The following is a 144,179-nucleotide window of genomic DNA, read 5'->3' on the forward strand; positions in this document are numbered from 1 at the left end:
CAAAAATTCACAAGCTGTTGAACACAGCTAACATATCCAAAATGGAAGAACACAACTTCAACCAGGACCAAGGCCCAGGGGTAGGCAGAAGAGGTGGCTGCTTTGGGCACTTCAGCAGGAGGGTGGGCATAGGAGGGTCAGAACCTGCAACCTTTGGTACTGCAGGATGCTGCTCAGCCACTGCCACTGAAAAAGGAAGACGGTGAACAAAAAAAATATTGGGAATGGTCTTTGGCCACACCTCCTTTGAATATCATAGGAGGCAAAAGGGGGCGGGCACAGACAACAAAGCACATTTTTTTGCATGTCTGGTTTTGGAGACCAGTAATCTGCATATTAGCAGCCCCTCCAAGCGTCAAGGATAAAAACAGAATTGTCAATTTAGGTCTAAACAGTTCCGCTGTTAGATACTATAGAAAAGGTTTTGGAGCGCTGGGCTGTGGAGGCAGCAGGAGTGTCCGGCTCAGCCTCTCAGCGGCTTGCTCAGAGGCTGAGCCGGGTGCCGGTCCAGGCATGTGGGTGGATCCTGATTCCATGGCCGCGATCTTGCCCGAGCCTGGACCAGCTCTGTGATGTCAAAGAGAGGACTTCAGACTGCTGTCTGCTGAAAACGGGTCACAGGAGTGCAAAACGAACTGCATTCCTGTGATCCATAGAAGAAGTACAGCCAAACAAGCTTTGGCTGTACTTCTCCTTTAATGGGGGCACAGACAGCAATAAAAACTGACAGGGGCTCTAGTCCATCTCTACTCCATCCAAAACGTAAAAAAAAATACGTTTTGACTTTAGTTATACTTTAAACCACCTCTAGAGCCTTTCATTAAAGAGAATAAATTACACAGGCCCCCCGACCACTGTGATTGGTTGTCTCAGTGGTCGCATGATTGGGAGGCGTCCTACCAGCTCACAATCATTTCTAGGTGACCAGGAATTGTTTATGACAGCATGGTGACGGTACTGGGGGCACCAATTGAGCGCATCCCCAGCAGAACAACGTTGGCCGAATGCACATATGGGGCTGCATGGCATACCGTCCAGCACCATGCTGTTACATATATGCATACAATTGCATAACCTCACTTTCAAGGAAACTAAAGGCTAGGTTCACCTTTAAGAAAAAAATTGTAAATGCACATGTTTTTGCAGGTAAAGAAAAATGTGCATTATTTTTGTTTACACAGGAGTCTGCAATTACTGCACCCACGATCAGTGGGTCATGGGTGCAATGTCAGGCTCCTGCAGGCATTTCCTACAGCTCTTTGCCAGTACCTCTGTTTGGGCTTTCAGGTACTGAGCTACAGAAGTGTCAATAGACTTTCAGTGCACCAAATCAGTGCACCCGTACCCGCACTACAAGTATGCAACTTGTATTTTAATCATTCACAGATCTCTGCGAATGAAAGAACGCAGCTGTGCGGGCGGAGACCCACACAGCCGCAACAATTTTAAATGTGACAGCAGCTGCGGGGAAGTGGACAACCCCCCACTGTCATGGGGGGTGGGGTGGGGTGGGGGGGGGGGGCGCTCAGGAAATGAGGTGTTTAGCAACATGTTACACCCTAAATATGTGTGTAACATGTTGCTAAAGGCAGAGATAGTCTTTAAAGTGTCTGTAAGCAAAAGCAAGCATCCAATCTTGTTCAGTTGCTCTTCTGCTGCTCAATTTTCTTGCAGGACATCACCGGGAGGAGAGTTTGGTGCTAAGCTATCCTCAGGTGCCGGTGCCATCACCTCCGGGGCTCGCTTTGCCTCCTCCTCATGCTCCCACTTATGTTTTGTGAAAAGTGATTTCTGATTGAACTGTTTCCCGCACACAGGGCAATTATAGGGCTTTTTGGGCACGTGAATTCTCTCATGTCTGCTCAGCTGGGACTTGGTGTCGAACAACCGGCCGCACGTGCCACACTTCACCGTTTTCCCCTTGATGTGCCTCCTGTGGTGGACAAGCAGAGTGCACTTGTGGCCGAACCTCTTCCCGCACTTGTCACACTCAAACGGCTTTTCCCCGGTGTGCGCCCTCTGGTGTATGATATACTGGGATATGTAGTCATATTCCAGGCCGCAGATGGTGCAGGCATATCGCTTGTTCGCGTGGTTCTCTGCTTTGTGCTTAGTCAGTGCCGATCGAGTGCTGAACACCTGACTGCACTCCTCGCAGGTCACCACCTCCTCATCAGCGCGGAAATTGAGGTGCCTCTGTGTCTTTAAGTGGCTTCGGAAACCCCGCCTGTCTTTCAAGGCTATATTGCACCTCAGACACCAAAATGTTCGTGACCTCCCGTCTTCAGAGTACTCGATCCTTATCTCGGGGTTCCCTAGAAACGCATCTTCTGTTTTGCGTTTTTTGGAGCCATCAGAATCATCGGCATCATCTGAGGATAACTCAGACTCGCTGAACTCGCTGTTGTCACTCTGCGGCTTCCATTCCGGGGAGTTCTGGCGATCTGGGGAAGGTTTTGCTTCATCTTCGCTCGCTGACTCTTCCCCTGAGAAGAAAACAAGACAATGTATGTAATATTTCTAAAACCCTCTGAAGCATCAGCAAAACAACAGCCTTCTTACAAAGGTTACTCCAAAATTTTCCCCAATAGTTTTACTGATTTATTAAGTTACTCTGGGCATTTTTCTGTTTTAGCCGTTTTTATTAAAAAAAGAGTAATAAAAACAATATTCACTTGTACAATGCTGAACTGTCAGGAGACAATGGATACAAGCAACAACATCTAGATCAAATGGGAAACAATATAGTCTCACATCATAGTCCAGCAAGGGAACTAGCAGGAAAAAAAAAAAAAAAAAAATTCCACGGGTGCATTAAGGGACAATCCTGACTTAAATATATACCCTGGGCATTTTTTAGCTGAACTCCAGCAAGAGGGAATAGGATATTAGTAGTAATCGCCTTCCTTGTGCAAAGCACGCCCTCCATTTCTTTTTAAAGTCTGGTTTTCCAGTAGATCTCCTCCCCTAAACAAGTACTTTAACTACCTCCCACCCACCGCATAGTAAAATGACGGTGGACAGGATCACCTCTCATTCTGGGGCGATGTCATATGAAGTCGCCCCAGGGTCACCGCTCTTGCGCGCAGCGCAGCGAACGGGCCGTGTTCCTAGGACACGGCACAACCCCAATCTGGGTAAAGAGCCGATGACACGGCTCTGTAATCATGTGTCCAATCACAGCTGATGACATGTAAACAAGGAAGTGCCGTTTTTCAGCTTTTCTTGCCTCACACTGACAGTGTGAAGCGAGGAGAGACGATCAGCGGCATTCGCAGCAGAGAGTGTACAGGTATTCGGTGCCCTGATTATCAATGTAGCCCCAGCAGTGCCCATCCGTGCCACCAGCAGTGATGCCAGTCAGGGCTGCCTATCGGTGTACATCAGTGCTGCCCATCAGTGCCGCCTATCATTGGCCATCAGTGGGGCATATTAGTGCTCACCAGTGCCACCTAATCAGTGCGGCATATTAGTGTCTCCTCATCAGTGCCGTCTCATCAGTACCCATAAGTCCCGCCTCATCAGTGCAGCCTATTAGTGCCCATCAGTGCAGCCTCATCAGCGCACATCAGTGAAGGAGAAAAATGACTTGTTTACAAAATTTACTGACAGGAAAAACTTTTTATTTTTTTCAAAATTTTCAGTCTTTTTTTATATATTTAGCAAAAAATTAAAAAAAAACGCAGAGATGATTAAATACCACCAAAAGAAAGCTCTATTTGTGGGAAGAAAATGATAAAAATGTAATTTGGGTACAGTGTTGCATTACGTGCAATTGTCATTGAAAGTGTGACAGTGCTGAGAGCTGAAAATTGGCCTGGGCAGAAAGGGGGTGAACGTGCTCGGTATTGAAGTGGTTAAATTGGTTCTAATAGGAAAATATTTTTTACTTTAATGCATTCCCCACATAAAAAGTGGTTGTAGACCCTTATATATACTCAGTTAAGTGACTAGCTTCAGGTGTTTCACAGAGATTAAATAAATCCTCCTATATAACTTGTACCTGATTATCTGCAGCAATTTCTTCTCTACAGCCATTCAAAGTGCAGAATTTACACAGCTTGTCTAAGCTTTCAGAAAAGGGGGGGGGGGCAGGGAGCTGAATTTGCACCCTGCAGATCTTAGTGAGAACAGCTCTGACAGCTGATTGGAGGGATAAGAAGGGATGGGAAGGAAAGGGAAGGGACACCGTCCCCCCCCCACACACACTTTACACAGGAACAGAGTACAGGCTGTCAATCACAGGCTGTGTGCTGGAGATCCCTCCCTGTCACCTTTTTCTCTTGGTGTCAGGTAAAACATGTTACAATATTTGTTTCACCCCCTCACCCTCTAAATACTTATCTGAGTCTTCACTTGATCTAGCTATATCCAGATATATCCAGGTTTTAGAGCAACGTATGCTCAGGCAAGAATGGGACATCATCCCTCTCCCAAAACTCCAGGTCTCCTCAGTTCCCAGACATTTACAGAGTGTTGTTAAAAGCAGAGGGGATGCTACACCGTGCTAAACATGGCCCCACCCCCAACTTTTTTGAGACATGTTGCTGCTATCCATTTCAAAATTACCTTTTTTATTTCTTAAAATAAGAAGCCCAATCAGGACCGAGACACAGGAAAGCACTGAGGTGTCTTGATCTTGGGTACACAGGGGAAGAACAGGCGGAAGTGACTCTGGTAGGTGTTATTTCTGACTTTACAATACCTGAAGCCAAGTCTTGCTGGGATTCTGTCAGTAGAGGGTCGTCTGGGATTATGTCAATGTACATCTCCTTGTGAGCTTCAATATAGTCCCACTCATCCGGAGTGAAATAGACACCAATGTCACCGCATTTCACCGGCACCTGCAACATACAACACTGCTCAGCAACATGCATGGAACACTTGGGATCACCCCAGGATCTGAGGGGTTAACTCAATGGGCACCACTACAATGCAAGCTACATTCATTATACAATGGAATCATTTCTTACTTACGTATTCCGGTGCATGAGACCTAGGCACTAGAAACACAAACCCCAGAATACAGACAACTGTCAGTTCTGTTCTCACTGTCTGGACATAAACCTGGAAGCTGCCACCGCTGACTTGCATTTTAAACGTGCAAGCTTCAGGTGTTGTCATACTTGTTTCATTATTTACTAAAGCCGGTGTTCTGCCGAGAAAGTTCCGCTCGGCGGATAAGGACCCCCTGCTACTGCGCAGTAGGATCCAGCGGAAATAGCCGAAGGTGAATAGCTGAAAATCAGCTGTACACGGCGCCTGTAAGAGGGCCCCTCGCCACGCTTCGGGGACGGCCTCGCTTCGCTCGCCACGCTTCGGGGACAGCCTCGCTTCGCTCGGCTCTTTTAGATTCCCCCTCTAGGTCCACTTGGATGGTGGGGAAGGAACCTGGACCCAGAGCGCAGGCGCCGTGTACAGCTGATTGAAAAGTTTGAGCTTCGGCTATCTCCGGCGGCTGACAGTAGTTCGTACTGCGCAGGCGCTGCGCCTGCGCAGTACAGGGGGGGAACTTATCCGCCGAGGGAACTTTCTCGGCAAGACACCGGGCAAAATTGGATCAAATCAGCAGGGACCGACCGAGATTTGATCCATCTATGGGCAGGCTGATTGTACCCAATCGATCCATCGAAGAATACAGGTTCCGGCTTCACTGGCTGCATTCTTGTTCAAGGCGAACGACCCAGCAGGTAAAGTAGTAATCAAACAAGCCGGAACTACTCCAAGGACGTCAGGGGCGTGACGATGTCATTGATTACAAAACGCACAGGAAGGAGTCGTGACGTCATTGCATACTGGGACGTGGCGGCCATTTTGATGGTTCGGTTTCTCTTTGTATTGATGCCTGTTTGAAACTTTTATCAAGTGAGTGCAACACTTAATAATACATTTTTATTGAACATGCTATACCCTTTCATTCCTCCATACCTTTATGAGAGCAACATGGATATCGTGGGCATTCGGCTCGTGTGTATGGTAGCCTGTCTGACAAAAGCTGGCCGAAGATCCAGCTTTTGCAGAACGGGCATGCCAGAAAAACATCTGCGGATCAGCATCCGATCAGCGCTTGCTGCCAATGGCTGCGAACGCTGATGGCTGTGTTTTGGCAGTGGGGCAGTCCCCCAGTCACAACACTACTTCCACCTAGCAGCATTGGGGTTGTTGGTTCAAATCCCAACCACGGCACTACCTGCCTGGAGTTTGCATGTTCTGCCTGTGCCTGCGTGGGTTTCCTCCAGGTACTCCGGTTTCCTCCCATATTCCAAAGACATGTTGATAGGTTAATTGGCTCCTGTCTAAATTGGCCCTAGTATATGTATGTATGGATGTGAGTTAGGGACCTTAGATTGTAAGCTCCTTGAAGGCAGGGACTGATGTGAATGTACAATATATAAAGCGCTACGTAAATTGACGGCGCTATATAAGTACCTGTAATCAGAGATGTATTTTGGTTTTGTGCTGTCCAAGGCAAGGCTAAAAACCCCCTCATCTAAATTTGTCCCACCCCAGCTGCTTTAAAAGTACGCCCGCGCAACGGCGATAAACAATGTAAATTTTAACTATCCATGGGCGACATTTGAAAAGCCTTTACAGGTTACCACTTTGGATATACAGAGGAGGTCTGGTGTTAGAATTACTGCCTATGATCTGACATTCCCGTTGAAACCTCACATGTGTGGGATGATCGCTGTTTGCGTGCGTGCAGGGCCAACAAGCGCGTTCGCCTTTGAGTGCAAGAATTACAGGATAGGGGCACTTTTAATTTTTTTTTTTTATTATTCTTTTATGTTTACACTGTTGTTTTAATTTAAATTTTTTTTTTTAAATCACTTTTATTGCGGTCACAAGGAATGTAAACATCCCTTGTGACAACAATAGGCATGTGACAGGTCCTCTTTATGGAGAAATCTGGGGTCTATAAGACCTCAAATCCCTCCTTTGCACTTAAAAGCATTTAAAACACCAAGATCTGCATTTTTTGAATGCTTTAGATTTTAAAAACTGCCGCCGACGGTTTCCGTGTAAACCGGAAGTGACGCTATGTTAGGGCTAGGGAGAAAATCGATTTGAATCTTGAATCGAGTTGAGAGGTCAAATCGATTCAAATTTTCAGCAAATCCATTTTTTTTCTACCAGGACCGGCGCTGACAGCGCGCCAGTCCTGAGGAGCTGTGAGGAGGAGTTTTTAGGCTTCAGCCTAGTCCGTGAGGCCGGACGCCGCGGACTAGGCCAAAGCCCGGCCTTGCCTAAAAACGCCTGACTGCAGCTCCCCAGGACCGGCGTGGTGTCAATCAAAAAACAAAACTTGATTTGAATAATGAATCGAGTTTTTTTTTTTGGAGAAAATCGCCCAGCTCTACGCTATGTCATCGCTTCTGGGATCACTCAGGTCTCCCGGTGGAACGGGAGAGCCGCAGAAGGTGTCGGGAGGAGGACGTCCCCCCTGCTACTTTTGATAGCAATCGAGCGGGTAGTAAGCCACTCCGATTGCTATTACAAGAGAGCTTACCACCGGCTCAAAAAAACAGTACCGGGGTGATGCCTGCATCAACCTGGTTCAGACATGTCGCCCCATGCTTGTTTGCCTTGCGGTAGTTACGCCCCTGCCTGTAATAATATTAATAATAGCCGATTGCTATTGCTGTACTAATATGGCAGAGTTAGCACAGAGATCTCCTCACTCGTAGTGTGTACCAGGCAATATGGTAACCGACAGGCTCCCAATCACCTGATTGCTGTGACAGCCAATCACACTGATTAGATGATTGGGAAAGCCAGGAAACTCCTCCAGTGTAATGTTAAATGGGCAGCCACTCACCTCATCTAGACTTTCAAGGTCTTCCTCTTTCTCCGCAATCACCCATTTCTGCAGAGGACACAACACAATGACATGATAAGATGAGGGTACAATGTGGAGGAAAAAAACATGCCTTTCTTGTAACCCAAATAGTGAAACAATTGCAGAATTTAGAAGTCCATCTGTAAAGCCTGGAACACACTAGAAAAAAAAAAACAAGAGCTTGCCGAGCTAACCAATCGCTACCATCACTAACCAAGCGATGTCAGTGCAGCGATCTCCCCCACTGTGCCTTTGTGCTCTGACAGGGGGACCCCCCACCCTCTGCCAGAACACACTGATCAGTGTTGGCAGCGATCAGATGCTGGTTTTCCAGCATGCCCATTTGACAAAAGCCTTTTGTAGAACAAACAGGTATACACACGGGTCAAAAGTTGGCCAGTATTTCCGCCCATGTGCACAAGGCATAAAGTGGTTGCAAAGGTTCGTATGTTTTTAGATAAAAATAACAAACATGTTATACTTACCTGCTCTGTGCAAAACCCTTGCCCCGATCCTTCTCTTCTCGAGTGCCCCTATGGAGAGCCGCATTCCGTGGGGGCACCCGTGTGGGCGCGTTCCTCAGTCCTGCTGCTGCATCCATTGACACAGACAGTGGGACTCAGCCCCGCCCCCCGTGTCACTGGATTTGATTGACAGCAGCGGGGGCCAATGGCACATTTAAAGTGGATGTAAACCCATACATATACTGTATCCAGTGAAGTGACTGGCCTCAGGTAATACACAGATGAGACAAATCTTCCAATATAAGTTATACCTGTTTATCTGCAGTCTTCTCTTCTCTACATCCAAAGTCCAGAATGATTAAAGCTTGTCTGAGTTGTCAGAAAAAAGGGGGCATAGAGCTGAAGTTACACTCTGCAGAGCTCAGTGAGGAGAGCTCTGAGAGCTGACAGGAGGGAAAGCGAGGAGAGCTCTGAGAGCTGACAGGAGGGACGGGAAAAGACAACCCCCCCCCCTTTCACACAGCACACAGGAACAGAGCTGAGGCTGTCAATCACAGACTGTGTGCTGGAGTTCCATTTTGTCTAGGGTTTGTACTTGCCTCCCCCCTTGCTCCCGCAGGCTCCTCCTTCCATACAACCAGTCCCCTGCAGTCTCTTCTCTTAGGCACTAGCATCTGGCAGCTGTGACCTCATCATATACAATGCAGGACTAGCAATGCTGCATTGTAGGTAAGAACGCCAAGGGCCCATCCATGAGCCTCAGCATTGGGGGAGAAGAGGTGAACGGCAGCTGCTGGAGGAGTAAAGGATAAGAGAAGATCAAATTGCTTTATACTGGTATCCTAGACAAAAACAGAGCATTTAAAGTGGTTCTAAAGGCTCAAGGTTTGCATTCTATGCATGAAGATTAAAAACCTTTTGTGTGCAGCATACTTACCTGAGCCCCATCACAATCCAGCGACGTGCATGAGAGCCTCGGCTCTCCGAGGTCTCTCCTTCCTCATTGGCTGAGACAGCAGAAGAGAGCCATCCCCCTGCTGTCAATGACAGCCAGTGAGCAGGCATGTACTGGCCATCGGGACTAGTTTCTCGGTGGGCCAATGGCTCAGTGGGCCAGTTTAAATGACAGCGAAGGTAGAGCGGGCGGGGACTCCCAAACCCTGTCCACCAATAAGCTAATCTCCTGCTGTGCAGCTGTTTAGAAAAAAAACTTCTCCATGCCCCCTGTGTTCAGTGGGAGCCGGGGGACAGAAAGTGGACTATTTCAGCACTTTCGGCAGGAGGAAGGGAGAGGACCAGATGTACCAGCATTGCACAGCTGGTACCAGGCTCCCAGCTTCAGAGGAACCATCTGTCGGATAAGCACTGCACCCGGGACCTAGGTAGAAGAAGCTGTGCAGACCAGATACAGGGGCGGGGTGGGTTGGGGGATGGGGGGCGGGGGCTGGGGACTAACATTGATGGGCACTTATGAGGCTCCGCTGATGGGCACTGATCAGGCTGCATTAATAGGCACTGGTGTGGTTGCATTAATGGGCACTGATATCAGGCTGCATTAATGGGCACTGGTGTGGCTGCACTGATGGGCACTGGTGTGGCTACATTAATGGGCACTGATCAGGCTGCATTATTGGGCACTGATGAGGCTGCATTAAGGAACACTGTCCTATGCCCAATAGTGGAATTTTTTACTTATGTTTTTTTGCGCCATTGCGTATAGTTTATATACTGTTTTTTGTGTGCGTTTTCTAAATTAAAGTGAGCCGGTTTGGACAAAGTCAAGGGCCAAATTTTTTGTCCCAGTCCAGCCAGTGAGCCAATAAGGAGAGAGAGGGCTCAGGAGCGAGCCTGCTTGGGTGACCCCATAGCAAGCTGTTTGTTCTGGGGGCACCAATAGTAAAGGTCCCCAAAAACGCAGCGTTAGCAGGATCAGCCCCCGATCACTGCCAGAACTTGCGACATGTAGCAGAATACATTCTAGGCATAAATTTAAGAAAAAAATTGATTTTATTACATTTTAACAGAAAGTAGAAAATATTGTTTTTTTCAGATATATCTGTCTTTTTTCGTTTATGTAATACCAAAATAAAAAACATAGTGGTGATCAAATACCACCAAAAGAAAGTTATATTTGTGTGAAAAAATGATATAAAAGTTTTGTTTGGGTACAGTGTTGCATGACTGCACAATGGCCAGTTAAAGTAAGGGCCTGGTCATGAAGGGGGTAAAGCCTTCCAGTGGTCAAGTGGTTAAATAAGCTAAATACATAACCAGGTGCCACAAATCACAAGTGTGCAAAGTATTAAAAATTAGTTTTCTTTAGAAAGCGGCCATAACCCGAGTAGAAAAACCTGTCCCCTGCCAGCATGCTGAAGAGATGGACCCTTGCTTTCTGTGTAAAAAACAGTGTTCTCTTTGCAAAGGTCTGACACAACTCCTTAGACAGAGCTAGAGCTCTCCAATCAGTAGGGAGTGGCACTTTGAAAATTGGACTAAGGAGGGGGGGGGGGGTTCGGACCTTTGCAGAGAGATCACTGTTTCCACACAGAGCAAGAGTCCTTCTATGCTGCAAGGACCTTGCTTTGTGTACTGGTCCAAATCATTTGGTGGAGGGGGGATTATGGTGTGGGGTTGGTTTACAGGGGTTGGGCTTAGCCCCTTAAGCCCCATACACACTATCAGATTTTCTGCTGATTTTTTCCTTCAGATTTACCAAAACCATATAATAGGAGGTCAAACCTTAGGAGTTTAAATTTGTATGCAATCAGGCAGGCCCTTGCACTACATGGTTTTGGTAAATCTGAAGACAAAAATCAGCAGAAAATCTGATAGTGTGTATGGGGCTTAAGTTCCAGTGAAGAGAATTCTTAAGGTGTCAGTATAGCAAGACATTTTGGACAATTTCATGCTCCCAACTTGGTGGGAAGTTTGGGGATGGCCCCTTCCTGTTCCAACATGACTGCGCACCAGTGCACAAAGCAAGGGCCATAAAGACATGGATGAGCGAGTTTGGGGTGGAGGAACTTGACTGGCCTGCACAGAGTTGAAGTTGTTATAGTTGCAAAGGGTGGGCCAACTCAATATTGAACCCTATGGACTAAGACTGGGATGCCAGTAAAGTTCATGGGAAGGCAGGTATCCCAATACTTTTGGTAAGTGTAGGATTAAAAAATTTTTTCAGGTTTTCTGAACACACAGTTTGCAACTTTTGGCCTGCTGTGTCTAATAAGGGACTTGTGTGTTTGAGCTAATGAACTATGAAAACAAGATTTTTAATCAACTGACCTCACATGTTTTACAACCTTAGTGAAGTTCTTCAAGAACATACTCACATCTCCAGTCATAAGACCAACGATGTCCAGAGTTTGTCTCAGGATACGATGTGTCGTCAGTTTGGCGTTCTCTTCGACGAATGAGGAGCTGGCCATATGTTGCATGAGAGAGATCTGCAGGAGACAAAGAAATGACATGATCAGGAGAGAACAGAGTCTGAGTATCCTCAGTCTCACAACCCCAGTAAAATAATTTGTTTCTTGGAGTAAAAACAGGACAAAAAAAAAAAAAAAAAGGAAAGCTGCAGGAACATTCCCCTATATAACCCATCCCGATCCCAGCTAGCCTCTGTTTTGTAGCAAGCAAAGGAAGATCGTAAAAACAGACATGAGAGACCTGCGTTCTGTACTGTACTCCAAGAAACAAATTTTCCGGGTAGGGGAAAAACTCCTATTTTCTTAGTTGTGCAGTAAAGGACAAAGTATCTTCAATCATTACCACTGGGACATACAAAACCCATCCAGCCGAGCGGTGGACAACACAGAAAACAATGCCAAGAGGTCCACATAGCAAAAGAGGCCAAGATAGGCTTGACAGACTCAGGGTAGCTTGAAGCACCTTATGCCCAATTCTGGCTTAAGAGGAGGCCTGAACATCCAAGCCTATTTAACCCCAAAAACGAAATCTATTATATTGCATCTTACCAGTACTCACATTTGGTGACTATTAGTTTTCTCTTTTATTGTCACAATGGCCCCTTGCAATTAGAGGTGCACTGCACAGCAGAGCAGTGTGAGTTGCAGTGTGGTGCGCTGTCAAAGAAGGTGCAGGTCTGATTATTGGGCTGCTAATGCCTTGTTTCCACTGAGCGAATCGGTTCGGTACGCTATTTTGAGCGTTTCCATTATGAAAGCAGCCCATACAACTGAACCGAACCGCACCATTCAGAGTCCTGCTTCAGATGTGGGGCCATAGAAAATGGTACGGTTCGGTTAGGGCGGAGCTACGATACATTCTGCTGATTGGCGGACGTGTGACGCCATGCTAGGCATTTTTTCTAAACCCACGTATGGCCCCTGGCAGTCCGACTTGCAGTGGAAATGCTCCCCTGAATAGGCCGGACCATTCTAGGCCTTCTAAACTGTACCGACCCAAACCGATCCGCTCAGTGGAAACGAGGCATTAGATGCATGCCAGCCCATTCATTTTGACATAAAATGTGTGGAAAAAAAAAGTGTTTGCTTTAGCGCACTGCATCTCAGCAGTTCGGTGTGAACCTAGCCTTAGTTACTTTTGTAAAGTCCATCTATCTCTTCTCTCTCTCCACAGGTTGACAGTTCTGATGTCCAAGGGTGGCAATATTGCTCCTCCATAGATACAGTGGAGGTGTGAGACAGTCAAAACAGGAAAGATGAAAAAAAAAAAAAAAAAAATAGTGCAGCCACCACAACCCAAATTTTTGGTTTAGAATTTAGATACACCTTAAAAAAATGTGTCAACAGAAGCCCAGGTGGTAGCCTTGCAAAATTGAGACACAAATGTCAGATGTGGAAAAGCGCATGAAGCACCATCAGATCTGGTAGAATGTGCCTTAACAGGAAAGGGAGGAACCCTATCCTTCAGACTATAGGCTCTAATAATAACTTGTCCAATCCACCTAGCAATGGTAAAAGTGAGAAACAGATCCTTACAGGATAAGGTTATGGACTCAGACAAGAGCCTTAAGTAAGGAATTCGATCTGAAACAGACCTGCCAAGGCTGAGATTTGTCTTTTGATGGTACTTAAGGCCAGATGCTGACCCAGACCAAGCTGGAAAAAAAAAAAAGATCTCTTTTCTACATGTGAGTATAGTGATGTGTCTGATATATCTTTTCTACATGTGAGTGTATTTTAAACCTTTTCAATGGTTTCTCAGTAAAATCTACACTTAGACGGTGCCCCCCCTAGCAATGAATAAACTGCATCTGTCGCTTACTGTACAACAAAGAAGCCTAATTTTCCACCACAGTCACAAACCATTATTAATGTACATTCCTATAGCTGACATATTCTACAGTGCTGTACAGAGAATACTGAGCCATTTACGGTGCCTTGAAAAAGTATTCACACCCCTTGAAATTTTCTACAGTTTGTCATGTTACAACCAAAAACATAATTGTATTTTATTGGGATTTTATGTGATGGACCAACACAAAGTGGAACAAAATTGTGAAGTGGGAGGAAAATGATAAATGGTTTTAAACATTTTTTACAAATAAATATGTGAAAAGTGTGGCGTGCATTTGTATTCAGCCCCCTTTACTCTGATACCCCTAACTAAAATCTAGTGGAACCAATTGCCTTCAGAAGTCACTGAATTAGTAAATAGAGTCCACCTGTGTGTAATTTAATCTCAGTATAAATACAGCTGTTCTGTGAAGCCCTCAGAGGTTTGTTAGAGAACCTTAGTGCTCAAACAGCATCATAAAAGGCCAAGGAACACACCAGACAGGTCAGGGATAAAGTTGTGGAAAAGTTTAACCTCCCTGGCGGTATGATTATTTCTGATTTTAGGTGCTGAAAGCGGTACAATTATTTTGCATGGAAATTTGGCGTTTTATATTGTAGGCCTGTAATTCTTAACAATAACACACTTAAATCTGTCCAAACAAGAGTCTAGTAGATATCCCGGGTATGATAAAGTTTGAAACACAAAAACATAAATTATAATATAATAAAAAAAAAAATAATAATTAAAAAAAATAAAAATAAATAGTAATAAAATAAATTTCCACACAATTCACTATCGCTCAATTCTGCAAGTGTTCTAATTTACTATCGCTGTTTTCTAGCTGGTCTAAAGCCATTTTTGACGTAAAGGGACACTTTTTGGTTGCTATGGACAATCTCCAGTTTCCAGGCAGAAAGAACAGTATATGCAATATAAAACTGCATGCAGGGCATGGGCCAGAGCACTGGGGACAAATGGCATGTGAAATGATGTCATACAGTACTGTAATCTGTAAGATTACAGTACTGTATGTGTTATGCTTTTTACATTTTTTTGAATTTGCCACCAGGCTCCGCCCCCGTGCGTCGCGCCACTCGCAGGGAACGGAGCCTGGCACGGAGAGGCTTCGGAGGAGGACAGAGCCCTCGGACACTGCGGGTGACATCGCAGGATCCCGGGGACAAGGTAAGTAAAGCCGCCCCAGGATCCTGCAATGCGATCCCGAGTGTGGCTCGGGGTTACCGCTAATGGTACTGAATTTTAACCCCGAGCCACACTCGGGAATACCGCCAGGGAGGCTACAGCAGGGTTAGGTTATAAAAAAAATATCCCAAGCTTTGAACATCTCACAGAGCTCTGTTCAATCCATCATCCGAATATGGAAAGAGTATGGCACAACTGCAAACCTACCAAGACATGGCCGTCCACCTAAACTGAATGGCCGGGCAAGGAGAGCATTCATCAGAGAAGTAGCCAAGAGGTCCATGGTAACTCTGGAGGAGCTGCAGAGATCCACAGCACAGGTGGGAGAATCTGTCCACAGGACAACTATTAGTCGTGTTCTCCACAAATCTGATCTTTATGAAAGAGTGACAAGAAAGACATTGTTGGAAGAAAGCCGCAAGAAGTCCCGTTTGCAGTTTTCGAGAAGCCATGTGGGGGACACAGAAAACATGTGGAAGAAGGTGCTCTGGTCAGATGAGACCAAAATTGAACTTTTTGGGCTAAAAGCAAAATGCTATGTGTGGGGGAAAACTAACACTGCACATCACCCTGAACATCCCATTCCAACCGTGAAACATGGTGGTGGCTGCATCATGTTGTGGGGATGCTTTTCTTCAGCAGGGACAGGGAAGCTGGTCAGAGTTGATGGGAAGATGGATGGAGCCAAATACAGGACAATCTTAGAAGAAAACCTGTTAAAGTCTGCAAAAGACTTGAGACTGGGGCGGAGGTTCACCTTCCAGCAGGACAACAACTCGAAACATACAGCCAGAGCTACAATGGAATGGTTTAGATCAAAGCATATTCATGTGTTAAAATGGCCCAGTAAAAGTCCAGACCTAAATCCAATTGAGAATCTGTGGCAAGACTTGAAAATTGCTGTTCACAGACGTTCTCCATCCAATCTGAAAGAGCTTGAGATATTTTGCAAACAAGAATGGGCAAAAATGTCCCTCTCTAGATGTGCAAAGCTGGTAGAGACATCCCCAAAAAGACCTGCAGCTGTAATTGCAGTGAAAGGTGGTTCTACAAAGTATTGACTCGGGGGGGCGTCATACAAATGTACCCCCCACACTTTTCACATATTTGTAAAAAAAATTGAAAAAACATTTATCATTTTCCTTCCACTTCACAATTATATGCTACTTTGTGTTGGTCTTTTACAGTGGTTCTCAACTCTGGCCCTCAGGGCCCACTAACAGGCCAGGTTTTATGTATTACCTTGGGGAGATGCAGACTAGTATACTGCAATCATGGAGCAGCAAATTATATCACCTGTGATGTATTTCAGTTATCTTGCAAACCTGGTCTGTTAGTGGGTCCCGAGGAAAGGAGTTGAGAACCACTGGTCTATCACATAAAATCCCAATAAAATATATTTACATTTTTGGTTTTAACATGACAAAATGTGGAAAATTTCATGGGAGTATGAATACTTTTTCAAGGCACTGTACATCAGTCTCTGCATCAGACCAGCTTACACTCCAATGTCTCACCACTAACACAATTATTATTATACATTTATATAGCTCCGACATAGCAGAACATACAGTATAAGCATCACAGAAGATATTTTAGTAATTGTATATAGTGTGGATTGGTACTGCCACCTATAATTTGTACTGACCAACACATCTTCCAGGGCCAGAAATAACCTGCTGTCCTTCACATGGACACCTTCAGCTGAGTCGATATGCTCTTGATTTGCCTCATTTAGCCCATGTTCCTCGCTCCATCGTGGGGTAGCACCAAACAGTGGTTTATTGAAGCCCATTTCTCCTGAAGGCAGGAACGGACTGCCCTGTTGAAAATAATCAGGTCTGGAGCTTCGTGTATCATCATCAAAACCCAACTCAAATGTTGAGCACTGGACGCCCTTATCAGCCATGTGCCGTTGTAACTTCATGCACTTCACATTTTTTCCAAACCGTGACACGGACGTGCAGGTGGAGGCCTCCTTCATGAGGATGGGTCTGGTGAGGATTCCAACGCTGCATACCCCCAATTGGGGGTCAGTGGTGGTGCCAATATGTCTAACTCTACGCTTCTCATCTATACACTCATCAATCTCTTCTTTGGAAATAAATGATGTATCACAGCTGGTGCTCGTGGTGCTCCCTGGCTGAAACTCCTCCATTTCTTCCTCTTTGATAGTGGGATCTTCAAAGTTTGGGAAGATAGTTGGCACAGCATTGGGCTTAAGATCCACTACAGAACCATGGATGAAATAACTGTCTGGGCCGAAGTGAGAAGAACACATACGAAAATTTGTCCATTTGCTCAGAATGTGACGAGCAGCCAAGTCAGGGTTGCCAAGATGTTGCCCGCATTGCCGCAGCCAGACCTTCACTCTGGAAATGTCAGTTGGAAAATGATGTAGGGTCACTCCAGGGTACAGGGGTTGGTCCACTGCACCATTCGGACAACCTGCGATAAAGCATTTAGGTGTAGAATCTGTCTGGAGAGACAAGACATTGCAATGAATTAGAATGTATTCATACGTGTATATACAGTGCTGTGAAAAAGTATGTGCCCCCTTCCTGATTTTTGTTTGCATATTTGTCACACTTAAATGATTCAGGTCATCAAACAAATTTTAATATTACACAAAGATAACCCAAATAAATACAAAATGCAATTTTTAAATTATCATTTCATTTATTAAGGGAAAAAATCTGTCTGACTTGTGACATCTTCGGGTGACTCTGCCCCTTAGCCATTTAAGAAATGCCAGATGCAGGAGCAGGCGAGGAGCCTTCGATGAGGCCGGAGGTTTTATTTAATTTTTGGGGTCCAGCGGTGCGACGCACGTCATGATGGGTCCACATCGGGGGACATTGTTTTGTTAAAGGGGGCCTCCATATTCTGATAAGTTCCCCGCCCGCAGACACCCACAACCATCGCCCAGGGTTGTGGGGATGATGCCCTTGCCCTCATCAACATGGTGACAAGGTGCTTTGAGGTGGTGGGGGGGCTGGGGTCTGAGGACAGACCCACCCCCGTCCCAGGTCTACCAGGCTGTATGGATTGGGGGAGAGCCCCAGCTGTTTTTTTTTCAGAATTTTCTATTGCGGCATTCTTTTATTTACATTTTAGCTCTCAGTGGTGAAGCCTGCTATCAGCTGATGAGTCATTGGTTGTTAAGGACGTGGCGCACGCCTTAACAACCAGCTATTCTTCACACCGGTGGCAGCTGGTGCTGTATATTTTGGGGGGGGGGCGGCAAACAAGACATCCTGAACTCCCCAACCTCCCCCCCCCCGTTGGCTCCACACTTACCCCATCTAGGTCGCGGGCAGCTTTGGCTCCTTCCTGCGTCTCCTCCTCCTCCGCGTCTTGGGCTTCACAGCGGTTTCCTCTTTGGTGGCTTCCCTCCTCCTTCCCTCGGCACGACGGCCAATACAACCGCTTCTCCTCTCGGCCAATTGGGTCTCAGAACCCGCTTCCCAATTGGCCAGGAGGAGAATCAGGAAGATAATAGCGAATATTAATTCTCTATTGACACACAACTAGGTAGGCTCAGTGTGCAGTGCTCTGCGCCCCGAGCCCAACTTTTTTTGAAGCCAAATTAGAGCATCTGGATCTAATCACGTGCTTCTAAAAAAAAAAAAAAAAAAAAAAACACACTGAAAGCCATGTGTCCGGCACCCTGCATGTAGATTAGGGGCCGGGAGCATGGATGGGGAGGGGCGGTGCCCTAGCGCCCCTAATGGATGGGCCGCCGCTGCTTCACACAGAATTCAAATCAGTCGATCATTTTTCGACCAATCCGAATCGTCCCCAAAAATTTGGAATTCATTAGAAAACGTATAAATGAAACAAAATTTCGAGAAATGCGCTACTATTTTATTTGGAGATGCGGATACATCCAGATCTCCGAATAGCCAAAAAAATCATCCGAATTTACATTCAGACCAAAAACAAATTGCACATGTCTAGGTGGCTCCATTGTGCCTCCATAAATAGAAGAGCCCTAAGAAAGGAATGTTATTGGCAGGATCACCAGGTGAAAAAAAAAAAGAAAAGAAAAAAACAGAAAGCGAATGCAGCCACCACATCCAAATATTGGTAAGCTGCAATATAACTGTTTTAACCACTTGCCATAACCACTTGCTAGCTGCCATAACCCCGGTATCCCTGTTTTCGGCCGGCGGTCAGCTAGAAGATAAAAGTGGTCTCTGCGGCGGATGCGCCGTGAGATCACTTTTATCGGTGGCAGGAGAGGGCCCCCGCCCCCCGCGTGATCCGGTACCCTCTGCCGCTTACCGGAGCCGTTGGCAGCGGCGGAGGCGATCGCGTCTGTTGCCTAACTGTGCATGAAGACGAGTGAGGGGAAGATGGCGCCCACTCGTCTCCATGACACTGCAGGGCAGAAGCAACGTCAAAACGTCACTTCCGCCCATACGTCTTGAAGGCACATTTTTTTCAATGTCATTTTTTTAAATTACTTTTTTTTTTTTTTTTTTTTTGCATCTTAGTGTAAATATGAGATCTGAGGTCTTTTTGAACCCAGACCTCATATTTAAGAGGTCCTGTCATGCTTTTTTACAAGGGATGTTAAAAGGGGATAAAAGTGACACAATTTTTTTTTTTTAAACAGTGTGAAAAAAAGTATTGCAATGACCGCCATTTTATTCTCTATAATAAATATATCTAATATATAATGTTTGGGGGTTCGAAGTAATTTTGTAGCAAAAAAACTGTTTTAAAACATGTAAACACCTAAATTCCAAAACGAGGCTAGTCCTTAAGTGGTTAAGCACTATAAATTTTAGCATCATACCATTTCCTGATCCTGAGAACCTACGGAATCTGTGTCATCGTCATCCTGCTGCTCATCATGAAAAGGAGCAGGTATAAGAGGAGAAGAACATCTTCCGGAGAAGCTTGTGCCGCTATCTGTTGGTGAAGGTGAGGAAAGACTCAAGGGGCACTCTTCTTTTTTAATCTGCACCCTCAGAAAATCAGATGGGGACAGAGCAGGAGAAGACGGCCTGGAAAAGATGGTGGGCACAGCATTCTCTTTAAGGATTCTTCTTGAACCATCCACATAAAGGTAGCAGTCTGGTGCAAAGTGCAGTGAGCACATTCTGTAGGCTTGCGTGTGAAGCACATTTCTGGAAAAGGCGTCCAGGTCCCCAAAGTCCTGACGGGTCTGCCGTAACCAAGACTTGATGGTGGTGATGTTTTTAGGAAATCCGTGGAGAATCCTGTCAGGGTTTTTCCAGTTCCCGGTACACCCCTTCACAATACAAGATTCCATTCTGTACAGAGACAAAAAAGGACTTGTCATCTTCACACTGCACACACACATCACTTTCTCTCAGCACCACATGGTGCAATTTATTATACAGTGGAACCTCGGTTTGCGAGTAACGCGGTTAACGAGCGTTTCGCAAACCGAGCACTGTATTTCTAAAATTCCTAACTCGGTTTGCGAGTTGTTGTCTCGCAAAACTAGCAGGATTCAGGCCAAAAGTGGTGTGCAGTACCGCTTTTGGCCTGAGGTGGGGGGGCGCCGGAGCCGAGCAGAGCCTAAAGTCATCGTTCAGAAATACACGGAAAGACCCGAGGACAGTTCGGCTGACCTCGGCAAACCTCAGAAAGCCTAGTGAACGGAGTCTTTCCGAGGTTTGCCGAGGTCCGCCAAAGTGTTCCTCGGGTCTTTTTGGCCGTTTCCGAGGCTCTCAGATGCCCCCCGCCTCTGGCCGCATGCGATATTGCATCCCAGTGAAGTCAATGCGGAAAGAATTATTTTCATTTCCATTGACTTCAATGGGAAAACTCGCTTTGATATGCGAGTACATTGGATTACGAGCATTCTCCTGGAATGGATTATGCTCGTAATCCGAGGTTCCACTGTAATAGAAAATAGTAATCCCCTTTCCACACCCTTTAACTGATCACGTCCTTAAAAAAAAAAAAAAAAAAAAAAAACACACCTAAATACCCCTTTGACCCATCTAAAGCCTCGGTCTTGAAATGCTCCAGTCCTGGTTCTGATTTTCCCCTATTGTGTACATGAGGCATGGTCCTTATTCAGAGGTGGACACTTCCTATTGGCAGTCCAGCGGCGGGGTCCTCTCAGGATCAAGAAGAAGAGCGACATCTGCGTGAAGTAATTATCAGTGATCAGGCGGCACAGGCACATCTGGAGCGCTGGATTGGCAGTCCCCTGCACCCAGACTATGGGGTTAATTCACAAAGTTAATTACTGCATGAATTTTTGCATTAACCACTTGACCCCCCCCTCATGACCAGGCTACTTTTTTGCAATACGGCACTGCGTTAACTGACAATTTCGCGGTCATGCAATGCTGTACATAAATAAAATGTATGCTTTTTTCCCCCCCACACAACTAGAGCTTTCTTTTGGTGGTATTTGATCACCTCTGCGATTTTTTGTTTTTGCACTATAAACAAAAAAAAAGACTAATAATTTTGAAAAAAAAAAAAAATAAATAAAAACACGAAAAACCAATGTTTTACTTCCTGCTATAAAACATATCCAATAAAAAAAGTAATTGAAAGAAATCAATTTAAGCCAATTCTGCTACATATTTTTGGTAACAAAAAATCCCAATAAGCTTATATTGATTGGTTTGCGAAAACGTTATATAACTATGGAATATTTTTTTTTTTTCTCACTAGTAGTGGCGGCGATCAGCGACTTATAGAGGGACTGCGATATTGCGGCAGACATTCTGACACTTTTTGGGGACCAGTGACACTAATACAGTGATCTGTGCTAAAAAAATATGCACTGTACTAATGACACTTGCTAGAAGGGGGTTAACATCAGGGGCAATCAAAAGGTTAACTGTGTGCCTAGCCAGTGTTTCTGTGTACTATGGGAGGTGCTTTCATTGGGGAAGACACAGATCCATGTCTCTGCTTTGCAGGAATACAGTGGGCCATCCCTTCCCCACTGACAGAACGATGATCTGTCTGATCTTCATAGGCAGACCCACCGTTCTGCCTCTGTACCGAAGGATCGGTGGGTGCCAGCATGGATAATCACATTGGGAGCAAGCCACAGGTGGTGCACATTTGCTGCTCAGATCATTATATATATCACGTGATCCGGCACAGAGATACCGCCCTGTAGCAGTAAAACTGCTACAGGGCGGACCTCAAGTGATTAATGATTCACCCTTATAAATTGCAGGGAGTTTAATAAACTTTGCTGTAGATTCCTACCAGTTTCTGCTCTGTAGAAATAGCTGTTTGCTTCACCATGTCCTGTTCCCACTGTTTCTAAATTGGAGGGTCTGGTTCATTATAATCATCTGGTGCACTCACAGTAAAAGCTGCAGTGGCTGCATCCCTTTACAAGTAATTAACCCTTAAAAAATAACTCCTTTTGTTGAGAAAAAACAATCCCCCCTGATCTATGTACATTGAGGGATTTTAACAAACTTTGTTGCAGATTCCTACCTGTTTCTGCTCTAAAGGAATAGCGCTTTATTTATGTCGATGCGCAGGGTGAATCTGAATGAGATTGACTTTTCCATTATTAACCCTTTCCCCTCCCTGGTGCATACTAGCTCATACGGGTTTAAAAAAAAAAAAAAGTATTATTTTTTTTGCAGGTATACAACCGCTTTAAGGTGAAAAACCTCGAGGGTTTACAACCCCTTTAAAGTAGCCCAGTGCCGAATAGCAAAAATGGAAAATATATAAAACAGCGGTAGCAGCCTATATCAAGCAATATACATCCTAATACACAGTGCCTAATGTATCAATGTTAAGAGAAAACAAAAACATAAAATCTAAAAGTGCTCAGGTGCTTCAGTGAAAAGTACAACGGTGCTCCAAAACTTTTCAATCGGTGAAGCGGCTCCCCCTTTGGTGTCCCCACTCACCAAAATTATTGGATCCTCAGCTTCACAGTCTGGGATCAAAAAAGGCATTGGATCAAATGATCTGGGGATATGCTGGATGGTTCCTCAGTAAAATCTTGCAGGGAGACGTTTTAAGACAGGAAGGATATACCACACTGCATAGATGGGGAAACAGAGAGAACTCATAATGAAATAACGTTTGGCATTAATTATCAAGCGCATACAATGTGCAACTTACAGGATTTTTGGCAAAAACAGGCATCAGTAAAAAAATCATCCGAGTTCGCCACTGAATGGTGTGCGTTCCATGGAGATGTAAATTTGCGTCAATGGTTAACACGAACTGGAAGTATGTTGACGTGTTTCGCCCCTCCTCCAGGGCATCAAGGACCATGTCGACATGTTTCGCCCCTCCTCCAGGGCGTCATCAATCACAATGTCCTTGATGATGCCCTGGAGGGGCGAAACACGTCGATGTACTCCGGTTCGTGTTAACCATTGATGCAAATTTCCATCTCCGTGGAACGCACGCCATTCTGCGGCGAACTCGGATGATTTTTTTACTGGATGCCTGTTTTTGCCAAAAATCCCGTAAGTTGCGCACTGTATGCGCTTAATAATTGATGCAAAACATTATTTCACCATGAGTTCTTGCTCCGTTTCCCCATCTATGGAGTGTGGCGTATCCTTCCTGTCTTAAAACGTCTCCCTGCAAGATTTTACTGAGGAACCTTTCAGAAACCATGAATCAGACTGAGACAGAAGTACAGGTAATCACACTTGTTTAATAATAATAAAAAGGTAAACAGAGTAAGCGTAGTCAATACATAGCCAGAGTTCAGTAACCAGATCGGGTAGTCAGCGAATGCCAATGACAGAGAGCCAGAGATCAACGTAGTAGTACAGCAAGCAGGATCTGGAGCCAGAAGGGATGTCAGCCGAGCAAGTCTTTAACAGGAACGCAGGAGAAAGTCTCTGAGATGTGACCAAAGGCGAAGGCAGAGATCAATTGAGCTGGACGGCTTTAAGTAGCCAGGACTGACGAGCAGAATCAACAACAGCTGAGTCACTGTGGAGAGAAAGGAGCTGGAAATTAGCCGACAGCTGAGCGGCCAGCTCAGAGAAGGAAGGGCTGAGCCAGCCCTGACAGAACCATCCAGCATATCTCCAGATCATTTGATTCAATGCCTTTTTGATCCCAGACTGCGAAGCTGAGGATCCAATAATTTTGGTGAGTGGGGACACCAAAGGGGAAGCTGATTCACTGATTCAAAAGTTTTGGAGCACCGCTCCACTTTTCACTGAAGCTCCTGAGCACTTTTAGATTTTATGTTTTTGTTTTCTCTTAACATTGATACACTAGGCACTGTGTATTAGGATGTATATTGCTTAAGATAGGCTGCTAGCACTGTTTTATATATTTTCCATTGTCTTAAAGCAGAGTTTCACCCAAAAATGGAACTTCTGCTTTTCAGAATCCTCCCCCCCTCCGGTTTTACATTTGGCACCTTTCAGGGGGGAGAGCAGATACCTGTATAACCCAGGTATTTGCTCCATCTTCCGGGCATAGATAGCCGCAGTATCCGCGGAAATCTATCCCATATCCGGCGCCTCCCCCGCGGTCTTCTGGGAGACACAGAAGTCCCAGAAGACAGCAGGGACCAGTGGGATCGCGCAGTGCGACTCACGCATGCGCAGCAGTGTTGCCAACCTACCAGATTGAAATTTACTGACACAACACCCAAAATTTACTGGCACAGCCACGTTTTTACTGGCATTTCCAAAATTACAGTTTTAAGTGCAAATTTCTGTATTTAGGCTACAAACAAGTACAATACGAAATTAGCAATGTGATTTAAAGGGGTTGTAAAGGTTCAGTTTAAAAAAAAAACAAACATGTCATACTTACCTCTGCTGTGCAGTTGGTTATGCACAGAGTGGCCCCGATCCTCCTCTTCTGGGGTCCCTCCATGATGCTCCTGGCTCCTCCTCTTCTCGAGTGTCCCGTCAGAGAAGCGCTCTCCTACGGGACACCCGTGCGGGTGTGCTCCCGTGTCCTGTTGCTGCGTCTGTTGACACAGACAGCAGGACTCGGCCCCGCCCCCGGCGCCCACGATATTGGATTTGATTGACAGCAGCGGGAGTCAATGGCTGCACTGCTATCAATCTATCCAATCAGAACACGAGACACAGGCCAGAGCTGGTGTGCTCGTTCCCGTCGTGGGAATTATGGGGCTCAGGTAAGCATAAGGGGGGCTCGGGGGAGCTGCTGCAGTAAAGAAGGTTTTTCACCTTAATGCACCTTAAGAATGCATTACAGTGAAAAACGTTCACGGTTTACAACCCCTTTAAGATAGAAATTACGGCAAAAAACATATTTCTTATAGTAAGTCACAACCATATTTTTTACTGGCAACCTTTTGCTGTCACTGGCATTTACTGGCAGGAGAAAAGTGCCCATTTTTTACTGGCTGCCAGTAAAAATACTGGCGGTTGGCAACACTGATGCGCAGTAGGGAACCAGGCTGTGAAACCGCAAGGCTTCACTTCCTGATTCCCTTACCGAAGATGGCAGCACCTCCACCCGAGAGCCGAGGGACGGATCGGCTTCGGGTGCCGACATCGCGGGTGCCCTGGACAAATAAGTGTCCATATTTTAAAAGTCAGCAGCTGCAGTATTTGTAGCTGCTGACGTTAAAAAAAAAAAAATTCAGCGGAGCTGCGCTTTAAAGGTTGTAGCACCTTTGTGCAGCAGCTGCGGTCTTCCTATTAATTTTTATTAATTTTTGCTTATTCATATTTCACTATTTGAGTTAACTCTCCAGAGCGAGCTTTTGAATTAGATGGTCAAAAATGGCCTGGTCATGAAGGGGGTAAAACCTTCCGGAGCTTAAAGTGGAGCTCCACTCAAAAGGGGAAGCTTTGTTTATTTGCCTCCTCCCCCTTCTGCTGCCACCTTGCAGGGAGGATCGGGTACCTGGAATTGACAGGTACCCGCTCCCACCTCCACGGCGAAGTCATCTGGAAGTTTGGCCCCCCTCCTCCTTCCCCTGTGCCATTCGCAAAGTGCGGCGCGCTTTGCGCATGCGCAGTAGGGAGCCAGCTGTAAAGCCGGTGTCCCTTAAACGAGATGGCGGCAGCAACCAAGAGCCGATCGAAAAATCAGCTCGGGTGAAGATTTGTGGACAGGTAAATGTCCTAATATTAAAAGTCAGCAGCTACAGTATTTGTAGCTGCTGACTTAATTTTTTTCTGAAGGAGCCTGGAGCTCCACTTTAAGTGGGTACAGAGGCCAAATAAAAGCTCCATAAACACAGGATATTGACACATGTGAATGAGCCCTTATGCTAGTCATACACCAGTTGGAAAAATTGTTTAAACGTGTTCTGGAAAAGCGAACACGCAGTCGTAAGAGCAAATGATAGTGCCGTCATGTAAAGACTGCCTTTCCAGAGATAAATTGTTCAGTGGACATAAAGGAATCAGTTTCTCGTTTGTTTTTTTTCAGTCTGGGTCACATATGCGCAGTACCAACCATTCCATTTTTTGCTGTACAATTTTTTTCCCAAAGAACATTTTTTTTAATTGTTGTTTGTATTGCAATACAAGGATACACAAGTTTAAAGGTACAGATTGTATTATGTATCATTTCTGTTAGGGTTGTCCCGATACCACTTTAAGACCGAGTACAAGTACCGATACTTTTTTTCAAGTACTCGTCAATACCGATTACCTTTTTTTTAATGTCATGTGACAGTTTGACTGATGGGGACTGATAGGTGGCACTGACTGATGGCTAGCCTAGCACTGACTGATGGGGACTGATAGGTGGCACTGATAGGCGGCACTTATGGGCACTGATAGGCGGCACTGACAGGTGGCTGGCACTGATGGCACTTATGGGCACTGACAGGTGGCTGGCACTGAAATGCAGCAATAAATGACACGAGGTAAGGATTTAATTTTGAAATGCTGTGCTGTGACGCCCATCTTGGTACCCCCTGCCGCAGTAAGCAGCAGCAGACATCTTGTTACACCCAGCCCATATAGTTCGAGCTGGGTGTAACAAAATGTCCGCTGATGGCTTAATACAGCCGAGTGCAGGGTGTACCAATATGGGCGTCTGGATTTTCAGCCGCCGATGGCTCTCTCTGTTGTCTCTCTCTCTGATGTCTCTTTCTCTCTGATCGCTCTCTCTCGTATGGCTCTCTCTCCCTGATATCTCTGTAGTTTTGTACCTGGATCTCCAAATAAGATAGGAAAGTGAAAGTAAACTCAGCTTCAATTTCTGTCACAGCGAGGTACAGGGCAGCAGAAGACACGCCTCCTTGTACTGTGTCTCATTACAAAGGTTGACTCCACCCACTGACTCCGCCCACCCTCTCCGTCCAACAGCTGACTCCGCCCGCCGACCAGGTATCGGATAAGGCATCGGAAGCATTTGTGCGAGTACAAGTACTCGCGCAAATGCTCGGTATCGGTCCCAATACCAATACTAGTATCGGGACAACCCTAATCTCTGTTATACAGTCAGGTGTTCAATTTTTAATGGGCGAGAAACACATTAAAGTGATACTAAAGTCTTGTGTTTTTTTTTCTTTAAAAATAACAAACATGTTATACTTACCTGCTCTGTGTAATGGTTTTGCACAGAGCTGCCCAGATTGTCCTCTTGTCGGGTCCCTCACCGGTGCTCCTGGCCCCTCAAACCTGTTGAGTGCCCCCCACAGCAACCAGCTTGCTATGGGGGCACCGGAGCCGAGCCGCTGCTCTGTGTGTCCAGTCAGATACAGAGCCGAGGTTTCGTCCCCGCCTCCTCTCTTCATTGGCTGACTTTGATTTACAGCAGAGGGAGCCAATGGCGCCGCTGCTGTGTCTCAGGCCAATCAGGAGGGAGAGTCCTGGATGGCTGAGGCACTCGTGCACATCGCTGGATCGAAAGGGGGCTCAGGTATTTTGGGGGGGCTGCTACACACAGGTTTTAAAAACTTCTGCCTTTAGCCCTCGTTCACATTGACTGCAGCTTTGAAATCGTGCCACATCAGCTAAAATTGCACGATTTCAAGGCCACATGTCAGTGCGACTTAAAAGACATCTGTGTGGCTTCATGCAAAGATGTCTATGCAAGTCGCATCCAAAAATCGACAAAAGTAGTGCAGGTGTTCCATCAGATTAGGCGACCCGTCAGATTTTGTAACGGAAGGGACGTTCCATCACGGCCATCTTGGTACACCCCGCAGTCGGCCTCACTAAGCCTACAATCTGCGGCATGGCTAAGATGGCGGACTGAGCAGACGTGCTCCTTGAGCTCTCCTGGAGTGTGATCTGACTAATCTATCCGTACCTAGTGACTACGCGGATAGGAAAGATCCTGGCACCTCTGGATGCCTTCTAAATCCTTTGGGAGTCAAAAGAGGGGTAAGCGGCTGAGATTCCCTCCGGGTGCCTCGGTGGAAATCACCCCGGTCTCCTGTGGCCTGGACTCTCCTGTACTCCTTAGCAATATGGCGTCTCAGACTGACCACGAGGAGATGCCTATCCTGACAACTCCCGGCATACCGGAGGTTATGGCAGCTATTAGCTCCTGTCAAACTGCCCTCACATCAAAGATCGAGGAAGTGCAACTAGATGTGAGCTTGATTCGTCAGGACTTAGATAAAATCAGATCCCGGGTGGCGGAAACTGAATGACAGGTGGGAGATGTGGAGGACACAGTGACTGATCATGCGGCATCCATCCGAGCTTTGCAAACTAAAGTTTGGGCATTGGAGTACAGAGCGGAGGACGCTGAAAACCGGAGCCGCCGGAACAATTTTTGGAGCGTGGGGCTTCCGGAGAGAGTTGAGGGCCGGTCCCCCACTCTGTTCACAGAGGATCTCCTGCGCTCCCTGCTGCCAGCGGCCCAGCTCTTCCCGTACTTTGCTATGGAATGGGCCCATTGTGTTCCACCCAAGCCTGGACTGGAGGGTGCCCCACCCCGCACATTCATCCTGCGGTTGTTAAATTTCCGGGATCGGGATGAGCTGCTTAGGGCTGCCCGGGTGGCTGGAGAGCTGCCCTACCGCAATGGTAAAATACTGCTGTTCCCGGACTACACAATGGAAACCCAGAGACAGTGTTAAAGCCACTTTGCGCGCCAAAGGAATCAAGTACAGTATCCTGTACCCGGCTAAACTGCGGGTGGTGGATGGAGAGACCGTAAGTTTTTTTTATTGCCCCCAAAGATGCTGCTGCTTGGCTGGAGGCGCTGCCGCCGTAGCACTGTTGTTCCTGCTGCAGAGCGCTGTGTATGTTTTGTGGACCGGTTGCTTTTGGTACTAGTAAGGAAATCCTTCCACTCTGTTATATTATACTTTGATTTCCCCTGACTTTGTCCCACCCAGCCAGGTGCTCGGAGAAGTGCAGAGGATGGCAGTGCTACTTGCTGTGCTATTGTGTGCTTCCTGGCTCACTGTGGCATTTGCTTACTGTACCTACCTGGATGACTGTCAGATCTCCTTCCTCCTTGGATTGATTCTGCTGGATTTCTTTACCCTGTTTGTTTTAACTTCCATTGGAATGATGACTTCCTGCAACTGACTCATAAGTGTGTGTCCCTGCTTAGTCAGGAGAAAGCAGTTATACTACATGTTTTCACTCCACTAAGATAGCCCTGGGTCAGACTTATTATATCACATACCACAAGTTCCTGTGCTCAGGGTAGACTGGGATATGTCCTAATTTGGATTGCACGTCCCCAACCTGTGTGGTTTTTAGTCTTTGGACTAGGGGTGTTATGGGACTTAAATGCAGCTCTCTGTTCCGAGTTGCATGGGGTGGGGGGTGGGGGAGGTAGGCCGTTGCTGACCAAGGTTTTTGTTATTTGCTGTTTTTTTGTTTATTTCTTTTTTTTTCTGTTAAAGTTATGTTGGTCTACTAAGGATGATACCTGCCCATGTTGGCGTTTATCTGGGTATGATACTACACCGCGGAGGTGGCGCACTAGTGGGCTCTGCTACACCCGGGGGAGCAGCTTACCCCCTTGGTCCAGGGGGCCCGGGTGCGGCCACTGATGTCCCTCCGCTCTGTTATCACAGTACTTCTGCTATGGCTAAGTGTTTGATAGTGTCATGGAATGTACGGGGGCTTAATTCGGCCGTTAAACGCTCCTTGGTACTCAATTACTTGCGAAACTCCACCCACACATCTGTATCTTGCAAGAAACTCACTTGGCGGGCTCGCGAGTCATATGTCTGAAAAGGGCCTGGTTTGGTGCTCACTATCACGCCCCCTATTCTAATTACACTAGAGGTGTCAGTGTCCTGGTCCACAGATCCTTGCCCTTTCAGCTCATGGCTGTTAAACTAGACCCCAGTGGTCCTTACGTTATTATACATCCACTGATCTCTGAGACCCCCTATGTGATAGTGGGGATATACCTACCCCCCACCCCCCCCGTGGATATTGATGTGCTTCACACGCTGATGCAGCAGGTCACGGTTTACAACGTAGATAATGTATTGTTGATAGGTGATTTTAATTTGATGCCGTCCAGGGATCTGGACGGGCTGCATGCCTCAGGTCCCGCCCGCAGCATGGTCTTTCTCGCTGGGCTACCACCTTCCACATGACCGATGTCTGGCGACATTTTCATCCCTCGGACAGGGAATATACCTGCCTCTCCACGTCCTACCGGACCATGTCACGGATCGATTTAACTTTTGCCTTCCCAGCTGCAGATAGTGATCTCTACTGAGATCCTGTCTAGGGGTATCTCTGATCATGCTCCTCTGTCTGTCACCATTCGGACCTGACAAGTGGAGGGTGGGAGAGTGTGGAGGCTGTCCAGGAGCTGGATTGCGGACCCTGAGATTCAAGCGGTAATGCTGGAAGCTCTATGCAATTTTTGGTTACACAATGCAGATTCTGCAGAACCTGTGGTGCTCTGGGATGCCTTTAAGGCGTGGCTTAGGGGGGAATTTATCACCCATATAGCTCAGCGGAAAAGACAGTCTGTGCAGTCTCTGAGGCAACTGGAGGAACAGGCGAAGCTACGTGAGGCAGCGTTTGTGCGGGCCCCGGTGCAGAATAATTACATAGTTTGGCAGGACACGTTGAGGGACCTCTCCTTACTTAGAATAGATCTCACCAAGAAATCTATGCTCGATGGCGCCCAAAGGGTGTTTGAATTCGGGGACAAAAACGGCAGGCTGCTGGCCTGGTTAGCCAGAGGACAGCAAGCAGTAACCCACATTGGGCGTCTGAAGGGCCCAGATGGCCGTCTTTTAACGCTACAGGCTGATATTAGTGTGAGATTCCTGGAATTTTATCAAGCCCTGTACTCCTCTAGGGTCTCCTATAACAACTCTGACCTGCTTCATTACCTGGATCAGATCCAGCTCCCCTCCCTTGATGCAGATAAAAGTGGAAAACTAGATGAGGATATATCCCTGGAGGAAGTACAGGAGGCAATGGGCTCTATGCAATCTGGAAAAGCCCCGGGGCCAGATGGGATCCCTATCGAATTCTACTCTACCTATCAGGAATTGTTAGCGTCCAGGCTTACAGCATTACTGAAACAATTCACAGCACTGGGATGTCTACCTGATTCAATGTATGATGCAATAGTGGTGTTGGTGCCCAAACCTGGTAAGGACCCTGAGGAGTGTGCCTCCTACAGGCCGATATTGCTAATTAATGCCGACGCCAAGTTGCTGGCAAAAATACTGGCCACCCGGCTCGGTAGGGTAATGGATGATCTTGTCCATGCAGACCAGACGGGGTTCATGGAGGGTAAGGGCACCGACATTAATATCCGTCGCTTATTTCTTAATTTGGCTACCTCCCATAGTAATGCCGGCACGAGAGTCATAGCTTCTCTGGACGCGGAGAAGGCTTTTGACTCCGTGGAGTTGGAGTACCTGTGGGAGGTTCGAGTTTGGACCAAGGTTCCTTCACTGGCTGGGTCTGTTGTAACGAGCTCCTAGAGCAAGGATCCGTATAAATGGTACCCTCTCGGATTACTTTCTCCTCCAGAGGGGGGCCTGACAGGGGTGCCCGCTGTCGCCCAGCCTGTTCGCCTTGGCGCTGGAGCCTCTGGCGGTCCTGATAAGAGAGTCTAACCGTATTGTGGGTCTTCGGGTCGGCCGATATTAAGGAAAAAATATCCTTATATGCAGACGACACTTTGCTGTACCTGCAGGATGCTGAGTCGTCGCTGAGTGCTGCCTTGGATCCTTCTATGAATTTGGAGGGTTTTCAGGGATTCGCATTAATTGGTCCAAATCTGCCTTGTTCCCCTTAGATGCGCAAGCCAGGGTGTGTGGAACACAGACCCCCTTGCAGTGGGTAGAGGAATTTGTTTATTTAGGAATTAGAGTATCGAGGGACCTGGGATCCTTTCAGCGACTTAACCTCCAACCTATAGTTTATCGTCTTAGAGATCATTGCTCTTGTTGGGCTATTCTGCCGCTTAATCCTCTAGGTCGCATCAATATCTTGAAGATGATTTATCTCCCCAAATTTACCAATATCTTCAGAAATTGTCCTGTGTGGATATCCCTGTCCTTCTTTAAGGACATAGGCAGCAGCATTGGCTCTTTTCTGTGGCAGGGGGCTTCCCCTCAGTTGGCCAGACAAACTCTTCAGCTTCCTGTAAGTTGCGGTGGCCTTGCCTTACCCAGCCTATTGGTATACTACTGGGAAGCTATGCTTGTCACAGTGAGGTGGTGGTTTCAGCAGTCCAGAGCAAATGCAGCTGTCTGCTTGGAGGCTGCCATAGTGGGATCTCTGGGCACCTTGGTGTATAGGGGCTCCTCGGCGTACCCCTCCCTTCCGACCTCGACTGTGGCGACCCTTCTGGTGTGGGGAATGGCTAGACGATGATTTATGTGCCCTAATAGGTGGTCCCCCTTCTGGGGGAATCCTTCTCTCTCTCACTTCAGAACTATCCCAGATCCACAACTTTGGGCCCGCTTTGGCATTAAGCTGTTACGAGATGTGTTCCAAGCTGGATCTCTTCTCTCGTTTCGGGCTCTCGCGGACAGATTTGGCCTTCCTACCTGGATGGCATTTAGATATCACCAGCTGCGCCATGCAGCCAGGGCACAGTTCCCGTTGCCCCCCAGTCTCAAGGCAGACCCTATTGAGGAGTTGCTGGCGCAGGAGTCCCTCGCTAAGATTATGTCTACACTGTACCTGGCTCTCCTCCAGAAGGATTCACCAAAAAATGGAAGCCCTATGGAATAAATGGAAGGCAGACTTACCTGATTTAGATAGGGATACCTGGGAGGAATGTTTTTAGGATAGCTCTAAATTGGTGATTTCGTCTAGAGATAAGTTGATCCAAACAAAATTCTTGCATAGGATATACTACACACCCCAGAGACTGCACAGAATTTACTCGCTACGCTCCCCGAACTGCCCGCGTTTTCAGTCACCGGACAGCACCTTTTTTCATATGTTTTGGACATGTCCTTGAATATCGAGGTACTGGGCTGCGGTGGGGGTCTATTAATATTCGCCTTCAGCTGAATATCCCATTGACGGCAGAGCTGGCCCTGCTGGGTATCCAGGATGATGAGCAGAGACCTAGATATACTAAGATGCTAATCTCACTATTGTTTTTTTATGCCAAAAAAGAAATCTTGTTGAAATGGTCCTCTCATTTGCCCCCCACAATACGTTAGTGGGAGGACTCGGTTAAAGCGGTAGTAAACCCGCTGGCTTTTTTTTTCTTTCCCCTACACCTGTAAGGGAAAAGGCATAATGAGCTAGTATGCACCGCATACTAGCTCATTATGAGATACTTACCTTAGAACGAGGCGCCGGCATCTCACCCTGTCCACGCCGAGAGAGCTGACATTTCCCCTCGACGTGTCTTCCGGGTATCGCGGCTCCGGCGCTGTGAGTGGCCGGAGCCGCGATGTCCGGCAAGCTCCGGAGTTTGCCGGTCTGTTAGCGGAGAGTCCCCTGTGCGCATGCGCCGCTGCAGTCAGCGGCTCATTGCGAGGGGAATATCTCCTAAACCGTACACTTATTATAGGCTTACCTGTAGGTAAAAGTTAAAAAAAAAAAAAAAAAAAAAAAAAAAAAAAAGGTATACAACCGCTTTAATGCAGTACTGCCATTATATAAGCTAACCTACATGAGTAGAGGGTGTCCTTTGAAGTACGAACGGATTTGGCGGCCATGGACGCATCCCACGTATAACGCCTGCCCGTAATTGTTGCTGCTTGCAAATGTGCCAGTTTTTTCTTTTTTTAGATGATTCTGTGGTGATTTCCTCCCCCATGTCCCTCCCCCCTCCCCTTTTTCCTCCATATCCTGTGTACTTCCCAATTATTGTATGGTTCGCCCAATATCTATGATGGATGTTGTTTTATGCCAATACCTTCCAATTGTTATGCTCCTTGTATGGCTATAACTGCATTTATCTATTGTCCAGACCGCTGTGTATCGTACCACTTTCATCCTTTTTTTTTTTTCCCAATAAAGACCAACCTTGTTAAAAAAAAAAGCCTACAATCTGAAGTTGCCAAGCGGACATCTTTTTACACCCACTGGAGTCTTGCATTTCACACTTATTTTTACCGGTAAACTCAGCGTATATCGTGAAATACAGGATTTAGAAGTCCGCGACACTGTTTTGGTGTTGAATTTTAAAAACAGCGTTAAGCCTGCTGATCTCACAGGTTTGCTAATCGGACAGAAGACGGCTGCTGTTAAAATTTAACATCAAAACAGTGTAACAGACTTCTAAATACTGTGTTTCAGGATATATATGCTCATTTACTGGTAAAAAAATAAATGTGATATGCAAGACTTCAGTGGGTGGAAAAAGATGTCCGCTTGGCGACTTCAGACCGTAGGCTCACTGCAGCTGGGTGTACCAAGATGGCCGTGACGGAATGTCATCTGTTGTTTCAAGATTTGACGGGTCGCCTAATCTGACGGAACACCAGAACTACTTTTTCGAATCAGTGCGACACTGCAAAGTCGGTACAAAACATATATGTTTTTGTACACTGCAAAGTCGGTGATTTGAACAGTCCCAGTGCTGGCAATAGGGTGTGACTTGGCATGTGATTTGATCTGTCAAATTGCACGACAAATCGCTCCAATGTGAACGAGGGCTTACAACCACTTTAACCTTTTAATTCGTCTGTTTGGCAGAAGTTTTTCAAACTCTTCCTTCGATTTTTTTTTGGGCCAAATTTAAATAGATTTTCCGATTTGTGCCCATTATTAACTGGATGAAAAACGAAAAAGAACTGTCCAAATCACAGATTTTTCAAACAATTATCTTAGTCTTGTGTACGATCACCATTAGTGAATGGGCCTGGTAGCATGTGATAACAGCAGCCGCTGCTTCCTTAGCAACCACTGGTAGCTGGGACAGTGGCGGCGACGTCTTTGCCCGTATATGGGCGTACACTGCCCCTATGACTCCAGGGCGCCCCATATCGCCCGCGTGGAAGCTGTTAAAAGATGCACATGCACTGAATGAGACCTTAACACACCGCAACGGGCGCAAAGGATCTGAATTGCGTGTTTTATGTGCCAATGCCCATATACATATCCAGGTGTGAATACGCCCCCCCCCCACAGAACACATCCCTCGTGTGTCTGTTGTCCATAGCAACTACCTTCCACCCTCAACCCAGCAGGATATGGTAAGTTGCCATGGGCAACACACTGTGACAGGCCCCTCCCCGCCCCTGACCTCAGAGCAACCCCTCCCACACCCGTCTACCACCAGGACAATAGCAAGAACCCGGACACTGCAGGCTGCCTTTTACCTGGCTGCGCACAGCGTGCTGGAAGCAGACAGAGACTTCGGGGCAGGTCCGACGCGCTGATTGGCAGGGAGCTCGTCACGTGAGCGGCGGGAGCGCGGGCTGCTGAGGCATCAAAACATTAGGGCATAACCACGCCCCCCCACGTGAGCAGAGCGATGTTCCCTGAAGGGAGAATCACGTGACCCAACCCGCGCATGGCCTATCCTTATCATAACGTCATATAGCTATACATCGGCTGTGCTTGACGTCACCGACCAATCAGCTCTCCCTTCTAAAGCATGTGGTGTGAAAATGAAAGGAGGACGCTGACTGGTTGCTATGGGGACAATAGGTTTCCTTGTTGCCAGGACAGCGTGCATGAGTGAAAGTCTAACTAAAGGCAATTTTTTTTTTTAGTTTTGGACAAAGTGCAGAGAGATCAGAATTTCCTGTCAGGTTTTTTTTTTTTATATTGCTTTCTGTGAGCCCTTTAGCCCTCGTTCACATTGGAGCGACCCGTCATGTGATTTTATCAAATCGCATGACAAGTCGCCCCCTTTTGTTGGCAGTGGGCATGTTAGAATCGACGCAACGCCGACTTTGCATGCCACGTCGATTTGAAAAAGTAGTTCCTGTGCTACTTTTGGCGATTTTGGGTGCGACTTGTATAGACATCTATGCATGAAGCCTTCAAAGTCGCACCCGAAGTCACACTGACATTTAGGGCCAAGTTGACACCACATGCAGTCCAGTGCATTTATTTTTGCTGCATCAAAAACGCATGGAAAGTAGGTTATATGGTTTTCAATGGCATAGTTCACACCAGTGCTTGCCGTTCCAGAAAAAAAAAAAAAGAACATGCTACATTTTTCCTGCACTGGAACGCTGTAAAACGCACCGGAACGCACCAAAAACGCACTGGAACACACGTCCTTATTTAAAGCTAAAGGATCACTAAAGTTAATTTTTTTTTTTTTTTTAAATAACAAACATGTCATACTTACCTCCACTGTGCAGCTTGTTTTGCACAGAGTGGCCCCGAACCTGGTCTTCTGGGGTCCCTCGGCGGCTATCTCCGCTCCCCCCTGCAAGGACTCAACACTTTCATGCTCCTTTGATACAGCCGGCGGCTATAGCTCACTGTATCACTCGGCCCCGCCCCCCAGCGTGCCACGTCATTGGATGCGATTGACAGCAGCGCGAGCCAATGGCTGCGCTGCTTTCAATCTATCCACTGTAACCAATCAAAGGCCAGGCTGAGCGACGAAGAGGATGTCGGGAGCGGGCGTGGGACTTTCGAGGGGTCAGGTATGTAAAACGGGGGGGCTGGGGGGGGCGGCATTGTCAGATGTTTTTTCACCTTAATGCATAGAATGCATTAAGGTGAAAAAACTTTTACCTTTACAACCCCTTTAAGAAAAAAAGAGGTTGGAGAAATGCACTGGACTGCATCAAAAGCACAGTGGAATGCGTCAAAAAACGCGCATGCAGAAAAGCAGCTGGGACGCATCCGGACTGGGTTTCTATGGTATGAACTGGCCTTTAAGGTCAGTTCACACCATAGAAACGCAGTCCAGATACATTTCTGCATGCGCATTTTTCATGCGTTCCAGCGCGTTTTCCCCCCTCTTTTTCTTAACCTTAAATAAGGACATGTATGTTCCAGTGCGTTTTTGGTGCATTTCGGTGCGTTTTTGGTGTGTTCCAGTGCAGGAAAAATGCAGCATGTTCTACTTTTTTTTTCTGGAACCGGAACGCGCTGTAAACTGCCAGCATTGTTGTGAACTATGCCATTGAAAACCATATAACCTACTATCCATACATTGTTGATGCAGAAAAAAAATGCACTGGACTCCATGTGGTGTGAACTGACCCCAAAGGGGCCAGGTCACACCACAAAAACGCTCTCAAGATCGGTTCCGGATGTGCTTCTGCATGTACGTTTTTAACACGTTTTTGATGTGTTCCGGTGCCTTTCCGGATGCATTTCAGGTGCTTTTTTTTTGTTTTTTTCTGTTTTTTAATATAATAAGGTCCAGTGTGTTTTTGATGCATTCCAGTGCATTTATGCGTTTTACAGCATTCCAGTACAGTCCAGTGCAGGAAAAATGCAGCATGTTCTCCTTTTTTTTTTCCTGGAAATGACCGCACTGATGTGAACTATGCCATTGGAAACCATATAACCTACTATCTATACATTTTGATGCAGAAAAAAAATGCACTGGACTGCATGTGGTGTGAATTGACCCTGAATGTGAACGGGTGCTTAGGGAGATTCATCCTCTCTATTTACCCTGGGGACCGTTATTACTGAGGGCCAGTTCACACCATAAAAACAAAGTCTGGATGCGTTCCAGGATGCTTTTCTGCATGCGCATTTTTGGTGCATTCCAGTGCGTTTTTGATGCAGTCCAGTGCATTATTTCCCCCTCTTTTTTCTTCAACTTAAATAAGTACATGTGTGTTCCAGTACACTATTGGTGCGTTCTGGTGCATTTTTGATGCATTTTACCACGTTCCAGTACAGTTCAGTGCAGAAAAAATGCAGCATGTTCTACTTTTTTTCTGGAACTGACCGCACTGGTGTGAACTATGCCATCGAAAACCAGATAAACTACTATCCGTGCGTTTTTTATGCAGAACGCACTGGACTGCATGTGTTGTGAATTGGCCCTGAAAGTGAAAGAAAACTTCAAATTTTGAGTTGTTACCAGAACAGGAACAGAGAGGAAATTTTCCAATGGGGACACTGGTTCTGGTGTCTTCTCTTTGGAGAGATTTCCAACAGTTGAGGTCACGTGCTCAGCGTCATATCCAGAGTTTGTCTTTGGGAAATAGACGTATGAGTGCTGCCAGCATTGCTGCAGAGGTTGTAGGGGTGGGGGGTCAGCCTGTCAGTGCTCAGACCATACGCCGCACGCTGCATCAAATTGGTCTGCATAGCTGTCATCCCAGAAGGAAGCCTCTTCTAAAGATGATGAAGAAAGCCCACGAACAGTTTGCTGAAGACAAGTAGACTAAGGACATGGATTACTGGAACCATGTCCTGTGGTCTGATGAGACCAAGACAAACTTATTTGGTTCAGATGGTGTCAGGCGTGTGTGGGGGCAACCAGGTGAGGAGTACAAAGACAAGTGTGTCTTGCCTACAGTCAAGCATGGTGGTGGGAGTGTCATGGTCTGGGGCTACATGAGTGCTGCCGGCACTGGGGAGCTACAGATCATTGAGGGAACCATGAATGCCAACATGTACTGTGACATACTGAAGCAGAGCATGATCCCCTCCCTTCGGAGACTGGGCCGCAGGGCAGTATTCCAACATGATAACGACCCCAAACTAGGGCTTGGCGATTGTCTAAAAAAAAAAAAAGATCTGTGATTTTCTTTAAAAAAAAAAACTCGATTCACGATTTCATTTTTTTGACACCACGCCGGTCCTGAGGAGCTGTGGGCAGGAATTTTTAGGCGAGGCCGTGGCTTCGGCCTAGCCTGCGGCGTCCAGCCTCGCGGACTAGGCCGAAGCCACAGCCTTGCCTAAAAACTGCCCGCAGCTCCTCAGGACCGGCGCGGTGAAAAAAAAAAAATCTAAAAAAAAATCGATTTGCCTAAATTTTGAATCGATTTGACCTCTCAACTTGATTCAAGATTTAAATCGATGAGGGTAAAGGTGATGGCCAAGCATGTCTCCAGACCTAAACCCTATTGAGTTTCTGTGGGGCATCCTCAAACAGAAGGTGGAGGAGCACAAGATCTCCAACATCCACCAGCTCTGTGATGTCATCATGGAGGAGTGGAAGAGGACTTCAGTGGCAATCTGTGAAGCTCTGGTGCCTCCATGCCCAAGAGGGTTAAGGCAGTGCTGGAAAATAATGGTGGCCACACAAAATAATGACACTTTGGGCCCAATTTGGACATTTTCACTTAGGGGTGTACTCACTGTTATCAGCGGTTTAGACATTAATGGCTGTGTGTTGAGTTATTTTGAGGGGACAGCAAATTTACACTGTTATGCCCCGTACACACAGTCGGATTTTCTGACGGAAAATGTCCGATCGGAGCCTGTTGTCGGACATTCCGACCGTGTGTGGGCTCCATCGGACTTTTTCCATCGGATTTTCCGACACACAAAGTTTGAGAGCAGGCTATAAAATTTTCCGACAACAAAATCCGTTATCGGAATTTCCAATCGTGTGTACACAAATCCGACGCACAAAGTGCCACGCATGCTCAGAATAAATAAAGAGATGAAAGCTATTGGCTACTGCCCCGTTTATAGTCCCGACGTACGTGTTTTACGTCACCGCGTTCAGAATGATTGGATTTTCCGACAACTTTGTGTGACCGTGTGTATGCAAGACAAGTTTGAGCCAACATCCTTCGGAAAAAATCCTAGGATTTTGTTGTCGGAATGTCCGATCAATGTCCGACCGTGTGTACGGGGCATAATACAAGCTGTACACTCACTACTTTACATTGTGGCAACGTGTCATTTATTCAGTGTTGTCACATGAAAAGATAGAAGAAAAGATTTACAAAAATGTGAGGGGTGTACTCACTTTTGTGAAATACTGTATTTTACGCATGCGCGATTCGGGGCGTGCTAGTAGGGTGGAGTGGGCGGGGCTGCTGCTGATGTTCTAACCATCTCTCCGCATCCGCCCGTTTGTGACCATAATGTTTGTGGACTGCGATTAGCTCCCGCGCATGCGCCATTAAGGCCAGTGAAGTCGCGCATGCGCAGTAAAGCCCCGCCATCAGCTGTGTGAGTGACGGAGCCGCACGGGAAGTGACGAAGTCGAGATTCTGCATAGGTCTCAGAATTGTTTACAACTCGGTGTAACGACACATTCGTGACCCATCGCAGTTTGCTCCAGGAGTGACGTTCCGCTGACAAAGTACGCACTGCGCATGCGTAAGTACTCCATATGCGTTCCACAAGTTTTGCCACAGTACTGACCAGTGAAAGCATCAGATAATGTCACGGAAGTGACGTTACACACAATACAAACACGGAGGCGGGAGCGCTCACAGCTACAGCATACAGCAGAATGAATGCTAATTTATACCTTCACATTACACACAATAAATACAAACACTGCAGATTGAATCCTAATTTATACCTTCATATTACACACAATACAAACACTGCAGAATTAAAGAGGAAGTAAACCCTGCTGCAAAAAAAAAAAAAAAAAAAAACTAAAAACACACCCTGCAAGATAAAGGCATAATGAGCTAGTATGCATAGCATACTAGCTCATTATGAATTACTTACTCGAGAACGAAGCCCCCGCAGCCGTCCTTGTCTCCCCCTCAGACCGCCAACATATCGCCCGGGGCTTGCTTCCGGGTATCACGGCTCAGGCTCCGTGCATGCGCTCCCGCCGCAGTGTTTGTATTGTGTGTAATGTGAATGTATTGATTAGCATTCATTCTGTTGTAGCTGTGCGCGCTCCCGCCACGGTGTGTGTATTGTGTGTAACGTCACTTTCCGTGACATTATCTGATGGTTTCACTGGTCGGTGTCACGACACATTCGGCGACCCATCACAGATTACTACGGAAGTGACGTTCCGTGGAGAAATTACGCACTGCGCATGCGTAAGCACTCCATATGCGTTCCAAAGTTTTTGCCACAATACCGACCAGTGAAAGCATCAGATAATGTCACGGAAGTGACGTTACACACAATACAAAACACTGCGGCGGTAGCGCTCACAGCTACAGCAGAATGAATGCTAATTAATACGTTCACATTACACACAATACAAACACTGCGGTGGGAGCGCGCCTGCACAGCTACAGCATAAATGAATGCTAATTTATACATTCACATGCAATTTAATTCTGCTAAACGCACACAATCTAACAAATAAACATCTGATCAATGTCTCGCTGTGCAGTGCCTGTCTCGCTGTGGTGCCTGTCTCGCTGCAGTGCCTGTATCGCTGTGCAGTGCCTGTATCGCTGTGCAGTGCCTGTCTCGCTGCGGTATTTAGACATTTTTCTTGGTCTAACCGGGTCTTGTCCCGTGAATTTGGAGTTTAAATTATTTTTCTCCACCTACACTAGAAGTGCGCAGCCAACACTCATTAACAGTCTCCTCCTGCCACTATTTTACAGAAGACCAGCTATCGTGAGGAAGAAACGAGATGCAGAACCGAGGCTCGGGATCTTGGTTCTTCCCTTCGGCCTCCATGAGCTGGTCTTCTGTAAATGGTGCAGAGACAAAATCAGCAGTGGCGTTGCTACCGGTGATGAAGGGGGGGGGGGGGACACCTGATGTAATGAGGGAATCGACTGTAAACACCGGACATAAAAAGGGCCACCTGGTGGCAGGTGACAGTGGCAAGTGAGACGCTCAGGTGATTAACGCTCATACCAGGTGTTTGTAGTATATATGCAGCGATCAGATTTTTATTTGTTATAGATTGTGTGTGTTTAGAAGGATAAATTGCACCCCCCCTCAACATGAAGGTATAAATTAGCATTGTGTGTAATATGAAGGTATAAATTAGCATTGTGTGTAATATGAAGGTATAAATTAGGATTCAATCTGCAGTGTTTGTATTTATTGTGTGTAATGTGAAGGTATAAATTAGCATTCATTCTGCTGTATGCTGTAGCTGTGCGCGCTCCCGCCTCGGTATTTGTATTGTGTAACGTCACTCCCGTAACATTGTCTGATGCTTTTACTGGTCTGTACTTGTGGAACGCATATTGAGAACTTACGCATGCGCAGTGCGTAATTTGTCAGCGGAACGTCACTTCCGGAGCAAACTGCGATGGGTCCCTACACCTAAACACCCCGTACCTCACACGCCCCCTCCCCCACAGAGCCCCTAGGCTGCACATTTTCTCACACAAGATGGCGACCTGCATGCATTACCCGGAACCCCGCCCCCCCCCCCGGCGCACTCTGCTCTAGCCATGCTGACGGACGTGACAGGGGGCGGGAATAGGACCGCCGAGCGCGGATTGGCTCCCGGCTTGACGTCGACGCGCTCCGTGCTCCTGAAGGGGCTGAATCAGGAGAACGGTGTGGTGACGTCGGAGGAGACCAGCCAATCGGCTTCCAGCTTTCCCAACAAAGTTGTGTCTTCCCTCTGGGCGCTGCTGGGTGAGGTATGTGTTGTGTTGTCAGTGCAATTTGTGGCGTGACGTCACTTGGAGATCATTGATACATTGTAGCCATGATACAATACACAATGCATGGTGTAAACAGTCAGTGCTGGGCTCCTCCATGACAGTGCTGGCTCTAGGTCTGTGATGTCACACACCCAGGTCATGCATGATAATATACGCCATGTGATCCGCCGACTATTCGCCGTGACATCACACAGCCAAAGATACGCATAGCTGATAGACGCACGGAGATGGCAGGACGCTACTCGGTGACCTCACAGTGTGGGTCTGTGACATCACACCTCATAAAAATAACACGCCATGTGATCCGCCGACTATTCGCCATGACATCACACCTCATAAAAATAACATACGCCATGTGATTCGCCATGACATCACAGCTCTAGCTCATACACTCAATAAAGATAACATACGCCATGTGATCCACCGACTATTCGCCGTGACATCACACCTAATAAAAATAACATACACCATGTGATCCACCGACTATTCGCCGTGACATCACACCTAATAAAAATAACATACGCCATGTGATCCACCGACTATTCGCCGTGACATCACACAGCCAAAGATACGCATAGCTGATAGACGCACGGAGATGGCAGGACGCTACTCAGTGACCTCACAGTACTCCATGGAAGAACAGATCTTGGGTCTGTGATATCACACCTCTAGATAGATAATATACACCTTGCGATTTTCCACCTATTCGCCGTCACTTCATGCTGCCAGAGATATGCATAGCTGATAGACGCACAGCGATGATGGGGGGGGGTTGCTGATCACAGGTCTGTGACATCACACCTCCAGATCATAGAAGATAATAATACACGTGGTATGATCTGCTACCTATACACACTGCCCGAGATACTCAGAGCTAGAAGACGAACTGCAATGGTGGGAGGCTGCTTGGTGACCTCACAGTGCGGAGCATGGGTCTGTGACATCACACCTCCGGATCCTACGTGATAATATACACTATGTTGTCAAAAGTATTGGGACGCCTGTCTTTACATGAACTTTAATGGCATCCCAGTCTTAGGCTAGCCATACATTCAGTGGCGGTGCGTCCATAGAGGGCGCAGGAGCGCCACACCCTGTCTCCTACACCCGTCAATCTCCAATAGATAGATTCATGCATTGCATGAATCTATCTATTGTCGCCGCTGCTGCCCCCAATTCAGGTGTTCAGCCCCTTGTTGGGCGCCGGGCATCTGAATTACAGGGGCAGGGGTGTTTTGGAAGTGCCTGATTAGAGCCGTCAGCTCTAATAGGCGTCCTGATTAGAGCCGTAGGCTCTAATAGGCTTCCAAATTGGTAAACATGCTTACGTAGTGCTGTGTTAGGGAATCAAATAAATCGCTTCCCTAACACTGACCCGCCTCTCAGCCAATCAGGTGCACCGGGTCTGGTTACCTGTCACCTGATTGGCTGAAGCTACAGGCGCTGTGATTGGACGCCAGGCGTTCCAATAATAGCAGAAGAGGATATCGAGGACTCGGAGGGAGCGTGGAGGACAGCGCTGACCTGAGACAGGCAAGTGCCAGGCGGGGGGGGGGGGGGGGGGGGCACACTGGCAGCAATTGATGGTGCAAACTGGCGGCAAATGATGGGGCAAACTGGCGGCAAATGATGGGGCAAACTGGCGGCAATTGATGGGGCAAACTGGCGGCAATTGATGGTTACAGTGGCTGCATTTGATGGCACAGTGGGGGCAATTTATGTGTGCAGTGGCTGCGTTTGATGGCACAGTGGGGGCAATTTATGGGTGCAGTGGCTGCGCTTGATGGGCACAGTGGCTGCGCTTGATGGGCACAGTGGCTGCGCTTGATGGGCACAGTGGCTGCGCTTGATGGGCACAGTGGCTGCGCTTGATGGGCACAGTGGCTGCATTTGATGGGCACAGTGAGGCTGCAATTGATTTTTTTTTTTTTCAGTTTGTTTGCGTCCCCCTAAAAATTTTGAGCACCAGCCGCCACTGCATACATTATACAATTTTCTTTTGGATTTACCAAAACAATATAATATGAGGTCCAACCTAAACTCTATCAATTTGTATGAAATCAGCCTGGTCCTTGTACTATATAGTTGAAGGTAAATCTAAAGCAAATTGAACAAGAACATTTTATAATGTATGGCCAGCTTTAGTCCATAGGGTTGAATATTGAGTTGGCCCACCCTTTGCAGCTATAACAGCTTCAACTCTTCTGGGAAGGCCGTCCACAATGTTTAGGAGTGTGTCTATGGGAATGTTTGACCATTCTTCCAGAAGAGCATTTGTGAGGTCAGGCACTGATGTTGGACGAGAAGGCCTGGCTCGCAGTCTCTGCTCTAATTCACCCCAAAGGTGTTCTGTTGGGTTCAGGTCAGGACTCTGTGCAGGCCAGTCAAGTTCCTCCACCCAAACTCGCTAATCCACGTCTTTATGGTTCTCCCAGGAAATGGTTGTGATTAGATAAGAAAGGTCTAGGTCAAGGAACCCTTAAAATAACTTTCTGGTCTCAGGGAACCCCCGCTTAAATTTCTGCATCTACAACCCATGATACATTGTGTGATGGTCAGTGGAAAAACTGATCCTTACACTTGTGGTCATTGGGAAGGACTATCCTCTTAAAATAGCCAAAAAAGATCAATGGCCGACCGTGGGAACTTATGTGAGAGGCATGTCTGTCAGTGCATTCGTGGCATCAGATTATTAATACCTTATAAATGCAAATGTCCAACCTCATTCCACTTGGAGTCATTCCATGGAGGAAGAGTGAGGGTGAAGGCCTCGGTGACATCACAGTGGGGATAATCTGCGATCCATCCTCCAGTCAGGATTGTGTGAGTTTTTCTAGTCTGAGGAAAAGACAAGTCAGAACCAAAGATGGATCCTGGGATTAGCTCCATGGCCTTCACCCTCGTTCCTCCTCCCCCAGGAAATGGCTGTGAATGGAACATCAGATATGATGGGCGGCACAGTGGTGTAGTGGGTAGCACTCTCGCCTAGCAGTAAGAAGGGTCGCTGGTTCAAATCCCAACCACGGCACTACCTGCCTGGAGTTTGCATGTTCTCCCTGTGTCTGTGTGGGTTTCCTCCGGGTACTCCAGTTTCCTCCCACACTCCAAAGACATGCTGGTAGGTTAATTGGATCCTGTTTAAATTGTCCCTAGTATGTATGAATGTGAGTTAGGGATATTAGATTGTAAGCTCCTTGAGGGTAGGGACTGATGTGAATGTACAATGTATATGTAAAGTGCTGCGTAAATTGACGACGCTATATAAGTACCTGAAATAAAAATAAAATAAATATGAAAGGTATTATTAATCAGACTCCATGAATGCCATCATAGATGCCCTGCAATGGTGGGACACTAGTACTCCCACTGACACCAATGATGGGGCACTATTCTTCCCACTTACACCAATAATTGGGCAGTATTCCTCCTATTGATACCAACGGTGGGGCACTATTTTACCCATCGACACCAACGATGGGGCACTATTCCTCCCAAAGACACCAACGATGGGGCACCGTTCCTCCCAAAGACACCAACGATGGGGCACCGTTCTTTCCAAAGACACCAACAATGGGGCACTGTTCCTCCCACAGACACCAACAATGGGGCACTATTCCTCCCACAGACACCAACGATGGGGCACTATTCCTCCCACCGACGCCAACGATGGGGCACTATTATCCCCCCCCCCCATACCAATGATGGGGCATTGTTTACTCCCACTGACACCAGGACATTTTCTTCTCCCACTGGCCACAGTCTGGCCCCCTTAAAGTCTGAAGGACAGTAAACTGGCCCTTTGTTTAAAAACAGCCTTTCTCAACCTTTTCAACACAGAGGAACCCTTGAAGTACACATTCCACAGGAAACCCCTACAAAAATGACTAGATCTACAACTCATGATACATTAGTGTGATAGTCAGTGGGAAGAATGCTCCTTACAGATAGCTAAAAAGATCAATAGTGTCAGTGGGAACTTCTCTAAAAAGGCAGAAATTTCTCAAAAAACCCTTAGTAACTCCTGGAGGAACCCTGGTTAAGAAAGTTTGAAGGCCCCTGCACTAAAGCATTGGATGCGATGCGTGACATTTCTCAGGTCGTATTTCCTGGCGGTGACAACAGTTGACCACATCTGTGTATTGTGTAATGGAAAGGCCACTTGTAGTCTCCATCAAAACCCATGTGCCCTATAGAGCAACAACAGGGGGACCCTTGGACAGTAGCATTGTGAACCGGGGGGGGGGGGGGGGGGCGGCTATTGTGTTAGATGTAATAGCAGATGTAAGATGATGATACGCTGGTAGAACTGCATTAGAAAATTTTCATTTGAAGAACATTCGTTAAACTTTCTAATTGTTATTGAGGTCAAAATGACGACATTAGTTTTCAACCACAGTGACGAGAAAATTAAAAGGAGCAGGCTGGAAAATGTTTCTCGAACGAACAATTTTCTAACAGTTTGTGTGTTTTTTGTTCGGAAAAGTCCGTTCTCTCCAAAAATCGAATGTTAAAAGCAGACGGTTTTTGAAGTACTTTCAATCGACATATGTGTAGGCCTCAAATGTACGAATGAGAATTTTTTGTAGGAAAGTTCTTATGATTATTCGTTCAAGATCTCGAATCTTTGGAAATCTACTACTGTATAGTCATCTTTAGATAGACCTGACTAACAAAGCTAACACTTTATAAACTTTTTTTTTTTCCATTTGGGATGAAGGTTTTATATAAATACCATATATACTCGAGTATAAGCCGACCCGAATATAAGCCGAGGCACCTAATTTTACCACAAAAAACTGTGAAAACGTATTGACTCGAGTATAAGCCTAGGGTGAGAAATGCGCAGCTACTGTAAGTGGAAAAGAGGGTCAACAATACCCATTTACAGCCTCACTGTGCCCATTTACAGCCATAGGGCCCCCGAACGTCAAACTCGGCAGTTAAGGGTTCCTAGATGCCCCCTAGCTGCAGCCAAAATTTGGGGTCTCTGGACCCAAAGGACCCGAAATGACATTGCTGTAGATGGACACAGTTGACCAAATTTGGGGCCCTGTATCTTGGGGCCACTTGGTGCTAGGAACCCCAAATTTGGTGTGCAAACCCAGTGGAACTAGCCCTACAACATATCAAAAGCTGGGGTTCCTAGCACCAAGTAGCCCCGAGATACAGGGCCCCAAATTCGGTTCAGAAAATGTCAAGCACTTTTCTGCAGCAGAGAATGACATTTTCCGAACTGATTTTGGGGCCCCGTATCTCGGGGACACTTGGTGCTAGGAACACCAGCTTTGAATATGTTGTAGTGCTAGTTCCAGTGGGTTTGCACACCAAATTTGGGGTTCATAGCACCAAGTGGCCCCGAGATATGGGGCCCCAAATTCAGTTCGGAAAATGTCATTCTCTGCTGCAGAAAAGTGCTTGACTCGAGTATAAGCCGAGGGGGGCATTTTCAGCACCAAAAAATGTGCTGAAAAACTCGACTTATACTCGAGAATATACGGTAAATAAAAGCTGACCATTGTAAGCACCTCTGTCAGTGGTAAATGGTTTGTCTCAGCCCTCTAACTGCCACATTTTCTGGAGAGCTTGGTTTGCTATAGGAAGTTGAAAAATAACAGACTCACTGGCACCAGGTGAAAATAAAGGTAAAAAGATATTGAATGCAGCCACCACATCTATGGACTGGTAAGCTGCAATATATACGTTTTTCGTTTTGGGTTTATTACCGCTGTAAGTGGCATTTGAGGGTTTTTTTTGCAGAGGTGGGCACTCCTAATAACCCCCTGTTCCTATGATCCCACAGGCCAAAAGAGATGCCAAGGTGCATTGTGCAAGGATGCCCGCATTACTCTGGAAGGAAGAACAGCACCCCAGGGGTCACCTTCCACATGTTCCCCAAGAACCTTGCCACCATCAAGAAGTGGCTGCAGCAGATCAATCAGAACTTCGGCGATGTGGACGCCTTTGCACAGGGAGTTTTGGAGGGAAAGGCTGGCGTGATACGCATCTGCTCAGCACACTTTGCCATCGAGTGCTACCGCTTTGTGGGGTCCCAGAAAATATTGTTGGAGGATGCTGTGCCAACCATCTTCCTGGGTAAGCCGGCTGTTAAGGTAGAGAGCTCCTTTTGTCCAATGATTTTTCCGGATAAACAAAAGCCAGCAATTAGGATGGAGAGTGCCGTTCATCCAGAGAGTTTCCCGGAGAAGGAGAAGATGCCCAATAAAGTGGAGAGTGCCGTTGGTCCTATAATGTTTGCAAACAAAGAGAAGACAGCTGTCAAGGTGGAGGCTATCAAAACCTCCAAAGGAATCCCAACTGTTGGGAACGTCCCAGACATGAAGGAGCCAGCTGTGAGTGTAAAGAGCACTGTCCCTACGTTATATTGGAACATGCAGCCCCTCCAAATGCCAATTCTGCCTCTTCTTCCAGTCAATATGGCCAACCCTCATTGGGCCAGCAATGACCTTGCTGTATCAAAATCAAACCCATGGTCAGCCAATGACTTGGCCAATGGTGGAGCCAACGTGGAAGAGAAACATGATGTAGACACCTCTGTCCCTAGGGTTCAAGTTACAAAAGCAGAGAGCCATGTTGAAAATGTGATGAGCACAGACAATTTCCCGAATATGCAGGACGTAGAAAGTCACGCCAAGTTACCGAACGCCATGTTTGGGGAGAAAGATGTCCATGTCTCTCGTTGCCCCGACAGCTCGTTGTCGCCAGCGATCCAAAAGGAAGACAAATCTGTGCAATGGCCAGAGTATGAGACCAGCGGACCGGCCTGGAAGGTTCTCCATGATCATTACTACAAAGTACGAAGAGCCATCGATCGTTCTGCGCTGAGGAACGGCATTGAGAGCTGCTACCAAGAGATGGACTCTGAGGGGGAATTGGTATGTAAGCTGCCTTAGTTCTTCCTGTGCTTACTTTTGTATTGTTGGGCCTTATAACTGATCTCCAGGCACACAGCTAAATACAGGGCTTTAGCAGATTTCCATGGTTAAACCTAACTAGTCGTAAAAATGGTCTTACCCATTTGCAGCCCACTCTGGTCCGGTCAGGTGATCCTCTGTGCCGGCCAGCGGCAGCTGTAGGGTAGAGGAGGGAGTGCTGAAATTGTTACTAAAAGCAATCTAAAAAAAAAATTTTTTATTAAATAACAAATATGTTATACTTACCTGCTCTGTGCAGTGGTATTGCTCAGAGAGGCCCGATCCTTCTCTTCTGGGGTCCCTGGCGGCAATCTTGGCTCCTCCTCTTCTGCGGGACTACCATAGCCAGCCGCTGGCTATGGGGAGAGTCCCCGCGCTCCCGAGCTGTGTGTCTATGGCGGGCGCCGCGCTCCATGGACTTACACAGCGGGACTTAGGCCCGCCCCCAACTTCCTCTGATTGACAGCAGCAAGAGCCAATGGCGTCTGTTGGTCGAATGCAGTGTAAAGAGGACGTAAGGGGCGAAAAGATGCAGCCGTGCACAGCGCTCTTCTCCTCTCTCTTCCCCTTCACACAGGGAAGAGGGGGCACTGGGACATGGAAAATTATTTTTACCTTAATGCATTAAGCAGAACAATTTTTTGTGCCAGAAACACTTACCCTATCCCTACCCAGTGCAGCTTACTCTTAACTCTGGGTCACTTCCGGTTACGCAGTGACGTCAGCATGTAGCTCAACCATACGCGTTTCGTCACAAAGGGGCATGGTGTTCATTCTGGGGCATGAACACAATGCAAAATTGTCAGAGCATCCCTGCTTTTCATTGATGTTGTATCACATGACACAGCAGGTTCTGCACTCTTTGATACAAAGAAACACCCTAGAATGGGATTATTGTGATTACAAGAGGATGTTTGATGTTACATTGTTAGGCCGATCTCCCCTCAGACCCGGCTCTGTACTATTCTCTCCTGTATGAGCCATCCATTCTATGGAGTTACGGTAATTTACTAAAGACAAATAGACTGTGCACTTTGCAAGTTTAGTTGCACTCATTTTCCCCAGAGCTTAGTAAATGTGGTAAAGCTCTGCTGATTTCCATCATCCAATCATGTGCAAGCAAAACTGATGTTTTTTTTATTTCCTTGAACCTGTTTGGGTATTCTTTACAAAAGCTTTATTACATTCAAATTTACCAAGGAAAAGGAGTGTAACTGTACTTGCAAAGTGCACAGTCTATTTGCCTTTAGTAAACCCACCACATGTGCGTTTTTGGGGATTTCTTTCTTGTTATGTGTCAGCTCTCACAAATTGTGGAATCTGTAGCTCTGTGTGAACATTTGGTGATTTCCTCTCTCGTCTCACCTCTGGTCTGCCTTCCATTACAGCTCGCCATCCTGCAGTATGTGACCAGCGTCTTATGGCGAAATCGGAGGAAGAAAGAGCTGAAGATGGAGCGGATTTTAAATCAAACCCTGGAGATCATCACACTTATCACTGGGGAGGTGAGGTCACGACAATCATTTCCAACACTCTGAGCCAAAGTTCATTGTATTTTTTTTATTCTTATTCTTTTAAGTGAACCCATCTCATATCCAATTCAAACTGTGCATATGAAGCAGAGGTAATCTTTTAATCGAAAGCCAGTAGATCCAGAGATATGAGCAGCTGAAGTTATGTGCAGATCTCAAGTACTCCTGTGAAGGTTGAGTTGGGCCCCACCCACAGTCACCTGTTAGACAATGAAGCAGCCATATGAAACAACCAATAGGGAGGCCCAAGAGGCAGGAAGGGGCGGGATAAAGCTCAACTTTCAGAGGAGAAGCCAAGATTTATGTAGGAGACTTGAGCTGCCCATATCTCTGGACCTACTGATGGATTCAATGTTTGGTTTTTGGTGAAGGTGAACTCTGCTTTAGGTGTTTTTTTCCCCATCATATGCCGATATACTCTGGTTGGTATCAGGTTAACATTTTTAAGCTGAACTCTGGGCAGAGTGGAAAGATACAGTTAACTGTAGCACTGGATTTAATAATACATCATTAACCGCTTGCCGACCAGCCGCTGTCATTATACTTCGGCAGGTCATCTCGTTCCCGCGAATCGCCGTACCGGTACGTCGGGTCCTTTAAGTGCTATAGCGGGAGCGCGCGCTGCATGGCGGGAGGGCTGATGCGCATGGCCACGATGTCTGCCGGCCACCAGCAATCGCTCCACAGAGAGCCAGAACAGGGATCTGTCAATGTAAACAAACAGATCCCTGTTCTGACAGGGAAGTACAGAGTGATTGTCTGTTCCTAGTGATTAGGAACAGCGATCTCTCTCCTCCTCCAGTCAGTCCACTCCCCCCACAGTTGGAAACACCTCCCAGGGAGCACATTTAACCCCTTGATCGCCCCCCCCCCAGTGTTCACCCCTTGTCTAACAGTGACATTTATACAGTAAATCGGTACATTTTTATAGCACTGATCGCTGTATAAAGGCCACTGGTCCCATAAAAGTATCAAAAAAGTGTCCGACTAGTCCTCCGTAATGTCGCAGTCCCGCTAAAAATTGCTGAACACCACCATTACTAGTTAAAAAAAAAAAAAAAATCAATAATAAAAAAGCCATAAATATATCCCCTATTTTGTAATGCTTATTGTGATTTTTTTTTGTTTACCAGAAATATATATAATACCTATTGGCCTTAACTGATGAAGAAATTTGTTTTTTTTTTTGTTTTTTTTTTATATTTATTATAGCAAAAAGTAAAAAACTGTTTTTTTTTTTTTTTCAAAATTGTCGGTATTTTTTTGTTTATAGCGCAAAAAAAAAAAAAAAAAAAAAAAAAAAAACAACACAGAGGTGATCAAATACCACCACAAAAGAAACTCCATTTGTGGGGAAAAAAAGGACATCAATATTGTTTGGGTACAACGTCGCACAACCGCGCAATTGTCAGTTAAAGCGACGCAGTGCCATATCGCAAAAAATGGCCTGGTCATTAAGAGGTACAATCTTCCGGGGGATGAAGTGGTTAAAGTGCAAGTTCATTTTTTCACAAAAAATGAAAAAGGTGACCTAACACCTTACCCCAGGGGTGTCAAATTCATTGTGGGCCGCATCAGCATTATGGTTGCCCTCAAAGGGCCGATTGGATTCAAAAGACTATAAAAGTTTATGTAAAAGTTTTTTTTTTCTCCTCAGAATAAGTGCAGGAATTCAATCGCCCCCCCCCCCCCCCCGGCCAACTGAAGCTCATCAAACAGTGGGTGTGGTCAAATTGAATTAACAGTGGGAGGATCTTAAAGAGGCAATAAACACCAGGAGTGCGTCATATGCGGAGTTCAGGGTGTGCTGTGTACAGAGTGCAGGGTAAAGAAGGGATCCTTTTAGGGATGCTGCCTCTGCACCCCTAACTGGCACTCTGCCATTCTGCTTTCCCAAAACAAAACCTCGTAATCATTTTGGGAGCCATTCCCATCCAATAGCAAGCAGCAACAGCCCTGAAGAAGGGGGGAGTCCATTCCCCTGAAACACGATGGCTTTATGTACATGCTTATACTTTTAATAAAGTCTTATGCACCATACATCAAAGTAGCAGTTTTCTGGACACTGGGCACTCCTTCTATCCTACCCAAATTTTTTTTTTTTTTTTAATACCAGCAGTGTAAGCCCTTGTTCACATTGGACAGGTCAAATCGCATGACAAGTCGCACCCTATTGTCGGCAATTGCACTGTTCAAATCAGTGCGATGCTGACTTTGTGGTGCCGCATCAATTTGAAAATGGTGGCGATTTTTTTTTAAACTTTTGGCGATTTTGGGTGCGACTTGCATAGATATCTGTGCATGAAACCGCAGAGGTGATTTCCAAGTTGCACTGACAAGTGGCTTTGAAATCGTGCAATTTCAGATCAAGTCGCATGACATCAAAGCCGCATTCAACGTAAAACGAGGGCTAATGAATTTTTTCTTGGCATCAGTGTATTGCAGTACGAGTACACAGAGCTCAGAGAATGGGAGAAAGAAGCAGCACAAGCATGTGCAATAGGAGAAGAGAGCAGAGCGGTGAGCCCATCTGCTGCTTCTCCTTTCACTGTCCAGTCACAGAATTGGGGTGGGGAGGAGACCTTTAAGTAAAATGAAAACGACAGGAGAGAAAAATCAGGTCTCCAACCTTGCCAAACAGGGCTGTGCTGTGTGGCAGAGCTGTGTGAATACCAGACTGGATGGACAGATATAAAAATTCCTTTGGCAGGTAAAACTGATTCCACGAATATCTTATCTATTTAGCTGTTTGCCTGGTGTTTTGCTTTATATTTTCTACCTTTTGATGTTTCAAAATGATTTTTTTTGTTTTACCAACAGGAGTGGGTGATTGTGAAGAAGGACTCCATCCACAAGGGAATTCACGAGCTGACTGGAGAGGTGAGTCACCTGGTGAGGAAGTGACTGAGGCTCCTTATTCCAGAGATACGGCACGTTCCTCCCATAGCCTGCCTGGATATTGCAGGCTTAACCACTTAAGAAACAAGCCTATTTCTGACACTTGTTGTTTACAAGTTAAAATCAGTATTTTTTGCTAGAAAATTACTTAGAACCCCAAAACATTATATTATATTATTATATTATATTATATATATACTTTAGCAGAGACTCTAGAGAACACAATGGAGATCATTGCAATACTTTGTCACACTGTATTTGCTCAGCTGTCTTCCAAAAGCTTTTATAATGTGAAAGATGATGTTATGCCAAGTAAATTGATACCCAACATGTCATGCTTCAAAATTGCGCCCGCTCGTGGAACAGCGAGAAACTTTGGTACTTAAAAATCTCCATAGGCGTTGTTTAAAAATGTTACCAGTTTAGAGTTAAGAGTTGGGCTAGAATTATTGCTCTCGCTCTAACAATCCCGGCGATACCTCACACGTGTGGTTTGAACACCGTTTACATATGTGGGTGTGACTTGCGTATGCGTTCGCTTCTGTATGTGAGTTTGGAGGGAAAGGGCGCTTTAAAAAATTTTTTTTTTCTTTTTAATTAATATTTATTTTACTTTATATTTTTTATTTTTACACTGACCCTTTAAAAAAAATTTTTTTGATCACTTTTATTCCTATTACAAGGAATGTAAACATCCCTTGTAATAGAAAAAAAAAGCACGACAGGGCCTCTTTAATGTGAGCTCTGGGGGTCAAAAAAGACCTCAGATCTCACATTTACAAAATTGTCCCTTGAAGGCCGGAGGGCGGAAGTGACGTTTGACGTCGCTCTGGTCCTCCAAGGGCATAGAGTCGAGTGGCGGCCATCTTGCCCTCACTCAACTTCCTGCCCATCCATCCCGGGGATCGGTTAGTTTCCGTCGCTACCCGGGGCTCCGGTAAGCGTTGGAGACTACCGGGACGTGGCGGGAAGGGGCACCTCTCCCGCCGCCCATAAAAGTAATTTTATGTTGACCACTTTTATATTCGAGTGGACCGCCAGCCGCTTAAAAAAAATACCGGGGTATGGCCGATATCTGCTGCCAAAACCCCGGCATTTAAAGTCAAAGTAGTGACGTATATCCGTGGTGGGCGGTCTGGAAGTGGTTAAAGGGCACGTCCGCACCCATTGCATATCGTGGGCGACATCCACCTGACATCTCTCATCATTGTGCATCACTGGACAGCAGACATTTAGTTTAGGAGGTTAGTTCACCTTTTAAGAAAAAAAAGAAAAAAGGTGGATTAACACTGTACACCCTTCCCATCCCCCCCAGTCCCCGCTGTACTTACCTGCTCGCGTGATGACCTGTCTGTTCCCATGCATCCATTGTAGCTCTTCTCCCTCTTCTTTTTGCAGCACTTTCAGGATAAATCAGAGCCATTCTCTGTGCCAGCACCGACCAATCAGAATCACTCTGATCTGTCCAGGAAAAGCTGCAGAAAGAAGAGGGAGAAGCATGGAGATTTCAAATCCCCGGACCGCTACACTGGCTTTGTGGGCCCTGACAGCTCATTACCTGTGAAGGTAAGTACAATGGGAGACCTGGGGGGTGGGGTTTGTATGGTGTTTATCTTTTCATTTTTAAAAAACATGGGTGGGATCCTGAATGGGTTGAATTTAGAGAGCTTCTCCTGCTTTATAAAACTGGAGAAAATGTACCCAACAACCAATCCAAATCAATGTTTCATTACTTCGGAATGAAAGCTGAGCCCTGATTGGTCTCTGCTTTTTGCTCCAGTTTTCAGAACCTGACGTGGCGCCTGTTTTCCAGGTCCCGGTGAAGTGCGGTAACGTGGCGGTCTTCTTCACCCTGGATGAATGGAGCTACCTAGAGAGACACAGGCAGGAATATGCGGAAACGGTGGCAGATAACGGTCCGGTAAAACGCACCTGGCAGGTCCGGGAACACTGGGATTCAGGTAATGCTGACTGCCCCACCGGGGTGATCCGTATTTGATCAGCTTGTGTTTGTCATTCATGTTCAAAGTGTTTTTTTAATTATTTTTAATTTAAAAAATTTTAACCAGTCATATTAAAGCCGGATCAAAAAATGTAATAAATTGCAGCTTACCAACCATAAGATGTGGTGGCTGCATTAGCGTTTTTTTTTTTTTTTAGGTTTGTTTTCCCCTCCCTGTTTTCAACTAGGGATCTGGCCTGTAACACTTCCTGTATTAGAGCGCCCCCACTCTGGATAAAGGAGCACAGGGGGCACAACAGACAGCAGCATTTCTGGTTTTGGGGCCCGCACCGCCAGTGACCCGTTCCACTGTGTTTGCACACAGTGGAAGCCAATCAGCAGGTCTGCCGGGACCCGCCGATCATTCAGGAGAGAAGCAGGATAGTGGTCTGCCTATCTACACAAGGCAGATCGCTGTTCTGTGAGAAGGGAAGGTAGCGATTCTGCGTTTCTGCAAAGCAGGAACACTGATCTCTGCCTTCCCATAGTAAAAGCACCTCCCCCCCCATTTAGTAAGCACCTCCTAGGCACACATTTAACCCTTTGATCACCCCTGATGTTAATCCCTTCCCTGCCAGTGTCATTAGTACAGTGACAGTGGATATTTTTAGCACCGATCAATATACGCTTTAATGGGATTTTTACCAAAAATATGTAGCAGAATACACATATTGGCCTAAATTGATGAAGAAATTTGATTTTGTAATTTTTTTTATTGGATATGTTTTATAGCAGAAAGTAAAACATTTTGTTTTATTCCTTTTTTTTTTTTTCAATTGTCAGTCTTTTTTGTTTATAGCGCAAAAAGGATAAAAACCGCAGATGTGATCAAATACCACCAAAAGAAAGCTCTATTTGTGGGGATAAAAAAAGGACATACATTTTATTTGGGTACAGCGTCGCACAATTGTCAGTAACGCAGTGCCGTATCGCAAAAAAAGGCCTGGTCATGAAAAATCTTCTGGATGGCAAGTGGTTAACAGTCTGAAGCCAAACTCGAGCTCACACGTTATAATCAGTTACAACCAACAGTTTTGTTTGTTTTTTTTCTTTTGAGATAAAGGTTTTACATGCACAAATAAAAACTGATCATTTTAAAGCTGAACTCCAGCTTTTCATACATTTTACATAGTTTGTTCGGGCCAAGCTGGCCCAAATAAACAATGTCCCTCATTAACATGAGACTGCTGGATGTGCGGTATCAACTGTATGTAGTTGGGTTCGAGCTGAGACTTCCTGTCTTATACCCAGAGCACAGTAGAGAGTCGAGTCAGAGAGGCAGGCTGATGATGTCACAACGTCTGACTCAGCCAATCAGAGGAAACTTTGTATTCATTGCTAGAATACAACACTTTCTTCCAATGGCTGAGCACCACTGTGATGGACTCTACTGTGTTAGGAAGTCTCGGCTGGAACCCGGAACACAGTGCAGTATGCTGTAGGTAGGTAGCCCCAGCTACATACAGTTTATACTGCATATCCAGCAGCCTCACAAAAAAAAAAAAAAAAAAAAACAGTACTTTTTACTTTCTGCTATAAAAACATATCCAATACAAAAAAAATTAAATTTCTTCATCAATTTAGGTCAATATGTATTCTGCTACATATTTTTAGTAAAAGTAATCCCAATAAGCGTATATTGATTGGTTTGCGCAAAAGTTATAGGGTCTACGAAACGATGGGATATTTTTATGGAATTTTTTATTTTATTACTAGTAATGGTGGCAATCAGCGATTTTTAGTGGGGCTGCAACATTGCGGCAGACAAATCGGACACTAACTGATACTTGACACTTTTTTGGGGACCAGTGACAATAATACAGTGATCAGTGCTAAAAATATGCACTGTTACTGTACTGACACTGGCAGGGAAGGGGTTAACGTCAGGGACAATCGAAGGGTTAAATGTGTACCTAGCTGGTGCTTACTAACTGTGGGGGGGGGGGGGTTGCTCTGACTGGGTGAAGACAGAGATCGGTGTTCCTGCTTAGCAGGAACACAAGATCTCCATCTTCTCCCCTGTCAGAATGCTCTTCTGCCTCTACCGGGAACAATCGCTTGTGGCCAGTGGACATCGGGGCCGCCGGACCCGCTGATTGGCAACCCCTGTGTCATGACGTACAGGTACGCGATTTCGCGCAATAGAGCCGATCTGCCTCAGTAAATTTGCGGTAGGCAGTCGGCAAGTGGTTACGTGCCGCCTTGCCAGTGTTAAAGGGTTTATCTCATCCATGTAAACTGATACTTTTGCTGGAGAGCTTGTGCTTTTGAAAAAAACAAAAAAAACAAAAACAAACACACTTGCCTAAAAGCTTTTTTTCCAGCCAGAAAACGCCCCAGTCAAAAACTGCTGATAACAGCCTAGGTGTGCATGGACACATAGGAGGACATGCTGGGGAGTTTACTGGCTGCAGAAAAAAAAAGCCTGAAGCCAAAAGCAGCAGCTGTAAAAACATCCAGTGTGCATGAGGCCTTAGCCTAGGTTCACAGTGGTGCGATCACAGACATCGCATGCGATTCGCACCCCATTGCTGTGCAGATCATATGCGATGTCTGTGCGATGCGAATTCAGCCATACAGATTGAATGGCTGAATTCACATCGCATTCAGACTAAAAAAATGGTACAGGACCCCTTTTTTTTTTTTTTTTTTTTCTGGTCCGCACTAGAATCGGATCGCATGGGAGTTTACTCCCATGCGATCCAATTCCAGTACCATTTCACAGATTGCACTGCGATCTGCAAACTGATCTGGGAGTGTCATTAACTATACAATGACACCCGCACCGGTTTGCAGAGGGACATACAATGGGGGAACCTGCACTGGAATCGCAGATTCCCGTATCGCACAAGTGTGAACCCAGACCTTAGTGTGAATTTGTAGACAAAGACTAACCCAAGCTCTACCGCACAATTGTAAAGTAATGAGCTGAATATCGGTGCTCAGGCTTGTTGTGTCCCATGAACATCAAAATAGCAAGAAATGCCGGCAACACAATCGCTTCTTCTTACAAATCTTTATTGGTCACTAACAGAACTTCATCTATAATGCTAGCGTGTTTTGGCCAGAGCCTTCCTCCTAGCGCATGCTAGGAAGAAGGCTCCAGCCAAAAACGCATTAGAATTATAGATGTAACACTGCTGTTAGTGTCCAATGCGTTTCGGCTGGAGCCGCATGCTATGAGGAAAGCTCTGTCCGAAACGCTTTAGAATTATAGATGTAGCATTGTTACTGCCCAATAAAAATTTGTAAGAAGCAATCGTGTTGCCGGAATTTCTTAGAATGAATTTGCTCTCTTGGTCATTTCACGATCATTATATTGTTCTCCTACAGAAGAAGAGTACTTCAGTGAAGAGGAGGAGGAGGAAGAAGAGGTTGAAGACTCTCCAAAGAGGAAAAGCTCCCCGGAATGGAAGCCAGGGTGCGATTCCCTGGACTCGGCAGAGGAGGAGGAGGAGGAAAACCAGAACCTGAATCGCCCAATAACTACCGAGAACGGAGTCCAAGGAGAATCTGAGCCTGAAACCAGCAGTCTGACTATTATGGAGGAAGAGGCTCAGTATGACTGCGACGCATGCGGGGAACGTCTGACATCTAAGGAGGACCTTATAAGGCACAAAGCCATAAATCACGCTGTCAAACGCTACCCGTGCCCCATCTGCGGCATCCAGTACGACTACAAATCTCAGTTCATCATCCATCAGCGAGCCCACACCGGAGAGAAGCCCTTCGTGTGCCAAGAGTGCGGGGCCAAATTCGGCCACAAGAGCAGCTACCTTGTCCATGAGAGGCGGCACAAAGAAGGGAAGACCTTTGAATGCGACAAGTGCGACCGGCGGTTCGACAAGAAGTGCGAGCTGGTCAAACACGAGAAAACCCACCTCCAAAAAAAACGCCACAAGTGTCACAAATGTGGAAAGAGGTATTCAAACCGATCAACGTTAATGAGACATAAATGGGCCCATAAGGGTGAATGAAGGCGCCTTCTGGTGCTGAGAACGTTCGGAGCATTAACCAAACACCGACTTTTTTCGGCATGTGAAGACGCTCAGCCGCGTTGGTCAGCCGTTGACTTGTACATGAGATGTTGGGTTGAGTTTGTGCGTTTGTTTTTCTTTGGAGCTCACAGTTTTTAATGTGATTGTTACATTCCACCTCCACAGTTTTCTGTTCATCTAAAATTTGAAAACATTTATGCAGATGAATGCGCCTGTCTCCACCCGAAATCCGACTTTTGTGGTTATCGTTATCCTAGAGTTGTAATTCTCAACAAGTGATACAGACAGGTATGAGCAATGTTCTATTCCTCCATAGGAGCGGTACCACAATCATGGGGAGCGCCGATGTGCGGGTGACGATCTATGCCCCAGGACGCTGGCAAACACTGTGGGAGGGACCCTGACTCCACTTTGCTTGGGATTGGTTAGGAATGACCCAGTCACATGTCAGAAGTTTTTGCCAACAAACTCATGGAAACCACATCAGTATTAGTGCACATATTCAGGCAAGAACTCTAACTGGAGTGCAGGTTTCTTGCATAATTCACATTTTCACCTTTTTTTTTTCCCCAGCGGGAGCTGGCCCTTTAAGGGCATCTTAACACCTGAAACTGGTAGGATGGGCTCTTGATCAATGGTTGTCACACTGATCATGTGATTGGGATCCCGATTCCCAGCTCTTGATCATTGGCTGTCACATTTATCATGTGATCGGGATCCTGTTTTCCTAGCTCTTGATCACTGGCTGTCTCATTAATCATGTCATCGGGATCCTGATTCCCAGCTCTTGATCATTGGCTGTCACATTAATCATGTGATCGGGATCCTGTTTTCCTAGCTCTTGATCACTGGCTGTCTCATTAATCATGTCATCGGGATCCTGATTCCCAGCTCTTGATCATTGGCTGTCACATTTATCATGTGATCGGGATCCTGTTTTCCTAGCTCTTGATCACTGGCTGTCTCATTAATCATGTGATCGGGATCCTGATTCCCAGCTCTTGATCATTGGCTGTCACATTGATCATGTGATCGGGATCCTGTTTTCCTAGCTCTTGATCACTGGCTGTCTCATTAATCATGTGATCGGGATCCTGATTCCCAGCTCTTGATCATTGGCTGTCACATTGATCATGTGATCGGGATCCTGTTTTCCCAGTTTCTGATCATTGGCTGTCACATTGATCATGTGATCAGCATCCTGTCTTACCAGCTCCTGATCATTGGTAGACGAATGCGGTCGGTGACAGCGCAGTTCCAGTGATGGGGGCGTGGATTGAGCGCACTCCCAGCACAGCGATACTGGTTGTATGTGTTAATGTGACAGCATAACACAAGGCCCACAACTGTTCTGCCACGTACATGAATGTGGCCAGCAGGGTTAAAGTTTATGTATCTGGAAGGGGATAGCCTCATAACCTGTATATCTTTAAAGAATACATTTCTGTACTGGATGTTCAACACTGTTTTTGCACGACTTTCCTTCACGCACTGCCTTCCGCTGTATTCTGGATATGCTGTCTTGTTTTTGTTAAAAAAAAAAAAACTGAAAAGTTATGTTCAGCATCAGGTCTCAATGTATAAAATTTTCTTAAAGAGGAGTTCCAACCTGGGGGGGAAACATTTTTTAAAGTCAGTAGCTACAAATACTGTAGCTGCTGACTATTAATATAAGGACACTTACCTGTCCAGGGAGCCCTCAATGTCGGCACCCGAAGTTTCCTACTGCGTATGCACAAGTCGCGCGGTGCTCTCTAAATGGTCCCGTCATCTTCTGAGACATACAGATGGCCCAGAAGGCGACAAGGGGGGGGGGGGCACCAACAAAACGGCAGAAGTGACGTACATCACCGTGGGACGGAAGTCCCAAATAAAAGGTATGAAAAGAAAAAAATTATATAACTCCCCATCCCACCCCTCCAAAAAGGAGGGGTGGGATGGGGAGTACATATGATTTCCAAGGAGTTACATTTTTGTCTGAAACTCCTCTTTAGGCAAATCATTTTTGTGCAAAGTTTGCTACCTGGAGATCCTGCCAGTAAGAGCACTTCCTGTTGCAGGCTGACAACGCTAGGCCACTGTGCTGCAATTAGCTCTTCTGTTCTCAGCCTCGCTCCTTCAGTTGGCCCCTGGGGTACCTTGGTCTGTCTGATAGACCTGGTAGGCAGCCCAACAGAATGAATAAAGCATACATGGCAGGCTGACAGCAGGATGGGGTGTTACTGGAAAGATGTGCATTGAAGAGCCGGCACCACTGGAACTTCAGTCTTATATCTTTATTTTCATATGACCATGGTATGGTGCTGTGAACAAGGCTTGTGTGCCGAAACGCGTCTACGTGTTCTTTTACCACATTTCATATGAAAATAAAGGTATAAGACTGAAGTTACAGTGGTGCCGGCTTTTCAATGCACATTCATGGTTTGTTTTTGGATGTGGGAGCGACATCCTGAGCCAGAGCACCTGGACTAGGTGTGCCAATATCCACTCCAGCATTTGGCTTTTTCTGTTCAGAGCGGTGTGGTTGTGTTGTTACTGACAAGATCTCATAATACAAGAACTTGACTTTGACATACTAAAAAAAAGTTTTTGTGTTTGCATGCACTTCATTGCTTCTACATAATTACCATGGTGGTGATGCTGACAAACCCCCTGTAAGTGAGGTGGAACTAACGCTTTAATAGATGGTTAATGATATCTGATATGGAACAGGTTGAGCTCTGCTTTCCCAGCTCACACCGAGCGCTACGCTTTTACATAAAGTGTACAAACTGAGCACTACTCTCCTACATAAGGTGTACACCCTGAGCACTACTCTCCTACATAAGGTGTACACACCGAGCGCTACTCTCCTACATAAGGTGCACACACCGAGCGCTACTCTCCTACATAAGGTGCACACACCGAGCGCTACTCTCCTACATAAGGTGCACACACCGAGCGCTACTCTCCTACATAAGGTGCACACACCGAGCGCTACTCTCCTACATAAGGTGTACACACCGAGCGCTACTCTCCTACATAAGGTGTACACACCGAGCGCTACTCACCTACATAAAGGTGTACACACCGAGTGCTACTCTCCTACATAGGGTGTACACACCGAGCGCTACTCTCCTACATAGGGTGTACACACCGAGCGCTACTCTCCTACATAGGGTGTACACACCGAGCGCTACTCTCCTACATAAGGTGTACACACTGAGCTCTACTCTCCTACACAAGGTGCACACACTGAGCGCTACTCTCCTTACATATGGTGTACACACTGAGCACTGCTCTTCTGCATACTGCATAATCTACACTGAGCGCAGCTCTCCTACAGATGGCGTGCACTGAGCGCAGCTCTCCTACAGATGGCGTGCACTGAGCGCAGCTCTCCTACAGACGGCGTGCACTGAGCGCAGCTCTCCTACATACAGGCGTACACTGAGCGCAGCTCTCCTATGTACAGGGTACACCGACTGTAGCTCTCCTACATATGGTATACACTGATCGCAGCTCTCCAACTGTGAACAGCTCTCACACAGCAGATGTGTACGGTGAGCTTTTTGTTTTGTTTTTATTGTTCCTTTTATACTCATGTTTTATAGCAGACTTTGGAATTTAGCACTGAAATAATAAACCCAGAATTTGTAGATTTCCTCTGTAAAGTGGGTGTTCGTTGTTTGTAATAAAAGATCTACACCGTAAAATTGCATTCTTGTTTTCCCTGTTACAGAATTTCCTTTGTATACAACACAGGTAAAGAAAGAAGACTTTTTTCCCCATGCTCCTTTCCTCCAGTAGTAAACCCTTCCCACCACAGCATAGTAATTCAGCTTCTCTCAGCTTCCAGAAAAGCCTCAGGAGCCCAGCTCCCCCCTCCCAGCAAGGACTTCAGAAGCTCAGCTCCCATTGCTCTTCTCTGCCAGTAACGCCTTGCAAACCTAGCTCCCCACTCCCAGCAGTGACTCGGAAGCTCAGATCCCCCCTCCCTGCAATGACTTATCAGTTCAACTTATTTATGATTTTTACTTATTTCACATAGGGGTTTATTTACTAAAGGCAAATCCACTTTGCACTACAAGTGCAGTCGCTGAAGATCTGAGGGGGGCATGCAAGGAAGATAAAAAACAGCATTTTAGCTTGTACATCATTGGATGATAAAATCAGCAGAGCTTCCCCTCATTTCAGATCTTCTCAGATCTACAGCGACTTCACTTCCAAGTGCACTTGCAGTTCACTTGTAGTGCAAAGTGGATTTGCCTTTAATAAATAAACCCCATAGTGTCACTGGTAGGGAAAGTGAGGGGAAATCTCTTCAATGTGCCACAGGCCACCAATAAACACCCCACATGGGTTATAAGGGTTAGAGATGCAAGCTTTCCGAGCACGTTTGCACATTAAGGGGAACACTTAAAGCTCAACTCTAGGCCCACCAGAGGTTCCTCCACCAGTATTTTAGATCTACAGTGCATCCGGAAAGTATTAACAGCGCTTCGTTTTTTCCACATTTTATGTTACAGCCTTATTCCAAAATGGATTAAATTCATTATTTTCCTCAAAATTCTACAAACAATACCCCATAATGACAACGTGAAAGAAATTTGTTTATAAATCTTTGCAAATTTATTAAAAATAAAAAAACGAAAAAAATTCCATGTACAGAAGTATTTACAGCCTTTGCCATGAAGCTCAAAATTGAGCTCAGGTGCCTCCTGTTTCCACTGATCATCCTTGAGCTGTTTCTACAACTTGATTGGAGTCCACCTGTGGTAAATTCAGTTGATTGGACATGATTTGGAAAAGCACACACCTCTCTATATAAAAGGTCCCACAGGTAACAGTGCATGTGAGATCACAAACTAAGCCATGAAGTCCAAGAAATTGTCTGTAGACCTCCGAGACTGGATTGTATTGAGGCACAGATCTGGGGAAGGGTACAGAAAAATTTCTGCAGCATTGAAGGTCCCAATGAGCACGGCGGTCTCCATCATCCATAAATGGAAGAAGTTTGGAATCACCAGGACTCTTCATAGAGTGGGCCGTCCTGCAAAACTGAGCGATTAGGGGAGAAGGCCCTTAGTCAGGGAGGTGACCAAGAGCCTGATGGTCACTTTGACAGAGCTCCAGCATTTCTCTGTAGAGAGGAGAAACTTCCAGAAGGACAACCATCTCTGCAGCACTCCACCAATCAGGCCTGTATGGTAGAGTGACCAGGCGGAAGCCACTCCTCAGTAAAAGGCACATGACAGACCACCTGGAGATTGCCAAAAGTAACCTGAAGGACTCTCCGACCATGAGTAACAAAATTCTCTGGTCTGATGAAACAAAGATTAAAACTCTTTGGCCTAAATTGCAAGCATCATGTCTGGAGGAAACCAGGTATTGTTCACCCCCTGGTCAATACCTTCCCCACAGTGAAGTATGGTGGTGGCAGCATCATGCTATGGGGAAGTTCTTCAGCGGCAGGAACTGGGAGACTAGTCAGGATCAAAGTAAAGATGAATGCAACAATGTACAGAGACATCATTGATAAAAACCTTCTCCACAGCGCTCTAGTTTTCAGAAGGTTAATCTTCCAACAGGACAATGAACCTAAGCACACAGCCAAGATATCAATGGAGTGGCTACGGGACAACTCTGTGAATGTCCTTGAGTGGCCCATACTAGAACCCGATTGAACATCTCTGGAGAGATCTGAAAATGTCTGTGCACCAACGCTCCCCATCCAACCAGATGGAGCTTGAGAGATCCTGCAAAGAAGAATGGGAGAAACTGCCCAGAAATAGGTGTGCCAAGCTTGTAGCATCATACTCAAAAAGACTTGAGGCTGTAATTGGTGCCAAAGGTGCTTCACCAAAGTATTGAGTAATGGCTGTAAATACTTATATACATGGGATTTTTTGTTTTGTTTTTTATTTGTAATAAATTTATTTGCAGAGATTTCAAACAAACTTCTCTCACGTTGTCATTATGGGGTATTGTTTGTAGAATTTTGAGGAAAATAATGAATTTAATCCATTTTGGACATAACAAAATGTGGAAAAAGTCAAACGCTGTGAATACTTTCTGGATGCACTGTATATACATATTTTTTTGATATACCCTTTTTCAAAGTGTTCAGGCTGGTTACCTGATGACAGGGTTCTATGTGTGTGACTGTCCCTCTGCACATTGACCATTAGGGGGGCGGCACCTCTGCCATTCAAAGAACACGTCCTCTGTTTTAATGAAATGTAGAGGAGGGGTGTCCAATCAGGGAACTCTTTCAAATGCCGGTGGTGCAAAGAAAGAGACCCCTTGTGATTGGTGTGCAGAGGGCACAGCGATGATGCCAGAATGGGGTGGGTCCATGAACCCTGCACTCACAGTCTGTCCTCAGTCTTCAGGGTTGAATGACCCTTTGCATCATTCAGCCCAAAAGACTGGGGACATGTTGTGACTAAATTAGATGACTGTGGGAGACTTTGCAGGGCCGTGGTTTTGCTGTAAGGGGGTCCATGGGATGAAGCCCAAAACACAGACCTTCCTTACCAGTTCATAGTTTCTCCTCTATTTTTTAATATTGGCTAAAGTGGTGAAGGGCTATAACCTCAGCTGAGCTTTAAATGTTATCTATCTCTCCTTTTAAGGTGATTTTCCTTCGCTTCCTGTTCGGTCTGACAATTGTCACCCGGACAGACAGAATGTAGTGTGAAATCTCCCCAATGGGCTACAGTAAAAGCTTCACAGAGGTTCGAAACTTTCTGTACTTTAATACAAATAATATTTTTACTACTATCTGTGACCCCCATGGTGGAGATTCCCTCTCACTTCCTGTCATGTCGGACGCCTTTAAAAAGGAGGGAAGGATGAGAGAAGAAAGAGAGGAGGTTTCATTCCTTCCGCACTGCATTTTAAAAATAAAGAGCAGAATTTCTCTGGACCGCTACACTGGCTGAATGGACACTGACAGCCCATCACCCACGGAGGCAAGTACAGCAGGGACTGGGAGGTTAGGGAGGGTGTAGGGTGTTGGATCACGTTTTCAATTCTTCTGAAAGGGTGAGCTAACACTTTAATGGTAAATCACACCAAATTAATCCTTTGATAATTTATAGCAGTGGTCTCCAAACTGCGACCCGGGGGCCAGATGCAGCCCTTTGCTTGCTTTAATCTGGCCCTCAGGGCACTTTTTTCATCCACTGATACAAACAATGGAACAATGGATAATTCCTCCCAATGACACCAAAGATGGGGCACAATTCCTCCCAATGACACCAAAGATGGGCCCCAATTCCTTCCAATGACATCAAAGATGGGGCCCAATGACACTAATGATAGGGCACAATTCCAAATGACACCAATGATGGGGTACAATTCCTCTCAATTACACCAAAGTTGCGGCAAAATTCCTCCCAATGACACCAACGATGGGGTGCTATTCCTCCCACTGACACCAAAGATGGGGCATTGTTTTTTCCCACCGAGGACCTTAACTACTCCCAGTGGGCACAGTCCGGCCCCCTCCTTAAGTCTGAAGGATGGCAAACTGGCCCTTTGTTTAGAAAGTTTGGAGACCCCTGATTTATAGAATTGTTTGGGCATTAAACGGATCTCATATCTATGGTGAAAGCTCAAAGGGTCAATAATGACAGAGACCTTCAAACACAGAGGCATAAAAATCACTGTATTAGGAAAAAAATTAAGATATTGATTGGTGGGTACTGCAACAAAATCACATACACACGACATCCAATAAAATATTAGAGCTGACTGATAGAAATTATGACAGTGAAGATCAATCATGTGTTGACAGGTTTTAAAAGGTGTGACAGGTTCACTTAAAATTAAAATAAAATGTACAAAATTATTGGAAAAAAAAAAAAAAGACAAAAAAAAGTATTGGAATCAGACTATGCTTGAGACCAGAAAGACTTTCTTCTAAATGTTGTTTCCCGGCAGTAGGCAATCTGTGGGCCTCGGGTGCAGACGATAAGTAGTCCATGGGGTACACAGACATTGGAATTTTCATTGTTGATCCACACAGGAGATAAGGAAGAGTTGTAAACTGGCCATACACTGAGAATTTTTGAGCCTACTGAAATTTAATCAGTGGTTGGCTCACCCACTGATTGAATTTTGACACTCCACTCAACTTCCTTAGAATGAAAAATCTAGAGCTCTCCTACTGTTAATCCAGTCATAGACGGTTTGCATCTCGACTGGTTCAGGGACCGTGCCGGTGTTCTGCCGAGAAAGTTCCCCTCGGCGGATAAGGACCCCCCTCTACTGCGCAGGCGCAGCACTTGCACAGTAGGAGCCGGCGGAAATAGCCAAAGCCGAATAGAATAGAAATCAGCTGTACACAGCGCCTGTAAGAGGGCCGCTCGCCACGCTTCGCTCGCCAGCACTTTTTTATTCTCCCTCTAGGTCCACTTGGATGGTGGGGCTTGAACCTGGACCCAGGGCACAGGCGCCGTGTACAGCTGATTGAAGGTTTTCAGCTTCAGCTATTTTCGGTGGCTCGTTCGTACTGCGCAAGCGCTGCGCCTGCGCAGTACAGGGGGGTCCTTATCCGCCAGGGGAACTTTCTCGGCAAGACACTGGCCAAGATTCAAACCATATATGGGCAGACTGATTGTACCAAAGTTGATCAACTTGGGTACAGCCAGCATGGCTTTTCATGCGATTATCGCCAGCAGCTACAGCCACTAGCAATATTCACTGTGTGCCTGGGCCCCCCCCCCATAGCTCCAATGGAGAGATTCCCCCATCAACACCAGCTGTGTTGATGGGGAAATCGAGCGATTTGGAAAATGGCCGGCTTTACTGCATTTTTAGCTTGTTATTCTGAGCCACCCGTTGTCCTCCACCCAGAATGCAGCATGAAGGGGCTCAGTGAAGGTGGCAGTGAAGGTGTGGAGGTGTCTGATGTGGTCACTCAGTTCATAGAAGGACAGCTGCCCGGCCTCATAATCCAGATAGATTCCTACCTTGTTGCAAGATAGATTAGAATGTGTATTGACATCTTTACTATCATGTCTAATTGAATACTCATCGTGCCACCTGCACAAGCACCAGGATTTGGTATTATTCCCAATCCAAGACTCTGGGCTCTTGGGGTCTATACTTGGATAGGTCACTCCCATCATCCAGTATTCCGATTCACTCGCCTCCACTTCCCAGTAATGCCGTCCAGCAGAAAATCCGCTTGTGTTCAACACTTGATGCTGTTCAAATCTTTCTACTGTTTCTTTGCGACGTTGGCCTAAGACTGACCAAGAAGCGGACTTGAGGTCACTGGAAATCAATACATCATTAGCTGCTGTATTCAGATCCAGCAGGATCTCTTTAGCTTCAGGGATACAATATTCTTTCCTTGTCTCGGTTACAATATTATTCAAGCCATTGTGTAAAGTCAGAGCGATTAGAAACTCATTCAAGTCCTCTACAACGTACATCTTTTTATCGGCTTCCTTCAGGTCATCTTTCTTTTGATCTTCTGAATTATCATAAAAGTTGTCCTCACCATACTGTAGGACAGTCAGGGGGTCGGTCTCGTTGCACAGCTCCTCAATGCGACGCATCTTACTGGACAATTGGATCTTCTTCACTTGCAGCTGCTGCAACTGAATATTGCCTGATATGATAATTGCCGTTTCCTGTCTGGAGATCTCTTGTAGGACTCTCTTTTCTAGATCCTCCAGCCTTCTTCTAATGCCTTGAAATGAGGCAGCAACTTTTTCTTTTAGGTCAGATACTTTCTCTGGAATTCCCATCATACTTCTAATAATATTCTGGCAGTTTTTCTCCAGGTCGTCTCTTTCTAAGACCAAGGTCTCCAGAAGGTCTTTTAGTTTTTTCTTTTTATTTGTGGTGGCTTCATCCAGGTGTTCCAGTTGATGGAGCCTATGCTTCTCAGCTAAGCAGTAAACACAGATACAGACAGTGTCTTCATAGCAGTAATACTCCAGGATCTTCTTGTGGATGGAGCACTTCCTATTCTCAAGGGAGGCGGTGAGCTCTGTTAGAATGTGTTCTGGCGACTTGTTGTGAGCCTTCAGGTGGTCATCACACAGAGAAGCTTCGCAGTGCAGACATGATTGAATAGCAGGTACAGAGGAGTGAATACAATACGTACAGAAGATCATAGCCTCCTCCTGTGCCTCCTCTTCTCGACTTGTGTCCTTTATGAAGGCCGGCTGTTCCAATAACTGCTCTTGGGACTCGGGACACACATATGGTCCAGATATTATCCCATGTTTATCCAGCTCAGGATCTGTACAGGTTTTTACACATTCAGTGCAGGGTTGTCCATCCTGTGAATTTGATGCCATCAAAGCTGAAAGAAGATAAACAAGTTAAAAACGCAGTTCTTTACCGAGCCAGCAAGAGAAGCTCCACAGAGCAATTGCTTGAAGACAAAATTTGTGTATTTGAGCAGAGAAATGATACTGCAGAGTTTGTCCGACCTCTAAGCTCAGTGTAACCAATCCCACAGCTATTTTTTTTCGGCTGATTGGGTCACTATTGTGAAAGCATGAAAGGGAGAAACGAAACTTAAATTCCTCCTTTACATATAAAATGATCACAAAAGCGTGCTGCAAGTTTCCCCATTAGAGGTGTGTTCAGAGCTCAGTGTGTACATTTTACATTCCAACCTGTTAAAGGATAACTAAAGACAAAAACAAAACAAAAAAAAAAATCTTTTTACGTTTTAGATGGTGTGCAGCAGAGTGGGATTACACCCCCTGTCAGGTTTTTATTGCTGCCTATGTCCCTGTTAGGGAGAATCACCCCATTTATAATAAAGAAGTGCAGCGTTATATAACCTCAATAAACGTAAAGTGCATATGTGACCTTAAACAAAGTGCAAATAAATGCATAAATATAAAAAAAAAATATACACTCCCCGGCCACTTTATTAGGTACACCTGTTCAATTGCTTGGTAACACAAATTGCTAAATCAGCCAATCACATGGCAGTGACTCAATGCGTTTAGGCATCTAGATGTGGTGAAGGCGACATGCTGAAGTTTACACCGAGCATCAGAATGGGGAAGAAATGGGATTTAAGTGACTTTGAACGTGGCATGGTTGTTGGTGCCAGGCGGGCTGGTCTGAGTATTTAAAAAACTGCTTATCTACTGGGATTTTCATGCACAACCATCTCTCGGGTTTACAGAGAATGGTGGTTAAGAAAATATCCAGTGAGCAGCAGTTGTGTGGAGGAAAATGCCTTGTTGATGTCAGAGGAGAATGGGCAGACTGGTTCCAGATGATAGAAAGGCAACAGTAACTCAAATAACCGCTCGTTACAACCAAGGTATGCAGAATACCATCTCTGAATGCACAACACATGGAACCTTGAAGCAGATGGGCTACAGCAGATGACCACACCGGGGGCCACACCTGTCAGCGAAGTACAGGAAAATGAGGCTACAATTCCCACAGGCTCACCAAAATTGGACAATAGAAGATCGGAAAAACTTTGCCTGTTCTGATGAGTCTCGATTTCAGCTGCAACATTCAGATGGTGGGGTCAGAAACAAAATGAAAGCATGGATCCATCATGCCTCGTATCAAGGGTTCAAGCTGGTGGTGGTGGTGTAATGGTGTGGGGGATATTTTCTTGACACACTTTGGGCCCCTTAGTACCAATTGAGCATTTGTTTAAATGCCACAGCCTATCTAGTATTGTTGCTGACCATGTCCATCCGTTTAGGACTACAGCGTACCCATCTTCTGATGGCTCCTTCCAGCAGGATAATGCACCATGTCACAAAGCTCCAATCATCTAACCACTGATTTCTTGAACTGTCCTCCGGTGGCCTCCATGCTCACCAGATCTCATCCAATAAAGCACCTTTGGGATGTGGAGGAATCATGGATGTGCAGCCGACAAGTCTGCAGCAACTGTATGATGCTATCATGTCACTATGGAGCAAAATCTCTGAGGAATGTTTCCAACACCTTGTTGTATCTATGCCATGAAGAATGAAGGCAGCTCTGAAGGCAAAAGGGGGTCCAACCTGGTACTAACAAGGTATACCTAATAAAGTGGCCAGTGAGTGTATATATCAATATATATAGTATATATGTATTCAAACATAAAATTGTGTAAAAAAAATAAATAAATAAATAAAAAAGTCTCTCAATACAGTCTTAAGCAATATAAATCCTCCAATGAAGAGATTTCATCATATACAGTATACATGCCTCATTTCATAATGCAAGGAAAGAGGATATGATCCTCTTACCAAACAACATGGGCCATTTAAAATAAACAGTCAATAGCGCTTTTTACACTTTTTATGAGACCACCCACTGTCTAGTGTTGTAATATATTCCACCAGTACTGTTAGCTGGAGGATAGGTGGCAGGTACGGATACCAGTCCAGTGAGGTAGTGACAAACAGTGCAGTGCTTATTCATGCTAGTTACAGGTCTATTTACGGGTGCTGTACAGTGTTCCACAAAGTAACAGGGCAAAACCATACAAAACAAAATCCTAGCCATGTCCCAGCACTAACTACACAAATCACAACCTTGACTATCAGGCCATCCAAGCCCAACTCTTGTCAGCCTCCACATACACAGCTTGTTTGCTTTGTACCAACCTTGCAGCTCTAACAGACCCAAACCTGTCTGTTCCTCAGGACCTGAGCAGTGACTGCGGGTTCCAGGTGAGTCTAAATAGCCACTGGGAGAGGAGTAAAACCCAAACTGGACCAAAGATCAGAGATCCCTAAATGTGTATAAGAGGAGCCTTATGCCACGTACACACGGTTGGACTTTTCGTCTACAAAAGTCCGAAAGCCCGTCCGACAGACTTTCGACAGACTTTTGTCAGACTTTTGGCGGACTTTCTTACGAACGGACTTGCACACAAAAGTCTGACGGATTCGTACGTGATGACGTACACCGGACTAAAATAAGGAAGTTGATAGCCAGTAGCCAATATCTGCCCTAGTGTGGGTTTTTGCCCGTCGGACTAGCACGCAGACGAGCGGATTTCTGGGTCCGGCGTAGTTACGACGTAAAGATTTGAAGCATGTTTCAAATCTAAAGTCCATCAGATTTGAGGCCGGAAAAGTCCGCTGAAAGTCCGGGGAAGCCCACACACGATTGGATTGTCAGCCAGCTTTAGTCCGTCGGCGTCCGTCTGACTTTTGAAGACGAAAAGTCCGACCGTGTGCACACGGCATTAGAGATGTGTAAACCCCAAAAAGTACTTTTCCAGGCTCCCTCAGACACTCTGATACATATCCCCTCTTGTTTCAACTTCAGGGTTGAAACACCTGTGGCCCAACAGAAGTGAACCCGGGACAGGGTATCTACATTTCCCATCTTAACACCTGGCCTGTGTTTTACCGTGAAGGAATAATCTTGGAGACCCAAAAACCACCGGTTCACCCGTCTATTTGTCTCCTTTTTTTGTGCCATCCATTTGAGGGGAGCATGATCCGTTATCAGGTCAAACTGGCGGCCTAACAAATAGTATCTTAGAGCGTCCAAGGCCCACTTAATGGCTAAACATTCCTTTTCAACAATGGCATATTTCATGTTCATTCAGTTTAATGCTCAGGTGCACTACAGAGTGTTCTTCCCCATTGTGTACCTGTGACAATGCTGCCCCAATACCAACATTAGATGAATCAGTCTGAACCCAAAAAATCCTTGGAAAAAACTTGGGGGAGTACAGTACTAGCTGTGCACAAAGGGCCTTCTTCAAGACCTAGAAAGACTCCTCTGCTTCTGGGTACCATTTTACCATTACTTAGTTTTTCCCTTTTGTAAAGGTCCATCAGTGGAGCTTCATACTGTCAGTGAGGTCTTAGGGTCCTGTTCATGGTCCTCTGAAATGTCGCTGGGGCATTTTGCAACCCAAAAGGCATCTTTTTATATGCAAACGAACCCTCAGGGGTCACAAATGCAGTCTTGTCTTTGGCACTTTCAGTCAGGGGGATTTGCCAATATCCTTTTGTCAAGTCCAAAGTGGTCAGATAGCAGGCCCTCCCAAGTCTGTCTATGAGTTAATTTACCCTGGGCATTGGGTACGTGTCAAATTTTGTCACCGAATTAGGCTTTCTGAAGTCATTACAAAACTTTCAAGCACCATCTGGTTTTGGGACTAAAACAATAGGACTAGACCAGTCACTATTGGACTCCTCAGTGATGTCTAGCTCCAGTATCTTTTTGACTTCTTCACTGATGTCCTTTCTTCTAGCCTCAGTAATTTGGTACGGTTTAAGTTTAACTTAAACCCCAGGTTCAGTAACAATGTCATGCTGAAGTTGTGCCCGGTAACCCTGAAAAGTTTTCTCTGTTCTTTATCTGGAACCCTCTAGCTTCCTGCTTTTGGGAATGAGACAGTGAAATTGTAATTTTAGGGACTACAGGGGGCTCAGTACTCCCAGAAGTTACAGGGGCAGACTCTACAGTTAGTGCCACCTTATCCTTCCAGGGCTTTAACAGGTTTACATGGCTTTTACCTGTTTGTTATACGTTGTAATTCACCTACCCAACTCTTTCAACCACTTTGAAGGGACCTTGCCACTTAACCAAGAACTTGCTTTCAACAGTGGGGACCAATACCAGGAATCTGTTACCAGGTGAGAAAACATATCGTGCCTCCCTGTTGTATATTCTTTATTGGGCTTCTTGAGCCTGAGCTGAGTGTTCTTTTACAATAGGCATGATCACTGCAATCCTGTCCTGCATCTGAGCGATATGCTCAATTACACTTTTGTGGGGTGCCTGCTCTCCCTCCCAGGTTTCCTTGGCTATGTCTAGAAGTCCCCGAGGGTGTCTCCCATAGAGCAACTCTAATGGAGAGTACCCCGTAGAAGACTGGGGGACCTCCCTGATAGCAAACATCAAGTATGGAAGCAAAAAGTCCCAGTTTTTCCCACCCTTGTCAACCTTTTTTAACATGCTCTTTAAATTATTCCACCAGGCCATCAGTTTGAGGGTGGTACACGGAGGTTGGCAAATGTGTCACCTTAAACAATTTGCACAGCTCTAGTTAATCGTGACATTAATAGGGTGCCTTGGTCTGTAAGGACCTCCTTGGGGACCCCAACGTGATTGAACACCATGAACAACTCCTTGGCAATGTTCTTACAGGATGTGTTGCGTAAAGGAACTACCTCGGGGGAAGCGGGTAGCATATTCCATAAATCACAAGAATGTGCTTATAGCCCCAGGCAGACTTGGGCAGTGGACCCACAAGGTCCATGGCAATCCTATCAAAGGGCACTTGGCACAACAATTGGTAATGGCACTAGAGGACTTCAAAAATGGGCCCTGTCCCTCCCAGCCAATGTCTGTTAGCATTAGATTGCCCTCCACACTATTACAGCCCCAATATAAATCGCTGATCACTGCCATTCCCAGCATAGTGTCATACGCTATATTACCTATATTGGGGCACCTGCCTTTACACCCACACAGGGGCGGACTGACCAGTCGGTCCATTCGGACATGGACCGAGGGCCCGGCCACTAAAGGGGGCCCGCCAGCACCACCTGCTGGACCCTTTAGGGCTGGTGATCACACGGGCCCCAGCGCTGCCTTGGAGGGTAAGGGGAGGAGGGCAGGCGCTGCACTGCCGGATCATCTAGAGCGGGGATTTCCTGCTTACCGCTGTCATCGGATGTCCCGCCTCCTTTGATAGATTTCTCACTGGTCCAATGCCGGGACGCGTGACATCTAACAAAGGAGGCGGGACATCCGATGACAGCGGTCGCCAGGTGTCACAGCGGAAGTTACCCGCTCTGTGTGATCCGGCAGCTATCCCCCATGCACTGATCAGGCTGCATGGAGGGGCCACTCTAGGTGAGGCTGCATGGAGGGGCCACTCTAGGTGAGGCTGCATGGAGGGGCCACTCTAGGTGAGGCTGCATGGAGGGGCCACTCTAGGTGAGGCTGCATGGAGGGGCCACTCTAGGTGAGGCTGCATGGAGGGGCCACTCTAGGTGAGGCTGCATGGAGGGGCCACTCTAGGTGAGGCTGCATGGAGGGGGCACTGTAGGTGAGGCTGCATGGAGGGGCCACTCTAGGTGAGGCTGCATGGAGGGGGCACTGTAGGTGAGGCTGCATGGAGGGAGCACTGTAGGTGAGGCTGCATGGAGGGAGCACTCTGGTGAGGCTGCATGGAGGGGCCACTCTAGGTGAGGCTGCATGGAGGGGCCACTGTAGGTGAGGCTGCATGGAGGGGCCACTGTAGGTGAGGCTGCATGGAGGGGGCACTGTAGGTGAGGCTGCATGGAGGGGCCACTCTAGGTGAGGCTGCATGGAGGGGGCACTGTAGGTGAGGCTGCATGGAGGGAGCACTGTAGGTGAGGCTGCATGGAGGGAGCACTCTGGTGAGGCTGCATGGAGGGGCCACTCTAGGTGAGGCTGCATGGAGGGGCCACTGTAGGTGAGGCTGCATGGAGGGGCCACTGTAGGTGAGGCTGCATGGAGGGGGCACTGTAGGTGAGGCTGCAAGGAGGGAGCACTCTGGTGTGGCTGCATGGAGGGAGAACTCTGGTGTGGCTGCATGGAGGGAGCACTCTGGTGAGGCTCCATGGAGGGGGCACTCTGGTGTGGCTGCAAGGGGGGGGGGGCACTCTGGTGAAGCTGCATGGAGGGTGCACTCTGGTGAGGCTGCATGGAGGGGGCACTCTGGTGAGGCTGCATGGAGGGGGCACTCTGGCGAGGCTGCATTGAGGGGCACACTGGTAAAGCTGTATTGAGGGGCACTGGTGAGGCTGCATTGAGGGGCACTGGTGAGGCTGCATTGAGGAACACTGTTGAGGCTACATTGAGGGGAAATGGTGAGGCCGCATTAAGGGGCAATGGTGAGGCTGCATTGATGGGTATTGATCAGGCTGCATTGATGGACACGGATCAGGCTGCATTCACGGGCACTTGTGAAGCTGCATTCATGGGCACTGGTGAGGGTGCACTGATTGGCACTGGTGAGGCTGCATTGAGAGGCACTGGAGAGGCTGAATTGATGGGTACTGATGAGGGCTTTTTCTAACATAGACTCTCAAATGGGCACAGAACCGCACACGCAGGCAACGTCATTATGTGTTGCGCCATGTGTCTCCGCGCACAGGGTCTGCTGCAAACCTTCTAGATTTACTGTCCCGGATAGGGCAAAGGTGACCAGTTATCTCCAAGTACCTCCCTCACCTCTGCAAACAGTGCCCAAAATGACGGAAGAGGAGAGGAAACACCAGCTAGGGTGCCAGCCAGCCACCCACCCACAGCAGGGCCAGGGTGCCAGCCAACCACCCATGGTGACCCACCCACAGCAGGGCCAGGGTGCATGCCACCCAACCATTCACGGTGACCCACCTACAGCAAGGCCAGGGTGCCAGCCACCCGCCCACGGTGACCCACCCACAGCAGGGCCAGGGTGCCAGCCAGCCATAATTAAGGTAAGAGGAGCTCTACACAGTGCCAATTTTATTTCTACTTTATGAGAGGTTGGGGCAGGGGTGAGAGTCATGGCACAAGGAGGGGGTCCTGTGAGGACAAGAGGGAATGAAGGTGTTCACTGTACACTCTGTTAGAAAGAGGCCCCCCTCCAGGTCCCATTATATTCCTTTGTAGTCTCTAATAGGTCTTGGAGGGGGGTCTCTCTCTCTCTAACAGAGACTCTCTAATGGACACTGTTAGAGAGAGACCCCCCTCCAGGTCCCATAAAAAAAAGGCAGAAGTTGTACTTTGTGCAAAATGTAGGGGTGAGGTCGGGGCGGGCCATGGGCGGGGTTAGGGGTGGGTCATAGGCGGGGCCTGACAGGGGGCCCTTGCTTTATTTGGTCCGGGGGCCCTGAGTGTTGTCAGTCCGCCCCCGCAGCCACATGAACTTTATTGGCATCCCAGTCTTAGTCCATAGGGTTCAATATTGAGTTGGCCCACCCTTTGCAGTTAGAACAGCTTCAACTCTTCTGGGAAGGCTGTCCACATAGTTTAGGAGTGTGTCTATGGGAATGTTTGACCATTCTTCCATTGAGGTCAGGACTCTGTGCAGGCCAGTCAAGTTCCTCCACCCCAAACTCACTCATCCATGTCTTTGTGCACTGGTCCAAATCATTTGGTGGAGGGAGGGATTATGGTGTGGGGTTGTTTTTCAGGGGTTGGGCTTGGCCCCTTATTCAAGTGAAGGGAACTCTTAAGGCATACCAAGACATTTTGGATAATTTCATGCGCCCAACTTTGTGGGAAAAGTTTGGGGATGGCCCCTTCCTGTTCCAACATGACTGCACACCAGTGCACAAAGCAAGGTCCATAAAGACATGGATGAGCGAGTTTGGGGTGGAGGAACTTGACTGGCCTGCACAAAGTCCTGACCTCAACCCGATAGAACACCTTTGGGATGTATTAGAGCAGAGTCTGCGAGCCAGGCCTTCTCATCCAACATCAGTGCCTGACCTCACAAATGCATTTCTGGAAGAATGGTCAAGCATTCCCATAGACACACTCCTAAAATTTGTGGACAGCCTTCCCAGAAGACTTGAAGCTGTTATGGCTGGAATGGGTTGGCCAACTCAGTATTGAACCTTACAGACTAAGACTGGGATGCAATTAAAGTTTATGTGCGTGTAGAGGCAGGTGTCCTAATACTTTTGGTAATATAGTGTAGCTGCGTAAATTACAGTATATACACCATAGTTTGTAGACACTATAACTTTCACATGAACCAATTAATATACACCTACTGTAATTTTTTTATTTTTTACAAAGAAGTGTAGCAGAATACATTTTGGGATTTGTTTTATAACAGAAAGTAGATAATATTTTTATTTTATTTATTTTTTTTAAAGTATTTTTTGTGTTTATATAATAAAAAAACCCAGTGGTGATAAAATACCACCAAAAGAAAAAAAAATTATAAAAGTTTAATTTGTGTACAGTGTTGCATGACCACGCAATTGCCAAAGTAGGGCAGTGTTGAATAGCAAAAAATGCCCCGGTCATGAAGGGGGGGGGGGGTAAAACCTTCTGGTGGTCAAGTGGGTAACTTTATGCCCGTTTAGTAAACTGGAAGTTACAGTTAAGCCACGTACACAGGATCGGATTTTCTGACGGGAAATGTGTGATGACAGGCTGTTGGTGGAATATCTGACCATTTGCACGTTCCATTGGAAAAATTGTTGTCGGATTTTCCGTGGACAAATGTTGGATGGCAGGTTTTAAAATTTTCCATGGACAAATGTCTGTTGTCGGATTTTCCGATTGTGTGTACACAAGTCCGTCGGACAAAAGTCCAAAGTACAAACACGCATGCTCGGAAGAAAGGACGAGCCGGAAGCGGTCGGTCTTGTAAACTAGCGTTCGTAATGGAGAATTAACATTTGTGAATCTCGAAATGTAGCGCACAATTCTCTTCTTTTTTAAATGGGATAATAATGAAGCTGCTTTGCTGGTGATACTGATGGAGTTATTGCAAACTAATTTTGGCTTTTTTTTCTAGTGATATCAAGAATATTATTATTATGCTTTTTTTTTTTATTATTTGGGCAAGTTAGCATTATCCCGTAGTTTTTAAGATCAAAGATACAACTACGTTATTGTCCCTTGTCAATTTTACATTGTATTTTCTTAAATGTAACTGCCGACTCCCAAACTGTCATTTGAAGTAAAAAACACACAAGTATTATTTTCCACAATTTTTTTTATTGTGCATGAACCACTTCCCGACCAGGGCACGCCGATGTACGTCGGCAGAATGGCACGGCTGGGCAAATGGCCTTACAGGTACGTCCATTTGAATTCCCCGCCATGCCATTGCGTGCGCGCCGGGAGCTCTGTGAGTTGGGTGGCGGGTCCCGCGGACTCGATCGCCGCGGGGATACCCGCGATCGCCTCATGGAGAGGACGAACGGGGAGATGCTGATGTAAACAAGCATCTCCCCTTTCTGCCTAGTGACAGTGTCACTGATCACCGCTCCCTGCCATCGGGAGCTGTGATCAGCGTAGTGACACTGCTAGCCCATCCCCCCTACAGTTAGAATCACTCCCCTAGGACATACTTAACCCCTCCCTGCCCCCTAGTGGTTAACCCCTTCACTGCCAGTGTCATTTACACAGTAATCAGTGCATTTTTAATCTCACTGATCGCTGTATAAATGACAATGGTCCCAAAAATGTGTCAAAAATGTCCGACATGTCCGCCATAATGTCGCAGTCACAAAAAAAAAAAAAAAAAAAAAAAAAAAAAAAAAAAAAAATCGCTGTTCGCCGCCATTACTAGTAAAAAAAAAAAAATTTATTAATAAAAATGCCATAAAATACCCTATTTTGTAAACGCTATAACTTTTGCGCAAACCAATCAATAAACGTTTATTGCGATTTTTTTTTTTACCACAAATATGTAGAAGAATACGATCGGCCTAAACTGAGGGAAAAAAATGTTTTTTTATATATTTTTGGGGGATATTTATTATAGCAAAATGTAAAAAATAATGCGTTTTTTTTCAAAATTGTCGCTCTTATTTTGCTTATAACCCAAAAAATAAAAAAATAAAAATCGCAGAGGTGATCAAATACCACCAAAAGAAAGCTCTATTTGTGGGGAAAAAAAGGACATCAATTTTGTTTGAGAGCCACATCGCACGACCGCGCAATTGTCAGTTAAAACGACACAGTGCCGAATCGCAATAAGTGCTCCGATCAAGAAGGGGATAAATCCTTCCGGGGGATGAAGCAGTTAAAAAAACAAAACAAATAAAATTAAACATGATATCTGCCAATAGAACTTAACCAAAATGTGCATTCTATGCATCCAAAAATATAGAAAATATACCAAATCAAATCATTATTATTCAACCAAAAAATAGATGTCAAAAGCAATAAATCCAAGGCCAATAATAAATAACACATTATTTCCTCCGATTCCGCAACATGGCTGGTTGACGAACGGCCGTTCAGAAACGAACTGAAAAGCGCGAAATGAAAATCACAAAATGAAAAGCGCAAATCAACACTCAACAAACTTCTACTAACACGAAATTAGCAGAAGGAGCCCAAAAGGTCGCGCTAAAGAGCTGCAAAACCACGTAGTAGGTCAGTACCTTCGTGATCGTTGGCCAACAATTGTGTGCCGTGTGCATGCAAGACAAGTTTGGGCACACGTCCTTCAGAAAAAAGTCCACGGTTTTGTTGGCCAACAATTCGATCGTGTGTACGAGGCTTTACTCTGACGATTTTCCATCATGTGACACTCACAGTCATGTAGCTCCCTCCCCTCATTCCTATTCGTTTATGTGGCCTTCTCTAAAAGAAAATTAGAAGGAACACAGATATGGAAAGCACTTCCTTGTCCTGCCTCCCCCCCTCCCCGGGGGCTCCAGTCTGCCGTGTATTGAAGTAAGTTCCTGTTCTATAGAATAATATGACTTCACACGAGTCCTATGACAGTAGGGATCGGTTGTTTATCTGTACAGGAAAGGCTGAAATGTTGAAGAGCTATGCCTTTCTCTTCACTGCGATTTTCAGTCTTCTCCTGTCTGCCCTGCCATCAGCTGAACAACTGACGGACAATAGATCTGTAGATCTGTGGAATCTGGAATTCTCTGGGATTTATCTGTAAATACAGTGAGAAGGAAAGTCAGGTGGCATAGACATTCTTTTAATTTTTTAATCTGTATTATTTTTTTCTATTTTGTATTTGAATTATATGGATGGTATATATATATATATATATATATATATATATATATATATATATATATATATATATATATATATATATATATATATATATATATATATATATATATATATATATATATATATATATATATCCTATTTAATTTGTTTATAAACGACCTGGAGGATGGGATAAACAGTTCAATCTCTGTATTTGCAGACAATACTAAGCTAAGCAGGGCAATAACTTCTCCGCAGGATGTGGAAACCTTGCAAAAAGACCTGACCAAATTAATGGGGTGGGCGACTACATGGCAAATGAGGTTCAATGTAGAAAAATGTAAAATAATGCATTTGGGTGGCAAAAATATGAATGCAATCTAAACACTGGGGGAGAACCTCTGGGGGAATCTAGGATGGAAAAGGACCTGGGGGTCCTAGTAGATGATAGGCTCAGCAATGACATGCAATGCCAAGCTGCTGCTAATAAAGCAAACAGAATATTGGCATGCATTAAAAGGGGGATCAACTCCAGAGATAAAACGATAATTCTCCCGCTCTACAAGACTCTGGTCCGGCCGCACCTGGAGTATGCTGTCCAGTTCTGGGCACCAGTCCTCAGGAAGGATGTACTGGAAATGGAGCGAGTACAAAGAAGGGCAACAAAGCTAATAAAGGGTCTGGAGGATCTTAGTTATGAGGAAAGGTTGCGAGCACTGAACTTATTCTCTCTGGAGAAGAGATGCTTGAGAGGGGATATGATTTCAATTTACAAATACCGAACTGGTGACCCCACAATAGGGATAAAACTTTTTCGCAGAAGAGAGTTTAATAAGACTCGTGGCCACTCATTACAATTAGAAGAAAAGAGGTTTAACCTTAAACTACGTAGAGGGTTCTTTACTGTAAGAGCGGCAAGGATGTGGAATTCCCTTCCACAGGCGGTGGTCTCAGCGGGGAGCATTGATAGCTTCAAGAAACTATTAGATAATCACCTGAATGACCGCAACATACAGGGATATGTAATGTAATACTGACACATAATCACACACATAGGTTGGACTTGATGGACGTGTGTCTTTTTTCAACCTCACCTACTATGAATAAGTACCTTAAATAATAATAAAAAAAAATATATAATATATATATATATATATATATATATATATATATATATATATATATATATATATATATATATATATATATATATATATATATATACATATATATATATATATTTTTTTTTTTTTTTTTTTTGTGTGTGTTTTTAGTATTTTTTTTTTATATTTTTGGTGCCAATTGCTGTTATTGGTAATTTTGTTGCGTCATTGTGTCTTGTTCTGTTCATCGCTGTGATCTTGTGTTGTCTTTGTTGAGTGTGGCTGTGTTGCAATAATTTCCCTTTGGGTTTAATAAAGTATTCGGATCCTGATCTGTGTCATCAGAGCACAAGAAGGGGAATTCCAGAGCGCCACCCCCCCCACCCCGTGTACTGACAGATGTTCCTCCCCCACACCATAATGGAATCAATCATATAATTAAAAGGGTGCTGCAATGACTTACATCTGGTCATGCTGTATAATGTAGATGAAACAGGGTCACCAGCACACCAACAAGCTTGTTTCAAAGTGCAATGCTCCTTACAGTGCCTTGAAAAAGTATTCATACCACTTGAAATGTTCCACATTTTCTCATGTTACAACCAAAAATGTAAATGTATTTTATTGGGATTTTATGTGATAGACCAACACAAAGTGGCACATAATTGTGAAGTGGAAGGAAAATGATAAATGGTTTTCAAAAAGTTTTACAAATAAATATATGAAAAGTGTGGGGTACATTTGTATGGCGCCCCCCGGAGTCAATACTTTGTAGAACCGCCTTTCACTGCAATTACAGCTGCAAGTCTTTTTGGGGATGTCTCTACCAGCTTTGCACATCTAGAGAGGGACATTTTTGCCCATTCTTCTTTGCAAAATATCTCAAGTTCTGTCAGATTGGATGGAGAGCGTCTGTGAACAGCAATTTTCAAGTCTTGCCACAGATTCTCAATTGGATTTAGGTCTGGACTATGACTGGGCCATTCTAACACATGAATATGCTTTGATCTAAACCATTCCATTGTAGCTCTGGCTGTATGTTTAGGGTCGTTGTCCTGCTGGAAGGTGAACCTCCGCCCCAGTCTCAAGTATTTTGCAGACTATAATTTTCTTCCAAGATTGTCCTGTATGTGGCCCCATCCATCTTCCCATAAACTCTGACCGGCTTCCCTGTCCCTGCTGAAGAAAAGCATCCCCACCACATGATGCTGCCACCACCATGTCTCACAGTGGAGATGGTGTGTTCAGGGTGATGTCCAGTGTTAGTTTTCTGCCACACATAGCATTTTGCTTTTAGGCCACAAAGTTGAATTTTGGTCTCATCTGACCAGAGCACCTTCTTCCACATGTTTGCTGTGTCCTCCACATGGCTTCTCACAAACTGCAAACAGGACTTCTTATGACTTTCTTTCACCAATGTCTTTCTTCTTGTCACTCTTCCATAAAGGTCAGATTTGTGGAGAACACGACTAATAGTTGTCCTGTGGACAGATTCTCCCACCTGAGCTGTGGATCTCTGCAGCTCCTCCAGAGTTACCATGGACCTCTTGGCTGCTTCTCTGATGAATGCTCTCCTTGCCCGGCCGGTCAGTTTAGGTGGACGGCCATGTCTTGGTAGGTTTGCAGTTGTGCCCATACTCTCTCCATTTTCGGATGATGGATTGAACAGAGCTCCGTGAGATGTTCAAAGCTTGGGATATTTTTTTTATAACCTAACCCTGCTTTATACTTCTCCACAACTTTATCCCTGACCTGTCTGGTGTGTTCCTCGGCCTTCATGATGCTGTTTGTTCACTTAGATTCTCTAACAAACCTCTGAGGGCTTCACAGAACAGCTGTATTTATCCTAAGATTAAATTACACACAGATGGACTCTATTTACTAATTAGGTGACTTCTGAATGTAATTGGTTCCACTAGATTTATTTAGGGGTATCAGAGTAAAGGGGGCTGATTACAAATGTACACCACACTTTTCACATATTTATTTCAAAAAAATTTGAAAACCATTTATAATTTTCCTTCCACCTCACAATTATGTGCCACTTTGTGTTGATCTATCACATAAAATACATTTATGTTTTTGGTTGTAACATGACAAAATGTGGAAAATTTCAAGGGATGTGAATACTTTTTTTAAGGCACTCTATTCTTGTATGATCACATAGGAAAGTGTGTAAATAATAAGCCATGCCACTTCTCCAATTAGCCACTCCCGCTTATTGCCACAGTCTGCTTTGCGCTCCCTTTGCTCCTTTATCGCGCTATTTATATTATACCCAGGTTGACCTCTGATATTAACACATAAGTAGCACTACGTAGGACAGGAGAGCATAGGATAGGTTAGGACGGGTTTAGGATGTTGGGACAAAATACAGATAAGAAATGGAAGTTAACCACTTGCCTATGGGGCACTTTTACCCCCTTCCTGCCCAGGCCAATTTTTAGCTTTCTGCACTGTCACACTTTGAATGACAATTGCGCGGTCATGCTACACTGTACCCATATGACATTTGTATAATTTTTTTTCACACAAATAGAGATTTCTTTTGGTGGTATTTTATCGGCACTGCAGTTTTTATTTTTTGCTAAACAAATGAAAAAATAAACAAAACAAAAAACGAAAAAAACAAACACACTTTTCATAGTTTGTTATAAAAATAGGTAATTTTTCTCCTTCACCGATGTGCGCTGATAGGCTGCACTGATGGGTACTGATTAGGCGGCACTATTGGGCACTGATAGGCAGCACTGATAGACTGTACTGATAGGTGGCACTGGTTGGCACTGATGAAGAGGCACTGATGAGGCGGGCACTGGTGGGCAATCATAGGCGGCACTGATAGAAGGTACTGATAGGTGGCACTGGTGGGCACAGGCAGGAACTGGTTAAAGTGTATTTCTAGGGGGAAAAAAAAAAAATGTGTACGCTTTGGGTTGAGTGGAGAAGAGTTATACCCTCTGTCAAATTTTTATTACTGTCTGTGACCCAATGGAGTCACTCCTCTATTTTGTACTGGAAACCCCCAAAAAGTTGTTGATGGGGATCCAAAATGTCCAAATCTTGCTGTCCTTTACCTGTCCTTTACCTGTACTGTGCTACATACAGCCTATGAATAGGTGAGCTGACCTCTCCTCACTCCAGGTATAGGGGATAGGGTTGCCACCTGTCCAGGATTCACCCGGATAGTCTGGGTTTTGAAACGTGTGTCCAGGATTCAGACCCCCTGAAACCCGGACAAATTATTCAGACTGGACTGTGGCCCCCCCCAACTTAGGTGTGCCTGGGCACACCCTAATCACCCAGTGTGGTGCAGAATCCCCCCTGCTGCCTGGGTTGCACACACCTATGCTCCCCAACCAAGTACCACAATCACCAAGTGCATAGGCCCCCTTCCTCCCTTCTCTCTCCTGGCTCTGAGCAAGTGAGTGCACTATGGTAAGGGGGGACTCAGATGTAAGGGGGTACTTTGGCATAGCTCCCAACTGTCCCTGATTTCGAGGGACCGTCCCTAATTTGGAGCAATGTCCCTCTGTCCCTCTTTCCCCCTCATTTTGGTCTGATCTATAGAGTTGTATATAAAATGCACTTTTTATCTTTCAAAAAGTGTTTTCCAGCGCTAAACCTTTCATCCAATTTCAAAATTTCTGCATTTGTACATTTTTTAAAAGCCAATATAAAGGAATAGTAGTGGTTAAAAAAAAAAAGTCTTCCTGGATTTAATTAACCTTTTTTTTAGATTAATTCTCCTTTAAGGGGGTGTGTCAGGGGGCGTGTCCTATGCCTACATTTGTTTGTTAGTAGGTGTTCCTCATTTGGTAACTATGATTTAAGGGGGAATGCTGGGAATGCTGATATAAGTGGGGGCTTTGGTGAAACCAGTCCACAGCGTTCTCCCTTAAAAAAAAAAAATTGTTGTGTGTCGCTAAAGTGTTCAGGTTTGGCTTGAAGAAAAGGTGGAATCCGTAATAAGAGGAGTGAGCTGAATGAGGCATTTATGAATTAATGTCATTTCCTCTTTCATCAGCTGTTGAGAGGTGAGAAAAAAACCGGTATAGCAGGAAGTCCCGGGACAAGAAGAGCAGATCTATTGACGGAGCCGGGAGTGCCTGTGACCTACCAGCACCGGATAACAGGTATGTGGTAGCTTTTTCTTAATCCCTACCAACAGGTATATTCAATCTCCAGGCTGATCATAAATTGTAAACACATTTTTGGCCAGCTACACATAACTTCATACCTTCTCAATGTAAGCACATTCAGTAATTTATGTATTTTAGTGGATCCGAGAATCAATAGGATACAGATTTCTTTAGAGGGGTCGGTATTAGCAGTGCTCCTCACAGTGTCTCTGGTTTTAAGGATTGAGGAAGGCAATAGCAGTACTCTACACGGTGACCAAAAGAGGAAGTGCTTTAGAATCTTCATTTTTTTTTTTTCTCCCTGTCTTTCCATATGGTTTTTGAGAAACTGTATTAACATATAAGACTGGCGCTCAGAATTACTGAAAAAACAACAACAAACAGACAATAAAAGCTCTACAAAATTCTAAAATTAGTATAGAACAATAGGTCCATAAATAAGTCCATAATTTAAAACCAATAATAGCTGATGATGGATGATTTGCTAGTAGAGAAGATAATTATAGCACAGTCAGCAAAGGGCAGCTCTTCTCAGGAGTGAAGCCAGGGGAGAGAGAGAGATAGATAGATAGATAGATAGATAGATAGATAGATAGATAGATAGATAGATAGATAGAGACTCTAAGTAAAACTGCTTTATTCAATGTAATAAAAGGAAAAATAGCCACTTACATATTGGCAAAGAACAAAGCTCTCCACAAGTCGGTAACTGATAGTGGGCTGCGGATAAAACACAAGATGGGGAGGTGTCACTGATCCGTGGCTGCAATGATGACAAAGAACTGGGGCGGGAACAGCCGATCATGCAGGGAAGGAGAGGACAGCTCGCAGAGCCAGCGTGTGACGTCAGCCGGGTGAAGGAGACACAACGCGTTTCAGAGCATTGCGCAACGGCCGTGAGGCGCATGCGCGCTCCTTTCTCAAGAGCTTTCTTTTGGTGGTATTTGATCACCTCTGAGGTTTTTATTTTTTGCGCTATAAACAAAAAAATAGCGACAATTTTTAAAAGAAAAAACGCTAAATTTTTTTACTTTTTGCTATAATAAATATGACCAAAACAAATGTATAAAAAAATAAAATTTCTTCCACAGTTTAGGCCAATATGTATTCTTGTACATTTTTTTTCTTTTTTTACTAAAAATATCGCAATAAGCGTATATTGATTGGTTTGCGCAAAAGTTATCGCGTCTACAAAATAGAGGATAGAGTTATGGCATTTTTATTATAATTTTTTTTTTTTTTATTAGCAATTTTTATTGTGATTGCGGCAGGCAAATCGGACACTTTTGACACTATTTTGGGACCATTAGCATGTATACAGTGATCAGTGCTATAAAAATGCACTCATTACTGTGTAAATGTCACTGGCAGGGAAGAGTTTAAACAAAAGGGGCGATCAAGAGGTTAACTGTGTTCCCTCAGCATGTTCTAACTGTAGGGGGGATGGGCTCACTAGAACATGACAGATCACTGCTCCCGATCACTGGGAGCAGTAAATCCCTGTTATGTTGCTAGGCAGAACAGGGAAATGCCTTGTTTACATACACTGTAGGCATCTCCCCATTTTGCCTCTCCGTGCCACGATCACGGGCCACCGGCGGACATAGAGTCCGCGGGACCCGCGGGCGCGCCCGCTAGCCACGGTTGACGCAGCAACGTACTGGTACGTCGTTTTGCGCACCCGTGCCACTTTGCCGACGTATATGGCCGTGAACCGGTCGGTAAGTGGTTAAAGAAGAGTGGACCAAAATCCCTCCTGAGATGTGTGCAAACCTGGTAACCAACCACAAGAAACGTCTGACCTCTGTGCTTGCCAACAAGGGTTTCTCCACCAAGTACTAAGTCATGTTTTGCTTGGGGATCAAATATTTATTTTACTCACTAAACTGCAACTCAACTTATAACATTTGTATCATTTGTTTTTTTCTGAATTTTTGGTTGATATTCTGTCTCCATCATATAAAATACACCTATGATAAAAACGATAGACCCTTCATTTCTTTGTAAGTGGGCAAACTTGCAAAATCTGCAGGGGATCAAATTATTATTTTCCCCACTGTATACCTAGGTGAATTCAGCATTGGTCTGGTGCTTTAAAGGCGGACAAATCTGTAATTGCAAATTAATCAATTTTTCTAATTGAAGGCCATAAGTCTACTTTAAAATACTCAAGTAAAAAAACCTTCAAGTACATATGTAAATATTACCTATAGATCTTTTTATGTAAAATAACTTGCATTTTGGGTATGAGATATATAATTTTTATATATATATATATATATATATATATATATATATATATATATATATATATATATATATATATATATATATATATATATCTCTATCTAATGTAACTTGTATGTGTGTTAAAAGGTTTTCCAATTTCCTTTTGTAGAATGGAAGAACCTGGTCAAGAAACAGCTAATTACCTCCAAGGAGCAGATCAATACTTTTCTTTTGGGGTGATTGGGGATGTCCAATACAGCCCTAAACCCAATGGACCGAGCGCATGGAAAGTCATGAGATACTTCCAGCAGAGCCTACTCCACCTGCAGCAAGCCATAGAAGAGTGGAACAGGGAAGACCCTTCACCGAAACTTGTACTGCAACTTGGAGATGTCATAGATAGTTCCAACCGTAAATTGGGTAGATCAGAGGAGGCACTTGAGACGGTTCTGAAGCACATCGAACAAACCAGTATTCCTTTTCATCATATCTGGGGGAACCATGAGCTCTATAACTTTAATCGGGATTTCTTGAAACAGTCAAAGCTAAATACATCAGGGATGCAGGACAAGCAGCAGAATGGCCATGGTGAAGAACATGATGAAACCAGCAGCCATCCGGACTACTATGCATATCACTTCAGTCCTCACTCCAAATTCCGGATCATTGTAGTGGACACCTACGATTTAAGCATCTTTGGCAGAAAATCGCACAGTCAGGGATATCAGGACTCTTTAGACTTTCTCGCTAAAGTTGAACAAGATGAAGAGAACGGTATGTAGAAATGGTCACATTAGATAAAACTGGCAGTACACTGAGGGTTCTGATTGCCAAGATGGGCCACCTCTTTCACTGCTCATACCTACAATGACATAATCCTTGTGTAAGCTTCATTTCATATTGGTAAGGGCCATCCCTCAACCCCCTTGTGGCAGCACCTTGGTCCTTTTTTTGGCTGCTCAAACACTTAGTACTGCATCGTGGCAGGTAAGAAAGAGACTAACATTTCACCTGCACTCGGAAATTTGGGGTATTTTACTTGGAGTCAACAGGAAAGTTGGGGGATGCTTAATGCAACTCTATCCCACCCCTGTCCTAATTTTTGCTGTCCACTTTGTGGAGTGTCGAATGCCTGTCCCCCTCTGCACTCTGTGGTTTTTTCCCACTAACCCCGGTGTGATTACAGGACACAGTACCAAACAAAGCAGTGATATACAGTTCAGTGGACAGAACCATAGTGTGGAAGGGGAGGTAAGCATCCAACACTCCTAGAAGTGTGGAATGCTTAAAGAGTATGTAAACCCAACATTTCATATTCCTGACATGTGGCTGCTGTACCATGTACTTGTATGAAAGTCCCCTGTTCTCTTTGTATTGCTTCCTTTGTGTGAAATTCCTGGATTCTGCCAGTCACTCTGCTTTCCTATTGAAAACTGACCACACTAAGCAGAGGAACACACTGTGGTGAGTTCCCTGGCTGTGCAGAACTCAGCCTGCTCTCCTCCAATGATGAGATGTGCCCTGCCCCCCGCACAGCCTTTCAAATGGGAAGTGTGCTGCAGTTTCTCCTCCACCCAGATCTTATGTAGCTCAGAACAGAGGGCATGTGATCAGTTATAAAAGGGGGGGGGGGTGTGTTTATAGTGCTTTTTTATATATCTATAGACAAAATGTTTTGCCTTGTATTTCTATTTTAAACATAGATTGTTTTACAAGGTGAGGGGTTTACATATACTTTAAGATTTTGCCTGAAGTGGGAGCTCTTGAGTGAAGATTGGAAGAATAGGTGTTGGGGTAGGTGAGTGATAATGATCTTAGAGGATGCTTTTTGTGGATTTTTTGGTAAGGTAAGTATGAATAGCAATGGGCCTGGACTGTTATAGGAACCTATTTTTTGCCCTAATATGCAAAGTACAGATGCCATTACAGGAAATTATCTTTAGAAGCAGAAGAGTGAAGAGTGTTAGTGTATGCTGAAGTTAGATCTAATGCCGCGTACACACGACCAGTTTTCCCGTCGGACTAAACTCTGAAGGTTTTTCCGACGGAGTTCCGACGGAATTCCGCTGAAACAGTCTTGCGTACACACGAGCACACCAAAGTCCAACCGTCCAGAACGCGGTGACGTACAACACGTACGACGGGACTAGAAAAAGGACGTTCAATAGCCAGTAGCCAATAGCTTCCGTATCGTACTTAGGCTTCAGAGCATGCGTCATTTTTGGTCTGTCGGAACCACATACAGACGAACGGTTTTCCCGATAGGAATAGGTTCTGGCGGAAAGATTTAGAACATGTTCTATTTCTAGGTTCGTCAGAATTTTCGGAAAAAAAGGTCTGGTGAGGCCTACACACACGAGCGGATTATACGATGAAACGATTCTGTCTGACTTTTTCTGTCGGACATTCCGCTCGTGTGTACGCGGCATTAGATCTAATAATTCATTATTTACCGTGATTACCATTAGGACCGTGTCCCACTGATATGGTAGAAAATGTAAGCCCAACATTTCCTGATGTGTGTCTGCTATACCATGTACTTTTATGAAAAAGTCTCCTGTTTTACTGACCACACTAGATATGAGAGCAAAGTGTGGTCAGTATTCTGGCTGTGGGGGGAACACAGTGTGCTCTCCTCCAATCATTGTCACCAAAGATCATGGAAAATCCAAAATATTTCAGATGTCACCAGATTAGTTGGATATCTTTGAATGGGGAAACCCGTTCTACTAAAAACTCAGAGGGGATTACCCTCACTCCAGAAGGAGTTCTACTCACTTCCTGTTGTGTCTCCGGGGGCAGGAAGTAAAGGGAAGTCTCTCCAATGGGACTCAAGTCCCAAACAAAATTTGACAGCGGTTCTAACCATTTCCTACTCCATGCTACACAAAATAGAATGTTTCGCCTAGAGATACAATTTAATAAAGTGATGTACAACGTAGACATTTGATCTAAGTGTGTTACAGGTGTTAGAATTCCTGTGAAGATGTAAGTCACATGGCGATGCTGGAAATCTGTTACGTTCCTTTCATTTTTTTTCCCCCCACTATGGTGGAATTTACCTAGGACCTCCTCTCACTTAGAAAGGTCATATGGAAGCTGCTGGCTTACACAGTCATCTAGCTTTAGCTTATATGTTTGTCAATTTGTGTAATTTTTTTTGTCATTTAATTTTTATGTAGGCTCCAGTACACATCTGGTAGACTTTAATGGTGGACTCGGTTCTAAGCAGCTCTCTTGGTTGGATGAAGTCCTGACATATTGTGATCAACAAAATGAGAGGGTCATCATAGCTGGTAAGTCTTCTCACTAATAATTTTCGTGCATTACAGTCTATGAGTTAGTCCACCCATAAATGACTCTATAAAAGCGAGAAAGTTTGTCCGACAATGGTGAGATTTCTCGATAGTAGTTTGTGTCTCTGCCCTCTCACAATGGTGAACCCCTCCAACAATAGTAAGATCAATTTGCCCCTCCCAGAATGGTGAAATTACCCCCCCCCCAGTATTTGTATGCACTCCGTCCATAATGGTAAGATTTCCCCAGGGTAGTGTGAGTGTCCATCCTTTCAACAAGGGAGGGGGTACAGAGTTTTGTGTACACCAGTAATTGGTGTTTGCAGGGGGGATGCAGATTTTGGTGTACACCAGTAATTGGGTTTTGGGGGGGGGGGGGGATGCAGAGCTTGATGTACACCAGTAACTGGGGTTTGTTGGTGAGGGGGGGGGGGCAGAATTTTGTGTACACCATTAATTGGGTTTTGCAGGGGTGGGGGGGGATGCAGAGTTTGGTGTACGACAGGAATTGGGTTTTGGGGGGGGGGGGGGTGGTGCAGAGTTTGGTGTACACCAGTGATTAGGTTTTGCGGGGGGGGGGGGGGGCTGCAGAGTTTGGTGTACAACAGGGATTGGGTTTTGGGGGGGAGGGGGGATGCAGAGTTTGGTGTACACCAGTAATTGGGTTTTGTTGGTGGCAGGGGGGGGGGGGGTGATGGTGCTGAGTTTGATATACACCAGTAATTCGCAGAATTTTGTGTACACCAGTAACTGGGTTTTGCATGGGGGGTGATGGTGCAGTGATGGTGTACACCAGTAATTCAGCTTTGAAGGGGAGGGGGTGCAGAGTTTTGTGTACACCAGTAATTGGGTTTTGCGGGGAGTTTGGTGTACAACAGGAATTGGGTTTTGCGGGAGGGGGGTGCTGAGTTTGATATACACCAGTAATTAGCAGAATTTTGTGTACACCAGTAACTGGGTTTTGCATGGGGGGGGGGGGTGATGGTGCAGAGTTTGGTGTACACCAGTAATTCGGTTTTGAAGGGGGGGGGGGTGCAGAGTTTTGTGTACACCAGTAATTGGGTTTTGCACGAGGGGGGGGGGGTGCAGAGTTTGGTGTACACCAGTAATTCGGTTTTGAAGGGGGGGTATGCAGAGTTTTGTGTACACCAGTAATTGGGTTTTGCACGGGGGGGGGGGGGGGGGGGTTGGGTGCAGAGTTTGGTGTACACTAGTAATTGGGTTTTGCACGGGGGTGGGGGTTGGGTGCAGAGTTTGGTGTACACTAGTAATTGGGTTTTGCAGCTTTCACAATAGAAAAACAAAACGAAACCTGAAAACGTGAGAGATGAGAAACAAATTTTGCCCATGAAATTGACAATCCATCTCTGTACAGAAAAATATTACTTTGTTCCTTGTTTTACAGGCCACACTCCAATACATCCCGAGGCCAAATGCACGCCATGCCTGGCATGGAACTACAAAGACATCCTCCAAGTCATCCATTCACATCGAAGCGTGGTGTGCTACTTTGCTGGCCATGACCACAGTGGGGGGTATCACCAGGACTCGCACGGTATACACCACGTCACTATGGAAGGGGTTATTGAGTCCCCTCCTGGCACTAATGCATTTGGGACAGTGGATGTTTATGAAGACCGGATGGTCCTTCGGGGAAGAGGAAGAGTGAAGAGCAGAGTTCTCGCCTATCGGGAAATGTACCCGGCCTTCTGCTGCAGCCTCCCAGGCCTTGAATTTGGGAATACAGACTTGAAATGAGTGCATTGGTTGGTGGCTCACTATGAATTGGCCATGTCACCCAATGAATGGTCATTGCAGAAAGCACTCTCAAGGTTCGTCATGTAGCTCTGGTTGGGTGTGGATGGTGTACACACTGTACTGCAACCCAACTAAGCAGTTTGCTATTGGTATTTGTCTACAAACAAGAAATAGTATTGGTGCACTGTTATTGCTATATATAGATGCTACAGAAAAATATAATGCGAATTGAAATTACTCCTGTGGTGTATGGAAATCTGAAGGCACTGGAAAATTTACACCAAAATATTCAGATTTTCCAGTTACTCACATCAGACTTCCAGCAGATATGTATTCGTATAAATGAGCAAAGACTGTAATCCTGCACAGGTTAATGCATATATCAGGTTAACGCATATTTAGTGCAGACGCATATATATTATATTATATACAGTAACAAACCTGTTATACTTACCTGCTCTGTGCAGTGGTTTTGCACAGAGCAGCCCCAATCCTCCTCTTTTCGGGTCCCCCGTAGGTGCTCCTGTCCCTTTACCTTCTGCTGAGTGCCTCCACAGTAAGCAGCTTAACCAGGTAAAAAACTTTGAGCCTTTAGAACCACTTTAAGGTTAGAACCTCAACATGTTATTTTGAAGTTCACTAAAGCCAGCCATACATGGATCGAAATTCAGCTGGTTCAGCTGAATTTCGATCCACGTATGGGCACCCTGGTTGTACAATCAGCCTGTCGGGTTTGTCCTGATCAATCAGTGCAGCCAGCTGATTGATCATGAAGTCTACCCCCCCATCAGAACACAATAGTACAGAGGGAGCTCATTGGTTCATTTTCTTTCTTTAAACCTGCTGATTGAATGCAAAATTATATATATATTAATGTATGGGCTGCCTTAGTCTACACATTGAGAATAATTTTTTTTTGTTTTGTTTTTTTAACCATTGGTTCTGCCAACGAAACCTGGAATTTTTTTAAAGGATCTGGACCAGCAGAGTCTAGATGTTTGCGTTCTGCCTGCTCCCACTGATGACGAAACGCATCGGGATTGGCCAGACGCTGACATTGTCACGCTTTTGCTGATACTTGCAGCTTTACAATCCACAAGCCAACAGTCTGTTTTGTATGGCTGCAATTTGCCTTAAGTTTCTTTTTTACCTCTTTTTAATAGAGAGATCGTTAAAACGAGCTTCACTATGTTGGCTTGTTTGTTTATTCCCTGATATATTTGGAATCGCTATCAAGTTGCCATCGTTTTATCTGCTGCTGGCTCCCAAAGTTTTGGGATTTGCACTTATGACCATTATAATTTTTGCTCCATTACCTCTGGTAAGAGGCATATGCTGAGTGTTTGTCCGGTGGTGGATCTCTTCATTCAACCTTATTTGCACTTTGCGGAGGATTTGGATACTGGTTTCACCCACTTATCTAAAGGACTATATACGTTATTTATACCAATATGTTTTGCTCGTTGCACTTTCACTTTGCACTTTGGATCATGTGTAAATATATGAATTTGTGGACTTTATATTCTAGCTATATATATTTTTCTTATTCGTTTTTGCACTTTATATATCTGTATTGAGTTGAGATTTTCTAGTGCTGCTTATTTTGCATACATACTGTATATATAAAGAGTAGCTCCACTTTTGTTGAAAAAAAAAAATTTCCCTCTGGGTGATCTATGTACATTACAAAGATTTTAACACATTTTATTGCAGATCCCTACCTTTTGTGTGTTTCTCTGTGTCCATGTGGTAGGTGAATCTAATGGGAGTGGTTTTATAATTATTAAGCAGCTGCTGCTGCACCTGCAGGGCTCGAATGAGGAAAATTGCAGGGTCAGCATCCCTTTAGATGTCATTTCCTATTGGGTATCTTACCAAAACTGACATTCTTGTTACAGGGGATGCCTGAAATCTGACTTGTATCTTAGTGCAGACTTCTGGGAAAATCAGTGAGCCAATCACACAAGTGGGAATTTATGTTTCTGGGAGGGGGGGCGGGGGTGTTCTGTACACATTCTGTGTACAGAAATCCTCCAGGTAGCCATTTTGCATTTTACAGAAAATTACAAAGCTGCAGATTGAAAAGGAAAGGTAATTTTTAATAACATTCAATTACAATATGACTGGAGTTGCAATTGTATATGATAGATTGTACATATGAAAAAAATGCAGCGCATACTACATAAGTGAATAAATCAGAACTCCTAAAGTTATGAATTGGTGCTGGAAAAACATTAATCAAATCAAAGATAGATTGAACATAAAGTCAATAAATGAATGTGAATGTCCCACTGCACAAGAAATGGGGGTACTCCAGGGGATGGTAGTATTCCGATGGTTGTCAGAATGCCCCTGTTGAAGACCCCTAGGTCGAAACGCGTCGGGCTCATAGACCACTCTCCATGTTGCCTACTTGTTTTTATCTACCGTGATCACGTTTTTATATGTTTATGGTTGTTTTATCAATAAAAACACCCTTTTTTACCTGCACTATGTGGAGGCACATCTTTTTTCTCTTTACATCCCCTGAATGAGGTCAAGTGCCTCCAACTGTTCCACAAGCGACTTTCTGGCCCTCCTGATCCATGCCTTGGCAGTCCACTGTGAGGACCTACCTGGTGGCTCCTGGAGATCCATGCAGACTACAGCCTAGAGCAGTGATGGCAAACCTTGGCACCCCAGATGTTTTGGAACTACATTTCCCATGATACTGAACTACACTGAAGAGCGCAGGAGCATCATGGGAAATGTAGTTCCAAAACATCTGGGGTGCCAAGGTTCGCCATCACTGGCCTAGAGGATCTGAGTGTCAAGACCTTCCATTCCACGCCTTTGATGGCATACTGCTCATGCGATTCCCTGTCGCTGACATGGGAATCCACGGGATCTGGTAAGAGTCTCCTTTTTTATTTCTGCCACGATTGGTTCGTCCAGTTGAGAGGTTTATGGTGCAAGGTGACTTCTGACAACCATCAGAATACTACCATCCCCTGGAGTACCCCCATTTCTTGTGCAGTGGGACATTCACATTCATTTATTGACTTTATGTTCAATCTATCTTTGATTTGATAATATTTTTCCAGCACCAATTCATAACTTTAGGAGTTCTGATTTATTCACTTATGTAGTATGCACTGCATTTTTTTCATATGTATGTTCACTGTTTTTGTCAGGCTGTATGCAGCAGCTCCCGTTAGCCGTACTAGTTAGCGCGGTGTTTCACATTTATTTTTGATGTGATAGATTGTATATGAGAGATAGATATATATATATATATATATATATATATATATATAAATAATATTTTTGTTTTATCTGCTATTTTTTCCCACGAAAGTGGAGTTACCTTTTAAAGCAACTCTGCTGCTTAAACTAAACTACCAAAAAAGTTTTCTTGCAAAGAGCAAACTCTTCTGCTGATGCCTTCACTGCTGATCTGTACTATAATACAAAGAAGCAACCAACTGAAGACTCTTCAGAAACTGACAGTTCCTGGTCTCCCGCTGAGCTCAGTGGTTCAGTTGGCTAGCCCCTCCATCACCACCGTTCAGTCACGATGTTGGATTTGGCAGGAGGAACCAAAGAGTGCAGTACTGGGAACAAGCGATTGACTCGCCAGGAAATGTTGGTTTCTGAAAAGTCTTCAGGCATCTCTTTTCAATACAGCAGATCTCCTTTGCAGGGAAGGCAATTTCTTTTTTTTTTCCAGGAATTTTAAATTTAGCAACAAATTCCCTTTATTGAAAGTTTACATGTAAAAAACGGGCCATGCCAGAGTACTCTGGCTTCTCAAAAAAAAAAAAAAAAAAAGTGTTTAACAAAATACTTCTGTCAATAAAATTAGAAACAGAAAAAAGAGTGGTTGGATCTTTGAGCTTCTTTGATATCTCTTACAGCAAAACTGTCTATCCTCTCCCTTTGTAGGCCAAAAGGTGTAGGTGGTCATTTTTAGATTGGGGATTACATCAGCTTTAGTCTTTAGATGATTTAAAAAGTCTGTAGGCAGGTTGAAACGTTCAGCCAGTTAGGTGCTGTCCCGACAGGGAGGGTAAGAGTTAATGTCGTTTTCAGTTCTTTAGGCTTTTTGGCAGGTTCTGCTCTGGGCCCAGCCCGCTTATCATGCAACATAAAAATTGGGTCAGTGCTCCGGCATGGAGAGTTCGGTGATCAGAGTCGGCCCCCAGGGTCAGTGGGGAGTATAATTTGTGGAATACGGAGTTCTGTGTGGAACAGAGTTAGATAGAGATCCAGTGAAGCTGTGAGGCCCATAAGGGATCGAGATGGACGAAAAGACCCGTGGGAGTAGGAGGGTGGTGCTCATCATGGCCTGCTTGTAGAGACTCTTAACTTTCGGTTTGCTCTAAAGGCACCAGTGCTGGAGATATGCCTCTGAAGAACTAAGATTTCCGGACTACACTTTTGCAGGTATGCCGGGGCAGCACACAAGCCTGTAGTTAGGGTTAGAGATGTAGGGAATAATGATATTCCATATGTTGGACATTGTAATTTCTTTTGCACTTTTTCAAGTGAAGTATTGAAACATCCTGCCTGATCGAAAGTGTTAAAGAGGTGTATCGTAAGTAACTGGCACACACACACACACACACACATACAGTAAACCAGTGGGTCTTACACATTGGGGTATTGAGACATCGGTGTAGATGTGAAGAACACAAGTGGTTACCTAGAGTAACGGAAGCTTAATGAGCAGCCTGTCCATAGTGTGTACCTGTTATAGGTGGTAGAGCCTCTAGCAGTGAGCGAGATGTTAAAAGAAAATGACGCTGCGCTAGAGTGTGCTAGACGTGCTACTTGATATTATAGCATGCCAAAACTGCTACGTCTATATAAACGCATTTAACCATAAAGTATATATAAAGTAGTGATATACCCCCAAAGGGTAAAAATTTTTTGAAGTAATCCATGCTTATAAATAAGTAATCAAATATGAGATATGATAAAAATATATAAACGCATCAAAGTGCATATGTGCTAATAAGTATATCTGATGACAGTAATATACAAGTACATAAATGCAAATGAATACCAAAAAAGTGCTATGTGCCACACAGTTCTTGTGAAAACAGTCCTTAAAGCGGAGTTCCACCCAAAAGTGGAACTTCCGCTCATCTGATTCCTCCCCCCCCTCCTGTGCCACAATTAGCACCTTTCAGGGGGGAGGGGGGTGCAGATACCTGTCTAATACAGGTATTTGCACCCACTTCCTGGAATAGACTAGCGCGGGAGTCACGCCCCTTCCCGCACCCTCCCCCCCGCTGTCTCCTGGGAAACGCACAGGTCTCAGGAGATAGCAAGGACCACTTAGAACACGCAGCGTGACTCGCACATGTGCAGTAGGGAACCGGGAAATGAGGCCGCAATGCTTCACTTCCTGAATCCCTCACAGGGAATAGCGGCGGCAGCAGCCGAGAGCCGAGCGAGTCATCGGCTGCCGACATCACTGGACCCTGGACAGGTAAGTGTCCATTTATTAAAAGTCAGCAGCTGCAGTATTTGTAGCTGCTGGCTTTTAAAATTTTTTTTTTAGGTGGACTCCCTCTTTAATAAAAACAGATCATATAGTAAACTGTGAAGTCCTGCTGGTAAACAATGAAGGTGCTTATGCGTGATGTCCACTAGTGATATCATTACGCATGCTCATAATTTCTTGGTGCCACAGGCCATGCGATAGTGCAATTCGGTGACCCCCAAGGTAATATGCTCACCTCACCTCACCATTGAAGTATAAATAGATAGATGAGAAGAAAAAACTATATAGTGTGATATCATTTTAAAATGTATTTACAAGTCCTTAGTCATGGCTGAGGACTAACGTTTCAAAACGCGTAGGATGTTTTACAGCGTTGTACATATACTAAATAAAGAAATACCATTTTGGATGTCATCCTGAGTGCCGACCATCCCTTTTCTTACTCTGGTATATTGGAGGTGTCAGCAACCTCAAGGTGTGAGCACCGGGCGGAGCTTTTATGTGGGAAGGTTGTAGCGCCTATACACCCGTTTTCCTTCAGGTCCGATTTCAGCCTGAATTCAGACCTGAAACCGACCAAAAGGCGCACAGGACTCCTGTTCAATTCGCACCGGAGCCGCTCCGGAGATGTGTGAAAGGCTGTTGTGACAAAAATGACCAACCTGGCAGAATGTGCAACCTGCGTCACTTCCTGTGACGTGGAATCAGCTGTAGCTCCAAACCGCGTGCACTGCGCAGGCGCAACGCGTCAGACATCCTTTCAGTGGCTGATGTCAGTGCACCGAGGAATTTGCCTGACAAAATGGTGGACAACCACTGCGCATGTGCACGGCGGAAATCAACTAACACTTGCGAAATTTACGTTCTTAAGGCCATCTTGGTACACCTTACACTCGCTCTCATCACACCTACAGTAGGCAGGCGGGGCAGCGGACATCTTGCTACACCAAACCCCGTTTTGAATTAGCAAACTAATTATATATATGATTCCACGTCACAGGATGTGACGCGGGTTGTACATTCTGCCAGGTTGCTCATTTTGTCAGAACAGCGGTTCCATAGAGAGCCGGTCACAATCTCCTGCTATGTGAATTGGATGCGGGGATACATAGTGTGAACCCAGCCTTACAGATAAAATGCCAAGTCTACTCTAACATCACATTGCTCTACTTTCTCTTCGGCATTAATAAAAAAACATTGTGACCATGTCCTGCATAAAAACTGGTAGCAAAGGAGAAAATTATTAATGCTAGTCACCAGTCATCTGAACTTTAACACCTACTTTATCTGTAAAGTGGAGGTCCGCTCACCACTGCAAAAATTGAAAGCCAGCAGCTACACATACTGTACACATGCTGTACACATACTGTACACATACTGCAGCTGCTGACTTTTAATAATCGGACACACCTGTCCTGGAGTTCAGCGATGTCGGCACCAGGGGCGGATCCAGGGGGGGGGGGCAATGGCCCCCTCTGAGAATGCGGGTGACAGACAGTGTGGGCGGCGGCGGCTCCGCCGCGAGTGACAGTGCGGGCGGCTCTGACCGTGGGTGACAGTGCGGTGTTCAGGCGGCTCCGCTGCGGGTGACAGTGCGGGTGGCTCTGCCTAGTGACAGTGTGGGCGGCTCTGACCGTGGGTCACAGTGCGGTGTGCGGACGGCTCCGCTGCTGGTGACAGTGCGGGTGGCTCCGGCATGGGTGACAGTGCGGGTGGCAAAAAGAGGTATTTTCTGGCATTGCCCCTCCCGAGATTAGACTCTGGATCCGCCCCTGGTCGGCACCACTGCTGATGTTTCCATTAGCTGTCGGGTGCATGCTGCCTCCATTGCGAGTAAGGGAACCCGGCAGTGAAGCCTTACGGCTTCACACCGGGAACCTTACTGCGCATGCGCAAGGCTCCGCTCCTCTCTTCTACTGGCCCGGTGACCAGGGAAGGAGAAGGGGGGAGGAGGAGGGAGCCCGGGCGGTGACGTCAGTATCCACGGCTGAGGCTCCCGGAAGTGGGAACAGGATACCTGTGAAAAACAGGGATACTTTCCCCCTTCCCGCCGAAAGGTGTCAAATGTAGCACCGGTGGGGGAGTACAATGAGCGGAAGTTCCACTTTTGGGTAAAACGCTAATTTAACAAAACTGGAGCAGCCAGAATCTGGAGCCAATGTGTATGGCAACCAATCAGCGTCTATCTTTCACTTTCAAGGCTTAACTGAACACACTTAAGATTAAGGATGAGCTCCGGCGTGTTCGCATGCTGCACGTGCCGATCCCGCCAGGAAGTCGGCACGGCGCAGCGCTAATCACAGGCAGTGAGACATTTCCCGATGTGTGGCTGCAGAGCTCGGGAAATGTCTCACTGCCTGTGATTACCGCTGCGCCGTGCCGACTTCCTGGCGGGATCGGCACGTGCAGCATGCGAACACGCCGGAGCTCATCCTTACTTAAGATAGAAGCTGATTGGATGTCATGCACAGCTGCTGCCAATTCTGTCTGCTCCAGATCGGAGAAGTTCTTCCTGAGTTAAATTTTTTAAGGGGCATAAGCCAAAATACAAGTGCAGGATTTCCAAAAGAGGAAGATTTCTAATGAAGCTTCATTCTAAAATGCAAGAAATATATATATATATATATAATTGTGACATGGGGTAGTTAGCTCTTGTAGTAGATGCATTTATACAGTAAATCCACCGAAGGCAAGAACTATATTTAAGGGCGTGGTAACCCACTTTTAGTAAAACGACAGAAAGCAAAACAACAATCCCACATAAAGTTCCCCATGCTGGGGGGGTCTTCTCCAGCTTCAGCAGAATACAAACACTGGAAAATACATTGCCACCCAACTCAGCTTCAAAGACAGTACCATGCTGTACCCCATACCCGTCTCTCTGAATGTGTTGTCCATCTCTCCCGGGTACTTGACTCTCTAGCCTTTAGTCGCAGTGCCCTGCTGCACAGCTCACCTCTGGTCTATGGATTGGGGTTCTCCTGACACCCCGATAGGAGCTGACCTGACTCCTGGAATGAGACCTGCTGTCTCCTGGATTCTGTCTGGGGCCCTCTGACCCCTCGATGGGACCTTCCATCTCCCACACTGGGAGAATTCTCCAAACTGGGAGCTCTGAGCTATCCTCAGATCTGAGTATATAACGATCCTGCACACTTGTGTACTCAGCCAGGTTGTAGGTGTCTAGCAAAAACCGGACACAGGATTGAGGGCCAGTTCACACCACATGCAGTCCAGTGCGTTTTTTTTTTCTGCATCAAAAATGCATGGAAAGTAGGTTATATGGTTTCCAATGGCGTAGTTCCAGGGCGTTTCAGTTCCAGAAAAAAAAAAAGTAGAACATGCTGCATTTCTTTTGCACTGGACTGTACTGGAACGTGGTAAAACGCATCAAAAACGTACCGGAATGCCCTGGGACGCATCAAAAACACACCAGGCCCAAGTACAGTGAAAAAAAAAAAAACGGAAAAAAGAAGAAAAAAATAGCATCTGGAAAGGTATCAAAAATGCACTGGAACGTGTCAAAATGTGTTAAAGACGCGCATGCAGAAATGCATCCAGAACAGGTCTAGAGTGCATTTTTCTGGTGTGAACCAGTCCTGAATGTTCTGATCCAAAACTACAGAATCCGAACAAATACACAACTTTCTCTGCCCAGAAACATTAGTCTGGAATATCGCATTCACCCTAAGGGCCAGTTCACACCATAGAAACGCAGTCCAGATGCACTCCAGATGCTTTTGTGCATGTGCGCTTTTGATGCATTTTTGATGCATTCCTGTGCGTTTATGATATGTTTTTGATGCATTCCGGTGCATTCCCCCCACCCCTCCCCCTCTTTTTTCTTCACCTTAAAAGGGAAGTATAAGAATCAGTTTTTTTTTTTGTAGAATTATACACACCTTGCTGGATGCATCATCAGCCTGATGCTGCATCTGTCCCCCCGCTGGCTTTAACACTGAGAACCGAGCAATCAAACACTGCTGATCACTAAGTTCTTATAGCTTCTTTAGCAGAGAGCTGGTGACTGTCAGTCCCTGGCTCTCTGCCCCCCCCCGCACGCTCACTGGAGCGCTGGGCTGTGGAGGGGGCGGGAGCGGCTCAGGCTCTCAGGCTTGCTGAGAAGCTGAGCGGGGTGCTGATCCAGACATGTCGGCGGGTCCCGGCTTCATTTTTGTGAAATTGCCCGAGCCTGGACACACTCTGTGACATCAGCAGACAGTGGACTTCAGCCCGCTGTCTGCTGAAAATGGGTCACAGGAGTGCAGAAAGAACTGCACTCCTGTAATCCAGAGGGGAAGTACAGCCAAAGCGAGCTTTGGCTGTATTTCTCCTTTAAATAAGGACATGTGTATTCCAGTGCGTTTAGTTGCTTTTTTATGTGTTTTACCGCGTTCCAGTACAGTTCAGTGCAGGAAAAATGCAGTTTTACTTTTTTTTTCTGGAACTGGAACGCAGTGGTGTGAACTATGCCACTAAAAACCTACTATCCATGTATTTTTGATGCAGAAAAAAAAAAACGCACTGGGCTACATGTGTGTGAACTGGCCCTAAATGTGAATACTATGTCACATCTGTCTACCCATGGAGAATGGAGTGTCTGGTCGGGTCCATCTGAAAAATGGACAGATGGACCCAACTGGACCGCCCATGTGAATGGGGCCTAAGGGTCCTCTAGCAGGTCTAATGACATCATGGGTCATCAAGGTTACATGAGAGCCTTTTAGTTGAGTAGTACAGTGAACCCAGGCTGTATAATGACACACCCTTAACCCCTGGGGGCTCCCCAGCTGACCCTTCCTCAGCGACAGCCGGTGCTAGAATCCCCATTGTCAAACGCTAAAAGGGAGTCAATCCTTCTGTCGTGTGACTGTACTTGGGTCTTGGAGTTGGTTGCTAAACCCAAGCCTTGTCATATAAAGGGAGGTCACCTCCTCCGGAAGCACCTGGTATTTTTGCCAACTGAGGAAGCATAAGGAGCAGTGGTGGAACGTTGGTGAGGAACGCATCAGGGGGTCAGTAGGGGCTTTTACCCAAACACTGCCATTTGCCCTAATGGGATGTGGGCGGGGCCTACTAGCACTGCCCATGAGGGTACCTCTCGTGTGTATGCGCTCACCAATGCTCGGGGACCAGGTGGGGCCACATTCATGTAAAAAGTCAACATTAAGGTGGAACCCCGGCTTAGAGATGAGCCATACACTATATGCGGATGTGTAACAACATACGGATCCCTTCTGTGTAACACTGTCCCATTTTGCTGCACACCTTGTCCTCCAAAATGTAGCATGTAGAGGGAGACTCTGCTGAGCCCATGTCCTGCTCCACCAGTCCAGCTTTCTTCTCTCACCTCACTCCCAGTGACAGAATAGGATCCCGCTGTGCGCTAAGCACGGACCTCATGCATGTACTTAATTAACTCCTTAAGCTCTTCTGTACAAGCGGCTAGGTCCTTAGGGTCTCCGTACCATGGGTTCAGTCTTGATTGCTTTTGGGGAACTGACTACTAGGAAGGGAGCCGGAGAACCGACCCCTCGCTACTGGAGGACCTGTCATCCATGCCTGGTTCCACTCTTGGCTGTCTGGCTGCCATTACATTTCCACCAGTCCATGGTTACATTGAACCCTATGGACTAAGACTGGGATGCCATTAAAGTTCATGTGCGTGTAAATACAGGCATCCCAATACTTTTGGTAATATACACTACAGGTATATTACCAAAAGTATTCGGACGCCTATCTTTACACGCACATGAACTTTAATGGCATCCCAGTCTTAGTCCGTAGGGTTCAGTATTGAGTTGGCCCACCCTTTGCAGCCATAACAGCTTCAACTCTTCTGGGAAGGCTGTCCACAAGGTTTAGGAGTGTGTCTATGGGAATGTTTGACCATTCTTCCAGAAGCACATTTGTGCGGTCAGGCACTAATGTTGGATAAGAAGGCCTGGCTCGCAGTCTCCACTTTAATTCATCCTAAAGGTGTTCTATCGGGTTGAGGTCAGGACTCTGTGCAGGCCAGTCAAGATCCTCCACCCCAAACTCACTTGTGTCTTTGGACTTTTTTTAGCCCAAACCTTGTGGACAGCCTTCCCAGAAGAGTTGAAGCTGTTATAGCTGCAAAGAGTGGGCCAACTCAATATTGAACCCTACAGACTTAAGCCTTGTACACACGATCCAATTGTTGGCCAAACGAGCGTCAGTTTTTTGTCTTCGGGGCGTGTGCCTGGATTTTATCTTGCATACTAACGGTACACAATTGTGGGGCAACAAATACGAACGTAGTGACATACTACGAGGAATTTCAGCTCTTGAGCGCCACCCTTTGGGCCCCTTCTGCTAATATCGTGTTTGGTCAGCACAAGATTCGGAACATGCGTGTTTGTACTTTCAACTTTTGTGTGACGTACTTGTGTACTGACCATCAGAAAATCTGACAACCAACCGTTGTCCGACAAAAATGTACTAGCATGTCATCCAACATTTGTTGGCAGAAAGTTGGACAACAATTGACAAAAGGAGCGTACTAATGGTCAGATTTTAGGGCAACAGTCTGTCGACAGACAATCCTCTGCCAACAATCGGATCGTGTGTACGAGGCTTAAGACTGGGATGCCATTAAAGTTCATGTGCCTGGCACCTGCAGATTGGCTTCTGCTGTGAGTAATCACAGCAAAAACGGCCCGTCGGGGGTGCACACACGCGCCCCCCTAGGAGAATGCTTTAGATTTTCTGAATGAATGCAAAGTGCTCTTTGATTTGGCTAAGCGACTGACCTCATATGTTAGGGATGCATCAGGCCAGCTGCTCAACAAGGGACCCGGAAGCAAGTGGAGATCACTGGAGTATTGGTGATTCCAGTGATTTCCAGCTTCCAGAACCATTGGCCAGGTATGGAGTATACATATGGTGGTTACATTGGTTCAAGCTGCTTCCCTGATCTTCTGGGGGTAGATTAGGGTACTGAGGTCAGCGCAGCGATAGGCTGTTGTTGCTATAAGTCAAACTGCTGGGAGGAGGGAGCAGGGGCGGGGCTTGCTTGGCGCTGTGTGTGTCTATGAATGCAGGCAGCACTGGCTGGGAATGCTCATGCACAAGTGTCTACTTAGCAACTGGATAGCTAACGAGACACCCACAAGGTCGTGGGGAAGGGATGGGAAACGTGTGTGGAGAAATGAAGAAAAATTGTTATTTAAAGCTAGAGTGGACATCCTCATCTAAAATATAATGGGTTATAATACTGCTTTAAATTATGTTGTTTAGCCCATTCTGGTTTACTTGAAGCCGGCCATGGACAGGAAGATATCTCCCAGAGAATCTGATATGAAACTAATGGCAGGACCCAGCAATGTTGACAGCGACTCGTGTGCAGAGAGAAGGATCTGAAGACCCACTCACATAGAGCTTGTGCGATAAACAGAATGTCTGATGTGCTCATTATAACCCCACTGGAGAACAGAAATGTCCTGATGACCACCAAAATTTGGATAATCACTCAGGGGACCATTACCACAACTGTTCAGATATTTCAAGTAGTTGTAAACCCTTATGCCGCGTACACACGAGCGGACTTTACGGCAGACTTTGCCCGGCGGACTTTTCAACGGACTTTACGACGGACTTTCTGAATGAACGGACTTGCCTACACACAATCAACCAAAGTCCGTCGAATTCGTACGTGATGACGTACCACCGGACTAAAATAAGGAAATTCATAGCCAGTAGCCAATAGCTGCCCTAACTTGGCTTTTTGTCCGTCGAACTAGCATACAGTCGAGCGGACTTTTCGACCGGACTCGAGTCCGTCGGATAGATTTGAAACATGTTTCAAATCTAAGTCCGTCCAACTTTTGAGAAAACAAAGTCCGCTGGAGCCCACACACGATCGAATTGTCCGACGAAATCCCGTCCGCCGGGCAAAGACTGCCGTAAAGTCCGCTTGTGTGTACGCGGCATTACATACACCAAGAGAAGTGACTGGCTTCAGGTGAAACACAGAGATGCAACAAATCCTCCTACATAAGTTGTACTGGTTTATCTGCAGCCTTCTCTTCTCTACACTCGTTCAAAGTGCAGACTTTATACAGCTTGTCTGAGATTTCATAAAATAGGGATCGGAGACCTGAAGTTACACTCTGCAGAGTTCAGTGAGGAGAGCTCTGATTGCTGATTGCAGGAAAGAGACACCCCCCTCCCCATTCACACAGCACACAAAAGCAGAGCTGAGGCTGTGTGCTGGAGCTTCTTACCTTGTCACCTTTTTTTCTCTTGGTGTCAGGAAAACTTGTTAGAAGTGACTCATGCTGATAGCAGAGGAAAAAAGCAGCAGACAGAAATCACACAGTGCTCTTAAAGCGGTTGTAAATCCCCCTTTGTTATTTTTACCTACAGATATTCACTGTGCATGCAGCCGCTGATGTCAGTGCCGGACCTTCAGAGCTTCTTGCCAGAACCGAGTGGCGTCATTGTGGCTCCGGCCACTCATAGCGCAGGAGCCCGCAATCCTGGAAGAAAGGACTGGAGAAGATGTCAGCCCTCTCAGCGGTGACCGGGCGCCACTGGAAGGGCTTCGTTTTAAGGTGAGTATTTCATAATGTGCTAGTATGTGGCGCATACTAGCACATTATGCCATGGTCTTGCAGATTTTTATTATTTTTTCAGCGGTTTACTACCGCTTTAATTGAGACAAATACACACTATAGAGGGATGTGCTTTGTTCATGTTTCATGTCTGAGGTGTACAACCACCTTAAGAAAAAAATTGCACAATTATAAAGTACAGCTTAGCACTTTGTGACTCTGACATCAGCGGAGTGTTGTTAAAATCAATAGCGTTTTAGAAAAAAAAATTGTTCATTGTGAAGTCTATGGCCAGCTTCACTCTTGCAGGGGAGTGGGGACCATGTAGTGCAAGGGCCTGCCTGATTGCATGCAAATTGAAACTCTTAAGGTTTGACCTCATATTATATGGTTTTGGTAAATCTGAAGACAAAAATCTGCAGAAAACCTGATAGTGTGTATGGGGCTTCAGACTGCTTTCACACTGCAGCCGCCCGAGTGTTAGCGGTTTACTGGCACTGTGCGGGTGGGAGCAGGGCGCTTTTAACCCCCAAAAAAGGGGCTAACAAGGGGTTAAAAGTGACTGAAAAGAGCTTCACGCTTTACCGCCGACGCACCTCCCGCCCCAGTGTGAAAGGAGCCTTAAAGCGGTGTTTCCGCCGAAATGTTACTTTTTAGATAAAAATATCCCAGTAATCCTCATGCTTAACCACTTAAGGACCAGCCTCGTTTTGGAATTTAGGTGTTTACATGTTTAAAACAGGTTTTTTTTCTAACACCCTAGAGAATAAAATGGCGGTCATGGCAATACTTTTTTTCTTACCGTATTTGCGCAGCGGTCTTACAAGCGAGCTTTTTTTGGAAAAAATTCACTGTTTTGAATGAAAAAATAAGACAACAGTAAAGGTAGCCCAACTTTTTTTTAAGATTGTGAAAGATAATGTTACGCTGAGTAAATTGATACCCAACATGTCAAGCTTCAAAATTGCGCCCGCTCGTGGAATGGCGTCAAACTTTTACCCTCAAAAATCTCCATAGGCGACGTTTAAAAAATTCTACAGGTTGCATGTTTTGCGTGCAAGGAGGTCAAGGGCTAGAATTATTGCTCTCACTCTAACGATTGCCTAACGATACCTCACATGTGTGGTTTGACCACCGTTTTCATATGCGGGCGCTACTCACGTATGCGTTCGCTTCTGCGCGCGAGCTCGTCGGGACAGGGGGTTTTTAAAAAAATTAATTTATTTTTATTATTTTTTTTACATGATTTTATTTATTTTTGCACTGTTTAAAAAAAAAAAATTGTGTCACTTTTATTCCTATTACAAGGAATGTAAACATCCCTTGTAATAGAAAAAAGCATGACAGGACCTCTTAAATATCAGATCTAGGGGTCAAAAAGACCACAGATCTCATGTTTACACTACAATGCAATCAAAAAAAAAAAAAAAGTAATTTAAAAAAATGACATTGAAAAAAATGTGCCTTTAAGACGTTTTGACATAGCTTCCGCCCTGCAGTGTCATGGAGACGAGTGGGCACCATCTTAGCCTCACTCGTCTCCAGGCACAGCAAGGAGACAGACGCGATCGCCGCTTACCGGAGCCGTCGGTAGTGGCGGAGAGCACCGGATCGCGGCGAGGGGGGGCCCCCTCTCCCGCCACCGATAAAAGTGATCTTGCGGCGAATCCACCGCAGAGACCACTTTTATCTGAAAGCCGACCGCCACACGAAAACGGGGATACCGGGGTTATGGCAGCTAGCCATAGACTAAATTGCCCCCATCAAAACTTCCCCCATCAAAATTGCCCCCAACATACTGCCCCATCAAAATTGCCCCATCATACTGCCCCCATCAAAATTGCCCTATCAAAATTGCCCCATCAAAACTGCCCCCATCAAAATTGCCCCATCTAAACTGCCCCATCAAAATTGCCCACATCAAAATTGCCCACATCAAAACTGCCCCCATCAAAATTGCCCCATCATACTGCCCCCATCAAAATTGCAACCATCAAAACTGCCCCAATCAAAATTGCCCCATCATACTGCCCCATCAAAATTGCCCCCATCAAAATTACTCTATCATACTGCCCCATCAAAATTGCCCCCATCAAAATTGCCCCATCATATTGCCCCATCAAAATTGCCCCATCAAATCTGGCCCCAATCTTACTGCCCCATCAAAACTGCCCCATCATAGTACTCTTTTATAAATAATTAGTGAAGGCTGTCCCCTCCCCCTGGGCTCTGTATGTAATCAGAGCTGAGATGTTCCAGCCGCCTCCCCCACCGCCCATCACTGTGTATAAGAAGCTTTGGTAACCATGGCAACAAAAGCTTGGTTACCCTTTTTAAAAATGGCGCTAGGCGCCGCCTTGCATCGCGTCATTTCCGATTTTTAAACCATGCGATGCTACGGCCCAACGATGCCTATTACCTCCTGGGATTGATGACAAACATCTCCCAGGAGGCATTGCAGAGCAGGAAATGAAGTGCTCGGCCGCGGCCCAGAGGAGGAAATGAAGATTTCAATCTTCTTTATAACAAAAAAAAGATATGCCAAATCGTTTTCAGCGCACACAGCGGCTTGGGATGCCGAGGACTTCAAAAAGTGGGTGGAGCTCCGCTTTAATTTCTTTTTTTTTTTTTAAGTAGCTGGCAAGGTGTACTGATTGCAGTGTGACGTCCCTGTGTGGACGGGACAGGAACTCATCGATTACAAAAAGATGACAAAGCATTGATTGCAGAAAAATATTTTATTTTTACAATGACAAATTTCCCCATCACCTCTGTAATAATATGACAGAAACACATTAGTTGTATAAAGGCAAACTTTTGTTACTAATAAAGTAAGATGCAGAACCAACATTTTCAAAGTAATAATAATCTTTAAAGTTCCACAACCTTTATCAGCCAATCAAATCTCACTTCTTATCAAGTCAGAGCCTGTTGGCAGAATAAGAGGTGAATGATGATTGGTTGCTGGCGGTTGCAGCACTTTACATACTGCTAATTTCTTTAACTTTAACCTGAAAACATAAAAATAAGAAAAGGTTCATGGAATGCAGATGACACCAAGACGATGAAATAGAGTTGTTGGGAGCTTTTTCTTAAAGTGACTCTAAACCCGAAAACCAAAAATATATAATTCTTCCAGATTACATTTAACTATTTGTAATCTTACATTTTAATATAAATGTTTCCTGTAACAAAAAGTACCTGGTGATCGTACTCATAGAGCCTGCACATCATCCCCACCACAGTACACATGTCCCCCCCCCCCCCTTCTTTTTTTTTTTTTTGGAATTTTAGGTTTTTCTTTGGATCCTTCCACAACACACAGACATAAAATCAGATATCAAGAACCAAAATATCACCAGTAACATGAACAAACAAAAAGAATTAACAGTATATACAGTGGAACCTCAGATTGCGAGTAACGCGGTTAACGAGCGTTTCGCAATACGAGCTATTATTTTTTTTTAAATCCTGACTCGGTTTGTGAGTTTTGTCTAGCAAAACGAGCAGGATCCAAGCCTCTGCGGTGTGCAGTACCGCATTTAGCCAGAGGTGCGGGGGGCGCCGGTGACACTCGGAGCCATTCGGAGCCGCTCGGAAATACTTTGAAACACTCAGTTTCCAAGCCTTTCCAAGGGTTTCCGAGTGCATCCGAGCGGTCTACGAGTTTTTCCCAGTCTCTCTGGCGCCCCCCCACCTCTGGCCACATGCGGTATTGCATGCAATAGAAATCAATCAATGTGGAACTAATTATCTTCGTTTCCATTGACTTCTATGGGGAAACTTGCTTTGATATGCGAGTGCTTTGGATTACAAGCATTCTCCTGGAACGTATTATGCTCGTAATCCAAGGTTCCACTGTATAACTATTGTATTGCAACACGAAGGCAAATAGGCTGTGCACTTTGCAAAGTGCAGTTGTTTCAGAGCTTAGTAATTGAGCAGAAATTTTGCTGACTTCCATCGACCAATCATGTGCAAACAAAAATGCATTGTTTTAAAAAAAAAATTCTTGCTTGGATTAACCACATGCTGACCGGGCCATAGCTGAAAGATGGCTACAGCGCGGTCGGCTTATATTGGCTGGGCGTCCATGGACGTCCTCCCACGCACCCCCTGGGGCGCGCACCAGGGAACATCCGTGACCGGACCCAGCGCATCACGGATCACAGTAAATGGCTGCTGATATCGGCCGTTTACCATGTGATTGCTCTGTCAAATGACGGAGCATCACTTGTAAACAAACCGGCGTCATGTCATGACGCCGGTTCCTCCCTCCCCTCTCTGTACCGATCGGTACAGTGTGAGAGGAGAGAGGGAGAAATCGTTTGTAGCACTGTGGGCACTACAGATCCAGCCCACAGCGCTGCTCAGTGCCCATACTCTGCCAGTACTCTGCCATACTATGCAATAGAGAAAAGAAAAAATGCAGCGCTCTAAAGTGGAATAAATGTGTAACAGTGTGTCAAGTCCATGAGTATTACCCCTGGAAATAAAACATATATAAATCAATCAAATAAAAAAAGTCCACTTGTGTCAACTCTGTGGTGAAATACTTCCAAAGTAAATAGTAAAAAGTCCCAGAAGGACTACCACAAATGATATGAGTCCATAGGTAGAAAACTACATCAAGGGTGTACGGTATAGATCCGTCGGTGGAAAACAACATCAGTGATGATTGACATCGATGAATGAAAAAGGATGGATACTCCTACCAGATTGGGTGGACTCCCGTGTCTTATGACATGGAGTCAGTAAAGCGGTAAGCCCCACATGGGCTATAGAAGGATGTCCGGAAAACTGGAACACATAGGGTGCACTTCGACCAACGAGCCTCCGATAGTCGCCAAGGTGGGTCATCAAACCGCGAATTCCAAGGACATGTGGTTCCAATAGCCAAGAGTTTAGACAAATTCTCTCATCAAGATGATATGCAAGAGAAAAATACAAGGCTTCCGCATCGTGCAGGTAAAAAAAGGTTTTTTATTGCTAAAAAAGCCAAATAGATATAAAAGTAGTGATCACTTAAAAACGAATCAAAAGCAGCATGGAGAGAGGGGAGAGAGGGCGGTCCGCTTTACTGACTCCATGTCATAAGACACGGGAGTCCACCCAGTCTGGTAAGAGTATCCATCCTTTTTCATTCATCGATGTCAATCACCACTGATGTTGTTTTCCACCCACGGATCTATACCGTACACACTTGATGTAGTTTTCTACCTATGGACTCATATCATTTCTGGTAGTCCTTCTGGGACTTTTTACTATTTACTTTGGAAGTATTTCACCACAGAGTTGACACAAGTGGACTTTTTTTATTTATGATTGATTTATATATGTTTTATTTCCAGGGGTAATACTCATGGACTTGACACACTGTTACACATTTATTCTACTATAGAGCGCTGCATTTTTTCTTTTCTCTTTTTAGTATATTGTTTGTCACAATGTATGCAGCTGCTGTTTTATTTTTGTTCACAATTTAGAGCGCAGTGTTTTGTATATCACATACTATGCAATAGTCTGCAATACTCTGCCAATACTCGCCAATACTCGCCAATACTCTGCCAATACTCGCCAATACTCGCCAATACTTTGCCAATACTCTGCCAATACTCGCCAATATTCGCCAATACTCTGCCAATACTCTGCCAATACTCGCCAATACTCTGTAATAAATTTTAACAGAAACAAAGATTTTTTTTTTTTTTTTTTACCGAATTTTCAGTCTTTTTTGATTTATAGCGCAAAAAATGAAAAACCCAGCGGTGAATAAATACCACCAAAAGAAAGCTCTATTTGTGTGAAAAAAAGAACAAAAATTTCATATAGGTACAGTGTTGCATGACTGAATAATTGTCATTCAAAATGTGAGACCACCGAAAGCTGAAAATTGGTCTGGTTAGGAAGGGGGTTTAAGTGCCCAGGCTGTGCTGATAAACAATCAGCACAGACCCCCCCCTGTCAAGAGAGCAGCCGATCGGCAATCCTCTACTCGTGTCTGTCAGACGCGAGTGAGGAAAAGCCGATCACTGGCTCTTCCTATTTACATCGTGATCAGCCGTGATTGGACACAGCTGATCACGTGGCAAAGAGTCTCTGTCAGAGACTCTTTACCTAGATCGGAGTTGCGGTGTGTCAGACTGACACTCCGCAACAACGATCGCTGTGATGCGCGCCCCCAAAGGGGGCGCAGCGGCTTAATATCCTGAGGACGTCATATGACGCCCAGTCAGGGTGTTGAAACCAATTTGCAGCCATCATTCTGCTATATGGCGGGTGGCAAGTGGTTAATAAACGCTTCTAGACGCAAACGCGGTTAAACGCGACATGCAAACGCGGCTAAATGGGAGTGTTTTAAACGCAGGTTTCAAGGTGTCAAAAAAAATCGTTCAGAGGACTTTGCCTCAGCGTCCCCTGTACATGGGGCCTAAGCATCCTGAAATTCGAATACGTAGAATATACAAAAGTTTTTGTGTATATGTAGAACAACAAATAAGCTTGCAACTACAAAGGGGGAAGAAGAAGAAAGAAAGAAAAAAATATATATATTTGATAAATATTTGGAAGAGGGAACGGGAGAATAGGAAGGGTAAGTATGAGGATAAATGTGGTCACTCCTCCCCTCCCACAAACAAGGTCACTGAAGAAGAAACCCACCAGGCCAACATTCAGTACAAAACGTGAGGTTACTGAGTAAGGTAGGAGTGGTGGTCTTGGGAGAATTGGAAAGAATTCCAATAAAACGCATGCTCCCCTTTAAAAAAAATAAGTAAGCTGTGTATTAGTATACATCACTTACCTACTAGGCCACGTGATCTCTGTATATATTCCCTGCAGCATGGCCCAGACATTGCTTTAGCTAATCTACACCTTAGCTTCCAGGCCATTCTGAATGGAGTACACTTTCAGGCCGCGGTTCACAGCCTGGGGTCCGGTGCGTTTCTGTTCACCGGTTCAGGTGCGAGTCAGGTCTGAATTTTTTGCCTGAATTCGTACCTGAACCGGACCTAAAAACGCATAAGACCCTTCTGCAATCCGGACCGCGGCTGCCACGGACCAGTGTGAGCTGGCTCCATTGAGGGCCAGTCACACTCAATATACAAATTCCAGTATGGTGACCCCACAATAGGGATACAACTTTTTCGCGGAAGGGAGTTTAACAAGACTCGTGGCCACTCATTAAAATTAAAAGAAAACAGGTTTAACCCTAAACTACATAGAGGGATCTTTACTGAAAGAGTGGCAAGGATGTGGAATTCCCTTCCACCGGCGGTGGTCTCAGCGGGGGGCATCGATAGTTTCAAGAAAATATTAGATAAGCACCTGAACGAACATACAGGGATATACAATGTAATACTGACATAAAATCACACACATAGACCAAATCGGATGTTTAACTGAAAGCAGACTCCACTTTGAATGATATGGAAGGGAGTATAACAGGTCAGATCATGTGCCCTGTGAGTGCTCGCAGATCTTTTATATCTCATCCAACTGCTCTTTTGATCCTGCTGCAATCCTCTCACCTTCACCCATCACTCTCCCCTTCCATTCTATTCAAAAGCAGAGTCTGCTGTCAGTCAATCAACTGATCCGCCGGGGGGGGGAGCCCATACCTGACTGACAGTGCACTCCATTCTGAATAGACTGGCAGGGAGGGAGTGGATTAGCTAAAGTGATATCACAGTACATTGCTGTGGAGCTCCGCCCCCTCCCAGAATGTTCTGAGATGAAAATAGGGATGGAGATCATGTGACCGAGGCAAAAAAAAAAGTACAAACAACATTTCAGTTGATTTACTAAAACTGGAGAGTGCAGAATCTGGTGCAGCTGTGCATGGTAGCCAATCAGCTTCTAACGTCAGCTTGATCAATTAAAGTGTTACTAAACTCACAACAGTAAGGCCTCATGTACACTGCTGCTGCTAAACGGACGTTCAAAGGCAGTTGGGCACTTTTTTCAACTGCCCCTGAACTCATCCAATGTTATCCTATGTGTACATGTACACAGGTTCGTTTACTGTCGTTTTTAGGCAGTTGCGTTTATAGGCCTTTTTTTGAAGGCAAAAAAATGAGTTCAGACCCTGAAGTTTCTGACGTTTCAGATGCCAAACACGGTAACTCACGTTTCGTTTCGTTTATAGGCGTTTTTAGTTTTTGGCCATTTAAAAAAAAAAAAAATTTTTTGTTTTTAGAAACACTTCTAAACGCAAACGCGGCAAAACGCCGCTAAACATGGCATGTAAACGCGGCAAAACGGACGTTTTAAACGTGGGTTACTATCTGTCAAGTTAAATCGTTCAGAAGAGCTTGTAAAAACGTCCCGCGTACATGAAGCCTTATGCCCCGTACACGGTCGGACTTTGTTCGGACATTCCGACAACAAAATCCTAGGATTTTTTCAGACGGATGTTGGCTCAAACGTATCTTGCATACACACGGTCACACAAAGTTGTCGGAAAATCTGATCGTTCTGAACGCGGTGACGTAAAACACGTACGTCTGGACTATAAACGGGGCAGTGGCCAATAGCTTTCATCTCTTTATTTATTCTGAGCATGCGTGGCACTTTGTCCGTCGGATTTGTGTACACACGATCGGAAATTCCGACAACGGATTTTGTTGTCGGAAAATTTTATATCCTGCTCTCCAACTTTGTGTGTCGGAAAATCCGATGGAAAATGTGTGATGGAGCCTACACACGGTCGGAATTTCCGACAACAAGGTCCTATCACACATTTTCTGTCTGAAAATCTGACTGTGTGTACAGGGCATTAGGAGCAGTTGGGCATTTTTTTTAACTGCTCCTGAACTCTTCTCTATGTATATACAGTGGGGACGGAAAGTATTCAGACCCCCTTAAATGTTTCACTCTTTGTTATATTGCAGCCATTTGCTAAAATCATTTAAGTTCATTTTTTTCCTCATTAATGTACACACAGCACCCCATATTGACAGAAAAACACAGAATTGTTGACATTTTTGCAGATTTATTAAAAAAGAAAAACTGAAATATCACATGGTCCTAAGTATTCAGACCCTTTGCTCAGTATTTAGTAGAAGCCCCTTTTGATGAGTCTTTTTGGGAAAGATGCATCAAGTTTTTCACACCTGGATTTGGGGATCCTCTGCCATTCCTCCTTGCAGATCCTCTCCAGTTCTGTCAGGTTGGATGGTAAACGTTGGTGGACGGCCATTTTTAGGTCTCTCCAGAGATGCTCAATTGGGTTTAAGTCAGGGCTCTGGCTGGGCCATTCAAGTACAGTCACGGAGTTGTTGTGAAGCCACTCCTTCGTTATTTTAGCTGTGTGCTTAGGGTCATTGTCTTGTTGGAAGGTAAACCTTCGGCCCAGTCTGAGGTCCTGAGCACTCTGGAGAAGGTTTTCGTCTAGGATATCCCTTTACTTGGCCGCATTCATCTTTCCCTCGATTGCAACCAGTCGTCCTCTTCCTGCAGCTGAAAAACACCCCAACAGCATGATGCTGCCACCACCATGCTTCACTGTTGGAACTGTATTGGACAGGTGATGAGCAGTACCTGGTTTTCTCCACACATACCGCTTAGAATTAAGGCCAAAAAGTTCTATCCTGGTCTCATCAGACCAGAGAATCTTATTTCTCACCATCTTGGAGTCCTTCAGGTGTGCCCTTCATGTGGGTCTTTCATGTGTCTTGCACTGAGGAGAGGCTTCCGTCGGGCCACTCTGCCATAAAGCCCCAACTGGTGGAGGGATGCAGTGATGGTTGACTTTCTACAACTTTCTCCCGTCTCCCGACTGCATCTCTGGAGCTCAGCCACAGTGATCTTTGGGTTCTTCTTTACCTCTCTCTCCCCCGATAGCTCAGTTTGGCTGGACGGCCAGCTCTAGGAAGGGTTCTGGTCATCCCAAACGTCTTCCATTTAAGGATTATGGAGGCCACTGTGTTCCTAGGAACCTTAAGTGCAGCAGAATTTTTTTCGTAACCTTGGCCAGATCTGTGCCTTGCCACAATTCTGTCTCTGAGTTCTTCAGGCAGTTCCTTTGACTTCATGATTCTCATTTGCTCTGACATGCACTGTGAGCTGTAAGGTCTTATATAGACAGGTGTGTAGCTTTCCTAATCAAGTCCAATCAGTATAATCAAATACAGCTGGATGGTGTAGAACCATCTCAGGGATGATCAGAAGAAATGAACAGCACCTGAGTTAAATATAGGAGTGTCACAGCAAAGGGTCTGAATACTTAGAACCATGTGATATTTCAGTTTTTCTTTTTTAATAAAACTGCAAAAATGTCAACAATTCTGTGTTTTTCTGTCGAAATGGGGGGCTGTGTGTACATTAATGAGGAAAAAAATGAACTTAAATGATTTTAGCAAATGGCTGCAATATAACAAAGAGTAAAAAATTTAAGGGGGTCTGAATACTTTCCGTCCCCACTGTATCTTATCAGTACATGTACACAGGGTCATTTATAGTCGTTTCTAGGCAGTTGAGTTTAGAGGCCTTTTTTGGAAAGCAAAAAAAAGAGTTCAGCCGCTGAGTTTAGAGGAATTTCAAGCGACAAACGCTTCTAAACGTGGTAACTCGCGTTTAGATGCATTTCGTTTACAGGCATTTTTCATTTTTGGCTATTTTGAAATGCTTCTAAATGCAAACGCCGCTAAACGCGGCATGAAAACTCGAGGTTGTAAAACGGCCCGTGTACATTAAGCCTAAACGTCCGTTTACCAGCAGCAGTGTACATGAGGCCTTAGGCTTTAGTGCTCAAGCATCCAACAAACTGAACTATTAGATTTGGGTGAACTGATAAAACTCCCCCCCGTCTGCACAGAATGAAACCTACAGCACAATATATTCCTAGCTGGTAATTGCCATTGATCCATCTGAAATGCTGATCCCAAGATGGAGGGGCTCGGTGAAGGTGGTGGTGAAGGTGTGGAGGTGTCTGATCGGGTCACTCAGCTCATAAAAGGAGATCCGCCCAGCCTCATAATCCAGACATATCCTGAATTTATGGCTGGTAGGCTTGTGAAGAAATGGCATAAGCTTAGTTTCATGTACATAATTATAATCATGATATCGCCTACGTATACTCCAGGAGTTCCCATCATCCCCAATATATAATTTCCTGTCTATACTGGAATAACACAACCCGACTCTCCATCCAATAGAATTACTCGTGTCCACCTCCCAGGAATGCCACCCTGAAGAAAAACTTCTCCTGCTTAGAACCAGATAGTTCTTAAATCTTTGGGGAGTTTGTGGACGATTTAATGATACTGCTGACCAAGATGCAGTTTTCAAATCTCCTGAAATCTGTATATCATTAGCAGCTGTTTCCTCATCAAGCAAAACTCCTTCTGGTTGCTGAATAGAGATATGAATATCTTTTATTAAATCAAATAATTTGTGTAATCTATCTGTGATGATATCCTCATGAAAATTTCCTTCACTCTGAATCATTGTGTCCATATTATACTCCTGCTCAATATGACAGATGTCCTCTCCAACTGAGTTTGGATCCTTCAGGACGGTCATTGGGTCGGTGGTTTTACACAATTCCTCAATGTGACTTATCTTCCTGGACAACTCCTCCTTCTGTATCTCCAGCTGTTGGTTTAGATTGGACAGAGACAGTGAAATCTTCTCTGCCTTCATGGAAATCTCACTCAGGACTCTCGTCTCAAGTTCTTTCAGCTCTCTCCTGACATCTCTGAACAGGGCAGTGACTTTCTCTGTTACACGAGCTGCTTTTTCTTGTACGTCTGTCCTGTGTTCCTGCAGACTCTGGACTTGTTTCTCAGCCCATGCTTTATTTGAGGTCATCATCTCCAGATCTTTCCTCAGTTTCTCCTTTTTTTTCTCAGAGGCCTCATCCAGTTTCTCCACTGGGTGTCCTTTGTGTTCTCCCTCAGCAATACAGTAAACACAGATACAAACCCTTTCCTTGGTGCAGTAATACTCCACAATCTTTTTATGGATGGAGCATTTTCTGTTTCCCGGGGAGTTGGTGGGATCAGATAAGACGTGTTCTGGTGATTTGATGTGGACTCTCAGATGTTTGCTACACAGAGAATTTTCACAGTGCAGGCAGGACTTTATAGCGGGTACAGGAGAATCCACACAGTAAGTACAATAGATTCCCGTCTCTATTTGATCAGGCTGAGAAATAAAAAGCATCTCCGCTATGTTCCGTAGAGCTCTAGCATTATACAGTACAGGTCGCTCCTGGAACTCCTCTCTGCACTCTGGACATGTGTAAAGTCCAGACTCCTCCTGAGTGTCCAGCACTTGGTCAATACATTCCCGGCAGAAGTTGTGTCCACATCTCAGTGTTACCGGATCCGTATAAATGTTCAGACAGATGGAGCAGCTCAGCTCGTCTCTCAGATTCGCAGATGCCATTGTAGCCAGCAGGAGGGGAAAGGAAACTGAAAGTTTGTTCAATTTCTGTTACTCAAGACGGATGGAATAATATACAGGAAGAGTCACCAGAGCTTTGCTTGTCCAGCTCACCCATCAAAGAACCAGTCCACGGACACACTCCAAGATCTCAAATGTTCCAAGATTTCCAACACAGTTCGCAGATCTCTGATCTTTGTTACCTTTGTAGCAGCTCTGGGTGGACTGAACACATTCCCCTGTAAACACGCCTGCAAGTCTCCAAATGTTCATTTCCTTTGTATCAGTTCATGATCTCACCGCTTTAAGGCTTATTCATTGTCTTCTTCAGAAATCTTGTTTTGTTCGAAGACTCCACAGAGCTAAATCATCAACTTCAGTTTCCAATAATAATCCAACGTTCCTCTCTGCAGTCGGAAATAGTTGGACTTCCTGGTCATGTGACCGCTGCCCCACCCACAGAGATAATTAACGCTACAGAGCAGTGTCTATGAGAGTGACATACTATTATAATAGACAAAGATTTGGGGGGCACGCCCTAAAAGATGCATTAAAGATGGTACAACCACCTGTTTATATGGTCTTCTTATGGCTGCACCATCTTTAACCACTTGCTTACTGGGCACCTAAACCCCCCTCCTGCCCAGACCAATTTTCAGCTTTTAGCACCGTCAATGACAATTGCGCGGTCGTTCAACACTGTACGCAAATTAAATTTTTATCATTTTTTTTCACACAAATAGAGCTTTCTTTTGGTGGTATTTGATCACCTCTGGGATTTTTATTTTTTGTTAAAAAAAATGAAAAAAGACCGAATAATAAAAAAAAAAAAATACAAAACTTTTATATTTTGTTAATAAATTTTGCAAACAGGTAATTTTTCTCCTTCATTGATGTATGCTGATGAGGCTACACTGATGGGCACCGATAGGCTGCACTGTTGGGAACTGATAAGGCGACACTGATGGGCACTGATAAGGCAGCAATGATGGGCACTAATAGGCGGCACTGGTGGGCACTGATGAGGTGGCACTGCTGGGCACTGAGAGGTGGCACTGAGAGGTGGCAATGATGGGTGGCACTGATGGGCGGCACTGATGGGCATTGATAGGTGGCACTGAAGGGCACTAATAGGTGGCACTGATAGCTGGCACTGACGGGCGGCAGTTATGGGCACTGATGGGTGGCAGTGATGAGCGGCACTGATAGCTGGCACTGAGAGGTGGCACGGATGGGTGGCACTGATGGGCAGCACTGATGGGCATTGATAGGTGGCACTGAAGGGCACTAATAGGTGGCACTGATAGCTGGCACTGATGGGCGGCAGTTATGGGCACTGATGGGTGGCAGTGATGGGCACTAATGGGCACTGGTAGGCGACTCTGATAGGCAGCAATGCAAGGTGGCACTGATGAGGCACTGATTGGCACCACTGGTGGGCATTGATAGGTAGCAGTGATGTACTGGTGGGCACTGATTGGGGGGCACTGTGGACTTGTGTACTGACCACCAGAAAATCTGACAACCAACTGTTGTCCGCCGAACATTTACTAGCATGTCATCCAACATTTGTTGGCAGAAAGTTGGACAAACATTGTCAAAAGGAGCGTACCCATGGTCAGATTTTAGGACAACAGTCTGTCAACAGACAATCCCCTGCCAACAATCGGATCGTGTGTACGAGGCTTAAGACTGGGATGCCATTAAAGTTCATGTGCCTGGCACCTGCAGATTGGCTTCTGCTGTGAGTAATCACAGCAGAAGCGGCCTACCGGGGATGCACACGCACCCCCCTAGGAGAATGCTTTACATTTTCTGAATGGATGCAAAGTGCTCTCTGATTTGGCTGAGCGGCTGACCTCATATGTTAGGGATGCATCAGGCCAGCTGCTCAACAAGGGACCCGGAAGCAAGTGGAGATCACCGGAGTAGCGGTGATCTCAGTGATTTCCAGCTTCCAGAGCCATTGGCCAGGTATGGAGTATACATATGGTGGTTATATTGGTTCAAGCTGCTTCCCTGATCTTCTGGGGGTAGAGGAGGGTACTGAGGTCAGCACAGTGATAGGCAAACTGCTAGGAGGAGGGAGCAGGGGCGGGGCTTGCTTGGCGCTGTGTGTGTCTATGAATGCAGGCAGCACTGGCTGGGAATGCTCATGCACAAGTGTCTACTTAGCAACTGGATAGCTAACGAGACACCCACAAGGTGGAGGGGAAGGGATGGGAAACGTGTGTGGAGAAATGAAGAAAAATTTAAAGCTAGAGTGGACCTCCTCATCTAAAACATAATAGGTTTTAACATACCTCCCAACTTTTTGAGATGGGAATTAGGGACACCTATCCGCAAAAGTATGCAGGCTTAGGACACACCCCTTGCCACGCCCCTTAAAGGAGAATTGTACAAAAAAACAAGATTGGTTAAACACACAAGTGCTTTTTTTACCACTAATATTCCTTTATATTGGCTTTTGGAATTTACAAATGCAGCAATTTAGAAATCAGATGAAAGGTTTAGCACTGGGAAACACTTTTTGATAGATAAAAAGTGCATTTTATATACATCTATATGGATCAGACCAAAATGAGGGACAAATGAGGAGGAATGAGGGACAGAGGGACATTGCTCCAAATCAGGGACAGTCCCTCGAAATCAGGGACAGTTGGGAGCTATGGTTATAATACTGCTTTAAATGACGTTGTTTAGCCTGTTCTGGTTTACTTGAAGCTGGCCAAGGACAGGAAGATATCTCCCAGAGAATCTGATATGAAACTAATGGCAGGACCCAGCAATGTTGACAGCGACTTGTGTGCAGAGAGAAGGATCTGAAAACCCACTCACACAGAATGTCTGATGTGCTCATTATAACTCTACTGGAGAACGGAAATGTCCTGATGACCACCAAAATTTGGATAATCACTCAGGGGACCATTACCACAACTGTTCAGATACTTAAAGTAGTTGTGAACCCTTACATACACCCAGAGAAGTGACTGGCTTCAGGTGAAACACAGAGATTAAACAAATCCTCCTTTATAAGTTGTACCGGTTTATCTGCAGCCTTCTCTTCTCTACCCATTGAAATGCAGACTTTATACAGCTTGTCTGAGATTTCATAAAATAGGGATCGGAGACCTGAAGTTACACTCTGCAGAGTTCAGTGAGAAGAGCTCTGATTGCTGATTGGAGGAAAGAGACACCCCCCTCCCCATTCACACAGCACACAAAAGCAGAGTTGAGGCTGTGTGCTGGAGCTTCTTCCCTTGTCACCTTTTTTTCTCTTGGTGTCAGGAAAACTTGTCAGAAGTGACTCATGCTGATAGCAGAGGAAAAAAGCAGCAGACAGAAATCACACAGTGCTCCTAAAGCGGTTGTAAATCCCCCTTTGTTATTTTTACCTACAGATATTCACTGTGCATGCAGCCGCTGACATCAGTACCGGACATCATTGTGGCTCTGGCCACTCATAGCGCCGGAGCCTGCGATCCAGGAAGAAAGGACTGGAGAAGAAGGGCTTTGTTCGAAGATGAGTATTTCATAATGTGCTAGTATGCGGGGGGGAAGGGGGGGGGGCATGTGATCAGCACAGGGCCAATCAGCACTGTCCAGGCAGAAAGTCAGTGGTCATGTAGTTTCATAGGACAGTCAGAGGAAAATGAAAACCCCTCCTACAAGCAGCGCTTGGCTGGACACTGATAGAAGTCACAAGACTGCTCTATACTGCTGATGAGAAAGGGTATTTATCAGTTTATATTTACTAACATAATTGCATTTCCATGTTCTGTGTACTGGGGGAGACCAGATATAGTGAATACAGGCTCCTGGGTTTAGTAACTTTAATGCAGAGCTCCAGGCTCCTTTAGAAAAAATTTAAAGTCAGCAACTACTAATACTCCAGCTGTTGACTTTTAATAGTAGGACACTTGCCTGTCCACAAATCCAGCGGTGTCCTCACCTGAGGCGATTTTTCAATTGGCTCTCGGGTGCTGACGCCGCCATCTTGGCTTAGGGAAACCGTCAGTGAAGCCTTGTGTCTTCACAGCCGGTTCCCCACTGCACGAAGCGCGCTGCACTCTGTGAATGGCCCAGGAATGATGGCAGGAGGAAGGGGGCCGAACGTCACCTGGAAGTGGGAGTGGGTACCTGTCAAAACCAGGTACCCGCTCCCCCCGTAAAAGGTGCCAAAGGTGGCAGATTGGGGGGGGGGGGGATGCAGACAAACGGAGCTTTCCCTTTTGGGTGGAGCTCTGCTTTAAGTTTTTATAAAAAAACTGTAAGCTGATTGGTTTCTATGTAGAGTTGCACCGGATTTAGCACTCTCCAATTTTAGTAAATCAACCCCATTATTTTTAAAGTCATGTGCATATACAAATGCGGCTGTTTGTGTGCCCTAACTACCCATGCAGGGGCAAAAAGCAAGGGGATTAGTTTCCCCTTTAAGCAGGAGTTTTACTCTTAGGAGTGTATTTATAAAAAAATTGCAGAGCTGCTTGTTAATTGATATTGCATATAAATTAATTCTGTATGAACAGGGCAAAAACGAATGTTCTTAGTCAATATTCTCTGCAGTTTGAATGCGTGAATGTGAAAAAATACTGCATTATGGCCACTAGAAGGTGCTGACCACCATAGGAAATAAATGTGCTCCTCACCACCATCTAGTGGCCATAATGTTTATTTTCTGCATTCACACATTTCAATTGCCAAAAATATAGAGAGAGCGCCCCCCGATCCCACCCAATTGTGTGACTATAGCGAATGAATTTTCACAGTTACTCCCTAACAATCAGGAGGCAGGCGATCCTATTGGATGCCTAGCGCTGTGGAAGAGGAGACATGCTGAAGCCGGACCCGCCGCTGCCCATAGGACACAGGAGGAGAGGAGGACATAGCCCGCAGCATAGTAAGTGCTGGACCTCCGGGGGGTGCTGGCTGACGCGAGCCCCTCGGAGAGGGGGGGGGTTGCATTAGTGCCGCGCCGCCTGGAGGGGGGATAGTGCTGGTTGTTTGCCACCCCCCCCCAGAAGAAAAGCCCACCAGCCGCCACTGCTGTATGGTCAGATTTAGATGTCTATGGAATACGGCTTCCTTGTTCAAGGATGAATGTGGTCAGACCATGCAGTGGTGCCACCATAAAAACTGTGATAAGAACATACCGACACATACTACACGTAGGAAATATATACATATAAAATAATCATTTTTTTTCATGAAGATCCTCTGGTAGGTCTAATGAAGTCATGGGGGAGATTTACTAAAACTGGAGAGCCAATGGCTCAAAATTGGAGCCAAACAAATTCTAAATCAGCTTGTTCAGTTAAGCTTTGACAAAAAAAAGAGCTGCACCAGATGTTACATTCTCCAGTTTTAGTAAATCAACCCCCCATGGGTCACCATAGTCACACAAGAACCATTTTGGTCAGTAGTACAGTGAGCCCAGGCTGAGTGATGACACAACACAAGTGGACACCCCAGCCACTCCTTCTTGGTGGTTAGACTCATGGTGGTGGTCATATAGGAGGTCACATGCTCCCCCATACCTGGAGGCACCCGGTATTTTTGCTGGCCATAGCAATAGGAGAAGAAGCAGTAGTGGAACCCTGGCAAAAAAGTATCTTGGGGTTGGGGTCTTTAAGGGCCACCATACAGGTTACAATCTGACCATACAATCTTTGTACAATCAGCTTTAGATTTAACAAAACCATGTAATATGAGGACCTACCTAATCTAACCAAACAATCTGTATCCAATCAGGCAGGTCCTTGCACTACATCGTTTTTGGTAGATCTTAAGGAAATTGTAATGTGTGTGGGTGAGCTTAACACAAACACTGCCATTTGCCACGAATAGGATGTCAGAGCAGAATATGATTCCACGTGGACTGTTAAGCCGGCCATAGATGAATCGAATCTCAGATGGTTCAGCACGGACCGGCCGAGATTTGATCCATCTATGGGCAAACTGGTTGTATTGAACTTGATCCATCGATTGACTTCAGTACAACCAGTCTGTCAGATTTTTTGCATGTGATCACTGCCGATGGTTATAGCCGCCAACAGTGACCATTGTGTTCTGCTGGCAGGGAGGGCTCCCCACCGACAGAACACAATAGTGCTGCAGGAGGGTTACCCCATCAACACTAATGCCCTGTACACACGATCGGACATTCCAACAACAAAATCCATCGGATTTTTTCCGACAGATGTTGGCTCAAACTTGTCTTGCATACACACGGTCGCACAAAGTTGGTCAAAAATTACGAACGTCAAGAACGCGGTGACGTACAACACGTACGACAAGCCGAGAAAAAAGTGAATTTCAATAGCCAGGGCGGCTCTTCTGCTTGATTCCGAGCATGTGTGGCACTTTGTGTGTCAGAATTGTCTACACACAATCCGAATTGAACCGATCGGATTTTGTTGTCGGAAAATTTTATAGCCTGCTCTCAAACTTTGTGTGTCGGAAATTCCGATGGAAAATGTCCGATGGAGCCCACACACGGTCGGAATTTCCGACAACAAGCTCCAATCGCACATTTTCTGTCGGAAAGTCTGACCGTGTGTACGGGGCATAACTGTGTTAAAGGGGGGAATCTAGCAATTTCCTTTCTTTCCACCGTGGTGAAAATTGTATAATCTATGGTCTGCTTTATTTGAATACAATTCCATGCTCTTTCCTGAACATAACATTAAATGGTCACCATTATAAAGTATGCACAGATAAAACAGAAAAAAACAGTCAGCAGATACTGGACACTTCAGTACATACTGACCAATAATACACAGTCATTACCATCTGGTTTATATCATGAATTCAGGTTTTAGCTTCTTACTGATACAATTGCACTTAAAGTGGGATTCCGGCCGTAAAAAAAAAAATTTAAAAGTCAGCAGCTACAAACACTGTAGCTGCTGAGTTTAAATAAGTACTTACCTGTCCTGGGTGCCCGCAATTGTCGGCCGCCCGAGGCCGACCCGTCCCGGCACCGCCATCCTAGGTAAGGGAAACAGGCAGTGGAGCCTTGCGGCTTCACTGCCAGTTTCCTACTGCACACGCATGGGCGGCGCGGCGCTCTGTGAATGGCCCCGTGGTGTTCTGGGAACACACAAAGTTCCCAGAAGACAACGGGGCCGCTCACCGAGGAGCAGAACACACCGCGGAAAAGGAAGAGGCAGATTAGGAAGACTGCCTAGCAACAAGGGTTTAGGTAAGTTATTTTTTTTTTTTTTTCAAATGTTTTTTTTTAGTTTTTTTAGGATTTTTGGTGAATTTTTTTTTTTTCAGGGTGGCCCTCCACTTTAAGCTCCATTCACACTTGTACGACTGCAATGTTGCACCACCTTTGAAGTGCAAATTTGCAACTTGAATATGACTTTGGCTTTGACTAGTGATAATGGACAACTGTTGCATTGTATAACATTCAGGTACGACTTTCATGCAACCTTTGAGGGTTAACATTGAAGTCTATGGCCCTCAAGTTGCATGAAAGTCGGACCAAAGTCGTGCATGAACTACTTTGAAATCGCTGTAACTTTAAGTCGCATATATATGAATGGCTATCAGTGGAAAACACGGGGAACGGCTTGGCATGCGACTTTGCTGTCCAAAGTTGCATGACAAGTCGCAAAAGTGTAAATGGAGCCTAAGAATATGGAACTGGAGCCAGTTAAGTAGCTGGGAAGGTGAACTGATTGCAGCTCTTATATTCCTATATCCTGCTGACTGCTTAGGCCATGCCGGCACATTTCCCCTATACATTCCCCTATACAGGGGTATTCCTGTACATCTGACCTCACTGTGTGTACATGATAGGTACTCATTACATACAAAAGTTGAAAAAACCATAATCACAGAAAAATTAAAATTTTATTTTTAACAATGACTATTTACCCATCAGCTTTGTAATAACATGACAAAAATACATTAATAGTATAAATGGAAACTTTTGTTAATATTAAAGTAAGCCCCCACCATATTAAGATACATAACCAACATTTTTTAAGTAATAATAATGTTTAGTGTCACAACCTCTATCAACCAAATGTTCTCCTACCAGGTCAGAAGAACCTGTCCGTACAATAAGAGGTGAATGATGATTGGTTGCTGGGGGGTTACAGCACTTTACATACTACCCAGTCATAAACTGAAAACATAAAAATTCTAAAAGTTTCATGGAATGGAGAGGACACTATGACGATTGAATGACGTTGTTCTGAGTTTCTTCTTAAGCACGAGTTTTATGCCCCGTACACACGGTCGGATTTTCCGACGGAAAATGTGTGATAGGACCTTGTTGTCGGAATTTCCGATCGTGTGTACACAAATCCGACGCACAAAGTGCCACGCATGCTCAGAATAAATAAAGAGATGAAAGCTATTGGCTACTGCCCCGTTTATAGTCCCGACGTACGTGTTTTACGTCACCGCGTTCAGAATGATCGGATTTTCCGACAACTTTGCGTGACCGTGTGTAGGCAAGACAAGTTTGAGCCAACATCCGTCGGAAAAAATCCTAGGATTTTGTTGTCGGAATGTGACCGTGTGTACGGGGCATTATACTTAGGCAGGCCATACATGCTTCATTTTCTTTCATTTAAACAGCAGGTTAAAAAAGAAAAGAAAAGAAATTGATTTTCTCATCCATACATTCGATGTGGATGGGGTAATCCCTCCTATGGAGCCATTGTCAATTCTCAATGGAGCAAAGAGAGAGTTCCCCACTGCCAGAACACACTCTTCAGCTATAGCCATTGATTGTGCGGAAATTATCCAACAGGCTGGTTGTACAGAAGATAATTGAGGAATTGACTTTATACAACCAGCTTGCCCATAGATAGGTCAAACCATCCGAATTTTGATCCATCTATGGCTGGCTTCAGGGGTGTATTTATAAAAAAAAAAATTGCATAGCTGTTCCTCCATTGAGACTGTGTGAACGGGGCAAAATTGAATGTTCTCAGTCTGTATTCTCTGCAGCTCAAATGTGTGAATGTGGAGAATACAGCATTATGGCCACTAAACTATATGGACTATCATAGGGAATAAATATGCTCCTCATCGCCATCTAATGGCCATAATGTGTACTTTCTACATTCACACATTTTAGTTGCCAAGAATATAGCCTGGGGACATGTAAATTCAATGGAGAAACAGCTAAGCAACATTTTGATTTAGTAAATACAAACCAAAATCACTTTTTAAAAGAAAACTGGAGTGGTTTTAGGACAGTTTTTTAACTATTTAATAATTTATATCTATAATATATTCCTATGTATGTTGACATGAAGCAGGGCTTCAGCTTGTTTTTTTCCTTCCATATGTTTCCCCCTGCCCATTGTCATAAAACAGAACTCCAAGATACTGTTTTGTTCCCCGCTGGGTCCTTCTCCCCTCACGTATAAAAAAAAAATACATAAAAATGATATGCAAGTCGTACCATCTCCTTGCTCCAGCCTCCAGCACTGTCCCTAACTTCCTCCTTGGACCAGTAATAAAATATGTAGAGGTTCCCTATACAGTCAGAACATTATGGTGTCTTTCCTCAATATAGGGCACCTATTACAAATAAAATTCTACCAATCTAAATTGAAATCTACATTGAAGTCATGTACTCAGCCCTTCATGTAAAGAAATCCAGCCCCATTGTGCCATATACAGACAAAATCACACCCACTTTTGCAAAATTTCTCTTTTTTAGAAAATTGTTCTTTTGTACTAAACAAGATATGTGTGTGGTGTAAAGTGTAGAGCTAGACCTTGCAAGCTGTATCAGTTTGTCGCACTTGTTAAAGTGGGAGTCAACTCCCATGGATGATTTTTACCAATAGGTAAGGCTTACCTATAGGTACAGTAAATATCTCCTAAACTTGCACTATTTAGGAGATATTTATTTGTGAACCCGCCGGTGAGGTCACCGGCATATGCGCTCTGACGGAACGGCATACTCGTGCCACTCCTTCAGAGCCCTGTGTCGTGAACAGTGGCTCCCGTGCACATGCGCGGGAGTGATGTCATCGCAGCTCATCCAATCAAATGGCCAGAACCCACCAACCCGGAAGGAAGACCGGGTGAAGCCTTGTCGTCAGCAGTGACAGCGCGGCGCTGGAGGGCTTCGTTTTAAGGTAAGTTTCACATAATGTGCTAGTATGCGATGTATACTAGCACATTATAACTTTGCCTTGCAGGTTTGAAAAAAAAAAAAAAAAAAGCTGACAGTTTACTACCGCTTTAAAGCTACAAGAATTCTTCCTGGAGTCTGGTGGGCTGAGGCACTTTCTGGCATTTTATAGCTTTCAAGGACTCCAGTGCTGTGATATTCCCACCATAATTCATTATATTTAATACATTAGACATTTAACAGAATAGGAGCCACTTGGAAAGATTTCACCACTGAAATCTCAGAGAAAGACAAGAAACCAAAATGGGTTTTAACACCCGAGCATCCGCTAAACTTTCAGATTTAGGTCTACCTATAAAACTGTCGCTCACTGCACAGAGATAAACACCAAAATATAATTCTACTTGGTAATAGTCATTGATCCATTCCAAATACAGATCACAAGATGGAGGGGCTCAGTGAAGGTGGTGGTGAAGGTGTGGAGGTGTCTGATCGGGTCACACAGCTCATAAAAGGAGATCCGCCCGGCCTCATAATCCAAATAGATTCTTAATTTATGGATGGTGGGCTTGTGAAGTATGGATATGCGTTTACTTTCATGTATGTTAGTATAGTTATCACAATTCCTTCGCAAACACCAGGAATCCCTATTATCCCCAATATATGATTTCCTGTCCATACTGGGATAACACAACCCGACTCTCCATCCAGTGGAGCGACTCTTGTCCACCTCCCAGGAATGTTGCCCTGAAAAAAAACTTCTACTGCTTTGAACCTGATAGCCCTTAAACCTTTTGGGAGTTTCTGGACGATTTAATGTTTCTGCTGACCAAGTTGCAGTTTTCATATCCCCTGAAATCTTTATATTATTAGCAGCTGTTTCCTCATCAACTAAAACACATTCTGGTTGGTGTATAAAGATGTGAATATCTTTTATAAATTCAGATAATTTGTGTAAACTGTCTGTGATGGAGTCCTCATAGAAATCACCTTCACTTGGAATCATTGCGTCCATAGTATCCTCCTGCTCGTTATGACAGATGTCCTCTCCGTCTGAGTTCTGATCCTTCAGGACGGTCATTGGGTCGGTGGTTTTACACAATTCCTCAATGTGCTTCATCTTCCTGGACAGCTCGTCCTTCTGTATCTCCAGCTGTTGGATCAGCTTGGACAAAGATTGTGAGATCTTCTCCTCCTGCCTGGAATTCTCACTCAGGACTCTCTTCTCAAGTTCTTCCAGCTCTCTCCTGATATCTCTGAACAGGGCAGTGACTCTCTCTGTTACACCGGCTGCTTTTTCTTGTAAGTCTGTCCTGCGTTTCTCCAAATTCTGGACTTGTTTCTCAGCCCATGTTTTATTTGAGGTCATCATCTCCAGATCTTTCCTCAGCATCATCTTCTTCTTCTCAATGGCCTCGTCCAGCTTCTCCACTGGGTGTGCTTTGTGTTCTCCCTCAGCAATACAGTAAACACAGATACAAACCCTTTCCTTGGTGCAGTAATACTCCACAATCTTTTTATGGATGGAGCATTTTCTGTTTCCCGGGGAGTTGGTGGGATCAGATAAGACGTGTTCTGGTGTCTTGGCGTGGACTCTCAGATGTTTGCTACACAGAGAATTTTCACAGTGCAGGCAGGACTTTATAGCGGGTACAGGAGAATCCACACAGTAACTACAATAGATTCCCGTCTCTATTTGATCAGACTGAGAAATAAAAAGCATCTCCGCTATGTTCCGTAGAGCTCTAGCGTTATACAGTACAGGCCTCTCCTGGAACTCCTCTCTGCACTCTGGACATGTGTAAAGTCCAGACTCCTCCTGAGTGTCCAGCACTTGGTCAATACATTCCCGGCAGAAGTTGTGTCCACATCTCAGGTTTACTGGATCTGTATAAATGTTCAGACAGATGGAGCAGCTCAGCTCGTCTCTCAGATTCGCAGATGCCATTGTAGCCAGCAGGAGGAGAAAGGAAACTGAAAGTTTGTTCAATTTCTGTTACTCAAGACGGATGGAATAATATACAGGAAGAGTCACCAGAGCTTTGCTTGTCCAGCTCACCTTTCAAAGAACCAGTCCACACACACTCCAAGATCTCAAATGTTCCCAGATTTCAAACACAGTTTGCAGATGTCTGATCTTTGTTACCTCTGTAGCAGCTCTGGGTGGACTGAACACATTCCCCTGTAAACATGCCTGCAAGTCTCCAAATGATAATTTCCTTTGTATCAGTTCATGATCTCACCGCTTTAAGGCTTATTCATTGTCTTCTTCAGAAATCTTGTTTTGTTCGAAGACTCCACAGAGCTGAATCATCAACTTCAGTATCTTCCAATAACGATCCAACGTTCTTCTCTGCAGTCGGAAATAGTTGGACTTCCTGGTCAAGTGACCGCTGCCCCACCCACAGAGATAATTAACGCTACAGAGCAGTGTCTATGAGAGTGACATACTATTATAATAGACTAACAAAGATTTAGGGGGAACAACCTTAAAGATACATTAAAGATGGTACGGCCACCTGTTTATATGGTCTTATGGCTGCACCATCTTTAACCGCTTGCTTACTGGGCACCTAAACCCCTCACCTGCCCAGACCAATTTTCAGCTTTTAGCGCGGTCACTCTTTGAATGACAATGGCGCGGTCATACAACACTGTACCCAGATGACATTTTTATCTTTTTTTTCCCACAAATAGAGCTTTCTTTTGGTGGTATTTGATCACCTCTGGGTTTTTTATTTTTTGTTTAAAAAATTTAAAAAGACCGAATTAAAAAAAAATACAAAACCGTTTTATATTTTGTTAATAAATTTTGCAAACAGGTAATTTTTGTCCTTCATTGATGTATGCTGATGAGGCTACACTGATGGGCACTGATAGGCTGCACTGATAGGCACCGATAGGCTGCACTGATGGGTACTGATAAGGCGACACTGATGGGCACTATCAGGCGGCACTGGTGGGCACTGATGAGGTGGCACTGCTGGGCACTGAGAGGTGGCACTGAGAGGTGGCACTGATGGGTGGCACTGAAGGGCATTGATAGGTGGCACTGAAGGACACTAATAGGTGGCACTGATAACTGGCACTGATGGGCAGCAGTGATGGGCACTGATGGGTGGTGGTGATGGGCACTGATGGGTGGCAGTGATGGGCACTGATCGGCACCGGTGGGCGACACTGATAGGCAGCACTGCTAGGCGGCACTGATGAGGCACTGATTGGCACCACTGGTGGGCATTGATAGGTGGCACTCGTAGGCATTGATAGGTGCCACTGATGTACTGGTGGGCACTGATTGAATGGATTTTGACAAAATCCTTTTGGGCTGGAAAACCCCACTCCCTCATCATTGCCTCTTAGTAGTGTCCACCTGTGTTATAGGAGGAGTCCTTTTTAGTTCCCCCATATAGTGAAGTGTATTTCTCCCATGGTTCAGAGAAGCAGGATCTTCCATTCTATGGATAGTGTAGGACCCACTGATAATCATGGGGTACTTTGACGCAGTAAGTGGGCTTAAGCACCATATAGCAATATGGTGTGACTAAATCCCCATATTTTTTGAAAATGTTCAGGTGTATTAAGTAGCCTTCCAGGAGGTAAATGTCATTTTTGCATGTGTGCGCTGTAATATTTTGTTCTATACTATTATAATAGGGGCTTTTTTCCCCTCAGAGAATAGATGCAGGCATAGCTCCCAACTGTCCCTGATTTTGAGGGATTGTCCCTCATTTGGAACAAAGTCCCTCTGTCCCTCTTTCTTCCTCATTTGTCCCTCATTTTGGTTTGATCTATATAGTTGTATGTAGCATTGCCCCCTAGGGGACTGCTGAGAATTACCTGCTCATCTGCAAGGCCATGACCAAGTGAAGCTTCCAACCCACCTGACACTCTGGGTTCAGCCATCCTTGTAGCACTGTGTAGTAATAATCAAACAACTCAGTGTGAATAGATTCTGAAATATTTTACTTGAACCAATAAGAGAAGTTATTTTAGAGAGGGAGGTGATAATCTGCTGAGCCAAGACAACAGCGCCAACTCAGCAAACCAGCCCCTTCCAAAGGCACAAAAAGATGTTCAGCAACAACACTATTATATATATACAGTGTGGACGGAAAGTATTCAGACCCCCTTAAATTTTTCACTCTTTGTTATATTGCAGCCATTTGCTAAAATCATTTAAGTTCATTTTTTTCCTCATTAATGTACACACAGCACCCCATATTGACAGAAAAACACAGAATTGTTGACATTTTTGCAGATTTATTAAAAAGGAAAAACTGAAATATCACATGGTCCTAAGTATTCAGACCCTTTGCTGTGACACTCACATATTTAACTCAGGTGCTGTCCATTTCTTCTGATCATCCTTGAGATGGTTCTACACCAGCTGTGTTTGATTATACTGATTGGACTTGATTAGGAAAGCCACACACCTGTCTATATAAGACCTTACAGCTCACAGTGCATGTCAGAGCAAATGAGAATCATGAGGTCAAAGGAACTGCCTGAAGAGCTCAGAGACAGAATTGTGGCAAGGCACAGATCTGGCCAAGGTTACAAAAAAATTCTGCTGCACTTAAGGTTCCTAAGAGCACAGTGGCCTCCATAATCCTTAAATGGAAGACGTTTGGGACGACCAGAACCCTTCCTAGAGCTGGCTGTCCGGCCAAACTGAGCTATCGGGGGAGAAGAGCCTTGGTAAGAGAGGTAAAGAAGAACCTAAAGATCACTGTGGCTGAGCTCCAGAGATGCAGTCGGGAGATGGGAGAAAGTTGTAGAAAGTCAACCATCACTGCAGCCCTCCACCAGTCGGGTTTTATGGCAGAGTGGCCCGACGGAAGCCTCTCCTCAGTGCAAGACACATGAAAGCCCGCATGGAGTTTGCTAAAAAACACCTGAAGGACTCCAAGATGGTCCGACGGATTCGTACGTGATGACGTACACCGGACTAAAATAAGGAAGTTGATAGCCAGTAGCTGCCCTAGCGTGGGTTTTTGTCTGTCGGACTAGCACACAGATGAGCGGATTTCTGGGTCCGGCGTAGTTACGACGTAAAGATTTGAAGCATGTTTCAAATCTAAAGTCCGTCAGATTTGCCGCTGGAAAAGTCCGCTGAAAGTCCGGGGAAGCCCACACACGATCGGATTGTCAGCCGTATTTTGTCCGTCGGACTTTTGTAGATGAAAAGTCCGACCGTGTGTACGCGGCATAAGGCATCATGCACAGTTGCACGCTGCAGCTCAAAGCAACTGCTCCACCTGGCATTTGAGCGTTTTTTTTGTTTTTTTTTGCGTTTCCTCTGCCTGTTAACTCCCCTCCATGTTGGCCTTTAAAAAAAAATAAAATATGCCATTTTAACTCCATGCCACAACCTTTTTCCTTAAGTGAAAAAGTGAATCACCTATGGTGTGCACATTGCACATTACAGGTGATTCAACGTGCAATGCATGGGGGACACATTGGGGTTGATTTACTAAAGGCAAATAGACTGTGCACTTTGCAAAGTGCAATTGCACTCTGCAAGTGCAGTTGCTCCAGAATTTAGTAAATGAGGTAAAGGTCCACTTTGCAAAGAATACCCAATCACATGCCAGGAAAATAAAAAAAAATGCATTTTTGCTTGCACATGATTGGATGATAGAGGTCAGCAGAGCTTCTGCTCATTTATTACGTTCTGGAGCAACTTCACCCTGCAGAGTGCACAGTCTATTTGCCTTTAGTAAATCAACCCCATAGCCTAATATGGAGCGGCATACAGTTAACACTACAGGCAAATGAAAGGCTCAAAAACAGGGAGCTCAAACGCCTGTAGGAGCAGCTACTTTGAGCTTTATTGTGCATGTGGCCTTACTGCTGCTAAGTCCTTGGCTCCTTGGCCTTGCCATCCTGGAATGACCCTAATTTTGGTCTGTGAAAAATGTTTTTTCACAAGTTTCATAAGAAGTTGAACTAGAAGCTAGCACTTTTTTTTATTATTATTTAAAAATTCAAAATAATGTTAGTTTTGAGGTACTGTTCAGTTTTGAGGTACTGCTCAGTTGCTCCTCCTCAGGCCTAACATTATTTAACTGTATTGCACTTGGATTGGTTGATGTGATGACGTGAACTTGTGATGTTTGTTTTATACGTGGCGTCATCAACAATGATGATATTTCATGTTCTGTGTGACATTTGAGCTTTTCATTTCAAGGCATAATGCCTGTACAATGCAGCTAAAAGCATCTGCTCCTCAAGGAGTTTGAGCTTTTTTCCTGCCTGTTAACGCCTCTCCTCCATGTCAGCCCATTGCACACTAGTTTCAGGAGTTTAGTGGCAGGAAAGTTTACAGGCAGAAAAAAAAAATCCAAAGATTTCCATTTCCAATTTCTTTGGATTTTTTTTCTGCCTGCTGCCTGTAAGCTGCCCTGCCACTAAACTTCTGAAACCGCATGGTGTTCCTTGGCCAATGGCCATGAATGAACACATGGGCTAACATGGAGGGGAAGAGGTAACGGGTAGAGAAAGAAAAAGCTCAAAACAGCTAAAACACCTGGAGAAGCAGCTGCTTTGAGCTGTGCATGAGGCCTTACTGCAGCCTACATGCCAACCTAACACTAGGGCTGGGGAAAAAAATCTATTGAAATCTTGAATCGAGTTGAAAGGTCGATTCAAAATTTAAGCAAATCGATTTTTAAAATTTTTTTTTCACTGCGCCGTTCCTGAGGCGCTGCAGGCATGAGTTTTTAGGTGAGGCCGCGGCTTCGGCCTAGTCCGTGGCTTCGGCCGGATGCCGCGAACTAGGCCGAAGCCGCGGCCTCCCCTAAAAACTTCTGCCTGCAGCTCCCCAGGACCGGCACTGACACCGGCAGGCAGGAGTTTTTAGGTGAGGCCGCGGCTTCGGCCTAGTCCGCGAGGCTGGATGCCGCGGACTAGGCCGAAGCTGCGGCCTCACTAAAAACTCATGCCCGTGGCTCCTCAGGATCAGCGTGGTATCCAAAAAAAAAAAAAAAACCTCGATTCGAATGGTGGAAATGAAGAGAAAAACGAAGATTTTTTTTTTTTTTTAAGAGAATCTCCCAGCCCTACCTAACACACATCCTTGCCATCCTGGAATGTTCTGTCTGTGCAATGTGTTTCTCTTACACATGTGTAAGTTGAACTGGAAACAAACACATGTTGTGTTTTTTTTTTTTGGTTTTTGAACTTGTGTGAGTTGACTGAGGTACTGTACTGTTCTTGCTTCTCCTCATGCCTAAACATTGTGAACTTGCAATGTACACGTCATTGATGACATTGACATTATTTTATATATAACATGTTCTGTGCAATTTGCGCTTTAACAGCTTTGTGACCAGCAAATAAACATGTTTTCTTTCATAATCTTTTAACAACAGGTGTGGGTGAGCCCTAAGCCCGACACAGTATAGATCTCCAACCCTAATGTTCCCAGTAGGGAGCTGGTATATGGAAAGGTGCAATACAATAGGGATATTGAATAATAAATAATAAAATTAAATAATCAATTTATGATACAGTTATAAGCATAAAATGAAATTAAGATAAAAAATATAAAAAAATAATATTCAATATTATTTAGAACATTGCTCTCCAATATGCGGCTCGGGGGCCAAACGTGGCCCTTTGCTTGCTTTTATCTGTTCCTTGGGGCAATATGTCACCACTGACACCAACAGTGGGACATAATTCCCCCCACTGACACCAAAGATGGGGCATTGTTTACTCCCACTGATGCCAGAACCATTTCTACTTCCAATGGCCACAGTCTGGCCCCTCTCAGGTCTGAAGGACACTAAACTGGCCCTTTGTTTAGAAAGTTTGGAGACCCCCGATTTAGAATACAGCTGGGTGAGTAGCTGGGAGGGTGTACTGATTGCAGCTCTTATCTTGCGATTTCCCGTTGACTGCTATGGCCATGCTGGCACAGTCTACGATTCATCAGACTTCCCTGTGTGTACATGACAGGTACTCATTACATGCGAAAATTAAAAAACAATAAATAATCACAAAGAATTTTATTTTATTATTATTTATTACTTATGTAACCTCTGTAATAACATCACAGAAACACATTGATTGTATAAATAGAAACTTTTGTTTAGGCCCCTCTCACTCTTGTGCGACTTGTCCTGCAACTTGGGACTGCACCCCCATGATTTCCAATGAGTACTGTTCATATCTGTGCGACTTCCAAGTAGTCCCTGCACTACTTTGGTCCGACTTTGATGCGATTTGAGGTCCACAGACCTCAAGATTACACAGGCATTGCTTCAAGTCGTGTCAAAGTCGCAGCAAAAATCGCGGGCCAGGTCGCACAAGTGTAAAAGGGGCCTAAGTTGTAAAGTATAGTTCTCGCCTTGCTAAGATGCAAGACCAGCATAGTCAAAGTATGAATAAATGTTTAAAGTGCCACAACCTCTATCAGCCAATCAAATCTCACCTTTTATCACCTTTCGGTGAGGTGAATGATGATTGGTTGCTGAACTTTACATACTACTCAGTCGTTTCTTTTACTGTAAACTAAAAATATAAAGTGTACATTCTGAATTTAACACCATTTGAATTGCAAAGAATATAGCCTGGAGGCATGAAGCGTAATAAAAAAAAACACCCCTTAGGGCTTGTTCACACATTTTTTTTGCACTGGATAAAATGCCAGTCACCACTAAGGCACATGGACCATAACACAAATGGTTTTCTATGTGCCCTGTTCATACTGCAACAAAGCCTGGAGGTGCAGTGCAGTGAGCTGCAATAAAACGCAGACATACTGCATATTACCACAGTACACAGGTAGGTACCGAATGTCACTGCACAGGAGCACACCGCACCGTTGCTGCTGTGTGGTGACATCAATGAGTTGTCACTTTGTGCATGTCTTATAAAGTTAAAAAAAGAAAAAAGGAAACTGTGCGAGGTGCTGAAATGTGCATCCCACCACCCTCTCAGCATGGCTCACTGCAGCAAAAAACTGACAGCTGCCCACATGCTCAAAGTGTTTAGCATGTAGGCAGTGTGAATGGGCCCCTTAATGCCACTCCTTAACCACTTAAGGACCAGCCTCGTTTTGGATTTTAGGTGTTTAAAACAGGTTTTTTTACTTAGAACCCCCAAACATTATATATGGTTTTTCTTCTAACACCCTAGAGAATAAAATGGTGGTCGTTGCAATACTTTTTTTTTGCACCGAATTTGCGCAGTGGTCTTAAAAAGCGCACTTTTTTTGGAAAAAATTCACTTTTTTGAATAAAAAAAATAAGACAACAGTAAAGTTAGCCCAATTTTATTTTTTATATTGTGAAATATAATGTTACGCCAAGTAAATTGATACCCAACATGTCACACTTCAAAATTGCGCCCGCTCGTGGAATGGCGTCAAACTTTTACCCTCAAAAATCTCCATAGGCGACGTTTAAAAAATTCTACAGGTTGCATATTTTGCGGTACAGAGGAGGTCTAGGGCTAGAATTATTGCTCTCGCTCTACCGGTCGTGGTGATACCTCACATGTGTGGTTTGACCACCGTTTTCATATGCGGGCGCTACTCGCGTATGCGTTCGCTTCTGCACGCGAGCTCGTCGGGACGGGGGGGTTTTTAAAAAAAAAAATTTTTTTTTTTTTTTTCATTATTTTATTTATTTTTACACTGTTTTAAAAAAAAAAAAATTGTGTCACTTTTATTCCTATTAAAAGGATTGTAAACATCCCCCTTAGAAAAAAGCATGACAGGACCTCTTAAAAATGAGATCTGGGGTGAAAAAGACCTCAGATCTCATATTTACACTAAAATGCAATAAAAAAAAAAAAAAAAGTAATTTAAAAAAAAATGACATTTGAAAAAATGTGCCTTTAAGAGGCGTGGACGGAAGTGACGTTTTGACGTCACTTCCGCCCAGCAGTGTCATGGAGACGAGTGGGCGCCATCTTAGCCTCACTCGTCTCCAGGCACAGCACGGAGAAGGACACGATCGCCTCCGCCGCTACCGACAGCTCCGGTAAGCGGTGGAGGGCACCGGATCGCAGCGGGAGGGGGGTGGCCCTCTCCCACCACCGATAAAAGTGATCTTGCGGTGAATCTGCCGCAGGGACCACTTTTATTTGAAAGCCGGCTGCCGCACAAAAATGGGGATACCGGGGTTATGGCAGCTAGCTGCTGCCATAACAACGATATACCCCTTCAAAGTTTGGACGTATCTATAACATATCTATTTAATTTTTCATATTTACATTGATTCTGTTGTACAAAACAGGATTAGAGGGAAGTGTAATGAGTGGAGCTAGACCTTGCATGTAGTAGCAGGTAAAGTGGAGCTCCACCCAAAAGGTTTGTTTGCTTCCTACCCCCCTCCGCTGCCACATTTCGCATCTTTCTGGGGGGGGGGGGAGGGGTACCTGGCAGGCACTCGTCCTCACTTACAGCAGACCTGGCCACGGTGAGGTCCCCCGGAAGTTTGGCCCCCCTCCTCCTTTCACCGGGCCATTCAGAAATCGCAGCGCACTTCACGCATGCGCAGTAGGGAACCAGGCTATGAAGCCGCAAGGCTTCATTGACGGTTTACCTTGGAAGGATTGGCAGCGGCAGCACCCGAGAGCCAATTGAAAAATTGGCTGGGGTGCCGACATCGCGGGATCCCTGGATAGGCAAGTGTCATAATATTAAAGGTCAGCAGCTAAAGTATTTATAGCTGCTGACTTTTTTTATTTTCTGGTGGGGGGCCTGGAGCTCCTCTTTTAGCAGGCCGTAGGTGATACGATTTTCTTTCCTTCTACCACAGGTGGAAGAAAAGAAAAATAGTTTGATTCCACCATCAACACATTCAGTCTTCATTTTGCCTCCCAGCCAGCAAAACACAATAATTACTGCTAGAGGCTATAGCCACCATCAGAAATCACAATAATTACTGCTAGAGGCTATAGCCACCATCAGAAATCACAATAATTACTGCTAGAGGCTATAGCCACCGTCAGAAATCACATAGGAAAAATCTGACAAGCTGGTTGTACTGAAGCTGATTGATGGATCAACTTCAGTACAACCAGCCTGCCCATAGATCAATTGAATCTTGGTAGGTCCGTGCTTTAGTCCCACTTGTTAAACTACTAGAATTCTCCCTGGAGATCCAGCCAAAAGGTGATATTTAATTTACAAGTGGAGTCTAATGCATCTCAAGAACTCTCTATATCGCTCAAGGACTCCAGTGCTGTGATATTTCCACCATCATTTATTATAATCAATACATTAGAAATTTAACAAAAGAATGGGAGCCCCTTGCAAAGATTTACGTTTTTTTTCATGGAAATCCTTGAAAAAGATAAGAAACCAAACCTGAGAAATTGGCTTAAAACTATCCAGCATCCACCAAACATTGAACTATTGGATGTGGGTGAACTAATAAAACGGTTACTGACTGCACAGAAAAATATATTCCTAATTGGTAATTGTTATTGATCCATGCCACACAGCGATCACAAGATGGAGGGGCTCGGTGAAGGTGGTGGTGAAGGTGTGGAGGTGTCTGGTGGGGTCACACAGCTCATAAAAGGAGATCCGCCCGGCCTCATAATCCAGACAGATCCTGAATTTATGGCTGGTAGGGGTATGAAGAAGTGGCATTAGTTTACGATTATGCATCTTATTATATTCATGATTATACCTTCGTAAACACCAGGAATCTAAAGTCTCCCCAATACATAATTTCTTGTCTATACTAGAATAACACAACCCGACTCTCCAGCTAGTCGAATCGCTCATGTCCACATCCCAGTAATGCCGCCCTGAAGAAAAACTTCTCCTGCTTAGAACCTGATTTTTCCTAAATCTTGTGGGACTTTCTGGGTGATTTAATGCCACCGGTGACCAAGATACGTTTTTCAAATCCCTTGAAATCTGTATATCATTAGCAGCTGTTTCCCTGTCAAGTAAAACTCCTGCTGGTTGTTGTATCCAGGTGTGAATATATTTTATTATGTCAGATATTTTGTGTAATCTCTCTGTAATGAGATACTCATGGAAATCACCTTCAGTCGGAATCTGTGTGTCCATTATATCCTTCTGCTCGGTATGACAGATTTCATCTCCTGAGTTCTGATTCTTCAGGACAGTCATTGGGTCGGTGATGTTACATAATTCCTCAATGTGACTCATTTTACCTGACAGCTCTTCCTTTTGTATCTCCAGCTGTTTGAATAGATTGGAAATGGAAAATGAGATCTTCTCTGCCTGCATGGAAATCTCACTCAGGACTTTATGCTCAAGTTCTTCCAGCTCTCTCCTGACATCTCTGAACAGGGCAGTGACTCTCTCTGTTACACCGGCTGCTTTATCTTCTATGTCTGTCTTGCGTTCCTCCAGACTCTGGACTTGTTTCTCAGCCCATGCTTTCTTTGAGGTCATCATCTCCAGATCTTTCCTCAGCTTCTCCTTCTTCTTCTCAAAAGCCTCATCCAGTGACTCCACCTGGTGCCCTTTGTGTTCTCCAACAGCAATACAGTAAACACAGATACAAACCCTTTCCTTGGGGCAGTAATACTCCACAATCTTTTTATGGATGGAGCATTTTCTGTTCCCCGGGGTGTTGGTGGGATCGGATAAGACGTGTTCTGGTGATTTGATGTGGACACTCAGATGTTTACCACACAGAGAACTTTCACAGAGCAGGCAGGACTTTATAGCCGGTACAGGAGAGTCCACACAGTAAGTACAATAGATTCCCGTATCTTCCTGATTGGGCTGAGAAATTAGGAACTTCTCCGCTATGTTACGTAGGACTCTAGCGTTGTACAGTACAGGTCGCTCCAGGAACTCCTCTCTGCACTCCGGACAGGTATAAAGTCCAGATACCTCCTGAGTGTCCAGCACATTGCTAATACATTCCCGGCAAAAGTTGTGTCCACATCTCAGCATTACTGGATCCATATAAATGTTCAGACAGATGGAGCAGCTCAGCTCGTCTTTCAAATCAGCAGATGCCATTGTAGCCAGCAGGAGGAGAAATAAAACTTAAAGTGTGTTCTATTTGTTAAACAGGAAGCAGGGAATAATATACATAAAATCCACTGGATCCCCACTTGTCCAGCTCACCTTTCCAAAAACCAGTCCACACACTAGAAGATCTGAAGTGTTTGACGATTTCAAACACAGTTTGCAGATCTCTGATCCGTGTTACGTTGTAGCAGCTCTGGATGCCTTTAACACAATCCAAGGTTGTGAACACGTCTGCAAGTCCCCAGATGATAATTTCCTTTGTATTAGTCCAAACAATGGTCTCACCGCTTTTTTGTTGTCTCTTTCTGAGCTGAATCATTGACTTCTGCTGCTTCCAGCAACGTTCCCAGCTTTCCTCCCTGCAGTCAGAAATAGTTTGACTTCCTGGTCATGCAACTGCCTCCCCACCCACTGAAGGAATTAAAGGTACAGAGCACAGTCTAGGAGTTAAAGAATCCCTAAAGATATATATTTTAAAATAACAAACATGTTATACTTACCTCCACTGTGCAGCTCCTTTTGCAACCTCTGCCGGGTTAGCCCCCCCCCCCATATCAAAATTTTTGAAAAAATC

The 144,179-nt window shown here is 45.1% G+C and overlaps 7 protein-coding genes across 12 annotated transcripts in view; 2 read left to right on the forward strand and 5 right to left on the reverse strand.

The window, feature by feature from the left end:
• The window catches only part of LOC141113613 (uncharacterized), a 38,368-nt gene extending 2,822 nt beyond the window's left edge, over positions 1–35,546 (reverse strand). Inside the window, exons 1-7 of the mRNA XM_073606821.1 lie at positions 35,417–35,546; positions 19,577–20,057; positions 16,421–17,251; positions 11,637–11,750; positions 7,820–7,867; positions 4,706–4,844; positions 1–2,486 (exon numbers count right to left, since the gene is read on the reverse strand). The exon at positions 1–2,486 is cut by the window's left edge and continues 2,822 nt beyond it. Coding sequence (XP_073462922.1) covers positions 1,660–2,486; positions 4,706–4,844; positions 7,820–7,867; positions 11,637–11,750; positions 16,421–17,251; positions 19,577–20,056 — 2,439 coding nt within the window. The 5' untranslated portion in view covers position 20,057; positions 35,417–35,546 and the 3' untranslated portion in view covers positions 1–1,659. The remainder of the gene's footprint in view (positions 2,487–4,705; positions 4,845–7,819; positions 7,868–11,636; positions 11,751–16,420; positions 17,252–19,576; positions 20,058–35,416) is intronic.
• Positions 35,547–42,327: 6,781 nt separating this feature from the next.
• On the forward strand, positions 42,328–63,601 carry LOC141113614 (uncharacterized). Of its 5 annotated transcripts, none has more exons than XM_073606823.1 (7): positions 42,328–42,515; positions 48,345–49,437; positions 50,865–50,981; positions 53,829–53,888; positions 55,305–55,472; positions 55,687–55,867; positions 59,242–63,601. In XM_073606823.1, the coding sequence occupies exons 2-7, from the start codon at positions 48,355–48,357 to the stop codon at positions 59,883–59,885; spliced, it is 2,253 nt and encodes a 750-aa protein (XP_073462924.1). In that variant the 5' UTR covers positions 42,328–42,515; positions 48,345–48,354; the 3' UTR covers positions 59,886–63,601. The 5 variants fall into 5 exon arrangements, with proteins under 5 accessions (XP_073462924.1, XP_073462923.1, XP_073462925.1 ...); XM_073606822.1 differs by having other exon boundaries at positions 42,329–42,520; XM_073606824.1 differs by having other exon boundaries at positions 42,330–42,520; positions 55,720–55,867.
• Positions 63,602–67,539: 3,938 nt separating this feature from the next.
• On the reverse strand, positions 67,540–88,207 carry LOC141113615 (E3 ubiquitin-protein ligase TRIM39-like). The gene is made up of 2 exons (XM_073606828.1): positions 87,442–88,207; positions 67,540–70,215 (listed from the first exon to the last, which is right to left on the reverse strand). The coding sequence occupies exons 1-2, from the start codon at positions 87,674–87,676 to the stop codon at positions 68,711–68,713; spliced, it is 1,740 nt and encodes a 579-aa protein (XP_073462929.1). The 5' UTR covers positions 87,677–88,207; the 3' UTR covers positions 67,540–68,710.
• Positions 81,086–95,754, forward strand: LOC141113616 (manganese-dependent ADP-ribose/CDP-alcohol diphosphatase-like). Of its 2 annotated transcripts, none has more exons than XM_073606829.1 (5): positions 81,086–81,242; positions 86,655–86,763; positions 89,168–89,772; positions 92,181–92,294; positions 93,700–95,754. In XM_073606829.1, the coding sequence occupies exons 3-5, from the start codon at positions 89,169–89,171 to the stop codon at positions 94,050–94,052; spliced, it is 1,071 nt and encodes a 356-aa protein (XP_073462930.1). In that variant the 5' UTR covers positions 81,086–81,242; positions 86,655–86,763; position 89,168; the 3' UTR covers positions 94,053–95,754. The 2 variants fall into 2 exon arrangements, with proteins under 2 accessions (XP_073462930.1, XP_073462931.1); XM_073606830.1 differs by lacking the exon at positions 81,086–81,242 and adding an exon at positions 81,274–81,487.
• Positions 95,755–113,299: 17,545 nt separating this feature from the next.
• On the reverse strand, positions 113,300–120,942 carry LOC141113617 (E3 ubiquitin-protein ligase TRIM39-like). The gene has a single exon (XM_073606831.1). The coding sequence runs from the start codon at positions 120,507–120,509 to the stop codon at positions 118,962–118,964; it is 1,548 nt and encodes a 515-aa protein (XP_073462932.1). The 5' UTR covers positions 120,510–120,942; the 3' UTR covers positions 113,300–118,961.
• Positions 120,943–128,350: 7,408 nt separating this feature from the next.
• On the reverse strand, positions 128,351–132,995 carry LOC141113618 (E3 ubiquitin-protein ligase TRIM39-like). Its single transcript, XM_073606832.1, has one exon. The coding sequence runs from the start codon at positions 132,566–132,568 to the stop codon at positions 131,021–131,023; it is 1,548 nt and encodes a 515-aa protein (XP_073462933.1). The 5' UTR covers positions 132,569–132,995; the 3' UTR covers positions 128,351–131,020.
• A 5,638-nt stretch (positions 132,996–138,633) lies between these two features.
• Positions 138,634–143,993, reverse strand: LOC141113619 (E3 ubiquitin/ISG15 ligase TRIM25-like). Its single transcript, XM_073606833.1, has one exon. It carries the CDS (start codon positions 143,591–143,593, stop codon positions 142,049–142,051), a length of 1,545 nt encoding a protein of 514 aa, XP_073462934.1. The 5' UTR covers positions 143,594–143,993; the 3' UTR covers positions 138,634–142,048.
• Between the last annotated feature and the right edge of the window lie 186 nt (positions 143,994–144,179).

Source organism: Aquarana catesbeiana, linkage group LG12 (genome assembly GCF_042186555.1).
Source record: "Aquarana catesbeiana isolate 2022-GZ linkage group LG12, ASM4218655v1, whole genome shotgun sequence".
NCBI lineage: Eukaryota > Metazoa > Chordata > Amphibia > Anura > Ranidae > Aquarana > Aquarana catesbeiana.

Excerpts from the sequence above, each read along its gene's own strand:
- LOC141113618 (XM_073606832.1), bottom strand. The coding sequence starts at position 132,568 with ATGGCATCTGCGAATCTGAGAGACGAGCTGAGCTGCTCCATCTGTCTG.
- LOC141113614 (XM_073606823.1), top strand. The coding sequence starts at position 48,355 with ATGCCAAGGTGCATTGTGCAAGGATGCCCGCATTACTCTGGAAGGAAG. Across the intron at positions 49,438-50,864 it reads TGGACTCTGAGGGGGAATTG|CTCGCCATCCTGCAGTATGT; the intron begins GTATGTAAGCTG and ends CTTCCATTACAG. Across the intron at positions 53,889-55,304 it reads TTCACGAGCTGACTGGAGAG|CACTTTCAGGATAAATCAGA; the intron begins GTGAGTCACCTG and ends TTCTTTTTGCAG.
- LOC141113619 (XM_073606833.1), bottom strand. The coding sequence starts at position 143,593 with ATGGCATCTGCTGATTTGAAAGACGAGCTGAGCTGCTCCATCTGTCTG.
- LOC141113616 (XM_073606829.1), top strand. The coding sequence starts at position 89,169 with ATGGAAGAACCTGGTCAAGAAACAGCTAATTACCTCCAAGGAGCAGAT. Across the intron at positions 89,773-92,180 it reads TGAACAAGATGAAGAGAACG|GCTCCAGTACACATCTGGTA; the intron begins GTATGTAGAAAT and ends ATTTTTATGTAG. Across the intron at positions 92,295-93,699 it reads TGAGAGGGTCATCATAGCTG|GCCACACTCCAATACATCCC; the intron begins GTAAGTCTTCTC and ends CTTGTTTTACAG.
- LOC141113615 (XM_073606828.1), bottom strand. The coding sequence starts at position 87,676 with ATGCGCCTCACGGCCGTTGCGCAATGCTCTGAAACGCGTTGTGTCTCC. Across the intron at positions 70,216-87,441 it reads GCTTTGTTCTTTGCCAATAT|CTTTGATGGCATCAAATTCA; the intron begins GTAAGTGGCTAT and ends ATCTTCTTTCAG.
- LOC141113617 (XM_073606831.1), bottom strand. The coding sequence starts at position 120,509 with ATGGCATCTGCGAATCTGAGAGACGAGCTGAGCTGCTCCATCTGTCTG.